Source organism: Sitophilus oryzae, unplaced genomic scaffold (genome assembly GCF_002938485.1).
Source record: "Sitophilus oryzae breed Bouriz unplaced genomic scaffold, Soryzae_2.0 scaffold_934_pilon_pilon, whole genome shotgun sequence".
NCBI classification, from domain to species: domain Eukaryota; kingdom Metazoa; phylum Arthropoda; class Insecta; order Coleoptera; family Curculionidae; genus Sitophilus; species Sitophilus oryzae.
Window position 1 is genome coordinate 72087 of NW_022147566.1, and position 144179 is coordinate 216265.

General features: G+C 32.3%; 2 protein-coding genes across 2 annotated transcripts; both read left to right on the forward strand.

Moving 5' to 3' along the window:
- Positions 1 to 3168: 3168 nt before the first annotated feature.
- On the forward strand, positions 3169 to 49572 carry LOC115890850 (synaptotagmin-11). Its single transcript, XM_030911202.1, has 9 exons — positions 3169 to 3416; positions 31173 to 31423; positions 36580 to 36684; positions 37958 to 38082; positions 42777 to 42906; positions 43052 to 43294; positions 46272 to 46386; positions 46487 to 46689; positions 49046 to 49572. Exons 1-9 carry the CDS (start codon positions 3377 to 3379, stop codon positions 49163 to 49165), a joined length of 1332 nt encoding a protein of 443 aa, XP_030767062.1. The 5' UTR covers positions 3169 to 3376; the 3' UTR covers positions 49166 to 49572.
- Positions 49573 to 62188: 12616 nt separating this feature from the next.
- On the forward strand, positions 62189 to 120415 carry LOC115890854. The gene is made up of 4 exons (XM_030911205.1): positions 62189 to 62739; positions 70411 to 70468; positions 112428 to 112523; positions 120304 to 120415. The coding sequence occupies exons 1-4, from the start codon at positions 62295 to 62297 to the stop codon at positions 120413 to 120415; spliced, it is 711 nt and encodes a 236-aa protein (XP_030767065.1). The 5' UTR covers positions 62189 to 62294.
- The last annotated feature ends 23764 nt before the right edge of the window (positions 120416 to 144179 follow it).

A 144179-nucleotide genomic window follows, 5' to 3' on the forward strand; every position in this document is an offset into this window, starting at 1 on the left:
TTTTATATAAAAACTTTGTTATTTCAAATGCAACACCCTGTATTTTTTAAATTAAATCGAAGCAGATTTAACTGCTCTTTCAAACTATATTAGGGTTTCCTCTACCTATCTAGCTCAGATTGTGTATAAAAAGTTTTTCAATAAAATGGCAATCGATGGCCGGTGTCGTCATGGCAATTTTCTAGTGACAGTAACTATATTTTCAAAACCGACATTAGTTATGCATTAGTTTAAGGGTGGTTTAAGGACATTATTATTTTGATTTATCTAACAGTTTACTTAAATTTACCTACAATAATTTAATAAGTAAGTATTCATTATTTTATCAAAACAAATAAAGCAGTATCTGCTGGCGGAACGAATGGCTTTGACACTAGTGATTTTATTTTGTGCGGAGAATTGCTTCTTGACCTCAAGAGATTATGTTAAAATATATCCAAATAGGAATCTTCCTGATAAGCATTCCTTTAAAAAACAACTTGTCCTATTTCGCAGAGCTGGTAGTGTGGTTTAACCAAACCAAACCTATTAAGCAGAAACCTGTCGTTGGAAGTGAAAAAAATGAATTTGCCGTAATTGGCTCTTTCATAGAAAATCCATATATCTACAATTCATTGTAAAATAATTCAAAGAATTACTACTAGAATAATAAATAGATATCTAATAAATATTATTTATTAAAGTGTTGTAGGTGAATTAAATAAAAGTAAACTGTTATAAATTTAAATAAAGTCTTTTGATAAAGTCCATAAACTAATTGCGATTTTGAAAATAGTTACTTGTCACCAAAAAAAAAGATTAAAACTGTCACTAGAAAATTTCCATGACATCAGCCCTCTTGGTTGCCATTTTATTGAAAATGTACTTTTTACTTAAAATCTGCGCTAGATAGGTATAGGAAACCTTAATATAGTTTGAAAGAGCATTTGAATCTGCTTCGATTTATATTAAAAAATATAGGGTGCTATATCTAAAATTACAGCACCAAGCAAGTTTTTATGTAAAATAAATATTTAAAATAGACCAGAGATTGTTGATACCCCTGTATACATTAAACGAAGCAATCAAATTGCTCAGTAAAGTTTATTTCTCTGCCTCAAAAGTCAGCACAAGAATTAATTCTAAAAAGCAATGTACAGGGTGTTGACATTTTTTTATTACAGAATGCATATTTAAAGAATATCTTTAAATATCTCAAAAACCAAAGCTTGTAAACATATTTAACCCTTATAATAAATGCCTTATTTTAATTTTGTGCCCAAGGATCCAAATAAGAAATAAAATACCGGGTGTTCCATAAGAAAAAATATAACTTTGGTGTGGATCTTAGTTCTGACATACCCTGGACATTTCAAAATAATTTTAAATTATGCACATTGCCTTCCCACATATATACCCATAAACTATTTTGTTTCTACATCTTTCCGTTTTCGTATAATCAACCGAGGCGAATGAGGTGCGCCTCCCTGTATAGTCCAGGTGAAGTTAAGTAGTATCACCCTGTACAGTTTGAAACAATAATTTTGAAGAAACTTGTAATTTTGTGAAAAAAAACAAAAATTGTAAAGTTCTTTTTCATTCATTTTGAGAATTCATTTATTATTATTATTCAATTTATTGAACTGTTGTGTAGAATAGTTTAGTTTTGTTTGGTTTGGGTTGGAACAAACGAATCACTTTATATTTGTTTTTAGATTCTTATTTAAATTATATTTCTAGTTAGTTTTTTAAATAATATTATACCGGGTGCGTCTCAAAAGTGGTTCACCCCCTATAACTTTTTTATTTTTTCAGATAAAACAACGATATTTGGTATTTTATTATATGACATAAATTAGGATTGATTGGCATATTCAATTGTTTTCGGTCACTTCCGGTTTCACCGGAAATGACTACAACTTTTGATTTTTAAATGGCACCCTCAGTATTTTTTTTACTTTATTCCATAGAAAATGACACTCTGAATAGAATGACATATCATATGTCAACTTTTGACATTTTCGCATATGGTTTATTTGAAATTGTAACGTGCGGTTCATAACGATAATTTGACTTGAAATACTAAGTGTGTGGTATCAAATTATTCGTAAAAAATGCTTTTTCCAAATATGCTAATGTTCCACCCTCGTTCCATTTGAAAAAATTGAGATATGATTAAAAATACGATTTGGGCACCTTTTAACCGGCCAGGACAAGACACTAAAAACATTAAACGATCAAATCTATTTTTCCAAGAGTTTTTGATTAAAAATTAGTGTTTTTAACATAGCCATGGCACTCTAGATTGAAATTTAAAGTACAATTTTTTTTAAGCGAATATGTCAAAAGTTTACATATGATATGTCATTCAATCCAGAGTGATATTTTCTATCGAATAAAGTAAAAAAATCGAGGGTGCCATTTAAAAATCAATCGTCATTTCCGGTGAAACAGGAAGTGACCGAAAACAATTGTATATGTCAATCAATCCTAATTTATGTCATTTACTAACATACCAAATCTCATTTTTTTATCTGAAAAAATAAAAAAGTTATAAGGGTGAGCCACTTTTGAGACGCACCCGGTATACCTAAAACCAGTACTATAGTTTTTCTGGTATTAATACTAATTTTAGTGTGCCGAAAACTACCAGTACCGCTTTTGAAGATGTATTCCATCTTTCTTGAAATATGTAGAGGACTTTTATAAACATGAATATGAATTTATGAATTAGTTAAGAAATACAACTTAACTACAAACATATTTTATAGAATTAGTTAAAAGAAATTCAAATTAACAATATTTTAAATGGCACACCCATATATTTTTTATTAATTTTTTTCTGTAGCAACATAGAAATATAAACATACCTTTTATAAGTAAAGGTGAAAAACTAACCTTTTAATATTGGAAGTTCTGAGATCAATACATGGTTTAGTTTTACCCTTTTCAAATCATAAACCTTGATATCAGAGTAATGTGTACGTAAATTCATGTTTTAAGATTTTTTTTTCTAAATAGGACTCATGTAAGTCTCCTGGACCTCAATCAAAAGTTAACCGTTTTAACAACATTTTAAAGGTACTTTTTTATGCTACACAATTTTCCGATACACCCTCGTAAAACAAACTACCCCACGCTCTACGTGACGTCACCCCGTCCTCGCGCACGCGCCGGCTCTTATTGATTCGCCCTTATATCAGAAACGCGACGGCCTTATGACTAACGTGTACGGTCATCGGAAAATTCTGAGGAAAATTGTCGGGATAGAGTTTGCTTAGAAAAAAGTCGCGAAATAACCGGTTTGGTAGTAGATCATCTTCGGTGCGAAGATCAACGGGAAATTCGTGGTCGAATCGACACTTTTTTTTAAATAAACAACACCGCTAATTGTAATATGGCTGAGGAGGGGCCAATTATCAAGCCAGTTCATGGGGGTAAGTTTGGTAAACATATTTTACTAGAGTGTACAAAATTGTTAATTTAAAATGCATGTTATGATATAAAACTGAAATATTAACGCGTAATATATAAATATTTTGAGTTTTTCTGTTTTAACTATAATTTTACAAAAACTGCTTCTAATTAGATTTTGTTGACAAGAGAAAATTTAAAATAAATTGTAAATCACAAACTTGAAATCTAACTGAAATTAATAAACATAAGCAATAATAATATAACAAAGATAGACGAACATCGTTTCTATTGTTTTATCGAATTTTGATCTAACTTTTGCTTTTACATGCGCATCATTACCTTTATCTATGGCCTATTAGAGAAATGTCTTCAATATTCTTAAAAATATATTTTTCGTCTTTTATAGACATTTCTATATTTTTGCATGCAATATTTTTTACTTTACTTATTTTAGAAATAAAATTGAATTGAAAAGAAATTGTTTCAAAATAATTTTTTACCCATTGAATATTTTAAAATGTTTAAAGCAGTTTTATTTAAAAAAAAAACTAATCATCGCCATATTCAGCTTATTCAACCATTTCCAATCATGGTTAGGTTAGGTAGCCTCCGTTACATATTTAGATACTCTCTTTTTAGTTGGACCGAGTGTTGGCTATGCGGGTCCAAATTATCTCTGCTAATTACCTTCCTAATATCATGATCCCATCTCAGCTTTGGTATTCTTCTAGGTCTCTTCTTCTGGTATTCTTCTATTCCTTGTGGATACCATGCTGTAGTTTTTGTGGTCCATCTGTTGTCCGTCCTTCTTGCCAGGTGTCCTGCCCATTGCCATTTGAGGGATTTGATTCTGTGGATGACATCTATTACCTGGGCCTTTTGTCGTATCCACTCTATTCTTTTGTCGTATCCACTCTATTCTTTTGCGGTCCCTCTATATTTCGTTCCATTGAGCGTTGTGCGGCCTGCAGTTTCCATATAATGACCGTTTTAAGTGTCCAGGTTTCGCATGTAGAGGTCATGGTTTTTTTTATAGAGATAGGAAAATACATTTGCGTATCTCAGAGCCAGATGATTGGCCTGGTATGTCGGACTCAGTTTTTAGTCGGTTTCAATACCGACTAAAAACCTCCTCTTGCCTCTGCAGTCCCCGCGGAAATCGCCGTTAGATATTACTTCGCAGGGGGAGGATCTAGCTATTGGCTCTTCCTTCCATTAATTGAAGTCAATGCTTCTGTTCCTTTAACCGTTCTTGTTGTTGGCTCGTTTCCTCTTTATCGAACGCAGGTGTTGAAGCACTTTCGTTGCGAAAGTATTGGTCGCGTTCCAGGATGTCTTCGAAGAAAGCATCGCATCAATTAGTGTCTCTGGTTGAATTGCCTGTTCGAGGACAATCTCCAGATGATTACGCATTAAGTTGAAACGTGGGCACACAAAGAACACGTGCTCCGCGTCTTCAGGAACTCCTGGCCAGTACGGGAACTCATCGAGTTTAAAACGATGAAGATATGCTCGGAAGCAACCATATCCTGAGATCATCTGTGTCAGATACTAGTTGACCTTACCATGTTTTAGATTCAGCCAAACATTCAACTGAAAGGTCATGGCTGGTAGTACACATTGGTCGAATGTTTTCTTCTTTAGATAGAGTGGCATTCTAGATTTAAATACGATTGAGTTTCTTCCATAAGCACTCCATGCTAACTTGGTTCTGTTTATTTCTGGTGGTAGAGATCCCGAGCTGGGTAGTAGCTGTCTAAAATATATACAGGGTGTCCCAAGTATTTTTGGAATCAAAATAAGTTACCTTTAAAAAATTTAAAAGAAAATAATAAAAAAAGATAATAATTTTTTTTTAAATAAATAATAATTAATTATTTTTTTATTTTTTAAGTTTTTTTAAATATATTACCTTAGTTTTTGCTAAAACCATTTTGAGACCTACTTTATTGCTGGCTGTATTTAGTTCAAAACTTAATTATTGAAATTATGTGTATTACCTTTGGTATTACTACTTACTAAGTGATCTGCATTAAAATTAAAACCCTTTCTGTTGAACTATTTAATTCAATTCAATATCGATTTTACTCCATATTTTATTTGAAAAATGTTGACACACAAATATGTTACTATTAAAGTTATTTTTTTATACAGTATGTCCCCGGATTGTTTTTACAAAAGGAAAAACTTTTTTATATAGACATTTTGGGAAAAATGCATTCTTCATAAAATTTTTTGCTTGTTCTAAAATGGTTAACCCCGTTTATACTTTTTCAATTTTCCATACCGTTTTAGAGAAAATTAAGAAAAACATGAAAATATGGTTGAATTTTTACCAAGTTACGTTAAATCAAAACGCTATGATAATATCAATTCGATTTAATTCTTTGATAGATGGCATAGATGGTTATTATATTATTAGAATTAAATAAATTTTGTGCTTCTTTAACATTTTAAAACAACAAAAAATATTATGTTAATTAAAATTTTATGAATAACAATCTATCAAAGAATGAAAACGAAGCTATATTACCATAGAAACGCGTTTTGATGTTTAGGACTTGGTAAAAATTCAACCATATTTTCATGTTTTTCCTAATTTTCTCTAAAACTGTATAGAAATTTTGAAAAGTAGAAACGGTATTAACAATTTTAGAACAAGCAAAAATTTTTATAAAGAATGCATTTTGCTCAAAATATCAATAATAAAAAAGTTTCTCCTCTTGTAAAGACAATTCGGGGACATACTGTATATAAGGCTTCGACATCTTACAAGTTTAAAGCACTTTGAAGAAAATTATAATAAATCGAAAAAAAATAAGACTCTAACCTACACTTAGCTACAAAACAAGGTACCCTAATTAACTTTATTTTTACATGAGGAATCTCCCCGCGAGAGACGACACATGTTTTTTTGAAACACCCTGTATATCTAGGCTTTTTAATAAATCACTTAAAATCGTATGGTTTATTCAAATATAAAATAAAATAATATATTTCGAAAATACATATAGTCTGTCCAACGAGAAGATCCTTGACAGTGATAGATGTGTCTGTCATTTTAATTTCAAAGTAGTTTATTTTATTTTACAAAGAAATAAGTTGGTACAACTGGAACGCATAGCAGGAAATCATTTAAAATTTGATTGACAAGATGACAAGTGATTACTTCAAAATATTGTGAAAAAAAGTGTATAAAACTGAAAAAATGTAATCGAGTTATTTTATTTAATAAAAACAGTATGTGTTAATACAAAACAAACAAGAACAAGACACTACATACCAAAAAAAATATAAAAAAGAACTATTATTTACTTTCAAGCTTTATGAAACTACCCGCATTTATGATTATATTTATCAATATAACTTATGTACAAATACAAATTTGTAATATTCCACAGGAATAAATAAAACAACATAGGTAAATAAAACAAACTATTTTATTAATAATAACACCTACCAAATTTTATACCTTAAAGGTTGATTAATTAACTTTAATCTTAATTTTTTTAACCAGTACCTTTTGACATTATTTTTCTGCAGTACTAAAATCCATTATTTACCTATCGTGTGATGTCGATATTTTACAGCTACTCCAGTTTTTAGTATGTGTTTTGTTTGATCGTTCTACCATATACGAGATGCACTTATCTACGACGAAATGGTATACAAACTTTATCGATGGCAACTTCATTGGTGTATAAGACTTTCTGCCTGGGCAGCGAATATTAACCAGTTAATTTTCACTCGATTTTTCCTCCACTTGACTTCAAAAGACACAAAACACACGTAATAATACGAATCAAAATGCATCATCTTCCAAAACGCAGGGTATTTAACAAAAGTTGACACAAAATTATATCCTATAATTTGGCAAGACTCTGACAAGCGTCAAAAATGACAAAAATCTAAAGGCGAGTTCATATGCATCGGCGTCCGTTTGTCGTTCATCGTTCCGTCAAACCAATAAAATTGAAATACGATCTGTCATTTTTTAAATAAACCAATAAAACTGGTTAAAACCAACAAGACACGACGCATGACGGATTTATATTTAAACCCATCCATAGATAAATTAAAAATTATTAGAAACTTTTTTTAGTAAAATAAATAGATTGGTATGGGACGTCATCTGCTTTTCTTCTGTCATCGTCTGTCGAAATCTTACCTGAGAAAAAAAACAGAGTATACCTAGCTAGTTTCTTTTTCTATTACGCCCCTCAATATATCACTTTCTGTTTACAATACATTTTGTTCTGTGTATCTTCTTGTAAAGCTACTAGCTTTTTGCATTTTTATTGGCAGCTACCCTTTTCATTCCCTATCAACGCTCAATATTCCCCAAGGGCTGAATTCGTTTCTGTTTTTTTTTATTTATTTTTGGAAAAGTGAGATTTATGCAGTCTGGCTGCCTTCATTTAAATATGTATTTTAGTTTATGGTAAAATTTCTGAAGATTTTATTTTTATTTTATAAAGAGAATACGAAATTCGATGAAAAACCGTCAAAACACACAAAAATAAAATAAGATGATTTTTAAAGTAGCGATTTTGCAAATAAGCGTTGTTTATGCATAAATAAATGTATGACTGTGAAATACTTAAAATATCTTCTTCGACTGACGTTGACTTTTTTTTAATTTTTAAATTTTACACATTTTGGTCAGATGTATCACTGACCATTATCACAGGGTGAACTAAATTAAATCCTAAAATTACTGAGCTTATACTGGGTGCGTCCCAAAAATAGCTCACCCGTATAACTTTTTAATTTTTTTTAGATAAAAAAACGACATTTCGTATGTCAGAATACGACATAAATTAGGATTGACGTATTCAATTGTTCTCTGTGACTTGTCCTTTTCACCGGAAATGACCAGGGCCACGTTAAGATGAATTGCTGGTACCCTAGGCAGCTATATTGCCGCCCGTGTCACAACCAACAAAAATTCAAGTAAAATTAAAATAATTAAATATTTTCATTAAAAAAATGCCGCCCCCATCAGCCTGCCGCTGCGCTGTAGGCAACTGCCTATCTTGCCTAATGGATAAAGCGGCCCTGGAAATGACTAGAACTTTTGATTTTTAAATGGCACCCTCGGTATTAAGGTATTTCCTTTACTTTATTCGATAGAAAATAACACTCTGAATAGAATGACATAAAATATGTCAACTTTTGACATTTTTACATATGGTTTATTTGAAATTGTAACGCGGTTTATAACGACAATTTCACTCGAAATACCAAGTGTGTGGTACTAAACTATTCATTAAAATGCTTTTTCCAAATATGCTAATTTACCACCCATTTAAAAAAATTATGATATGATTAAAAATTTTGGGCATCTTTTGACCGGCCAGGATAAAGCCGGAGTCTCATGCACCCGAAATCCGATGGTACGACATCCGAAATTTGAAGTTATCGTGTGAAATAAAAAAAGCCTGTCACATACATCCGAAAGTTCGTTCCGAAATTTGACAGTTTTGACATTTAGACCTGTCATTCCTATGTATTATTATTATGTATTATTCCATGTATTATTGGAGAAACACTTATAAAAATAACTTTCTCGTCAAATATCCCGAAATTGCCCACTTTCCACTAAACTTGATTTTAAAAACCAATGTTTTCAAAAAAAGTGAGGTTAAAAAACACACGATATCGTACAAAAGTTAAACAAAATTTAACTTTATACGACGTCGGACGATTAGTTAAAAATATCGGATAAAAATTGGTGTCAAAATATTTCGACCAATAGGAGCACCGTCGTGTCATCGGATTTCGGATGCATGAGACTCCGGCTTAAGACACCAAAACATTAGACAATCAAATCTATTTTTCTAAGGCTTCTTGATTAAACATTAATGTTTTAGCACAGTCCTGGAACTCTAGATTGAAATTAAATACAATGTTTTTAAGCGAATATGTCAAAAGTTAACATATGGTATATCATTCTATTCAGAGTAGTGTCATTTTCTACCAAATAAGGTAAAAAAATATCGAGGGTGCCATTTAAAAATCAAAAGTTATAATACCCAAGTAGCATTTGGACGTTATCTAACGTCGGGTATACGTCGCGTCCAATAAATCCGACGTCGGGTACCAACGTCGGTTCGACCGCCTGACGACCCTTATTTGCACCTAAATGGGGAATACAGATTCGGGTCGCCTCGACGTCGGTATCTGACCTAATAGGGAATGTAATTCTACCAATTACCAACGTCATATTACGTTGGATTTTAGTCACTTAAAATTCGTCGCTAAGCACTTACGTTACGTTTGGTTTCATATTCGCTACCAAGAATACATAAAACCTAACCAAACTACCTAATTACAAATGGATTCATAATCACTCCTCGAATATAACTATAAGTGCCTATCTAATTTCATATTATAATAATTCTGAATCATTAATCCAGACATCAGTTTTGTCAACGGAAGTCACTTTTTTGATATATCTGATTAAAATACTCCGGAAAACACCGAGCGCCTTCAAAATTAGGTAGATTTATGAAATAAAAATATCTATAAAAAAGTAACTCGCAAAATATTTTTTTAATTTTCTAGCTGGTTTAATCATAAAACTGTACTGTGGTTCCCCCAAACTCAACCTTATCAATATTATTCTACTAGAAATCGAAATGTGAATATAAATTTTAAAAACAATAAACGATTTTAAAATGGCTGACAATCGGATACTTGTTAAGAATGGCGGATTTCTGTGTCCGACTTAATATGAACTACCAATATACCAATTCCAACCGGATCTCCAACATTAGTCGTCTCACACGACCGAAGTCATCAAACCGGACGACCGGCAATCGTGTATTATGACGTATATAATTCCAACGTACGCCACGTAACCTCACTTTGCGTATCAGTGATTTGTGGATTTGTGCAACTATATTTTAGTTTTTGTTTTCTCCTCAAAAAAATGGGCAGTGGGCAGCCACTTTTTTAAGCCTAACCTCACATGTGGGAGGAGGATGGGGTCTGCTGGTTTCCTAAGCTAAAAAATGAAATTAAGAAGCACCAGTGTAATGCAGCACCTCTTCCGGATAAAAAGCATTTATGAGTGGAGGCAAGACATCACTACTACTATTATTATTTTGCAAAAGCCTCGACCTCTTTCTGTAAAATGTAGATTGGAATGTCTAAATGCCTTTTTAGTGTTTTTTTAGGCATAATAAAAAAATTAAGTTTGTTTACAAAAACTTGTTATTAGGTTATGTTCATGATGTTCATTAGGTCGCAAATGCTACTTAATGGGTTGTATTTACGGACGTAAATGAGATACGTAAATTAGGTTATAAATTAAAAAAAAAACTTAAGATACTATAAATTTACTTTAGGACAACAAAATGCATAGATCGTAACTACTCTGATTCACAAGAATTACTTCTGTCAGAATCTTCCAAATTTATAGTATCCAAATCACAGGTAGATGAAGTATCCTCACATATAAGATATTTCTGTACATCATTTTCTAATATGTTACTTTTTCGCGTTGTTACTGTTCATTTTGTCGCTATGAGGGGTTCGGATGTTAATAGTTACCTCTTTAATAGACCATATCCATATATTATTTTTTCCTTTTCTTGGGTATGAGATTATATAATAAATTGAAAGATGGGGGGATACTTTTTTTATGCGACGTTTCGCTCCAACATAGTGGGCTTTTTCAGGCACAAGTGGTGTCTCATTTGACTGGAAGGTTCATCAATATCTAATAAGAACATATTTTTTGAAATACAAATAATTTTGAGTTCTTGTCTTTATGATCAAGCCAAGTATTAGCCAGATCGGCATTGCTTATCAATTTTACTCCATCTGAAAAGTATTATAAAATAAACTTCGTCGCAAGCAGACGCAGGTGAACTATACAAAAATTAAAAGTGTATGAATATGGCAACAAAAATATTCAATAAATACGATATGTTTTGATATGTTTTTTTTTAAATGCCTTTTTGAAGTATGAAAACGTAAAGTTTTTATACCCATTTAAGAATCATCTTAAAAAATAAATAAAAACTAAACAATCAATAAATAAATTTAAAGTACATACCTTGTTTAACAATATCCATAGTGGCTTTCAATTAAGTACGTACCGTTTAACTCCATGATATACAGAACTACTATGAATGTTATTCTTTTCACTGATGAGATAATGATCGCAAAATTTATTTTTAGTGAAAATATTTGCTAACAAAAATGCTGTTTATGAAAAATAATATACAGGATGCTTGAATATTGCTATAAGTATAAAATTATATATTCAGATATTAGTAAATTTTAACTTATTTTTCGATTTTTGTCCATGGGACGAAGCACTGTGCGTCGGGCTAGTTCAAGTATATGTACGTTGTGCAAGCCAACGTGGGAACGAGGTTGGGAAATTAATAAAAATGATACGTTGTTATTTTGTACGTCGACAGATCGTTGGATTTACCGACTCGGATCCAACGACGTCGCTTTTATTAGGAAAGCGACGTCACCGGTCGTATCACCAGCACTCGACCTAAATTTGCACAAAGTCTGACGTCGCTTCAGGTCAGATTTAGTTCGAAGTCAGATAGATGCTACTTGGGTAATTTCCGGTGAGTGTGTGAAGAAGTGACGAAAAACAATTGAATACGTCAATCAGTCCTTATTTATGTCATGTACTAACATAACAAATCTCGTTTTTCTTATCTAAAGAAGAAAACATTCGACCAATTTGTACTACCAGTCATGACCTATGGATACAAAACCTGGACACTTAAAACGGACATTATAAGGAAACTGCAGGTTGTACAATGCTCAATGGAACGAAATATGCTGAGAATAACCAAGAACGACCGTAAAAGAATAGAGTGGATACAGATAATAGATGTCATCAACAGAATCAAATCCCTCAAATGGCAATGGGCAGGACACCTGGCAAGAAGGACGGAAAACTGTTTTGAAGAGTAATAACTTTTCATCCGTACCTATATTATACTACTGAGACAATTAATATACATTTTCGCTGTATTTTATGTAAAAAGGTCTCTTGGTAAAAATTGCTAGTAGACTATTTCCATTCCAAATATCTTGAGAACCCGAAGAGACTTTTTTGCGTAGATAATATCTGCAGAATATGCTGCCGAAGTCAAATTAATTGAGTTAAAAAAATAATTTTAATTATTTAATATTTATAATTAATAATAATAACATATATTATTATTAATTATAAATATTAAATAATTAAAATTATTTTTTATTTATATTTATTTATTTAAGTATCTAATAAAAAATACCGTAAAAAATCAAACTATTAGCTAAACAAACGAACTAAATAAAGTATAAACGTAACCTTTAATAGTCTAAAAATCTATTTATCATGGCGTCGGGACGCCATACAGTCGCCGGCACAAGGCCGTGTGGACAGACCTTCGTGACTCATTTTCAATAGGCCAACACTTATATTTTAACGCTTTTGCTAAAACTTAAACATGCATAATGTGAGTTGGCTGTGAAAAGTTAACGATTTTGATTTAGAATTGTTAATTTTTTATTGTTATAGTACCGTATGATCGAAAAAAAAACGGTATCCAGTTGGCTCGGAAATGACGATCAATGACATTTCTCCATATAAACTTACATCTGACAGCAATCTTTCTGTAGTAGTTTAGGCTTTCGCGGCCATCGTTTGAAGAATTTTGGTTTTTCGGGTTATTAGGCCGTCGTCGGTTAGAATTGCTTCCTAACGTTTCGCTAGCACGAGTGGCTAGCATCTTCAGAGGTGTGTTTGCTCCGATTGCTCACACTAGACTGATGCCTCCGCGTCGGCGTAGCGCGTATTTATGCGTCGGCGGAGGGGGCGTGGCTTGTTCGGGTGGTAGTTCTTCCGGAACTGGTCTACTTCTCTGTGCTGCTACTTTGGTCCTAGATATAGCTGGATGCCAAATTCTGTTAAGGTACATTGTAATGTAAAAAATACTTACAAATTCCTACAATTAAAACCTTCAATTTTCTATTTTGATTTTTGGGTTTGGACATAACATTTTTACATTATTTATTTACATTTACATCCCCACTTAATCTGACGCTTTATACCATTCTGTTGGGGAGAACTTGCTCTTCTCTATTTATTCAGTATATCTTTTTTTACTGAACATTTTGACTGTCTCTCCGTACACGAAAATCGGCACCTTAAACCAGTCTTATTTACCGATCGTGTATACGATGTCAATAGTTGAAACAGAAGAAAATTTCAGTGATTTTGGCTGTATCACAGTAACGTTAGACTTGTCTTCAATAATTAACTAGAATCGAAGTCAGACTTACACCTACGCCTGGCGCACAGTGCGGCGGATGGTAATTCTAGCGAGACAAAACCTCAGAAGCGATGTTTGGGACTTAAATAAAACCTAAGCAGGTAGCAAATGGTCTAATATATGTATAGCAACAATATAGTTAAATTTAGTAGAAGACTTTTTGGATTTTTCCAGAAAACTGTTTGTTTATTTTTATCAAAAGTTAGACGTAATGAAACAATGCAAATTGTTAATATACATATATCATCAAAAACTTCAAACTCAAAATGTTGCTTAAAACATTTTTTACCACCACTACCATCAGCACCCCATTTAACATACAGGTTAGTTTGATAGGTGAATCATCGCTAGAATTACCACATGAATACTTGTCCACCCCGGGTAAGCCTTCCCAAAAATCCGGACAAAATCCGGACGTCATAATAAGAGCACACATAGTATATTGTTTTATATAGGAGTAAAAATGATACTTTGTGTGGCGAGGCTGTACGTGACATACAGGTTTGAAAAAAAATACATTTATAACTTTCAAAACTTAAAACGAAATAAAATAATGAATTTACTGTGCTGAATTCATGGACGATTTTTTATGTAATTAAATTTATTAAAACCAATATATATTATTTTTTACATTATTGCGACATTTCTTAATGGAACATTCAAATCCGGACGCTTATGAAAAATCTACCCGGACTCAACCGGATGTAGTGAAAATCCGGACATATCTGGTAACCCTAATCATCGCCATTTGATGCAAAAGAAGATAATACCTCTTTTTGAGATTCTATCAATCTTCATGAGGTACGGCTTAGTAATGATTGAAGATTAATCGCTGAAACCTTCTCCGAAATTGTCATGCCATTTATATAACAATTGTTTTAGCTGCCAAAATATGTTTGTTACTGGAAAACACATCTTTAAGAGCTTTTAATTTTAACGTGTTAATTTCAAATTCGTAAGTACAGCCAGAACTTCATCAGGAGAAAAATTGTCGAATTGAATATTGGTATTATTCTTTGATTTTTTGAACTCAGTGCTTTTCGATAGAGTTTCAGTTGTTAAGATTTCAACGATTACAACAGCATCCCTACTCCCACTAGCCCTCAAGCTCATAGTAGTTGCAAAACTCAATTCTTCTTTTGAATGCTCTTCTATTAACCCTTTAACGAGTCTGTGTTTCGTTTTTATACTAGTCGATTGAAATAAAACTTTTGGGGGTTAAGCTTGATCTCCCTGTGACTAATAAAATGCCTTCTGTATAGCTACTATTTATTATACTTGCAAAACTTGTTGAAGAAAAAGCAATTTTTTTCCACTTTTGGATATAAAATAATGAAAAATGATCGTAGCTGGGTCTCAACACCTTTCTTTTCATCGTCACTAAGAAAGTTGAGATCCGAGAATTACATGATGACCTATACCTTTGGCAATCTTCAAAATAATTTGGTTTTCGAATAGAATATATAAACACTTGTAAGTATTTGGTTTTCGTATGACTTCTTCCTTTTGGTTTCACAATGATTGTTTTCTTGAGCAGAAAACGACTAAATTTGCTTGATAAAAATTAGTAGTGGGAACTATCGAATGAATACTATCGAAACATTCGATAGTTGCAATTCATTCGAATAATTCGATAGCTAGTAAAAAAACATTCGTTGAAAACTATTCGAATAAAAATTATCGAATAGATGCGTCATCTGCCTTGAAATATGGTATTCTAGTAATTCGGCAGCAAAAACCATTCATTTATAAAATTCATTCATTTATGAAATTCATTTATTCGTTAGGATCGATTATAATAAAATATTAACTGGATTTTAGTTGTCGCCCGGCGACGTAGGTTTCTTTCCGAGAAACCCGACAGCGGTCGGTGGCAATGCTATGAAAGAAGCCGGCATCTTTGATTTTTTGCGGAGTCATATAAAGATAAGGACACATTATTTTTTTTATTGAGGTGCTAGTATTTACACAGAAAATACATTATGAAGGGCGCTGTTGCCATATATTGGTATTAGTTGATATTAGCAAAGAATATTATTGTTTGGCGTTAGTTAGTTAGGGATAGTATGTCTATATATTTTGCATTTTTTTATTAATATTCTGTTGTTACACTGCAATAATACTTGTTATTTTGGATGTAGGAAAATTATTTTTAATGTTTTTAAGCAAAGACTGGTTTAATAAAAAAAAATAATAACAGTAATAATTTGTTATACCTATTAACAACAAAATTTGAAATAATTTAATATAAACCTTTTTTTTACGTAGTACCAAAATATAAACAACAAATTAGATGTCAAAATTATTTATATTAGATCCTATTTAAAAATAATATAGTCTTTAAATTTTTTGGCAATGTTGGTTTATTAAATAATAATAATTGCAGAACTAATTTGTTATATTAATATGAAACTTTAAAATCATGAAATATAAACATTTATTAATTTTCTAAGCACGCAGTGTAATGGAAGGAAAATATAAATAAAAAATTAGAAATCAAAATTATTTATATTAGGTATTTTATATTACTATTTAAAAATAATATTTACTTTTACTGGCATTTACTTTAAAAAATAAATAAAATATTTCTTCGCAAAAAACTACATGTAAGAGAATTAGCATAAACAAAATACAAACATCGTTAACTTTTTTTTAAATTGGCACGTGTAAAACTTTCAATTTAATTTTCACACCCCATAGTTTGAGTTCGATAACCATTTACTTAACCACATTACTTAAATATGATTATTAAGTTCAACTAATTCATATTATTAAAACATCTAAAATACAAATATGTACTTTTAAAATTAATTCTAAGTTCATCTCATCTCTCTTAAAAATTGCTACTTCTCAAAATTTCCCATTAAAAAATAGACCATATATACCATATAAAAGAAAATAATTGAAAGATCGGGCTACGGAAAATCACACAAATTTTTCGAAAAATTTTGACACCTGCACACGCACACAATCGTCAATTAAAAAAAACTACTATTTTAGTATTTTAATAAACGCAAAAGTAGCACAGTATTTATAAGGTGAAGTTATAAAAATTTGGAAGAACTAATAATGCACTGACGTACACAAAAATCAAACGAATACTAAATTTCATTTATCAAAAGCATTCGATAGTCGTGGCTCAACGATAACCATTTAGTTGTACGGCCAGGTTGTCACATATGCTTTAGTATACAAATGAATGAATGATTTTATTCGAATAAAACCATTCGATAGTTGAAATCATTCATTCAGTAACCATTCGATAGTCTATTTCATTCGATAGTTCCCATCGCTAATAAAAATGTATCAAAATACAAAGCCTATACACGACCAGAAAATAATTGTTGCAGTTTTATATTAATTGGAATGTCTACTATTTATTCTTATCAGTAGGTACACATTTTTTGCTTATTTCTAACAAAATGGTTTTGTCCGAATAAACTCAGAGCGCTTACCGTGTATTTTCGTAACCCAGCTTATTAGCGAAAATAACATGTGGGTGGTGTATCAATTGTAAATCAGATACTAACACTATAGATTTTTAGCTTCACGGACTATTCTGAGCACTGCTAATGTTTTAGTATTCTAAAAATAGTATCTATACCCTTAATGAAGGGCTCATTTTTTGAAAACGTCTATTTATTTTGCTAGCGAAATAAAAAACTAAAAGTAAAAAAAAACTAATATTTAATTAGCGAAATACCAAAATTAGATAACCGTATCACTCTTATTATTATTACATTATACAAAATTTACAAAGGGACCTTAAACTTTTACATCCTAAATTCATTACATAAAACAATAGAGCCGACTATTTTAGGCACCTCCATATTTGCTTTAATTAGTGAATCAAATGTTAATTAACTCTGTTCTTTCTTAGTTAACTGCCTTTGTCCTTCTTTCTTTGTTATATTCGTTGAACGGAAAACGTAAGCAGTCCCCTACACAAATCGTAATAAATTTTCATAACCATTTTCCCAAGCGTAGGCGTATATTTCTGTTTGGCAAGAAAATAAACCTCATGTTTACAATGTATTTTGATATCTCTCTAGACAGAAATTGTTACAGAACTTTGTTGGAAAACAACTTTGAAAATAATAATAGATTGAAATGTATAAAAACTGTTAGATTTATACCCAGTAAATATATTTTTTTTTTAATTTTAATTAATATTTGAACAAGCGTTTATAATACGTATAGTAGATATTTAAGAACAAAACTTTTCACTTAATCTGCAGGAATATAATTACAACATTTTTATTATTTTTTTCCATAGCAACTGTTAAAATTGCCTTATATCTATCAAAAATAGTAGATCACAAATAATAGTAGATAAAATAGTACTGTAACCGCAAGGGTAGATTAAATGATACATTAACAGCAAGGAAGGAGCATAATGCTATCCATGTATTCATGCATGGTGGGCGGAAAAGCCACCATAAAAGCTCTCTAGGGTGGGGATCCTTGACAGTTCTGTTTGACGATTCATTTGACACATTTGAATTTGATTTGAAATTTTGTGGATTTGTCAGTCTTTACGGAGCTTATTTTATGTTATTTATTATTTAATCTACTACTGATAGTTGTATAAAGGTAGTAAATCTAGATGGAAATTGTGGCAGAACTTAAATTAACAGTGACACTATCGCGATTTATCGAAAAAGACTCTAAAATAGTTGGTTGTGTAGCGTGCGGTAGATCTCGGCAAAAATTGAGTGAAATAATGGAACAACTTTTCGCTAGTAAGTGACTATATAATATACATACGTGTAGTAAACTGATAATTTATGAAATTCACTTAAATTAACTAAATTATATGTTTTTCTTGCATTTTAGCTTTTATTTATTACTTGTCAAAGATTAGATGTCAAAGAATTTAGATACGTTAATTTGACCAATGCCGTCTCTAATAGAACAGCCTTGGGGCGAGATTTATGACGTCACGCTAGTTAGATACTACGGATTAATAAATATGTTGTAGAATACATGGAAAACATAATTATTCCTCAGATTTTTGGTTTGTATTTTAAAAATGATATAGTTTACATGAAATATACATAATATACAGTTAATAACTACAACATATATACTTATTTATAGTAATAAATACTTTGGCAAATAAACTATGAACCATACAAATGCAGCAAATGTTTTACAATATACAAATAATGTATTACATAATATATTTGGTAAAATGTAAATATATTTTAAATTTTGGGGTTTGAAAATCGATCTAATTTAAGAAAAAACATTCAATATCTACTAATAGTGATGTATTATTATTTTGCATTCACAAAATTTATATGTATATTTTTGCAAGTATCAGTGTTCGAAAAATTATATTTACAAATAATACAATATCATCTAAAAAAGGCGTCAGCTATGGCTATGAAATGAAGATCGCTTGTATTTTATATGTAAAATTATTCTAAAATTTTTCGATTTTCTTGGGATTTTTAGGTTCGGGGAAAACGTTGATTTAAGTTTTCATTTTTTTATTATTTTTATTTGTTTAAAAAACAACGCTTTGACTAACCTTTAGCTTCATCAGTGTTGTGTCATATGAAAAAATAATTGTCAAAGAATATAATCCAAAAATTACATATAAAATATTCACACCACATAATGTTTACTGCAATTAATAAACTAATATAAACTTATCAAAAGATGACCACATATTTTTTAGAATTATTATTCTTAACAGTAAAACTATCTACATTGACTATGGAGTACGCAGTAAACATTATGTGGTGCGTGGTGTGAATATTTTATATGTAATTTTTGGATTATATTCCATTATTTTTTCATATGACACAACACTGATGAAGGCTATAATGTTAGCCGAAAGGTTTTTTTTTAAACCAAATAAAAATAATGAAAAACCAAATGAAAACTTAATCAGCGTTTTTCCCGAACCTAAATCCCAAGAAAATCAAAAAATTTAGAATATTTAGAAACAAGGTTCAAGAATATCAAATTTTCCAAGATTGTAAAATTCTAGTTAATTATTTTATGTGTACATGTGTACAATTATTTAGGGAATGTCATCGATGTTCATTTCCAAGCCAAGTAGACGCCGATTTTTTTCGATGATACGGTATAATTCTTACATAAAATGTAAATAACATTCGACCAATTAAAACAAAGAAATATGAATTTCTTAGTATATTTTTAGTAACACCTTTATTCTTAAAACTTAATTTTGTATTGCAAATATACCAATTTTATTGTTATTTTATTCATATTTATTCTGCCATCACTTAAATATTTGATATTAATTTGGTATTATAAATAATCAACAATATTCAGTAAAAATTACTGAACAAATATGTTATGCTTTACATACATTATATTATCAAACAAAAACACATTCTTCTTTTAAACTTTATCATTCTTGTCTTTACAAAAATCTTTTTTAATTTTGAACTCAAAATAATAATCTTTTTCATGATCTTTAATACACATATTCTTTATTTTTCCCTAGATCATAATACCTACTTACGTGTTTATCTTACGTGTTTGAATCTATCGATGCTGAACCAACAACACTTGGAGTGGAGATTCCACAATATGAATAAAATAAACATAATTGTCCAGTTTTCTTTAATACCATCCTGGAAGAATATTATTTTTAAATTTATTAAAGATATTTTCAATAGAATTGTCTTGATTTATAACTCGTACCCACTTTTCTTGCTCTTCCGGATACTTTAAGCTGCCTAGTATAACTATTCTTTCCATCAGGAACACAACAAAGATGAGGCATAGCACCATAAACACACTTAAGCTTTATTGATGAATTGTTAGAGTCTTAAAAAACACACACAAAAGTCACGATAAATAAAAAATTTATGGGCACTTTTAGGTTAAAGCACTTAACAAAACGTGTAATATTTCGTGTTTTTTCATGAGAAACAGAGTGACCATCATAGTGACCATATATCTGGTAGTACTTTATGTCACTTAAACACCAAAATAATTAGTTTTTTGCACTACAATAACAAATAATACCAAAAATCAACCGACAAAATATGAATACAGAATCTAACCCAATATCTAAGTATGTACAGCTGATGAAGTAAACAAAAGTCCGCCCGGAGGCTGATCTTTTATAGAGGGCATTGATTTGACTTACCTGCTTCAGTAGCGTATCGGATGTTTGTGTTAACAAATACTTATTATAACTTATCTACTTTTATTAGAATTATATATTCTTATAACAATTTTAATAACTACCAACATTTATTCACAACGTAAAATAAAACAACAAGTTATTGAGTCTACCCCACGTCTACCCTACATCATAGTTTTACATTTTTTAAATAAAATTAGAACGACACTGATAAACCGGAATTTAAGTCGGCCATATTTGAGGCCCATCGCGGTATTCAAAGTTAACAGCGAGGATAGGTTAAAAACTTTATTTCTTCTCGCACGTTATTTAATTGCTTCCATTTTTGAAAATTTTTGTATTCGTTTTTATAAGGTATTCGGGATTTAAATGAACTAGTTTGGATATGGCGTTTGTCGCCTCAGCCTGAATATCTGTTGGTAATTTACTTATTTCGTTTTGAGCCATTTCTGGCTCCAATTCAATCAGCAATCGACACGAAGGAGAATTAAAAAATATTGACCATAGAGAAACAAATAAAAAGAAACTGGCAAATCTCATGGTAAAGAGTGGGACCGCGTTCCCGTAGTGCAACTCAGAATAACAATTTTGAAACCAATTAGCAGGACCATGGCAGAACGTACGTCTTTATTGCTATCTTTCTTTATTAGGTGTGCTTTATATGAAAAAGAAAGAGATAGGTATAAAACGTATCGTAAGACATTATCGCACATTCTGGCTGGCGGAAAATTTAAATTAGTTTTATTAGTAGTATTCTTTTTCATTCTGAAACTGAAAATTTTTTCAACTGATTTATTCCCTATACCACGTAAAAGGGAACGTGGTGTAGGGAATAAATCAGTTTAAGTGAAAATTTGCAGTTTCTTCAGAACGAAAGAATACTACCTCTTATAAGGAAAATTATAAAAAAAGCAAAAATTGTACTGTTTTATAAACATATTTATTTATACATAAAAATAAATAAACTTTTTATAATATAATAACAAAAAATAACAGCGTTTATTCCACCCACCTACCAATTTTAAATGCAGAAGAACTGACTGTTGCAGGAAACGATCGGCCAATTTTTTTAAAGGGCATTAAAAATCTCATTTTCGAAAAAAACTGCCTAATTGCAATAACAAAGTGAATATCCAAGCAAAGAAGACTTTACGAGAATCATGATCCTGAACCATTCTTAAGTCCAGTTTTAATCCTAAAACAAAAGTATATAAATAATAATATAATATATTATATATATATAAATAGGTATATTAATAAAGTTTCTGGTTACTATAAACCAGCTATAAACTACCTACCCAAAAAATGAAAAAAAATAATTGTATTAATTTGTTATGTTAAGAGAGAGGACTTCTACATTTTTCTTAATAAGATGATAAATATAACTACTTACTTTTATTTTACCGGGTGTCTTTAACATATCTATCAGAGAAAAGGGGCACCAATACATACAAAAAATAGATGATACTGGCTCCTGCAGCAAATAAAATAACAAATAGTATAACCGAAAATTATAAGTAACAAAATATAAATACCTATATGGAATAAAGGTATTTGTTACCTATCCATATTCATAAGTCAATAAAATGGAGAGTCATAGATAAATGAAACAAGTTTAGATTGGAAAGTGCCCATAAGGACAATGTAAACACTATTTGGCGCTATTCTTGCAACGGTCGCGACCCAAAACTTTTGAAAATTTCGGAGCGGTTCGGCTTTTTCCGGAATTATATCGCCAAATATTGTTTATTCAAATTTAATATTATTTTTGTTTAATTTTATAAATAAAATACAGTGTGTTGCATACAAGAAACTTTATTTTCTATAAGGACGCATGTATGAAATACCTATGAAACATTGGAAACCGATGTTATGCCACGATCCACGATGGTTTTTGCAGTTCACAGCACAGCTTTTTAAGTTTTGAATGCCACTTTTTCACAATTATCACCGGTTGGAGTAAATAAAACTTGAATTAAACTCACAACATAGCAGTAATTACTTTGAAAATGGATGCTATAAACACTTTTCGGAATTTCTTTAATGAGAGCGGTTTAGATTTTGAAAGATTATTATATTTTTGAAGATTCTGACTTTGACAAGAGAAAATTATTTCTGTTTTTGTTTGCCGTTGTTCTTAGCGACCGCTATAGCAGCGCCAGATCGCGTATAACGGTCGCGACCCAAAATAATTTCGCGACCTAAAATTTTTACGTGCTTTCCAATCTAAACTTGTTGCATTTATCTATGTGGAGAGTTTAGGAAAAAAGGTAAATCACCAAAAGAAAAATTAACAAACATGACGAATTGTCATGATGTTGTCATCTTGGTTGTCATGATGACGAAAACGAAAGGCGATTGTGCTAATTTCTATTTAGAAATTACGTTTTATATGGTTGCTTCTTTCTCTCTTGTTATATTAGAATGAGATAGTGGGCCCAATAGACGCAATGCGCAGATCGACATAAATAGAACGAAATTTTGCGTTCTGAGTTGCCCTACGGGAACGTTGTCCCTCTTTTTGCCATTTAATATGCCAGTCTCTTTTTATTTGTTTGTCTATGATATTGACTCAAAACTGCCAACTAAAGAGACACCTTTATTTATTTGTCAAATTACGTAGAAACCAACGCCAACCCAGCACAATATTTTTTCTACTCGTATTAAATGCCTTGAAATAATAATTTCTGAATATTTTTTAAAACGTAAATATGGAAAAAATATAGTTTTTTACACGACGATAAAATTGCATTATCGTCTCCCGATATTACGCGTATTACTACCTGATCACAATTATTACTTAATGCGGTAAAAGCAAAAAACCTCAAACTTTCTGTGAATGATTATTTTTTATTTGTTTTCAATATTTTTCTTATGTTCATTAAAATCAAAAAGAAGCGATTGCCATACATTACTAACCTCTACGGAGGTCTGAGCAATACGTTCATTTATGTTAGACTGTATTAAAATGCCTCTTTACCTATTGTAATATTAGAACATACTTTCAGAATACTGATTGGCAATGGCTTATAGATAAAAAATCCTATCCAATTCGTCCAAAAATTAATAATTTTTCATATTCTCTGTAGCTTTATGAAAATCAGTTCATAGATGCAAAATCAAGTTCCCACAACTATTTTCTTTGTTACATTTGGGTATATTGCCTACTTACCTCTCTTTTTATTTAAAAAACAATTTTTTTAGAGGACATATTACATATTTTAAAATGATATTTCTTGTTATTGGGCAAACTAAATAAATTTCGCAAGAACTTTTTTTTTTCATTAACTGCTTTTTCTATTTTTTTATACGCACTGTATATTTTATTGTATTTATGTAAAATACAATAATTCTATCGCATCATTATTAATTGAAAAAAAAATAAAAGGTTTAATTTTACAATAAAATGGTTCTCATACTGAGATGAATTATGATAAAAATACAAATTGTCATTACCATTTGAAATTTGCTTTACCAAATTACCCTTAAATATTTAAAAATAACATTTCAATAATAAAATATATTATAGAATGTAAATCGTCTATTTTATCTTTAGAATTATTCAGCATGAATAAATTTAATAATGAAAGTTTTAAGCGTGGGAGTAGCGTATCCTCTTTTAGTTGAACGTGACATTAAATACCCAGTTTCCAATTTCTATTTCACTGGCTTCATTGGGAAATGTAATAATTTATACTAATGCTTCTGGGATTTGAAATGGTATTAATAACGAATGATATTCCGTATCCTATTTTTATGTGTAATATTTTACTCCTAAAGCCGAATTTCTTACGAGATAATTATATATTTTGTTATTAAAATAATTATTATTATTAACTAGCTTTATATTATATTTCTATACACCTTTTAATGACTACTTATTTACTGTCGATATTATTTTTAATTAATTGAGATTAATATTACTTATCAACTAACGTAAACCAGACAACTCCCATAAGTTGAGATTTACTAATAAAAATCAAATATAGTATGGATGCTGTTGTTGTATTTTATCTACGTCGGTGAGTTAAGAAGGTCTTAACTCACGCATTTTGAGTGAGCTAAGAGCTTCTTAACTCACGGATTTTTATTACTGCACTCTTTGTTTAGATGACTACCAAAGGGAAAAAAATATTTTGTAAAACATTTATTTTGCATTAAATACCTACTAAATACAAATAAACTGTTCTATTTATAATAATTATAAAACCATGTAAACTTATTTATTATAAATGTTAATGATACAGTTTGAACAATTTTTCAAGTAAATGCCTGACGAAGCAGCTACATTTCCCGAACTTGTATTTGATATATTCAAATTCTGATTCTGATGACTAGCCGTGGCAAATTGAAAGGGCTCTGGGTTACTTGGTTTTATTTCTTTAAAGTTTGCTTTACAACTACCTCCCGTCTCGCCTAAAATTTTTGACGCTATTTTTATTTTATTTTCGGCGGAATTTTCGATATAACCTTCCGCCACAGTGTTAGACCGCCAGCCACCATGACGCTTTACTGTCAAAAGATCAGCTCCCGAGTCTGCCAGCAGGGACGTAGAAGATCTTTGGAAGCAATGGCCTGTATATTCCTCCGGATGTTCAAATTCTAAGTAAGAGGCTATATCTTTTGGTAGAGATCCAAATGAATTAATGCGCACCGGCTGTTTTAGACAGGTGCCATTTCAAAATTGAACGAAAAATCTTCCATTTTCCAATCGCAGTTGAAACTGCGATTGTGATTTATAAATCGCTGCGACTGTAACCTGCGATTGCGATTTTGATATTTTTAAATTGGTACGCTGTAAACTGGGAAGCTCAATTCCAAAATTTTTAATAAAAAACAGAATAAATAGCGGAATATTTTTTTTAATAAAAACTTACAAAGAAACTGTTGGGTGTTTCGATGCCATGTGCCTTTTAAAATTTGTAGTGCGTGTTTTTTATGATATTTTTGCTGCACACATATTGCACTTAAAATTTTAAAAATTCAATACCAAAAAAAAATCTACAAATAACTTAGTTTCCTTTATTTAAACATTTTTGATTAGAACAGACCGAATAAATTTAAAAGGGAAATTAAAAATACATAAAATGTTCAAAATATTCGAATGTTTTTTAGACAATCTGTAGGTATACTAACGAAAAATTTATTATAAAAAAGGTTGCCGCCAACCTTAATTCAGATAACTAGAAAAAAAACTGTTTATTTTATCTTTTTTTCTTTTAAAAACATTTTCTTTATATGTAACTCAAAAGAAGCCGACGCCGACGGCTTTGATACGGCCCGTCCAGTGGAAGTGCAAACTTTCGAACTTTTAGATAAATAAAAGGACAATATCACATTTTATTATATTTGAAATTTCTCTAAAATGAAAAAACTGATTGTAAAGGATGTATTTAAATTAACATAGCAGCCGATCCACAACTGTTAGTATATTCAGAAAATTATATTATATTATGGATTGTTATAAAAATGTTTATAATAATATAGTATATAAACAAAATATAATAAATAAAAAGGGCTGTTTCTTTTCTGTGCTCTATATCTTCTAGTAAATAAAGGATAAAAATAGATAACTTTTTATAATTTGAATCCAAAACTGTCCTTATGAATCATTTTACCTGAATCATTACCTGGGAGCAACTGTAACTATAATTAGTCATAACCGAAAACAAGAATTTTTTAACCTTCTCAATCCATAATTATATTATAAATCTAAAACTATTAACAAAATTTAAAACTAATAAATTATATATATTATGCGGTATACAAACATATATAAGCCTATTTTCCAACGCTTCATAAAAATTACGGGGCCCTGATTGCAAATGTGATTTTGCGATCTAGTCTAGGCCGATGTGTTGGGAGCTGCGAACGAAAATCGCAATCGCCGCTCTTCGTTGGCGTGCCCACTGGGATGAGCTGCAATTTTCGTTCAGCTCCTCGTTCGCCTGCCCACTGCCGTGCTGATGACGCGCCGCCGCCGCGCCGGCCGGTGCGTACGAGAATCGCAATATTGCGATTTTCGTTCCCAGCTCATCGTTCGGCTTCTCAGTGCCGTGCCGATGCACCGCCGGTGCGAACGAAAATCGCAATGCTGTGATTTTCGTTCGCAACTCTTCGTTCGCGTGCCCACTGCGATTGCAAATCGCAACTAGTGTAATATTGGTTGCCTAAAAATCCAAAATCGGCAGATATATGTTTAAATCGCAAGTCGCAGTTTGCTATGGAAAGGAATCACAGGTTGCAATTGCGAATTTACAATCGCTGCGATTAAATCGCAGTTTGCGATTTTCTGCTCATCTCTACCGTACAGTGTGTATTTCTTTTATAAGTAAACTTTAAATTTTTCTCCATTATTTAGTAAAATATAAATATACATGCAACACAAAAACCATTTTTAAAACAAGGATTTTACTAGACTATCCTTCTAGATTTAATTCAGCACATGACACTAAACCATAAAAACATGAAAACATTTTACAGCATACCCTAGTGCAATATAACTTAATTTCAAGGGAAAACAGATAGAAAATGTTAGTGTTTTCTTAGCTAGACTGCCTTGTTTCGGCTACACGACCCCTATACATGACTTACTTGCGCAATAAAGATTTTATTACCTATAAAAAGCCGGTAAAAAAGATGAATCCAGACAGGAAATCTTTTTCGGTATAGGTATGGGTATTTTATTTAATCTAAACAATACCAAACTTTTAATTAAAATAATTAAAAAACCTTAAAGCTTTATTCAAAACCAGAACCTCGCAATTAATGGAATAAATTAGTGGTTTCAATTACACTTAATACTTTTTAGTTTACGATCATTCACAATGTTTAAAACACACAATTAAAATTAATAGAATATCCTACCAACAGCTTGCGTTAGTCAGTTGTATGCATAGAGAAAGCCCATGATACAAAGAATACAAGGTATGATATTGCGCAGGTTGGTCACTACGTCACAGGTGATAAACGGCACCATTGGTCGGCAAGCTCTGCGCGCCAATTTCAAATTGTCAAACAGATTGTGTCATCTGTGAAATTTGATTGTGTCAAAATGTGAAAATAATTTTTTAAATGTCAAGCTCGATGTCAAAACATAACTTTTGGGGTTATGTCCTAATTCTTCCCTATTTTAGGTCTTTTTTTATTAGTGGCAATGGAACAATATGGATATTTTTTTTGTATGGCGTATGACGTCACAGGTGGTATGCGCAAACTTAACGAAATTAGAGCCGCTATCGATCATACCTTGTTTTCTTTGTACCATGGAGAAAGCCTAATATTTAACTTATAAAACAATCAACTTTTGATTTCTAACCACAATTTATCTTGACGGAAGACAATCAAAGGCCAAAATGACATTTGTCGCAAATTTCGAAGTATAATTAGTGGAAAAGTCAAAAGTTTGATAACTTTTCGACTTTCTGACTAATTGGAAATGTCTACCACTAATTTTGACGTTCTGAATGCTTACATTGAAATTAAAGGAACAAACTTCTACGCTAATTGCAAGAAGTTTCTTGAAGTTTGAAAGTAAGAAATACTTTTTAATATTTTTTTTAGTATGTGATGATTTGTTTAAAATACATTCCTCTTTGTTTTGTATTAACACAGACTGCAATTTAAAAGAAAATGACTCGATTAGATTTTTTCAGTTTTATATAGTTTGTTTATAATATTTTGAAGCAATCACTTGTCACTCAAATTTGAAATATACCTAGTTGAAATATATTAATTTCATGCTATGCGTTCCAATTGTATCAACTTATTTCTTTTTAAAATAAAATAAACTACTTTGAATTAAAATGACAGACAGCTTAATAAATAACAAAACTGTTCTTTTTTACCTGATTTTAAGATTTTGAATAAAAATCAAATAAAAGAAAACTAAAGTTCAAGTTCGGTTCAACAACATCAGATATATATTGGAACGTTACCAGTTTTGTCCTTTAATGTTGTTTTTCTAGACTCTTTTATGTCCTTAGCTAAGTAATGTCAAATTGAAAGAAACAAGAAAACAACAAGAGTATTCCATAAATTCTTTTACTAAAAGGTTTTGTGTTTCTTTTAATAAAAAATGGTGAACTTATTACTACACAATACTTGTAAAGCAAACTAAAAGCAATATTATTTTCTTAGATACAACTTTTTAGTATTTGTACTACTATTATTGTAGTATGTGCTTGTATACATGCCACAATTCATACGTTTAAGTAACTTCATTTAATATAATCGAATATTTTTTAGGTGAAAATTTTTCCTGTGTGTCCTATTGAAATTTTTATAAATATATTTATTAATAATTTTATGATTTTTTTAAGTAAAAACTGATTATTTTAGAAACTACAACCATGCTATAACGTGGTATACCGATGCTTCCAAAACCAAAGCAGGGACAGGGATAGGAGTATTTAGGCCGAAAACTGAATACTCTGAATCAATGCATTCGAACCCAGCATTCTTCAAGCAGAAATGTACGCTATCGAAAGATGCGTACAATTTATCTTAGATGGGAACTATCGAAAACAGAAAATAACCATTTTATTTGATAGTCAAGCAGCACTAAACGCGATCAACTCAGTAACCATCAATTCGAAGTTGGTCAAAGAATGCCTATAGAAGCTCAACAAATTAGGCAAAGAAAATAAAGTCCTCCTACTCTCGGTGCCTGCTCACCAAGGAATAGAAGGCAATGAAAAGCAAATGATCTATCTATAAAAGGAGCGAATACTCTACTAACTGGACCAGAACCGTTCTGTTTTGGAAACCAACTGAAAGCGGAACTGAAGAATCTGGAAGACTCCATCCGTAACTTGGAATGGGTGTCCTCGATCTGTCTAAGACACTCGAAAAAGGTTTACGACCGAGAAAAATCAAATATTTTCCTTGATTTAAGTAAAAACAATCTTAGGATTGTCACGGGGTTTCTAACAGGACACTGTTTCCTCAATGAACACCTTAGTAGGCTGAAGCTGAGACACAACGGCGAATGCAGATTCTGTGGGGAAAATGGGGAAACACCAGAACACCTTATCACTGAGTGCCACGAACTTTAGTACGGCTGATGTCGAGGATGGAGAGCTGGCCTCTGTGGAGCTGTCTCAGATACTTGCTTTTGTTAAAGCCCTGAGACTGTATGATAAGTTATAAAGCGTTATAACTCAAGAAAAGGGAACACACAATAAATCTGTAAGGTCGCGGTGATTAACTAACCAAATATTATAGGTAGTAATTATTATTATTAAAATACATTTTTTATATATTAAAATATATTTTTCTAATTTAAATATATTTATTGCAACGCGACATTTTACTTTTTATAGTTTTAATATATGGAAAATCTTTTTTTTTAATTCAAAGTACGCACTATGAAGAGCCAGACTGTAAAAATTTGGTTTTTTACAATAAAAATATCGGTTAGTTTTTGAAAAAAGGAAAATTGAAAACAGACTAATCTAATTTCTATTATATTTAAGCATAATCGAATAAAAAATCTATAATTTTTTTGTGTACTAAACTTGTAAAGCTTTTAGTTATTCCATTTATGTCAATTAATTGAACTTGCAACTATTAATAATACTCTGCAATTTTACTAATATAAAAATTAAAATTATCGATTTAGTTGTACAAGAAATAAAAGGTTAAGACAAGTGCATATCATAGCCAAAAAAGTTATGATAATTTAAGAAATAACCAAACTAAACCAAACGCATGACATCATGACATGTAACTTAATTATTAATTCTATATAACATCAACTAGTCTAAAAATTACATTTATAAATTATATTAGTTGTAAATTGTTTGTAGTCGTTTTTATAAAAATCTGATTTTATAGTATTGTTTGAGCACTAGATGTAGATCATAACCAAAAAAGTTATGATAATAAATAAAAAAGGGGCAACGGTCCAGCTACGTCAAAGCAGCGGTTCCCGTTAGATCACCGAAGTTAAGCGACGCAAGGCGATACTAGTGGATAGACGGGTGACTGTTTGAAAACTCTGCAGTGCTGTTATAGCATTCACGCCGGTTTGTGGCCGGATGAGATCGGATATCTTGTGAGTAAGAGTCGATTTAGACATTTGCCAAGTCGATAGGTTATTGACCATGATATGGCCGACGACCGCGGTTTGGATTCCGCGTAAACAAAGTAGGTGCCGTCCAGATTAGCCTTAGCAGCAAAAATAAGACGTAAACTAGAAATACTCTACTATATTAAATACTAAAAAACTTTTCATATCAAATTTCGTTCATTACTATTTACAGTACACGACTAATTCGTATTTAATTTATTAACAACAATTTATTATTAAAAAAAAATACTAAGCATTTTTTTTTTCATTATAGTGAACTACCCCACGATAATTGGTCTTTGTGTCGGCGGAACACTCTTCGGTATTTTGGTGTTGGCTGCCACGTACTACTGTTACCAGCGCAGGCGCAGACTTCGTACCAAACGAAATGGACCGGACCAGCCCTTGGCATTCCACTCGCACAGGAGACCTACCGCTGTTAAATCTCCTGCAGGCGCTGGAACAGGTACCCATTACTTGAAAAAGAGTCCTAGCCCGACTGGATTATCCAAGACTCCACCAGGTGTAAGTTCACTCTTTATTTTGTTGTATACCAACAGGATGATCTATTATTTCCAAAAAGCTTCATATTACACTTTTGTTCAAATTTTTGTTATAATCTCTTGCTATAATCCACAGCGGATGATTAATACTGTTGTTTTAATCATCCGCTGATGATGTTAACATTGTTATAGAAACGTACTTCCAGGGCAAAAATAAAATGTTTTGAAGTATTGTGGTGAATTAGTGTTGTTATTTATTTTTGCTGTTGTGGTAAACACCAAAAGTTCCAACCCCCAACTGTAATCTATAATTTCTTTCATACCGCAGTATGTTCTCGGATTGTCTATACAAGAGAAAAAAAGTTTTATGATTAACTTTTTGAGAAAAATGAGTTTTTCATAAAAGTTTTTCCTTATTCTAGAATGGTTAATTCCGTTGGTACTTTTCCAGATTTCCATACCATCTTCAAGAAAAATAAAAAAAATATAGTTGACGAAGTTCCAAAAATCAAAGCAAAAATTAAAACGCGTTTCTACAAAAATTATTTTTAGGTTTTCATCGTTTGATAGATGGTCATTAACTTTGATTAACGTCATATGATATGCTGTTTTGAATATGTTAAAGAAGCACATTTTTTGGTTTAACTCCGATTATTACTCAATGTTTCTACTCTTTGTCAATGTTTCTAGATTATACATTTTGTGCTTCTTTAACTAAAATAGCAATGATGTGAGAATTCATACTAAGCATCAATCAAAGAGCGAAGTCGAAATTATAGTACAATAGAAAAACGTTTTGACATTTGGGACTACTTTGGAACAAAAAATTAAATTATATTTTTATATTTGTGTATTTCTCTCTAAAGGGGTATGGAAATTTGGAAAAGTGTTAACGGTATTAGCCATTTTAGAACAAGCAGAAACTTTTATAAAGAGTGTATTTTTCTCAAAAAGTTAATAATAAAAAAGTTTTTCCTCTTGCCAAGACAATTCGGGGACATACTGTATATGCGGACAGCGGTTATGTATAGTTTGAAAAAAAGTTGTTAATATGTAGGTTGATTAACATTCCTCTCCGGGAGAAAAAAAACAATTTTATTATTTTGGTTGGGGGTAGAATTTTTTAGTAAGATAGGAAAAAAATATTAAACTATTAAAGCTGAGTAAAAACTAGGTAAATCATTCCAATTCAAAAGTTTGCGCATCAGACTAAAAAAATAGGTGTAAATTATTATTTTTTAGCTTGTCAATTCACGATATATTTTTCTACGCTACTATTGTTTAGTAAATTACTTATTGTGAGTACAGATGTGACAAGCCTGAGTCTTGTCCTAAAACTTTAATTTAACTTATTTTAAATCTGAGATTCTTTCATTTTTCTTTTCAATCAAAATACCTTGATTAATTGATGAAAAACAGTCGCAGCGGTGCTTCTACTGAGGTACCACGCTACCACTGTCGGTATATTGCGTAAAATAACAAATTAAAAATGAAATAAAAATCAAAGAAGAAAAATTATATAAATCTTTTGGGGAACAGTATGGTCACTGAGTTATATATACATGTAGTTTTATCATAGAACAAGTAATATACAGGGTGTTTCAAAACATATGCAAAAAACTTCAGGGGGTGATTCCTTGTTCAAAATAAAGGGTAGTTTGCTTCATAAACGTTGGGTCAAAAGTCAACCATTAGGGAGATATCGCGGTACAAAGATGGCGGAAAAATAATGTTCTTATTTTTTATCTTGAAAACGAAAAGAGATAGACTAATGAAATTTTATAGAAGTATAGTCTGTTCAACGAGAAGATCCTTGACAGTGATAGATGTGTCTGTCATTTTAATTTCAAAGTAGTTTTTTTATTTTACAAAGAAATAAGTTGGTACAACTGGAACGCATAGCAGGATATATTTAAAATTTGATTGACAAGATGACAAGTGATTACTTCAAAATATTGTGAAAAAAACTGTATAAAACTGATAAAATGTAATTGAGTTATTTTATTTAATAAAAACGGTATGTGTTAATACATAACAAACAAGAACAAGACACTACATACCAAAAAAATATAAAAAAGAACTATTATTTCCTTTCAAGCTTTATGAAACTACCCGCATTTATGATTATATTTATCAATATAGCTTATGTACAAATACAAATTTGTAATATTCCACAGGAATAAATAAAACAATATAGGTAAATAAAACAAACTATTTTATTAATAATAACACCTACCAAATTTTATACCTTAAAGGTTGATTAATTAACTTTAATCTTAATTTTTTTAAACCAGTACCTTTTGACATTATTTTTCTGCAGTACTAAAATCCATTATTTACCTATCGTGTGATGTCGATATTTTACAGCTACTCCAGTTTTTAGTATGTGTTTAGTTTGATCCTTCTACCATATACGAGATGCACTTATCTACGACGAAATGGTATACAAACTTTATCGATGGCAACTTCATTGGTGTATAAGACTGTATATCTGCCTGGGCAGCGAGTATTAACCATAAACTGTGCTCTGGGTCTACAGTTAATTTTCACTCGATTTTTCCTCCACTTGTCTTCAAAAGACACAAAACACACGTAATAATAGGAATCAAAATGCATCATCTTCCAAAACGCAGGGTATTTAACAAAAGTTGACACAAAATTATAACCTATAATTTGGCAAGACTTTGACAAGCGTAAAAAATGACAAAAATCTAAAGGCGAGTTCATACGCATCGGCGTTCGTTTGTCGTTCATCGTTCCGTCAAACCAATAATATTGAAATACGATCTGTCATTTTTTAAATAATCCAATAAAACTGGTTAAAAACAACAAGACACGACCTATGACGGATTTATATTTAAACCCATCCATAGATAACTTAAAAATTATTAGAAACTTTTTTTAGTAAAATAAATAGATTGGTATGGGACGTCATCTGCTTTTCTTCTGTCATCGTCTGTCGAAATCTTACCTGAGAAAAAAAAACAGAGTATATTACTGTTATGAAAACACACTTTCTGGTAATTTTTTCACTTTTTTAAAATGAGTGGAAGGGGTTGAAATAAACTACCTGCCTGGGCAGCGAGTATTAACCATAAACTGTGCTCTGGGTCTACAGTTAATTTTCACTCGATTTTTCCTCCACTTGACTTCAAAAGACACAAAACACACGTAATAATAGGAATCAAAATGCATCATCTTCCAAAACGCAGGGTATTTAACAAAAGTTGACACAAAATTATAACCTATAATTTGGCAAGACTTTGACAAGCGAAAAATGACAAAAATCTAAAGGCGAGTTCATACGCATCGGCGTCCGTTTGTCGTTCATCGTTCCGTCAAACCAATAAAATTGAAATACGATCTGTCATTTTTTAAATAAACCAATAAAACTGGTTAAAAACAACAAGTCACGACGTATGACGGATTTATATTTAAACCCATCCATAGATAACTTAAAAATTATTAGAAACTTTTTTTAGTAAAATAAATAGATTGGTATGGGACGTCATCTGCTTTTCTTCTGTCATCGTCTGTCGAAATCTTACCTGAGAAAAAAAAACAGAGTATATTACTGTTATGAAAACACACTTTTTGGTAATTTTTTCACTTTTTTAAAATGAGTGGAAGGGGTTGAAATAAACTACCCCTATCATTCTTGTTAACGAAATTTAAAGAAAAATCTTATCAAACGTTTAGTTTGTTTAGAAACTTTTTTATCTCTTGTATTTTTTTTATAAAACTCACCGATTTGAAATTAAAAAATAAAATGTAAAGCATTACATGTCAGAACTAAAAATATTTTTAGATTAAGAATCTAGTGATAATAATGATAATAATAATAATCTAGATAATAACGTATTGCAGTAGGGTAATGTCAAATAAAACAATATTAGAAACATCCTAAAAAGTGACAGCGGCCGACTAGATCTTTTCCTAAAAAAATTACAGCTGCCCACTAGATTTTTTATCTAAAAATGTTTTTTGTCCTGACATGTAATGCTTTATATTTTATTTTTTAATTTCAAATCGCTGAGCTTTATCAAAAAAACACAAGAGATAAAAAAGTTTCTAAATAAACTAAACTATCAAAATTAATTTTTTTTGCATGTGTTTGATAAGATTTTTCTTTAAATTTCATTAACAAGAATGATAGGGGTAGTTTATTTCAACCCCTTCCACTCGTTTTAAAAAAGTGAAAAAATTACCAGAAAGTGTGTTTTCATAACAGTAATGCTTCCGTAAAATTTCATTAGTCTATCTCTTTTCGTTTTCAAGATAAAAATAAAAACATTATTTTTCCGCCATCTTTGTACCGCGATATCTCCCTAATGGTTGACTTTTGACCCAACGTTTATAAAGCAAACTACTCTTTATTTTGGACAAGGAATCACCCCCTGAAGTTTTTCGCATTTGTTTTGAAACACCCTGTATCAGCATTCCTACCGACTGCGCCACTTAACTTCAAACAACAACCTTTTTAAACAACCCATTTTTAAAATATATTTAATGATTTATTTTGACAAAAAGCACTAATTGAATACAGATACAATAAGAATAAACCAAGTAAAAAAAATGCTTAGGTTAACAAAATATGTAGAAATAAAATATTTTTTAATATGATTGTAACGGAAAATATGTTTGATATTTAAATAATATGTTGGTGTAGTTGATATCGATGTTACATAATAGTTCTTGAATAATAGAATATTTTTATCTTGTAACGTTAGTTTAAATATGTCGGTTTTCTTGGTGTAAAATATTTTTAGAATATGCGTTCTTTAATGCTAAGTTAAATTTGCTTGCTCTATATCTTTGGTTACAGAAAGGTTAACCTGGATTCATTACGAAAGAGAATTACCTTTTTAAATAAAGAAAATGAGTTTTTAATACCACAAAGTCAACAAAAACTCATTTAATTTAATAATAAATCTAAACTTGAACTTAATTTCCAGCTTTTTATTACTTTCATAAATGATCTTCAACGTTGATTATTATTGTAATCATTAATAAATTAATGAAAATAACTTTTTAGATAGATTTGAATTACTTAGTTTAATAGTATATCGTCATATTCGAACTTTTACCACAGTATTATACGATTTATGATTATAGCATTAAGTTTAATTTTTTATAGTTAATATAAATAAAAAAATAAATTATTATAAATATTTTTAGATGTCCGTACCTCATACTCCTAGTCCAACTGGAAGTATTGTAGGTCCTTTAGAAAGTGGAGTATCCAGCGGAAGCCCAGTTGAACACCACAAAACAGAGACTCAAGTAAGTACATTCTAATATTTTGTGTACATGTGCTTGGTATTCGTATCTTAATTTTGAGAGAAGTAGTGACAAATATTTAAGTACAAGATTTAAATTAAACTGAAAGATATTGTAACTTAGAAAAAAAACTTGGATATCCTATGCGGCGAGGTAATCCGTGGATGCCCTGCAATTTTGCTAGGGTGTTTTATGTTCCTTAACTTGTATTGATCAATTTATAAGAAGATATTTTAAGACACTTTATTATTAAGTTAAATAAATTACAAATGAAGTTTTTTAATTGTGACTTGACACGTAGAGCTGTACAAAAATATTCTCTTACTACTTTTTTCTTCCAATGAACTCTAATTTAATACAGTGCGCCCTATAGCAAATTTTTAAGCTTCTAAAGGCCTTCGCCCGGCATTTGTAACTTAATTATCATCGTCTCTATTGAGCCTGTTTCGCCTTTTTCTTGTTCATTCTGTCTAAAGCTATTTCTCAAATATAATAGATAGATACAAATGGACTCGAAAAACGAAATTGGTCGATAGATGTTTTTTTTTTCTATTTATTAGATCCTCTGTCACTGAAAATTGATACTTATTTATTTGTTTACTTTGTTCGATAATAATTGATGATTCTTACGATAAACATTATTAAATTGTATTTAAACTAAGTCGATGATTTAAATATGATTATTATTCATATTTAGTGATAAGCAAGACTGGTCTTGGTTTTGCTTTTTGTGCAAGACCAAGATCAAGCATGCAAGAGTCTTGCAGTCTTTTTACGGCATAAGAAATTACTTATTTGTTTAAAATTATTGTTTTAATTTATTACCAATAGAGTTTTCCGGACTATTGCATTGAATTTAAAAAAAAATGCTGATATAATATAGTATTGAAAAATAAAATTTTTTGCTAGATATAATATATTCTAATAATTTCTTTTTAAAGTTCTATTTGCATTAAATTACTACTAAATATTATTTATTTAAAGATTTTCTATGTAGAAAGTGCCTCTAGAAAAAAATCTATTCAAAAAATGCAAGACTTACAAGAGCCTTGCAGCAAGACCAAGACTGGACCTTGCGAAACCAATACTACTTATTAGCTGTAAGACCAAAAGAGTTTTAAAGGGTCCCTAAAGGGACTTTATTTACTCCAAAGGGGTTTATTTACTCCAAATAAACCTATTTATAAAAATTATCAGTTATTTTATTTATTATTAATATACTGTATTCGTATTAAGTTATTTTTTTATTGGTTATTAAATTTTGATATATTTCTAGGTCGTCAAAGATAGCTGTATGACAGAGAATGAACGTCAAACTCCGACCAAAGAAGAACAGGAAGTGAATGAAAAGAACTTACAACAAAGCGCCGCTTATCTGGGACAACTTGTATTCAAGCTAAGGTATAACGAATGGAAAAAATATGAACGTGTTTTTACTCTCATGATTTATATATCTGCATTTACACAATATCATAATAAAGTATAATATAAAATATGTATAAAGAAAAGTGTTAAAATAATTCCTCATCAATGCCTAGAAAGAGGAGCAACCTCAGTAGAGGAGGATAGGAAACGAGTACAAATTGCTATTTTGCATTAAAATATATCAATATGTCCAACCTATTCAACTAAGGTTTCCAATAATTATGGTGTAGTATGGCTTCATCACATTGTTGTCTTTTTGTGGCTATGCGGGCCCAAGTTATCCCTGCTAATTTCCTAATATCATGGTCTTATCTTAGGTTTGGTCTTCTTCTAGGTCTCTTATTTCTCTGTTGTCCATGCTGTAATTTCCGTTGTCCATCTGTTGTTAATCATTCTTGCCAGATGTTCTGCCTATTGCCACTTGAGGGATTTGATTCTGTGGATGATATCTATTACCTGGGTACTTTTATCGTATCCACTCTATTCGTTTACGGTCTTTCTTGGTTATTCCCAGCACATTTCGTTCCATCGCGCGTTGTGTGACCGGCAGTTTCCTTATAATATCCGTTTTAAGTGTCCGTGTTTCACGCATAGATCATGACTGGTAGTACACATTGATCGAATGTTTTCTTCATTAGATGAAGTGGCATTCTAGATTTGAATAGGATAAGTACTCCATGCTAACTTAATTCTTCTGTTGATTTCTGGTAGTAGAGATCCAGAGCTGTGTTGGTTGCAGCTCTAATATAATAATTGTCCCAATATTTTCATTCTTCTACTCAGTGTTCTGTCATTTATTGGTCTAAATGTCTATTCTCTCTAACATTGCATCGTACATAACTTAGTTTTCACTAAATTAATTTTGTGACCTATTTTATTGCTGGCTGAATTTAGTTCGTTAATTTGTACTTGTAATGTAGTTCTTCAGGATTATTGGCAATTAGGGCTATGTCATCATCAAATCTTAGATGGATAAGATACTCTACATCTATTTTGAATTCTTTGTTGGTCTGTTTATTAAAAAGATTGGTCTGAAACAAAAAAGAGTAGCGAAAACGTTAGAGAGAGTCACAATAATTATTATATTTGAAAGACCTAAGAATCATCAAAACTATCTGAAATTCAATCTAACGAATATGAATATGAAACCCTAGAAACTACGTTAGTTTTGTAAACTATATCCAAACTTTATGCTATGGCTTATTAAGATGATTTTCTATTTTCATCGGAAAGATTTAAATCACCACTGTATTTTAAGGACCTTATAGATATAAAATAACAATTTTAAAACTAACTAAAAGAAAGTAGAGCATATTAAATTTTTACAGTTTATCAAGGCATGTTTTACCAACTTTTTTTTTGTTTATAAAAATATATATAGAACAATTGACCACAAATTACATGTTGTCACGCATTACTCTCCTTCACCTTCTCAATTATTAAAACTAAGCGATAACGGCCAGTTCCATCCGAGTGTCGATCGTTTCCCATTTCCCGCTAGGCCCACATGCGGAAAATTCACGATCGGCCAGGCTGAAACGAGAAAACCATTTCCCCTTGGAGAGGAAGAGGTGAAAATTTTGTTTAGGACCGATCCTAATACGGCTGTAAACAACGTTTTAAGTACACGCTCAAATTGATTCATACAGATCAATAAATCGAGTAATACTTTTATTTTACGTTTTTTTTTAAATGATCAAAATTAGTGATAGTAAAGCTTCATTCAGAACCTCGCAATTAGTAGAATAAATTAGTCGTTTCAATTACACTTTATACTTTTTAGCTTACGATCATTCACAATGTTTAAAAAACACAATTAAAATTAATAGAATATCCAAGCAACAGCTTGCGTTAAGTCAGTTGTATCCTTGTATCCATAGAGAAAGCCTAATATTTAGGTTATATAAAAAATCGGTAAAAAAACTTTTAACTTAAACGGTTTTATCTTATGTGCACTGAAAACTAGAAAATAATAATAACAATTAGGTATTTTGAACTTCTAGTTCAGAAATATTTTAGTACTAGGCAGAATAGCTTTTAGGCATATTAGACTAAAATAAAAACGTGGGGCCCATTAACTATTGCTGTAATAATTTCTTCTATACTAAGTGTGGATTGCATCGACTTACTATAATCGTAACTGGATAACCAGCCGTGGCGGCTTCACCAGCGAACGCCGAGCTCATGATCTACCAAAGTATAAAGATATGCTGTGCCATAGGTAGGATTTCAGAGGGGCCCCACGTTTTTATTTAATCTAATATGCCTAAAATCTATTCTGCCTAGTACTAAAATATTTCTGAACTAGAAGTTCAAAATACCTAATTGTTATTATTATTTTCTAGTTTTCAGTCCACATAAGATAAAACCGTTTAACTTAAAAGTTTTTTTACCGATTTTTTATTTTCTAATTTTTAGTATTTAACGGAAATGCCTACCGAATATTCCTCATTCTATTTAATTCATTTAGTGCATGATTATTACATGGTTTTTTACCTGATAATTTATTACAATTTAATTCCTCAATACATAGCCCTTCCAGAGACTTGACTCGACTTAGAGCCACGTATGCTTGCCCTTCCTCAAACAATTTTTTTTGTTTGTTTTTTTTTATTGTTTCCATGTTGTTCCCACGAGTAATGGACATTTTAACGGTCGACCCCACTAGAGGTCAATTAGAGGGGCAAGGCTATAATATACAACAAGAGGCGCCCAATCTTGAGGGGAAAACGCTTGCGACATTACATTTTTAGCCACCCTAATGCCATACAGTCCTCAGCACGTTTTAACCTATTACCTTAACTTGGGTGGTAAAGCTACCGCTAACTACGTAGGTACATCTAATCACCTATTTTTTTTTTATCTGTCCTTCTAACGTCACACAATCTTGGACACAACTGTTCTGGACACGACTACTCATGCCTCACCTAATACGCCGTTTTGTAACGACGTCCATCTTGGATTTTAAATTTTGTCATAATCACAGTATTCTACTAGTGTAGCCCTTTCATTTGATACCCATATTGAGGGGTTGCGGAAAAATATGAAATCCGCCATTTTGTACCGGCGGCCATCTTAGATTTACAATGTTATTGATATTACTATATTGTATTGTCATCGGAACTAAAGGTGTGTACCAAATTTCAGATCAATCTGACAACAGGAAGGTACTTAAATTTCAATTTCTAATTTTGACCCAAATAAATAAATACCGTACGGGTCGAGCTAAATAAAACCGTTTAATAAAAACAATCAACTTTTGATTTCTAACCACAATTTTTCTTGACGGAAGATAATCAAGTGGAAAAGTTAACTAAAGGTTAAAGATTCATTGAGAACCTTCAAATTAGTGGACTAAATTAGTGGTTTCAATTAGCTTAGGTTAAAATTAGTGGTAGACATTTTCAATTAGTAGAACAAGTTATCAAACTTTTAACTCAGCTTATAAGCCTCATTCATAATCTCGCAATTAGTGGAATAAATTAGTGATTTCAATTAGCGTAGAAGTTGTTCCTTTAATTTCAATGTAAACATTCAGAACGTCAAAATTAGTGGTAGGCATTTTCAATTAGTAAAAAAAGTTATCAAACTTTTGACTTTTCCACTAATTATACTTATTACTAATTTGCGACAAATGTCATTTTGGCCTTTGATTATCTTCCGTCAAGAGAAATTGTGGTTAGAAATCAAGAGTTGATTGTTGTATAAGCTAAATATTTGTCTTTCTCTATGGATAAAACTGACTACAATAAGCTGTTGCTAGGATATTCTATTAATTTTAATTGTTTTTTAGACACTTTGAACGATCGTAAACTAAAAAGTATAAAGTGTAATTGAAACGACTAATTTATTCCACTAATTGCGAGGTTCTGAATGAAGCTATAGTTTGATATAAGTGAAGAATATTAGATATAAATTAAATTAAAATAAAGTTCTTTAATTCAATCCTTCGCAAAATGTATCTAATATGTTAATTACAAAAGTTGCATGTGTTACAATGTTTCATTCAACGTTATAATAATTCGTTATTAATTCCCGGTCTTACGAATACATTTACATATCAAAAACCTTTAAATCCATCGCAGTCTTTCACAGTAATGAGAATTATTTGAATATTAAAATCATTAATTTGGTAATTTAATTTATATTTGATTTGAAAAATGTTTTTAAATATTCTCTTAATAATATATTTTCTTATTTATTATACATTTTTTTTGGTATTATTTTTTATGTGATTTTAGCATCATCTGCTGATGATGCTAACATAGTTAACCAAACGTGCGTTCACTGTTTAAAAGTAAAGTCTTTTAGTGTCTTATGGTGAATTAGTGTTTTATTTTGCTATTGTAACATCATAGATGCCAACTATTCTAACCCCCAACTGTAAACTTACGTTAATGTTAATACAGATTATTAAAACAATTTACAATTCACAAGTAATAATAAAAATAAAAAACATATAAAAATAATAGAGATTAAAATTTAAAAAAGTTATATAGGTATATAAAAATGAATGATTGAATATACAAAAAATAAATGAGCTACGGGAGAGAGCAAGCTTAATTAAAAAACACAAAACACAACTTTTTGGAAGAAATAATGAATAATTATGTAGAAAGGATCTTTGTCATTCTTCTTTATATAGAAATAAATAAATAATTTACTTTCAGATACAAACACGACAAAAACGCTTTAATAGTATCCGTTGTAAGATGCAAGGATTTACCAGCTAAAGATCCAAACACTGGCTCCAGTGATCCTTATGTCAAACTGCAATTACTGCCTGACAAACAACACAAGGTAAAGATTAACCATTACTAAATAAAATTATTATAATTGGCAAAGATTTAAAGAAACTTCATTCAATATATTTTAATTAATAAGCATAGAATCATAAAATATATTATTTCGAATTATCTGATTACACAATCTTGGTTTTATATAGGTTAAAACCCGTGTTCTTCGCAAAACCAGGAATCCCGTGTACGATGAAGACTTCACTTTCTACGGTATCGGTTTCAACCAGCTTCCCAACATCACGCTACATTTCGTTATTCTGAGTTTCGATCGCTACAGTCGTGACGACATTATCGGTGAAGTGTTCTGCGCTCTGAATAATGTAGATGTGGCTCAGATCGAAACTCAGCAGATGGCTTTGTGTCGGGAAATTCAGCCTAGAAGTTTAAAGGTCAGTATTAGAATATGTGCAATTCTTCAGTATGATGTATGATCATAAAAATTATAGGATGTTCAAACCGGTAAAAAATCATGCCTAATACCTTTTACAAATTTTATGTTATGATTTTAAATTTCTCACATTTTATTATAGAGAGAAGACCAGGCTACTAGTAACATAGCAACTTGCCGGACGAATTTACGCTTACCCGATTGCGTTCGTACTTGAGTTTCACTGCCGGCTAGTTGGCTGGTCAGGCAGTAGGCAGTTGCAGTTGTGCTTGGACGGGTCGGTCGTAGCAGACTAGAAATACGACGCGAGGAGTGCCGAGTATTAATTATTTTCATTTTAAGTGTTTACCTTCACTTAAGGTAACATTTAAAATAAAAATACTTAAATATTTATTATTTGAGTGTGTTTATAAGCCAAAACTAAAAATAAATAAATTCTCTAAACTCAAAAGTCATTTCCAAAATTAAAAAATACATCAATAAAATAAAAAAAATAAAATATTACTCTAAATAAAAAAAGTTATAACAAGTGTTCAAAAAGACCACCTTCTTGTGCTAGACAGAAGCCTAGGCGGCCGTAAAATCCCCGTCTTACATTGGCTAACATATTAGGGCTAATAGTTTGGAAAGCCTCTCGTATTTTTACTTGAAGCTCATCCAGATTATTAGCCCTATTATGACCATACACTTTGAATTTTACATAACCCCACAAAAAGAAATCATTGGGAGAAAGATCTGGTGATCTAGCGGGCCACAAAATAGTTCTATATCCACTAATTAAACGGTTGGGAAAAGTATTGTTCAAATATTCTTGAACAATACGGGCATTGTGGGCAGGGCAACCATCTTGTTGAAACCAGGCATTGTGGAATCTTTCTCCCAATAACTCACGAATTCTAGGCACAATCTGCTGCTGTAACAAGTCCAAATACTTTGCAACAGTTAAATTACCCTCTATAAAAAATGGACCAATCATATGCTCCTCTACAAAACCACCCCAAACATTTAGCTTTTTAGGATATTGCGTGCGTACCTCAAAATATCTGTCCAAATTTTCCCGAGACCAATATCGCACTTGTGTAGGGCTATGATGTATCAATAAATGAAAACTTGATTCGTCGGTGAAAACTATAAGCCGAATAAAGTTTTCATCTAAATTGGCTTTTTCCATTACATATTCACAGAATGCCCTACGCCGAAATTGGTCTTTATGGAAAATTTCCTGAGTTTTGCGCGCTTTATACGATCGGTATCCATTCTTTTTAAGGACTCTTTTAACCGTGCTAGGTGAAGAATCTGTTACCTCAGCAATTTGATTACTTGAAAACGTGGGATTTTGATCCGCGGTAGCACAAATGAACACTTGCTTTAACTTCTGTTCTTCATTAATCAACACATCAGGCTTTTTGTGTCTTTGTGGGGACACGCACCCATGTATATTTATTTATTTATTTATTAATACCAGTTAATTTACAATGTAGAAATACATGATAAACCGCAGAGAGACAGAGCTCTGTACGCGGACCGGTTTAACTTAAAAAATTAACAACTAAAAACTAAAAAACTAAGAAGTATGAAACAAAAATAAATATAAATACATACAAAAATAAAGATCAATTACTTATAACTTAAGCTACAGGCGATCAGTATTCCGCCTTAGCCAAAACCTGATAGTTCTCTTCAAATTTTTCTTTTCCACTGTTAAATTTTTCAATTCAGTTGGTAAGAGATTGAAAATTTTTATCGCTTTAATGTAACTGTCTTTATCACTTCCATGTGTTTCAAAATTATTAATAACTCTTGATATAGTAAGTAAGTGTTTACAAAAGTTTGTGGAAAAATTGTTTGTATATCCCGATAAGACCTATTTTGGAAATACCATTTTACAATTTGAATTTTCTCACGAACTTCGTAAACATCCATTATTTTACTTAAAAAATAAATTTTACTCGAGAACTGTCGCGAGAATCTATGAATTCGTTTTGGCTATTAAAACACGAATAAATACAAATTCTGAAACATTCTTATCACATATCTACCTATTTTTATTTTATCGCATTTTTTCGCTTGCTTTTTATCCGGCGGACGGGTATACGCTAATTCGTCCGGTTTTGCCTATGTTACTACTACGGTGGTCCGGTCTGTATATAATTATAAATACATTTAATATACAGGTTGTTAATTTGTTTATTACTCGTGACAAGAGCTTTATGGTTGAAATACGGCAACCTCGGCCCGCTCGTCGATAGACGACGCGACGGGACGAGTCGGCAGAAAACCCTATAAGAGCATGCGTTCTCATAGGCAGTGTTGCCATTCTGTTTTTCTATAAGTAACTGTCCAGTTAAAAACCTGTATACTATACGAATATACACCGGTATACTATTCATGTTTAATAACATAAAGATTTATATAAAATAGGGTTTACAGAATATTGATACTTAACTTTTATATATTTTATCAAATATCAAATTATGTTTTATAGCTAAAAAGAAAAAACATTTTCAAAAAATTAAAAAAAAATTCCCGAACAAAAACTCATAATCGTCTTTCTGGGGTCAAAATATACTCCTCCTAAAAATATTTGCACATATTTAAGACTCATCCTGTATATTAAAATTACAGAAGTTAATAAAAATAAATATTCATTCATAATTTATTTGTATCTGATTCTCAACTTTTTGCAACCCATTTTTCCAATAGTGTTTTTTGAATAAAAATTATTTAACTGTCAGTGTAACTAACTATTAAAATTTAATTGTAAATATTGGTATACCATTTTAGTAGAGCAGCGTTATGAATTCTGTCTTTGTTTTTACAATCTAAAAATTGTAATATTTGAGTTAATATGATAAAATGCGCATTTTTTCTATATAAAAAATAGATGATCTCAGATATAACTCTTTTTAGCATCGTAATATTAAAAGCAAAAAATTAATAATATAAGTATTTAAAATATATTTTGTTCTAATTTTTAGATTCGATCCCAGGGCCGAGGCGAACTATTGGTTTCTCTTTGCTGGCAACCAGCCGCCAATAGATTGACAGTAGTGGTACTTAAAGCCAGAAATCTCCCTAAAATGGACGTGACTGGTAAATACATTTATTAAAATTAATGTTTTGTTAATAATTACTATATTTTATAAACGAAACAGGAGCTGAATTTTTTTATTTTTTTTAATAAATTCACTAGGTTTGGCTGATCCCTACGTTAAGATCTATCTTCTCTACAAAGGCCAGAGAATTTCTAAAAAGAAAACTCACGTGAAGAAGAGGACATTGATGCCGGTGTTCAATGAAAGCTTTGTGTTTGACATTCCAGCAAACAGCCAAACTCTGGAGGGTATCAGTTTGGAGTTCTTGCTGCTTGATTGGGACAGGGTAACTAAGAATGAGGTAAATTACTGTAAAATTTAATACTATACCTTAGTGAATATACATGATATCGTTGTTGCAATATATTCAGCCTTTTTTCTATTGTACTTGTCCACGTAATCTCTAACGTAATCTCTAAATATACATACAAGTTCCTAAAAATTTGGTATAAATTATGACATAGTATTTTTAGAGTGAGATTTTTTTGCTAACTTAACAATATTCTATTTAATTTAGAATAAAAATATATTTTAATCGCATTCTACATCTATGAAATTATTTTGAAATAAATAATAGGGAGAATTTATATATACAGGGTCCAAAAATAGTTCGTCGGGCATTTAATTCCTAGAATATAAAACTTGGGAATTTTATGTAGATGCAAACCTAAAGTAGGTGTAATTTAGGAAAATATTTTAACTTCTATACTGACTCAAAAAAGTGTGAGTGTATCGGGATTAGAAATACAAGAACCTGTCCTGAAATCAAAACTATATTAGGTATTTATTTTAGATGATCTATACTTACTTTGCTATAAGTATCGTAATCTTAAACCATCCAGTGTTCATGTAGAATGTTTGGGGTAGAATTTTGAACATTTTGTATGATTTACGATTACCATTTTTATAGCACAGTAAATATAGACTATCTAAAGTATATATCACAGAATATACTACGACAAAGAAGCCCAAGTTCCTTGTAATAAATCGGTTCCATTTTCTTGTCGCCATCTCTCGTCGTAGTGGACATTTATAGGATAGCCAAAGGGGTGCGGGGCCAAGGAACAGGCGAGAATTATTTTTATTTTAATTATTTTTATTTGCTACTTTTACTTTGCAATTTTATTTTTAAAGCATACCTATTATGTGAAACAATCACATAACTTATTTTAAAACTAAAATTACAAACGGAAACAAAATGAATTAAATAATCTGAAAATCTACTAAGTTTATTTATAAAAAAGTTATGCTATGCAAATTGATATATTAAGTTTAACCTATTTGGTATAATATTGTTAAACAAACATTAACAAGTCATAACATATCAGATTACCTGGTATTGTCGGTAAGCAAAATCTCTGTATAAACATTTTTACATGATTTTGACGACCAGCGCCAACAGTCGTCGTGAATCGAAAACTTTTGCTGGAACCATTTTGAATATTTAATTTACATGGACCTGGCATATATCTAGTATAGTTTTGATTTCAGGACAGTTCTTGTATTTTTAATACTTTTTTAAGAAAGGCTGAAAAATATTTTTTTTATTTATTTTTTAATATCTCTGAAGCTATCGAAATATATTTTCTCATATCTTAGGATTATGTAAAGTGATCTGAAAGGAAGCCAAAAATGCAATAAAATACAGGGTGTTTCTTAAAAAAAATCATTCCGATCCGGAAATACTCTCTGAAAAACATCCTAGTACATATTTTAGGCACGTATTTAGGTCTGCACTTAAAATTCCCAACAAGCCAACAAGTTTTTTTATTCTAGGCGCTACAGATGTTCGACGCACTATTGCCGGACCCTGTATGTGAATGAATATAACCGTTGATTGAAAGAATTGAAACGATACGCAACCTAATGAGTGAATACGAGCCCTTACGTCTCAAATGCTGTACGGTGGAGACACCAATTGTTCTGCGGTCAACGCATAAAACACGCATTTTTCTAATTCGGCCAGCGAAGGCATATCGAAGATGGTGTAGATCTGAAAGCGGCAGTGTTGCCGTATTAAAATGTATAATATACGTAATACGTTTGACAAAAATATCTCTGGATGCAAAATTCGCGTTTTTGCATTGAAAATTTATTCGTGTTAAACATAGAATAAACAACAAAAATAAAAATTATTTTATATGTACTGAATATGTCGTATGGTCAATAAAAGTCGTTTAGTTGGCTTGGGAATTACCAAATTATTGACATTTACCATACTATTTTACATATGAAATAACAGCGATCTTCATTTCCAAACCAACTCTGACGCCGTTCTTTGTTTAATCATACAATAATAAATTAAATTGTTTAATGATAGAAAATTCATATTATTAACGTACTGTACCCAAAATCCCTAAATCTACGGATTAATCAGTAGTTCTGACAATACTGTCTCTGGCAAAATCTCACTCTGTCGACTGAAAGCAGAACTACGGTATAGTATTATTTAACCGCTGCGCTATAAACGATTGTCAGCGCGCAGCGGCGCAAAGCTAAACTAAACCTCGGAATTCTCGGACAGGCTGACGGTAACGCCAGCTACATCTCGGACAGGTTTCGTGCCACGAAATCGACCATAAATTTGCGCATATTTTTATTTCTTCAATCAACGATATAGCATAATATTTTACACATTCTTTTTATCCACTTTTCAGGTTATCGGAAGACTAGAGTTGGGTGGTCCAAAATGTACAGGGTCGGCCTTGACCCACTGGAACGAAGTGTGTAATTCACCAAGAAGGCAGATTGCCGATTGGCACAAACTAAAGGAGTAAAGAACTAGGCCAACTTGCTGTCATTTTTATTTTAAATTAGACACTATTTTTTAAATAATTTTATTATCCTGTTTCATTTGGGTAAATTATTCTACTCGTTTTCAAAATTATATGTTGATAAGGTAGTACGTAAGGGAATAGATATAAAAAAGTTGTTTTGTACGAATGAAAAAAAAATAGAGCATATGTTTTGTATCAGAAAGTACGTAATAATGCTATTCGTGCATGTTGAAGTGACCGAAAACAAGTAAAATGGTAAGTTATTAGTTTATTACTTTTTATTTTTGTGAAGAGTTTATACCGCGTTGGCAACTGTTACTTTTGAGTCGGTATATACATATGTGGAAGTATATCGCACAGGGATCTTATTAAGTCGGAGTGAGAGAGATGCGACGCGCGACGGTGTGCTGTTGCGGCGTTGCCTGTACGCCTTTCCCTATCAAGTAAAGTAAAATCACGATCGCAAACCGCTTATTTTTAAAATACTTTTTTTTCGAAAAGGTAACTAGATAAAATCATTAGATATGTTTCTGAGCATCTGAAATGGAATTATAAGGATATCGTTAGGGTGTCCATTTTTTTATAAAAAGAAAATGTCAGCAATCGCGATAATTTAAAAACTCTACTTTTTAACACATAACGCAACATAACTTAAAAACCACTTTAGATATTGAAACTTTTATTTTTAAAATCGGATATTTTGCAATATGTTTAAATAAAAAAAACGATAAGGTTGTTTTTTTCCATTCAAAAATTTGGAACAACCCATCCATTTACTTTCAGTGCATAGCAATTTTCAGCAATCGTGTAACTTTTTATTTATACAGATTTTCGCATACTGTCTGAAAATATAGCAGAAATGTAAAAAAATATTTTGAACAAACTACAATCAATAATTATTTCTAATAGATTTCGAGATCTCGATTTTTGAATTCAGAGTTCTAATAGCGCTATCACTGTCGAACACCAACTCAATTCCAATTATTTTTACCAAAAATGCAAGTATTTCTAACTTGCACTTAAAATTTTTCAAGCTATAGAAAACATTACAACGACTCGTTAATAAATAAACAAATAATAAATTATCACGAGACGTAATTAAATCGCAAAGGTGAACGCATGATGTACACCTTTCCCTGGAACTTTAAGTACTGACAGAGGTACTGATTGGGTCGACCGGTCGACTGCGACAAATCTGCTATATCTCCTTCCACGTATTTTAGCGATGTGCACAGTCTCTCGGTTTATTTCATACGTTTGGCAACGTGTTTACTGTCCTCTCTTTGTTCAGTACATTATAAACGCATTGTACTCTTCTTACATACGGAAATCTCGACACAAGACTAACTTTTGCCAGCTCTTAGTAGATCTCTATGGATATATTAGACCTAAAAATATAATATAATATGAAGTGTTAACTAAAAACACAAATAAGACATTATTTGTTAAAGTAAATAAACAGTTTATATTTTCTACAATACTAAATATAATTCTCCATCACCAATACACTAAATATAACACTAAATTTATAACATTTATTACAATAACGCACTATAATAAACATTTTACTTGTTTTAATAGTACCTCCTTAATTAAAAAAAAGCTTTTCTATTTTAAGTAACTTGGTACACCTTATGAATTTGGTAAAATAAATGATGTGCTAAAATATCTTAAAATTAAAGATATAAACATATAAAACTTATAATGCTTCTGTGTCTACTACAATAGGAAAAGCAACTTGCATTCGAGCAGCACTTGAAGTAGTAGCACCTCTGGCGGAGCCTCTGTTATATTATTGTACATAATCTTATCTGTATAATTACTTAAGAGTATTACATAATTTAGGTAAATAATTTCACTCTAGCTAAATTTTAACAAACGATATTATGAAGTAAAACATAGGAAGAAATAAAATATAAAAGAATTAAGTAGTTTGCACAGTATAATTTTCATTTTATTCGTAATGGGATTAATACGATGATTGTTGAAAAATAGTATATTATACAGTATGTCCCCGGATTATCTTTACAAGAGGAAACACTTTTATTATTGATATTTTGAGAAAAATGCATCCTTTATAAAAATGTTTCCCCGTTTTAAAAATGGTCAATCCTGTTTATGCCTTTCCAAATTTCCATACCGTTTCAGAGAAAATTAAGAAAACAAGATTATGTAGTTAAATTCTTTCTAAAGCTTCATTCAGAACCTCGCAATTAGTGGAATAAATTAGCGGTTGCAATTAGCGTAGAAGTTTGTTTCTGTAATTTCAATGTAAGCATTCAGAACGTCTAAATTAGTGGTAATCATTTTCAAGTAGTAGAAAAAAGTTAACAAACTTTAGACATTTCCATTAATTATACTTCAAAATTTGCGGGGAATTTCATTTTGACCTTTGATTATCATCCGTCAAGAGAAGTTTTTTAGACATTGTGAATTGTGAATGATCGTAAACTAAAATGTATAAAGTGTAATTGAAACCACTAATTTAATCCACTAATTGCGATGTTCTGAATGAAGCTAAAGTCCTAAAAATTAAGTTTTTCAAGTTTTTGTTTCCCAAGTTTTAGTAAAAATTTGCATGCAATACATACATATTTTTCTTCTTTCAAGCATTGTGCGGTGTTGCCATGCTCTTTCTTATTTACTGACTGAACTTAAAAACTACAGTCTTAAGAATTTAACTTTTATATTAATAAAAGTAAAATTCACTCTAATTTTGACTACTTTTAGGATATACTGTTTTTAACCAATAGTTCAGTAAATAAGAAATAACATGGCAACACCGCATAAAGAAAGCGAAAAACAGTGTATTGTATGCAAAATTTTATGCTGTATCCAATTCTGTACAGAAAAAGAGGGGTTGCAATTTAAAAAAAAACCTATACATCCTATATCCTAAACAATGGGCTCTTTCACTATATTTTGGAATTTGCATAATTGATTAAAGCAATTAATTCTAGAATTTTCTGCTATCTCACTTTCGAAAAATTTGAAATCGTTCTTAAGAAAATAAATAAAAACAAAAAAGCCCAGAATAAAAATCCCCACTTTATTTTTAATACGTCACACCTGGCATGTTGAAAAGCGGCAACACGGCCGGGCTACCATGCTGACCCTCCACCACCTCCACACAAGGCTATTCAACCTTTTCCAATATGGCGGTGATAGAAGTGGTTTATTTGGCGCGTATTTTAAAACCTGTTTTATTTCCAAATAAACATTTTTCACACAAATGTCGGGTTAGATTACATAATATTTCACTAATTTTTTAATATACAGGGAGTCTAAAGCTCTCCACATAAGTATGGCATTTTTTGTATTATTACTTTTATGAAAACATCAGTTAGTTACTTTTTATAAAAAGGTCTGCTTATATAGGGTGTTCAAAATCATCGGAAAAAGAAATAACCAGAAATATATGACAGAAAATAGCAATATAAACTAAATATTCAATTGCAAACACTTACCTACCATAGTTTAGAATTTACTGCACGTTTGATAAATATATACTATTATGGACAGTATAGGAAGTTACTTGTCTTAGTAAAAGCCTTGGTAAATGCTCTTGGTGTAAACTACACTGACTTGGGTCAAAAAATATAGAATATTTTTCCTATGTTTTGCAGCATTACACAAATGGGAATAAATTTAAACTATAATAGATTTTATATAGAAAAAAAAACTAAATACCTTTTTATAACGTCATTCCTTTTTTTTTGTATAGTTCTTCAATAAAATATTGGATATTCTGAACAAGATGGATTTATTAATAAATTCTGACATATGTGAGGGGCAATTTTGACCTAAAAAAAGACTTACATCCAGGCCATTTATATTTTCAAATGTGAATGTTGTCAATATCTTGTGAGGTAAGTGTAAGCAGTAGCCATAACTACATCCTTACTAGGGTAACAACAGAGGCTTTGGCCTTTGGCCTTTTTGAGGCATATTTAATGCACTTCTTACCCGAAAACTACTAGTAGGAGTGAAATTATCTCTTTTAATAGCTGTCAACCATTTTTTACGAAGCTCGTCATTTTTGTTTTGTTTTGGTTTGGTTTGGTTTATTTTTTTTTGGTTTTCACAAACCTTGGGACCCCCTCTATAATTCTCGTGACAATTTGGAACAGAGCATGTAAAAGCTATGCTACAATAAAATGTTAATAACTGCCCTTTAATACCTATCTTTTGATTATTGTAAGTAACCATTATAAAGTACTATGCAGACTGGCGGTGAAGGCTTTTTACTCATTTAGGTGTAATATCTTGATAAATACTTCTAGTTTTTACCTTAAAATAATTAATAATAGAGGAGTACGACAAGCACAAAAGTTTGAAGTTTACACTGTTATTTTATCACAATTTTCTGATCACACAATGCACTGAAGACTAAGAATTAAGCAAACGTGTTGCTTACAACAAACTAGAGATAATTAATTATTTCTGGTATGCAATCGGAACGAGAAACCACTACCGGCTTTTCAGTTTAAAGGTAAACAATTTAATAATGCGCTACCTTCGCCGCCATATTTGCCTTGCCCATATCATTTTGATTAGCCTTGAGTTGAGGTGGTGCTGGTCAAACCAAATCGCAATGTTGCCAGTTTTTGACTGGCGCACGAGCACGGTTCTGCAATATGATTGGGCGTATTTTTCATACGTCATCAATTGGCGCTTTAAAATTATTTCAAATTAAAGCAATTTTGAGAGCCTATAAAAAATTATTCAATGTCATGGAACTATTTTTTTGGATAAATATACTGAAAATAGTCTTCTATTTCAGATTTTGTCCTTGAATTGGTTTTTTTATTTTTTGTGAAAGAGCCCATTAAAAAATAAGTCACATTATCATACAGGATATTTTTTAAAGCTACTACAGTTGTATTTAAAATGTTATATCTCAATTTTTATAAATGCAACAATGATTTTTAACAATCATCCCAGAAATTCATTACTGCATTATTTAAGTTTTTAGGTATTTATCATTTTTTATTAATGATTATAATATTATATTTGATTGATTATATTTTATGTGATATGACAAATCGATTATGGGCAGGGTTTTGCGCTTAGCGCTTAGAAATATTAATACCGATGTTGCAGAATATAAAAAAATGTATAATAAACTAAGCATTATAACCCTAAATCTAAAAATAAGAGATCTGTTTAAAAACAAAACAAAGTAGAGTATGTTCTTTTTGAAAAATGCGATACAATGTCCGCAAAAATGTCACGATTTTTTTATTATTAAAGACTTTTTTTATTATTTAATGACAGATTATTTTTGGTGAGCTACTTTTGAGACGCACCCAGTATATACCGGGTGCGTAAAATAAAAACTATGTTGTTTTATTGTTAAACCACTGCAAATGCATAAAAAGTACGTACATGGGATTAAAAATATAGGGCTTTGAAGATAAATAAATAGATGTAGACAAAATATTGCATTGCCCAATCTCACCTGTCTTTAATAATATAAAAATCCCAATTTAGAGAGACTTTTTCGCGAACACTGTATATGTGTTTAATACTATCTTTATTTAAGTTAACAACCAACATATAATTTTAGTTACTCTAATTTGTGATAAAAAGAAGAAAGTTAAGTTAAGGATACGTATTGTATAAAAAGTACCAAAACTACTAATAATTATATTAACCAGTTAATTTATTCTTCGCGGTTAAATTAATTATACCATTATGATATTAATATACATATTTTATTTATATACAACATAACAGAAACTATATACCCGCTTTAGTCGTAGAAAACTTTATTGTCGAACAACGAGCAACACGCCATATTGAATTCGTTTTATCTTATTAACATACTAATAACACGCACATATCGGTCACAGTTTCAGTAAAAAGATCTATTTTTGTGCTCCCTCTGTATAATATTATAATGTCAATATTCGATAAAAATACGAATGCGTTAATTAGGCTCAATATGGCTGTCATTTATTTAGCTGTCAAGGTTGAATTATTACAGCTGACAGATTATTTTTATTTAATAAATGACAAGAAAACATATTAAAAAAAATGTTAAACTGTAACTTTTTAACATAAATAATATCAATAATCTAATTTTTGAAACGGTACCACAAAACATTCGCCTTTAGAACATTTTCTGTAATGGCAATAACAAAAAGCAAAAGCTATACTGTGCGAACAAACACTAGAGGCGCTACTAGCCATTAAAAAGTCTTTGAATAAGAAGACTAAGGAAGGAGCATAATGCTATCCATGTATTCATGCATGATGGGCGGAAAAAGGACTCTAGGGTGGGGATCCTTGACAGATCTGTTTGACGATTCATTTGACACATTTGAATTTGATTTGAAATTTTGTGGATTTGTCAGTCTTTACGGAGCTTATTTTATGTTATTTATTATTTATTCTACTACTGATAGTTGTATGAGGGTAGTAAATCTAGATGGAAATTGTGGCAGAACTTAAATTAACAGTGACACTATCGCGATTTATCGAAAAAGACTCTAAAATAGTTGGTTGTGTAGCGTGCGGTAGATCTCGGTAAAAATCGAGTGAAATAATGGACCAAATCAAACGTTTCGCTAGTAAGTGACTATACAATACATACGTGTAGTAAACCGATCATTTCATGTATGTAGTGCGCGAACAAACTCAAGGGGGCGCTTTCTTTACTTTATTTTAATGACATATAAGTCAAAATTCTGAAGGGGGATGGTTTGTGATCGGTACGGGGATGTTTTGCGAAAGAATAACATTTTTTCTTGTCATTTTTATTCACATTATTGAAAAATATCTAACAAATTATTTGAAGCAAGCAAAAAACGGACTCGTTTGGAAGGGATTTAACTGTACCTTCTTATAATTTGATTAAATATTTTCACACTCAAATTCATTTGAAATAATTATTATATTAATATGTGTATTTAATAAGATTTAGGAGATTACTTAAAACCTTTTAAAACTATTGTACATTCTTAAATTAGTTAGAAAAGTTCTCTTTCTAACTTCACGGGTTCAAACACCAAAGATTACACTTTAGTCTGTAGGCAAACGTGTACAGGGTGGTCTCAAATTCAACCAAAATTCCCAGATTCTATGACACTCTCTATAACGTCTGAATATTATGCTTATCGTAAATAAACACAAGACTTGCAATGTGTACGTATATTAGAATAACCTCTATGTGTACAGGGTCATTAAAAAAATACAGGTGCAGAATGTCAGATTTAAGTAAAAAAAGAACACTATAGAAACTATATAAATATGGTTCTCATAAAAATGACTGTAAAATTAAAAATACCTGTATTTTTTGGCAGTCTCTTTCAAAGCATACCTATTTTACTAGTTCGCATTCCCATTTCTTTGTAGACTTTAGCATTAAACTTAATGGAACAAAAGAATATAAATAATTTATTTTTCACGTAAATTTTAGTAGCTGTTCGATCAAGTATTGTATAGTATGTAGGCTTATGAACATAATTTTTGTATTAGACAAGATCTCATCTTGTTTTCGAATGTCCATCTGCTGACGTCATTTTGGATTTCCAACCCATATGAATGTGTATATATAAATAAAAATAAATGTTCAAAAAACCTTTGTAAATGTTGTTTTGTTGTTAACCCCAAAATATAGTCCAGTCGAGATATTAAATCCCGTGAGTTTTTTTTGGGAGCCTTTTTTATGATTCTAAATATTTTTTTTGTGGTGAAATTAAGCGTAGAAGTCACTTCGAAAATTTTGGCGTTTGGTCGGTACATTAAAAATTATACCAGCAGAAAAAAAAAATAAAGGTGTAAATAAAAATAAGATGTTTCCTCTCGGAAACGGTAAGTAGCTAAACGACTGGTGAAGCCTCTATAGATAGAGCTAGTGGTGCTCTATATTCGCACTATTTAAACTGTGTTTCGACAATGCATAGTTTCCAAGATATTTAGTTTGAAAGATTTCGATTGTCGATTTTGTGGATTCCCTTTAATAAAATGTTTTTTTTTGCCACTGCAAGAAAATCTACAAAATAAAATAGTTATTTTATATGAACACTTCTGCGTTAATCCCAAACGGAAACTACTTGTCAGAAGTTAGGTTTAAAGATTGCCTTAATTTGCCTAACGAAAGAAAAAACATTTTTTGTCATTTTAACAGAACCTCAACGGTTTTGTAGACGTATCTGTTTAAAAAAAACTAAAGTGTTCTCGAATAGTTGAATTTAAATATTTTTAAATTTTTTTTTTCTTTATTCTTTGTATTTTTTTGCTTCCGACGACGGAAAGAACTTAGAAACTTTCCGAAACGTTAAGCATTTTTTTGTTCGTTAGGCAAATTTGTATATGGCCACATAGGTATAGACATTTTTTAGGTTATACTGTATTTTAAAAAAATTGCCGAAAATGAAAACTTGAAAGATGTACTTTTTTGACAATCTGTGTATACTAAAATATTTAACTAATCAATCTGCGTCGATCCGCGCCCGAAAATCTTTCAAAATCGGAATAAGCGACAAAAACTCGATTTTGGCCAGGAAATTTTTTTTGAAAATTTTGCTTTTTTCACATTTTTTAGGGTATCTACCAAACCCTTTAATTCTAAGAAACCATATATATGCACCGTCTGATAGACGACTGATGGCGCCCTCCTATGGGCTATTTTTCGTTTCTTAGATTTTCATTTTCAGAAAACGATTTAAAGTTCAATTTTGCCAAATATCTCGGAAACGGTAAGTAGCTAAAGAACCAGGGAAGCTTACAGGGTACGAAAAAAAAATAAAAACCTATTTTTTCAATTTCGGCATTCGCCTAAAATAAATAAATAATTTTATAAAACATGTCAAAGTCATCACCATTTTTTTGTTATCTTTCTTATCACTATTGGTCATAAAATGAGAAAAAAAATGCTTATACGTTACGCAATTTGGGATTAAAAAGATAAACTGCCGATAAATAAACCACAGTAGGAAAAATTATTATTTAATTTAGTTTTATATTTTGCCAAAAATACCTATTCGCTCATATCTCCTATCTTTCCTATTTTTTTTTGTAGAAATAGACAATATAATTAAAATTTTCAATATTATTTCTGATGACGAGAGCTCAATTTTTATCAAAAACATGATGGTGAAAACCGCACATCGATATCTGTTACCGTTTCGGAGTTACGAAGTGCTTTTTTCAAAAATGTGCATTTTTAACAAATCGCAGTAACTTTTTTGCTATGGAAAATTTGGTATCTTTATGAAAACATTTTCAAACTTTTTATGTAGAATTTAATGGTTTAACTATACTTTTTTTTAAATTAATGATTTAAGAGTTGTCAACATAAAAATTGACTTTTTATTTGGGACACCCTGTATATTTTTAATTAACTAAAAAGAACTTAAAACTACCTTTCCAAAAATATAGCACACTTGATATTTCGTTATTTTTTGTTTTGTTTCCTTTAAAAAACAGGATTATTAAAATTTCGCCATTTTTAACTAGTAAGCTTTGGATCCCTTATTGATGATCTGCGCCTAACGGAACTCGAAAACATATTTTTCCAGTAAGACGAGACACCGCCTCAGAACGCTGAAATTATCAGCAAATTTTTGCAGCAAATTTCGAGAATATTTGAATAGCTAACCAACATCCCAGCCGTTGGCCGTCCAGGCCGCCGGACTTCTGAGTGCCTATGGATTTTTATCTTTGCGAAAGAATAAAGGTTCTTATTTTTAAATTGCCCGTATAATCTAGACAAGAATTAGAAGTACTTAGCGGTTATGCGATGATCTTTCACCCCCACTGAGTTAATGAATTCCGCGAGAAATGTTCACAAACGGTCTCTCCTTAACAGAAGACGGTTAATATGTCGAACACCTGTAGCAAAATCTCATAAAAGCTTTGTTTGCTATTTATTTTTATTGTTATTAGACATAGTTTAAATGTGCCGATGTTGCTAAATATAGTCTAAATTGTTATAAAATTCTGCATCTCTCATTGCACATATTATTTTCGTTTTAATTGCTGCTCACAGTTAGAATGTTTTGCATTACAGTCAGCGTCGTTCAAAGCCTACTTACTTAAGATGGGAAAATTTTCATAAACTCTATATCTCGAAGAGGAATCGAGCAAAATATCAAGTGTGCTATATCTTTGAAAAGGTAATTTTAAACTCTTTTCAATGAATTAGAAATATACAGGTTAACTATTAAATTCTACGTAAAAAGGTGCTTTAGAAATGTTTTCATAAAAATACAAAATTTTCCATAGCAAAAAAAGTTATAGCGATTTGCATAAATTGTACATTTTTGAAATTAACCCCGTAACTCCGAAACGGTAACAGATATGCGGTGTTGACCATTATGTTTTTGATAAAAATTGAGTTCCAGACACCGATATTAGTTTGGTCTATCTTCTATAGAAAAATGTGTTTCCCTTTAAAAGCGTCCGATTTGGCCAGGGACGCGCCGTCCATCAGTAGCGTAACTTCAAATGTGAGGCCCCGCCGCAAGATTTTTTAGGGGCCCTTATATTAAAATAAAAAAAACACTAAAAAACATAATATAGCTTTATGTAGGTATATCAAGTCATTTAATATATAAAAACAAAAATTTAACTTATTCCACATAAGAAAAAATAATAATAAAGGAACATAAAAAATAAAACATTACAAAATAAATCAACATAAAACAAAACTTAGGTACTAAAAGAAAACTAAATAATAAAAATAAATAAACATAAATAGAATTTTTCTAATAAAACTATGATTCAAATTAAAATAAATTAATAGGAACAAATAAAATGTAAAAAAGGAACAGATAATGCGGGGCCCTCAAAATCACGAGGCCCCCCGCCGCTGCTGGTGCAGCGGGGCCTACGATACGCTACTGCCGTCCATATGGGCAAGATCGTGCGGCGCACGACGGCGCCAAAGCCCTAAAGGCGCCTGCGGTCACTGACTTTAAAAAATAATAAACCCATTTTTTGGAACTTATCAACAAATTAACATAAAATTTAAGTAATACTTTTATCTATGAACGCTAGTGGTGAAAATATATTATCCACCAATGTCGAGCGCCGCGCTTCTGGTCATTGGAAATTTTGGCATAATATTATAATATTGGAGAAAAGCGCCTACCCTTATTTCGCACGACGCCGACGGCACCGAAAATACTTGGCGCGTCCCTGGATTTGGCCCACCCTGTACAGGGTCTCCCATTTTAGTTGAAATCATACGGTATCTCCCATAGACTTAATTTTATTTTAAGTCTATTGTACCTCCGTTATTCGTGAAGATAGAAGAGTGCGGTTTGCACAAACCTGGGCCACTTTTTTGTCAAACGAAAGATGCCGTAAACCAAATTTTCATAGCCCACTTCGTTTCTGAGCTACAGGGTCTTTTTGAAAATTTTGCAATTTGGGACACCCCCTGTATCTCTGTTATTGTTAAAGGTATCGACAAGTTGAAAACTGTTTATTGTAGAACTTTATACGTAGGATAGAGTGGCGTAGTCTGTTATTCTACGAAAGAATATTTTTAAAGATACGAACTAAAGTTATGTTTTTTTAAGTGGAACACCCTGTATATTTATAAATTATATGATCTGGCTTACCATAAGCTTCTCAAAAATATATATCATTCTATATTTATTTTTATTATTTAATGCAATATTTTAAAAAAAACATTAAAAGATAAAATTTATTAGTAGGCCATGATTAATAATAAAAGAAACTCAAGAGAAATTAAAAGTATACTGCTATCTGTCTTTTGTTTTATTTTGAGAGCCACTAATAAATTCTTTATATATTAGGGAAACTTACCTCTCTACCGCTGTTTGTAAATCTTGGAAGCTATCGTATCGGGACTTTTAAATATTCCTTTAGCTAATTTACGTGAAATATACTTTCAGCAAGTTGGGGCTTCCTCTCACAACTTAACTTACAACAAAAATATTAGAATTTTGTTAAATTATTATTTCTCAAATCAATGAATTGGACCAATGGATCCATATGATGGCCTCCCTTATTCCCGGATTTGTCCGTTCTCAATTTTCGGGATTTTTGAAGTATGAAATATATCGTGGCAACTAACACAATGTCGAACGCCTGGAAAATGCTTTAATAATGCAAGCTTTTAGATATTTGCAAACCCATCTCGTTATAATAAATTCCGTTATAAAAAAAGAAAAATATATTCAGAGCTTCAGGGGTAACAGTTCAAAAGTAAAATATATCAATTCCAAATAAAACTTTAATATTTGTATGACTATTTTAGTAAATACCATTTTTTATTTTTTGTTATTTATCACCACCTACTAATAAGAAAACGATATATTTTAAAAATTGCAGTAAATAGTGGAAATAAATATAGAGTGATATATATTTTTGAGAAGCTCATAGCAAGGCGGATCATACGATTTATAAATATACAGGGTGTTCCATTTGAAAAAACATAACTTTAGTTCGTATCTTTAAAAATATCTTTTTCGTAGAAAAACAGACTACGTAACCGTATTCTACGTAAAAAGTTCTACAAGAATCAGTTTTCACCTTCTCGATATCATCCATAATAACGGAGATACGGAAGCTGTTCCAAATTGCAAAATTTTCGAGAAGACCCTGTAGCTGAGAAACGAAGAGGGCTATGAAAACATTGTTGACAGCATTTTCCGTTTGACAAAAAAGTGAGACAGGTTTGTGCAAACGGCATCCTCCTATTTTTACTATTAACGGATATACCGTATGATTTCAACCAAAATGGGACACCCTGTACAATAGAATTACTTTTATTAAAAATGATAGATTTCATTAATTACAACATTTCATTAACATTCAATGGTCCAATACGAAAATGTAAGCATTTCAATGGATTCATTCCTGGATTTCCGACTCTTAGTCTGTATAATGATTTCTAACTATATATGATTCATTAAACGAATTGCGATATATCATCCTGTATAAACTTATCGACGAATTAAAGGCTTATCTCGTTAACTTATCAGTCGAACTAATTGTAAACGTATTTTTAAGATACAGATTAAATAGTGTTTAGAACACAGGTGTAAAAGTAATGTGATTAAAATGCTTTACGTCGTTCCCTATTGCAATCATATGAAATAATATCGCGCTTTTCTTGTTTTTGTTATGTACTTGAAACTAAAAAACAATGGAACAAACAAGTGATTCAACTAAAGAAGAATACACATACCTAGAGAAACTTTTCGAAAATGAATTTAAGGAAGCTGCTTTCCTAACAGGGTGTATAGAACAGTCACAGAAACATATTATATTTCCTGAAAGTCCAATTGATAAAACAAGTGATGATGAACAGGAAAAAAGAGATCAGGATCAGGAAACGAAGAAGAAGGATGAAGCAACTCTAAACGTGCCTGATGATGAACAAGTAGAGTTGAGAAGAGTCAAAAGTTTGAGATCGAGAATTCGAAGTAGTGTGCGCGAATCGCTTAAATTGGTTATAAACATAAGACCGAAAAGTGAAAGTTTTATTCAGAGTCGGAGTTTCGGTAGAAATATATCTCCGGTGAATTTTAACAAAATTGAAGAACGAGAAGAGCTGCCCAAGAAATTGGAGAGGTCCGTTTCAAGCAAAGGTACAAAACAAAACTAGATATATAATGTGAAAGCTATTCTCTCAAAATGATAGTTCTGCGTTTCTAAAAATAACTAAAACTTATAAACCGTATTTTGTCTATTTTAGTATTCTAGAGGGTGTTTCAAAAAACATGTGCCATCTCTTGTCGGGAGATTCCTCACGTAAAAATAAGATTTATTTTCCATATCAACATAGGTCCGATTCTGGTTTGTTTCGTAGCTACAGGGTGTTAAAGTCATATTTTAATGCTAAAAAAGTGTCAATAAATTCATCAGGGACGTGCATATGGGTTATCACTAGAATATTTAAAAAAACATGTGCGCCACTGACTTTTTTTTTTTTAATATCCAAATCGTGTAGGCCGTTAATGCTAATTAGAAATTATCTCTTGATATTTTATCAAATTCGGCCTCCTTGACGAGATACCCGCAATTTTATCAATCACAATTAATAAAATTAAAATAAAAATTAAATTAACGAATCATATATTTTTACCTAATTTATTATTAAATATTATTACTATTAGTTATTATTTCTATTAATTATTATTACTATTGATCCAACCTACAGCAATTTCAAATATAAAAATAATGGCATTTAAGATAATTACAATAAACCTAATTTTAAAAAGTTTTAGCATCCTGTAACTCTAAAACTATGCATTTCCATACCCATGTTTAGAAGAACTCTTTTCATATTTTTTGATGAGGAATCTATGAGTACTTATTTAAAACTTTTGTTGCTATTAGACTTAGATCAAGGCAAATTAATAAAATTGCGTCAAGGAGGCCGAAATCGACAAAATATCAAGAGACCACTTTTAATCGGCATTAAACTGCTTACACAATTTCCCTAACAAGAGAAAAAAAAAGTTAGTGGCGTACATGTTTTTTTTTAGAAGAATATTCCAGTGATAACCCATATGCACGTCCCTGGTGAATATGTCGACACTTTTTTAGCTTTAAAATATGTCGCATTTATAGTAACTTTTACCATCAAAATTTTATTCGAAACGCTAAAAGTACTTGTAAGAAAATTATAATAAATCGAAAATTAATAATATTAAGATTTTAACACCCTGTAGCTACGAAACAAAGCAGATTTGGACCTATGTTGATATGAAAAATAAATCTTATTTTTACGTAAGGAATCTCCCCACGAGAGATGGCACATGTTTTTTGAAACATCCTGTATAAAGCGACATCGAGTAATAATAACATACAGGGTGAGTTTCCTACGATGTTCTCTATGGGTATCTCGGAAACTACTGGAGATAGAGAGTCGGTTAAATAGGGAAAGAAATGCAGTTTTGTGGGGTCATAAACATGCGCCTTTCAGATTTTTGAAAAAGTTCATGGCTTACTAATTTAATTAAAATTTCGAAAAAAACAAATTTTGGCTATTTCAAAAATTGTCCCTAATTCCATTATACGCTATTTTAGACAAAAAGTTTTCAGATAAAAGTTGTAGATAATCACATCCTTAATGTGATTGTGTCCTCCGTTTTTTTTCTAAAGCCTGTCATTTTTGGGATATGACACAAACATATAGGTATTTTTTTAAATGGAAACCATAGCTGGCCCTGACTTCATAAAAAGCGCCATTTTTTACACTTTTCAGCGATATAAGCTATAATATGTTTTTTTCGAAAAATTACTTTAGCCAATCCGAGTTATAGCCAATCCTTATAATTTTTAAACAATTTCACTTAGTTAGCCATGGAAACAAGTTTAATCATCTTTGCTCTCAGAAATGTAAAGCTGTCACATCCAAATTTTGTAAATTAAAATAAACAAAAATTGTAAATATGAATTTTTCAAATGAAGAAAAGCGTGTAGGATTATTGGTTCAACTTTTCTTGGCCATACATTTTCGAGCATACGTTGATCGTTTTTTAGAGAACGTGTTTTAAGACATTTTTGAAAAGCTAAATTTATTTATAGCCAATTCTAATCTTTGTAGACTATTGCATGATATTCTTCTTCTTTTATGATTTATAACTTATAAAAAGTCTGAATATATTATTAAAGGGTTCTTTACAATTTACATTACACAAACTAACACTTAAAAAAATATTATCACTACATATATTTTAAGCTATTTTAGAGAATGTTCAAAAAAAACCGTCATTGTTTTGAGTTGCCTCTTTAAAAGTGAATTACTACCTATTCTCACAGAACGACCGGTCGACTTAATTAAACTTCTCTCGTACCGCCACAACGAGTGCTTCTCTTAATTCATAAGTTTTTTTGTAAACCTTATTGCTAACCATACCGCATAAAAAAAGCTAAAATGGATAGGTCAGGTGATCGAGGAGGCCCATGCAATTGGTCCACCTCTTCCTATCCCTGAGTTTGCATTATTATGACATAAATAATTTTTAATATTTTTTTCATTATGGGGGGGGGTCATAATGAAAGTCATGTTGGAACCACTCTATTGATGCGCGAGTATCTACATGCTCCTCTTCACTTGAAAAATTCATATTTACAATTTTTGTTTATTTTAATTTACAAAGTTTGGATGTGACAGCTTCACATTTCTGAGAGCAACGGCGCGGCGATTGAACTTGTTTCCATGGCTAACTAAGTGAAATTGTTTAAAATTATAAGAATTGGCTATAACTCAGTAATTTTTCGAAGAAAACATATTATAGCTTATATCTTTAAAAAGCTTAAAAAATGGCGCTTTTTATGAAGTCATGGCCAGTCAGTCATGGTTTCCATTTAAAGAAGTCAGTCATGGTTTCCATTTAAAAAAACATATGTTTGTGTCATATCTCAAAAATGACAGGCGTTAGAAAAAAACGGAGGACACAATCTCATTAAGAATGTGATTAGCTACAATTTTTATCTGAAAACTTTTTGTCTAAAATATATTATAAAGGAATTAGGGACAATTTTTAAAATAGCCAAAATTTGTTTTTTTTAAATAGCTAGTAAGCCATGAACTTTTTCAAAAATCTGAAAGGCGCATATTTATGACACCACAAAACTGCAATTCTTTCCCCATTTAACCGACTCTTAGAATTTTTTTTTAGAATTTAGAATGAGTGGGAGGGGGGTTAATCACTTCGACCTTACAGATCCATTGTGTCCCCCTTTCTTGAATCATAACTCATCATACAGTCCCAGGATTTTGACAAAAGCCAGTATCTGGGACGGTTTTATAGAGGGTAGTTCTCCATCTCCAATATCAGTCGTACCAAAATTCATGGCACGAATGGTTGTCGTCTCGGCGCACTCAGTGATGAGGTGTACTGATGTTTCCCCATCTTCCCCACAGAATCTGCATTCGCCGTTTCTTCTTAGTTTCAATCTACTGAGGTGTTCATTGAGGAGACAGTGTCCTGTTAAAACCCCGTGACAATCCGAAGATTGTTCTTACTCAGACCCAGGAAGATCTGTGATTTTTCTTCATCATAAGCCCTCAGAAACTTCTTCGAGTGTCTTAGACCATTGGAAAATTTCCATTCCAGGTTGCGGATGGAATCTTCCAAGTTCTTGAGTTCCGCCTTGAGTTGGTTACCACTTGGAAAGCAGAACGGTTCTGGTTCAGTTAGTGGAGTGTTCGCTGCTTTCCTAGCTAGATTATTTGCTTTTTCATTGCCTTCTATCCCTTGGTGAGCAGGCACCCAGTGTAGGAGGACTTTGTTTTCTTTGCCTAATTTATTCAGCTTCTCTATGCATTCTTTGACCAATTTCGAATTGATTGATACTGAGTTGATCGCCTTTAACGCTGCTTGACTCTCTATCTCCGAGATACCCATAGAGAACATCGTAGGAACCCTGTATAGTAGAAAATATATTATATGATTATACACGGTGAATCTCAAATAAGTGCGAATATTTTCAGGCGTCATATATTTCGACCCCAGGAACACGTATATATATATATATATATATATATATATATATATATATATATATATATATATATATATATATATATATATATATATATATATATATATATATATATATATATATATATATATATATATATATATATATATATATATATATATATATATATATATATATATATATATATATATATATATATATATATATATATATAATAAGGTTTTTTTCTTTGTTTTTTTTGCTCAAAAAAATATGCTGAAAATCGTGCATTCATTTCTTTTCACATTTTCCTATATATTTTAGAAAACTTTTTAGGATTGCTTGTTCACCGCACATTTTCCCATGACATAATTTATTATTGTTTTAAAGGTTATTTTTGAATCATTCATTTCTACATTTCATTTTCATTTTATTAGACTGGAATTGAACACCGTTTTTTAATATTTTAGCACTCTAATTATATTCTGTACACTGCAAAATCCCTAAAACAGTAGGGTACATGTTGAAAGTTGGCATTGTTGCAAATTGCGTTTAGAATGCTCCACATTTATCACGTGATGACTGGGTCACGTTTAAATGTAAATAATGACCCTGAGGTAGTAACCATAGAATAAAGCCGTAACTATGGTAATATCAGAGATTAAGAAATTGATAAAAATACAGAAAAAAATCCGGTGGCTCTCATTTTTTTTTAAATGTCATTTTTTAAAATCCTCAAACTTGAATATCTCGGTAATTTTCGACTTATTTGAAAACCGGCAAGGAGAATATAGTTATGTTTCTTTTATCGAGATCTACCAGCCCTGAAAATATTTGCACTTGTCTAACTTTATTTTACCTCCAGCGGTTTTACCGGTACTACCGAAACTACTGTTATTTCGAGGGTACCGGTTTTACTGATAGGTGGAAAACGGCCCTTGTGTTCATATACGCTTAATTTTGCTAGTTCATACATTCCTTAGTTCATAGTTCATATATTCCCGTTGGTATAGACATCTTTGTTTGGGGGGACCATTCACAATGTTTAAAACACAATTAAAATTAATAGAATATCCTAGCAACAGCTTGGGTTAGTTAGTTGTATTCATAGGGAAAGCTTAATATTTAGCTTATAAAACAATACACTTTTAATATCTAATTCTCTAAATGAAACCACTAATTTATTCCAATAATTGCGAGGTTCTGAGTGAAGCTTAATACATAAATTAAACATCTCTTGTTACAAAATAAAGTATCACTTTTAGTACATATAACACGAATTCCTACTAAAAAGCTTTAACTTTAACTGTGTTTGCGATTATTCACCCGAAATCAAAATCTAATGGTGCGTTTAGACTTGAGCACGCACGAGCAGAGCGTGCGCGCACGGCATTCGTTCGCGCTCTCGGCTCCGTTCTAATTAAATACTTATTTTTCGACGAATGAAGTGATCCATTTGTGCGCGCACAGCAGAGTTGTGTTGACGAAAATAATGGACGACCAAGAAATAGTTGAGGCTGCAGTCATTGTTATGCACAGCTTAATTATTAAAAAGGAGAAAAATCGAAAACATCGTCACTGGTGGCAAACCCAAATTTTTAGAAATCGATATAATTTACTGCAACAACTTAGTGTCTGAGGAGGGCTATGATCAGTTCAAAAACTTTACAAGAATGACCAGGCCCAACTTTGAATATTTACAAAATTTAATAACACCAAAAATTACGAACAAAAGATACAAATTTTAGAATGGAAATTTCATTAATATCGACATATTCAATATTAATTTTATTTACAAGGTCTTGCCATGCGTTTTTTTTTATTTTTTAATAATACAAAGAATGTTTAACATCCCATAGTATAGGGAACAACAACTTTTCATATTCTTCAATTAATAATAACGAAGATTCATTGATCTACTCCATAATTTTAATAAAGAAAACGAAAAAAAAATCACACACGCACGCTCGAACGCAGACAAAACAAATTACCGGTGCAAACTGAGCGTTCGCGCACACATAAAATCCTTTTGAGCACGGGCCAAAAACCGACACAAGACGGCTCACGTTCGCGGCTGCTCGCGCACAGACAGATTCAGAGTGAGCGTGCGCACAGCCTTTTACACTTGAGCAGTCGCGGAGGATCAGTGCGTGCGTGCTCAAGTCTAAATGCACCATAAGATATCACACAATAAGGTACATGTGTTACATTGCAGAGACAGTTTATGATACCTATAACAAGCAGGGGCGGATCCAGGATTCGGAAAAGAGGTGGGTTGGAGGACTAGACACAAAATTTTACTCAAAGTACATACAACTACTCTGGAGTCGTTTCTGACATAATAAATTAATAATATCGTATTACATGACTGTAGTTGCTGTATTACAAATTACAAGCCCCCCCTGGACCCGCCACTGATAGCAAGGGAAATTATTTATTTACCGCATAACTTTAATTCTCCGCATCAGTGTTGTAAATATATTGTAGGTATGTTATTATTCTACACCTTTCCCTTATGTTGTTTATTCCGTTGTAACTAAATTCTGTCATCGGAAAATTAGAAGGCCAAACTAATGAATAATATAGAAGCAATTCGTAGCTCTGTAATTACCAGTTTTATAGGTATATTGTTATCTTTAATAAGTTATCTCCTGTAAAATAAACGAATTGAACGATTTTGAGCTTTAAGCTTCATTCAGAACCTCGAAATTAGTGGAATAGATTAGTGGTTTTAATTATACTTTATGCTTCAAAATTTACGATCATTCATAATGTCTAATGAAATACAATTAAAATTAATAGAAATTTGCAACGTAGCAACGGCTTGCGATAGTCATAGAGAAAGCTTAATAATTAGGTTAGGTTAGGTGGCTGGGGTTTTGGATCATGTTTGATCCCTCACTCGGAGGCCTTGGGCCCATTGCGATACCCCTGTTATTGTTGTACCAAACCTTCCTCTCATTCTTTCTTTGCGTTAAATCACTTCCAGCTCTTTGCAAAGTTCCCGATGTCGCTGGTGTTGGCTTCTGCTGCTTCCTCTAGTCCCTCCAAAAAACCTTGCCCTAAAGTTTTAAAGCGTCGGTATTCCAGTGCCGGACAGTGGTACAGCAGGTGCTCTATGGTTTCTTCTTCCTCTCCGCATTATCTGCAGTAGTGGTTTACCCCCGTGGGACAGTTTCCAGTGACGTCACCTACAATTATGCGTACTAGGTCCTTTTTGTGGCTCTAGTAGTTGTTTTGTCTTTTTGCTATCTACCACTGGTCATAGTCTTCGAGCTGTAGCGCAGTCCTCACGGTGTTGCCACGTCTCTTGCTGCTTGGCCTTGATGGCAGTTCCTATCGCTTCCTTCAGTGTGTTGATCGTCACAAGTGGTGGGTCATCTGCCATTTCACTAACCACAATTTCTCTTAACGAATGACCATCAAAGGCCGAAAGTTTATAAAGCTTCATTCAGAATTTCAAAATTAGTGGAATAAATTAGTAGTTTCAGTTAGTGTTATTAGTGTAGAAGTTTGTTTCTCTAATTTCAATGTAAGCATTCAGAACGTCAAAATTAGTAGTAGTCATTTTCAATTACTTAGTAGAAAAGTTAAGAGACTTTTAACTTTTCTATTATAGATAATTATTACTTAATTATTTACTTTTCCAATATAAATTAGATGTGAATTGATCAAGTTATAGAAATTCAACTGACTTAAAAGAATATTTCGTGTTTACACATTTAAAATGAAAAGGCTTCTGCTGGCTGATAATCTAAAAAAAATAAGTTAGATAAAGTAAATGACATTGTTTCATACAAATATTAAGAAATCAAATATTTCAGGAAAATCTGACAATGACAGTCTTGAAGTTACTCCGGAACCTGAAGCAGTACTTCAAACGTAAGTATTAATAAAATAAATGTTTTTACCCAGTTTTTACCATTATAATAAGTGCTTATATATATAGTAGTTTCAGTTATCAGTATAATATTCTTCATAGTTAAAAATTATGTTTGTTTATAATATTTTATTATTTATTAAATAATAAATTATCATCATAATAATTTTCAGCTTATTCAACCATTGTCTATTGTTGACTATGCGGGCCCAACTTATCCCTGCTAATTTACTGATACCATGGTCCCATCTCAGGTTCTGTCTTCCTTTAGGTCTCTTAATTCCTCGTGGGTACCATGCTATAATATAATTTATATGCTATAATATAATTTTGTTGTCCATCTGTTGTGTGTTCTTCTTGCCAGGTACCCTGCCCATTGCCATTTGAGGGATTTGACTCTGTGGATGACATCTATTATCTGGGTCTTTTGTTGTATCCACTCTATTCTTTTATGATCTCCTTCAGTATATTTCTGGTGTTATCACCATCAGCAGATGATTAAAACTGAAAACTTGTGTTTTTGGTGTATATTGTGGTGAATTAGTTTTTTATTTTGCGCCACTTCTTACACATGGATTCTTACAGTACAAAACATCAAACTTTATTTTTTTTAAATGAAACCCATATTTCAATTCTTCCTTCGATTTTAAACAATAATCATAAAATACTATGTACATAAATTGAAGAATTAAAATGTTAAACGAAAATTTTGTAATTTATAGACTTGCTATACTCTCATTTTATACATCTATAAATGCTAAATTGAGAACTAATGACAAATATTATTAAGTATCACAGTTTCGGCAAAATGGCATCGAACTGAACATATCGATATTAATTAAATCAAATTGTTTAAGTGATATTTTCAAAAGTCAATAACTCGGAAACGGTTGGTATGAGCTACATATTTCGATTTTTGCTTAGAATTGAAGGAAGAACCGAAATTTGCAATAATATACAGGGGGTTCCATTTAAAAAAATGAAACTTTGATGTGCCACGACTTTATGACCGACCCTGTATTCTTAAATTTATTACCAGTTAATAGATATTTATAAACCCTACTAGCGTGTACCAGCGATTTCGTTCGCGTCGAATTAATCATTTGTAATGGTGATGATAAAGCAAAGCCAAGAATTTCCATTAACATACAAACTGTATGTTAATTTATGTCAGCATGAGAAAAAACAATATGGCGATATTATTATATAACTTGTTAATATTTGAGGGTTAGTTTCATCTCTTTGGAATTTGACTTTCGAAAAATCCGTTTGCCAAAAATAAGCTTTTTACGTCAAGCAGTTTAAGCAGAATCGTGGTTAAGAAATTACCGAACTTTTTGGAACACCCTGTATGATTTTTTAAAAAATTTCAAAATATGTAAAAAAACCAAGTAAATTATGCTTGTCCAAGCGTTTTCCCGAAAGACTAACCGTTTTTTAAATAACAAATATTATACTATTTGAGGGGCGTTTCCACCCTTTTGGAATTTGAGATTCGAGAAACCCCTCCTTATCGAACGTCTACACCCCACAGTCAATCTCTTTGCCAAAAATCAGCTTTAAACGTCAAGCAATTTAAGCAGAATCGTGATTACTCAATGGTCATATTTTATGAAACACCCTGTATAAATTTATAAAAAATTTTAAAATATGTAAAACAACAAAATAAAATATACGTGTTTAAGAGTTTTTCCGAAAAACTCACCGGTTTTTAAATAAAAAATATTTTAATATTTGAGGGATTTTTTCACCCCCTTAGAATTCGAGTTTCGAAAAATCCCTTCTTATCGAACCTCTACACCCTAAAGTCAATCTGTTTTCCAAAAAGCAGCTTTTTACGTCAAGCGCTTTAAGCAGGATCGTGATTAATCAATGACCAGATTTTTCGAAACACCCTGTATACATTTTTAAAAAATCTTAAAATATGTAAAAAACAAAATAAAATATACGTGTTTAAGCGTTTTTTCGGGAACTTGACCGTTTTATAAATAAAAAATATTGTAATATTTGAGGGGTGGTTTCACCCCCGTGGAACTGGAATTTCGAAAAATCCCTTCTTATCGAACCTCTACACCCTAGAATCAACCTGTATACCAAAATTGAGCTTCTTACGTTGAGTGGTTTGAGCAGGATCGTGATTAATCAGTCACTGAAGGATTTTATATATTAGTATAGATAACTTTTATATTTAACTTTTTGCGGTACCTCCTATATTTTAGCTAAAAATCGACGTTTCCATACATAAAAGCAACCATGTACAGTCCTTTCTGTAGGAGAGTTTTTATAAAAGGATTGCAGGTTTCTGTGAATTATAATCGGAATACGTGATGCTATCAGATTGCGAAATCCTCTCTTACATTATTAAGAAAAACGCGTTTTTCGTCGCAATCATGTCTGCGTTGTCCTGCAATCTCGCTTGCGAAATCCAACAGGACTCTCAGCACGCAACTCCCAGTCCTGCCACGCCGGGTCCGCACATTTTCCCGTCCTGCGTCCTCGCTATGCAGTAGAAACCCGATCCTGACCTCGACAGGACGAGCCAGTCGATAAAACAGTAGTCCATAGCCTGTTTTTTATCTGTGTCAAAACCGCGATCAGCTTCGTTAACTACAACCGTGTATGATATAAAGCTTCTTCTAGCTTTGAATTCGGTTCTTGTTCCTCGGTAGCAGATATCCAGCATCTGACGTGGAAAGACGCAGGTAAGGTGGAGATGGGAGATAATGTTGTGCCGGTGGGATTGTGGAATCTCAGCATCCATGACCTATCGCATTTTCTTAAATCGTTTATCTGTTAGATACTTGTAGATAAAGATAATTAGAATTTGAAGTGAATGTTTTCATTTATGTTTTAATACATTAAAGAACCTATTTTATTAGTGTCATGATACTATTTCTTAAAAATGGACCAAACAAAACTTTTTGACATTCCAATCCTGTTAAATTTGCATCACCAGAAGTAGTAACGAACCTGAAGAACCTACAAATTGAAAAATGCAAAAAAGTATTTCCATAAGATTAAGAATACCAATTAACTACCACAGCTTGATACTCATTTTTTTTTATAAACAACACAACTTAAAATAAATACATGTTTTGTAAATAGTAATAATCAGAATTGTGGTGACTTTTATCATTCCTTTTTTAATTCTCTAATGATATTATTCTTTATATTGGTGCCAATTTGCTGTTTTCCAAATTTTTGAAATAAAAATTAATTAACCTTTCAAAAAACATTTGGTCTCTCTAGTTAAAATAACGAACTAATGAAAATTACAGAAAAGGTATTTCAAAAAAAATAATAAGATCTACAGGGTGGCGCCTTTCATACAACGCGGAGGCTCCAAGAAGTACGGTGGTTTATATCGAAATGAAATTTTGGTAGCATATGTAGGTTAATTGAAGGCATTTTATAAATAAAAATAGAGTTATACAGGGTGTCCCCCAAAAAAGGTACACATCAAAGTTGAGTTTTTTGTAATGGAACACCCTATATATTAATTGCTTCTCGGATCTAAGAAAAAAATAAAGGTGAGTTTTATTAAAGAAGCATATACTTAAAATGTAAGGGTTTTGACATATTTCATATTTTGTGAAAATGAAGAGTAAATTTTAAATTTCAATAACAGCTACTTAAATTTTAGTTGACCTGTTATAGCCTAATATTTAATTACAGTAACCATTGTATGTTAAACGAATTTAAAATTTGATTCGAAAAGTTATACAGGATGAGCCAAAATTAATATGAAACACTCATAGGAAACACTAGTCACTTTTAAAAGCAAGTTACTGCTTTATTTTAAAAGGAACACCCAGTATATTAATCCTGTGTTCAATGTGGAATTCATATATCTTCAAAATATTATTAAGGTTGTTTACCTCTCACACAAAGATTTTCCTATATAGATATTTTAATTTTTATGATTTTGCGTCAGAAGATCTTATTTTAAAAAAATTGGCGCCGGGAGGCACGTATAGCCGCCCATACTAAAATATGATAATATCTCGAAAACTGCAACTTTGGCTGATTTTGATGTTATTACAAATTTTGTTGCAATTATTATTCCTAATCTTAATTTGAAAACCGCGTTTCGCTAGCTACTGTAATTTTGGAATTACGATTTTTTTAAATTTTTAACCCCCTCCCATACCCCTTTACCAACCCCCCACCCCCACCAAAAACTAATGACCAGATTCTCGGGTGCCACAATATTTTTGTGCCAAATTTGGTTAAAATCGGTTCAGCGGTTTTTGAGTTATCGTGTTACAGACAGAAATACAGACCATGAAAATATTTTGTATTTAGGTCATTTATGGCCCAAATAACTCATTTTGAGTGAAATTAAAAAAACTTTTTTTTCCCGATCTGAATAGCCTACCATACCTATTGGTATGGTCGGCTAAAAATCTAGGGTGACTGTGATATACCTTTTGTTAATTTAACAAAAATTAGGGATGTAGAGTAAAATACTCAACGGTAATAAAGAGATACCCGTTTAAAACATATTTTATTTATTACAGAATTAAAACTAGATATAAACCTATAATTATGTGACAAAAATTAGCTAGATGAAATCAAATGCTCAAAATGGTTCCTTTCCTGTGACTGCATAAAATGATCTGATATCTGAAGTTCTACTTCGAAAAGCAGCTACAATCATTTGTCTCATATTGTCGACAATAGTTGGTCGAGTTTTGTAAACACTGTCTTTAACGTATCCCCATAAAAAGCGCAGACTAAATAAAATCTGGAGCATTTAGGTATTCTATTAATTGGTGAATGCAGTGTGCATTCACCAATTTGACCAAGGATCATATCAATTCTCACTGATAATACACTGATATACACTAGGATAAGTTTGCATTTTCGGCAAATTTCTGAGAATTTTTTTTGTTTTAACCGACAAGAAATGATAACTAATTGTTAATGTTGGACTAATTAGACACAACTATGTTGAAATAACATCAGACATATCAAGCCACCTTGATTTTATCAAATAATAATAATCTACTGACTCTAAATCATATAAATGAAAATATCTAGGAAAATCTTTGTTTGAGGGGTAGGCATCCTTAATAGTATTTTGAAGAGATATGAATTCCCCATTGAATATCGAAATAATATTATGGGTGTTCCATTTAAAATAAAAGAGTAACTTGCTTTTAAAGATGACCAATGTTCAATATTAATTTTGTCTCACCCTGTATAACTTTTTCGATTAAGTTTTAATTTGATTTAAGGTACAATAGTTAATTTGACTACATATTAGGCTATACCGGGTAAATTCCAATTTCGCTGGCTTTTATTGTAATTTAAAAATTGTTCTTAATTTTTAGGAAATGTTAGATATGTCAAAAACCTTACATTTTAGTCGTATACTTTTCTAATAAAACTGACCTTTATTTTTCTCTCAGAATCCGAAAATCAATTAATATATAGAGTGTGCAATTACAAAAAACATAACTTTGATATATAACTGTATATAATTTACAAAACATACTCACTTATACTTAAAAATTGACAATCAAAAAAAAAAATAGCTAAAAGACTTTGTTTTAATTAATATACTTGTAGAAAAAAATAATTAAAATTTGAAGTGAATCTTTCCATTTTTGACTGAACACATTAAAGAACCTTTTCTTTATAGGTATATTAGTGTCAATTACTATTTCTTAAAAATGTAATCAAACAAAACCTTTTTGACATGTCGATATGGTATCAAATTTGCATCACCAAATAACAAAGCTGAAGAAACTGCAAATTAAAAATTGCAAAAAAATATGTTTCCATAAGACTAAGAATGTCATTTAATTACCACAGCTTTAAATTGACAAACAGAACCCGCTTAAAAAATATATGTTTAGTCGTTTTGTGAATGGTAATAATAAGAATTTGTGTGTGGTAACTTTTATTCCATTTTTAATTCATTCTCTAATGATGTTGTTCTTTATGTTAGTGTCTTCTAAATTTATGAAAGAAAAAATAATTATCCTTACAAAAAGCATTTGGTCTCTGTAGTTGCAATTGATCGAACCGTATTGTAAGCAGTGAATTCCAGACCAATTCTCACGACTCTTTGAACGACTGATCGCATTGTGATCCGATTCAATTCTCACGATTCTTTTTTACGGCTCATCGTTCAAATCTTTTGGATCCGTGCTGGCTACGATTCAATTGAACGACCCGTATCCTAAGCACTGAATCGAAAGTCCAGAGACTAGCATGTGTTTGCATCACAGGAGCCATGAGAACCTGTCCAACAGCAGCAATGGAGGTCATTCTAGATCTAACACCACTGCACATTGTCATTGGTAGATATGCCAATGCGACAATGATTAGAATGGTCACTAACGGAATTAGTACTGGGAGAATTGTCAGATCAGGGGCTTGGAACACCCTCAAAAAGGAAATACAACTCATGCAACTCCCAGTGGACGTATGCCAAGAACGTACAACTTTGACAAACATGTCAATGTAGTATTGAGCAATAAGAAGGATTGGAAGAGCGAAACGCTTGCCCAGCAGTTAAAAGACCATACCATAACTTGGTATTCTGATGCTTCCAAAACCAATACGGGAACAGGGATCGGAGTGTTTGGGCCGAGAGCTAATTACTCCGAACCAATGGGCACTTACCCTAGTATCCAACAGGCAGAAATCTACGCTATCGAGAGATGCGTACAACTTATCTTAGATAGGAACTATCGGAAACAAGAAATAGCCATCTTGTCTGATAGTCAAGCAGCGTTAAAGGCGATCAACTCAGTATAAATCAATTCGAAATTGGTCAAAGAATGCATAGAGAAGCTGAATAAATTAGGCAAAGAAAACAAAGTCCTCCTACACTGGGTGCCTGCTCACCAAGGGATAGTAGGCAATGAAAAAGCAAATAATCTAGCTAGGAAAGGAGCGAACACTCCACTAACTGGACCAGAACCGTTCTGCTTTCCAAGTGGTAACCAACTCAAGGCGGAACTCAAGAACTTGGAAGATTCCATCCGCAACCTGGAATGGAAATCTTGCAATGGTCTAGGATACTCGAAGAAGTTTCTGAGGGCTTATGATCAAGAAAATTCACAGATCTTCCTGGGTCTGAGTAAGAACAATCTTCGGATTGTCACGGGGTTTTTAACAGGACACTGTCTCCTCAATGAACACCTCAGTAGATTGAAACTAAGAAGAAACGGCGAATGCAGATTCTGTGGGGAAGATGGTGAAACACCAGTACACCTCATCACTGAGTGCGCCGAGACGACAACCATTCGTGCCATGAATTTTGTTTTTTTTGTCAAAGCCCTGGGACTGTATGATGAGTTATGATTCAAGAAAGGGGGACACAATGGATCTGTAAGGTCGAAGTGATTAACCCCCCTCCCACTCATTCTAAATTCTAAAAAAAAAATTCTAAATCCTAAGCACTGAATCGAATCTCACGATTCATTTTTAATACTCGTTCAAATGAACGACTCGTTCAATCTTTGCCCACCCTAGTCCTAAGTTAAAGCTTTTATTTGAAAAGATATTTCTTTTAATTTTATCTTTGTTAGTTTGTGGACTGAGTAACAATGTCAAACGACTGCCTATAGAATTGTTGTATACGAACTTATTCGATATAATGTATGTAATATAAAATAAAATGTATGAATATGAAAGTAAAGTGTTTTGGTGTAATGTGGTGTAAAAATTTTGAAAAAAAGAAAACGCATAATTGAGATTTTACAAGAGATGAAAATGATTTCTGGTTGTTGTTGCAGTTTTCCGTATTTTTCTTGGACACGTGTATCTGCCGGGACGTCTCTGCGAGGACGCGAGGACTTATTATTTACTTCTATTTATACGAGTTCCACCCGAAGAAATTCAGGGGTAATTGCTAGTAGAAAGTCAAGATAGAAAGTTGTTTATCATGGCATTCATTATGTCGAACATATCGATAATTTAAGGGATGGAAAATCCCTTCACTTATTTGAAGGTAATGAATATAAATTTAATATATTTTGATTAATGAGACTTTAACGACTCTAAGAATATTCTAATAAATCTGAGAAAAATAAAATTTTAATATAATTTTTTTCTATATTTGCTGTTATACCGGGTACGTCTCAAAAGTGGCTCAACCCTATTTTTTTCAGATAATCAAACGAAATTTGGTATGTCAGTATTTGACATAAATTAGGACTGACTGACGCATTCATTTATTTTTGGTCACTTCTTGTTTCACCGGAAATGACTACGACTTTTGATTTTTAAATGGCACCCTCTGTATATTTTTAATTTGTTCGATAAAAAATGAATGGAACACTCTAAATAGAATGGCAGATCATATGTCAACTTTTTCGCTTTAAAAGAAATAGTATTTTAAATTCAAATCTAGAGGGCCATGGCTGTGTTAAAAACACTACTTTTTAATCAAGGAGCTTTGAAAAAATATATTTGAACGTCTAATGTTTTTCGTGTCTTGTCCTGGCCGGTTAAAAGATGCCCAAATCGTATTTTTAATCATATCTCAATTTTTTCAAATGGAACGAGGGTGGCTCATTAGTATATATTTGAAAAAAGCATTTTTTTTACGAATAATTTGGTATCGCACACTTGGTATTTCGAGTCAAATTGTCGTTATGAACCGCATGTTACAATTTCAAATAAACCATATGAGAAAATATCAAAAGTTGACATATGATATGTCATTCTATTCAGAGTGTCAATTTCTATCGAATTAAGAAAAGATTACCGAGAATTCCATTTAAAAATCAAAAGTTGTCATTTCCGGTGGAACAATAAGTGACCAAAAACAGTTGAATACGTAAATCAATCCTAATATAATGTCATATATTAACACACCAAATCTCGTTTTTTTATCTAAAAAAATAAAAAAAAGTTATAGTGGTAAGCCACTTTTGAGACACACCCGGTATCAGATCAGTTCTTTTTGTAAATATTTTTAAACAAGAATATTTAATCTCGCAAAGCTCTAATCGGCAGTCCAAGTCCGCCGACCAAAATACGAGAGTTTTTACATGACAGGCCATGTCCGTAGGCCGGATCCGAAGTCCGGATTCGCAGGGCGGATCTTTCGATGTATGGAGGGCTATTGAATTGAGGTTATTGAGGAAGCAATCCAATTCTATTCCACATTATTAATGGATCATCAACCGAAACGTTCGATATTCTTTTAGTACAATGACTATTTACTGTTAATTTTCTTACTAACCACATTTAATTAATATCAACGTTTATTTAAAAAGTACATTTTATATTGATCCATTCGTTCTATATCTTATTTAAATAGGATTTTACAGAATTCTCATGAATTTAAACTTCCTTGAGGTATCCTCTCAATTTCCTGTTTCCTGCCAAAACGTCACTTAAATCAAGACTATTGGAATCGAATATTGGCACGTTAACTATTTCTAGATGAATTTTATCTTTTACTTTGCCAAAAGAATGTAACAACTTCATACAGCAAAAAAAAATTTAGAATATGATATAGGAAATATCTGTAAAATTCTGTATTTGAGTTAATTAGTTTATACAGGGTTGTTCACCACATACGACACGGAGTATTGTAACTAAACGATTAGATTTTTGCAAATTGTAAGTTTTGGGTTCCTCGGAGGACTATTAGAGCTAAAATTTAAAAATATTTTTTTCAAGATACAGTGTCCCAAATAAATAAAAAATACCAAAGTTGTATTTTTTTAAATTGAACACCCTGGATATTATTACATTTTTAGTTTCTACGATTAAAATAAAGGTAAATTTGAATAAGGTTTATCACACTTAAACCTTACCGCTTTTGAAATATTTGGGTTTTTGTCAAAATACAGTAATAATTTTAATTTTTCTAGGCGTATTTAAGTTATTACAACCTAATATTGTAGTGAAGTATTTCTGTTTACTATATTTTGTGTTGCAATAATAAAAAATATACTACCTTATACAGAGTGGCTAAAAATTTATTTTAAAAAATTACTAGCTTTACACGGCAATAAACTGTTTAATTTAAATGGAACACACTGTATATTTTATGAGAATCAGATGCACAATTTAATTGACTATCAAATTGTATTATACCATTTTTTAATTATCTCTTCAAGTTTTCGTAGAAATTGCATTTTCTTATAATTTAGACCTCATTTATCAATATACTCATGAAATATTAACATTTTAAATTATTTTTATAGATGTAACAAATTTTTAAAGAGTCCAAATACTAATATTGTCAATATAGTTCGTTTATTTCATTAAAAAATAAAAAAACTGTTTAAATATTTGTTAAAGAGGACCAATTAATATGATTCCAGTATTCAAACTACATTAATTGACTGTTTGCGTTGATTAATAATAATTGCTCCAAATACTAAAAAACTGAATTTTGTATGTGTATTAGACCGTGTGGTAAAAAGTAACACCTCAAAAAATTTATTTCGTTTTTGAAGAATGCTTATTTATAACAGAGACGTTTATTTTCATAACTTATTATTATATTGATTTCTGATTCATATCCACATTTATTTAGAATAATTTATTAACTAACACAATTAAGTATGTAATTAATTAATATTTGGGCGGATAATGGTGCGGTATATTTAATTAATGGTATACTCATTTTACAGATTTAAATAGTTTTTTTTTTGTAAACAAATTGGCTAGTAATTGGCTAGTAATACATTTTGTACATTTGTTGCTTTAAAAACAATCTAAAATGTCAATATTTCATGAGTATATTTATAAATGGCGGTCTAAATTATAATTAAATGCATTTTCTACGAAAACTTGAAGAGATAGGTAAAAATGGTATTATAGAATTTAATAGACAATTGAATTGTGCATCTGATTCTCCTAAAATATACAGGGTGTTTCATTTAAATTAAACAAGTTATTGCCGTTTCAAGCTAGTAATTATTTCGACACCCTCTATAAGGTAGTATAATTTTTATTATTGCAACACAAATTTTAGTAAACAGAAATACTTCAGTACAATATTTGGTTTAAAAACTTAAGTACCTGTAGAGAAATGAGGCATTGAAATTAATACTGTATTTTGACAAAAACCCAAATATTTCAAAAACGGTAAGGTTCAAGTGTGATAAACCTTAATTAAATTTACCTTTATTTTAATCGTAGAAACTAAAAATGTAATAATATACAGGGTGTTCCCATTAAAAAATACAACTTTGATATTTTTTATTTATTTGGGATACCCTGTATCTTGTAAAAATATTTTTAAATTGTAGCTCTAATAGTCCTTCAACGAACCCAAAACAATTTGTAAAAATCTAATCCTTTAGCTACAATACTCCGTGCCGTATGTGGTGAACAACCCTGTATAACATTGTTTATAATACTTTTATAATATAATAATTATAAATCTATAAAATTTCAAAATTAGTTATAACTTACAAGTAATATTTTGTTTACTTTTAACCTAGCATACACCTACATACGGTTAAATTTTATTACGATTAAAATGTCATTATTTCTCCATAGAACGTAAAGATAGGATCCTATCTACATAAAGTAACGTTGGTAGGTAATTTATTGATACTATCGCAATTCGTATTTGATAATGATGATACATCAACGTCACATTTCCTAGTTCCATACAGAAAATTGGAGTTTTTCACATGATGAACTAATTTGTTCAACAACAAACATTAGATAATATCAAAAAATAACATGATGTTATAATTGGATGGGTCTATTTAGTACACATTAAAAAATTGTAGAAAATATATTTGTATAGTCATTGTAATTATTTACAATACGTATTATATGTCGGTTTCTTTTAAAAATAAACTAAAATAAATAAATAACCTGTTTTATTCAAACAGTCAAATTTTTGTTATATTTTAGAAACTAAAACAAACTATATTAAAAACTTATTTTACCTACATTTAACACAAAAAAATAATATTTAGAAACCTAAAGCTTCATTCAGAACATCGCAATTAGTGGAATAAATTAGTGGTTTCAATTAGCGTAGAAGTTTGTTCCTTTAGTTTCAATGTAAGCATTCAGAACGTCAAAATTATTGGTAGACACTTTCAATTAGCAGAAAAAGTTCTCAAACTTTTGATTTTTCCACTAATTATACCTCAAAATTTGCGCGAAATGTCATTTTGGCCTTTGAATATCAAGAGAAATTGAGGTTAGAAATCAAAAGTTGATTGTTTTATAAGCTAAATATTAGGCTTCCTCTATGGATACAACCTGTGGATACAACTGACTAAGGCAAGCTGTTGCTAGGATATTCTATTAATTTTAATTGAGTTTTTTAATCATTGTGAATGATAGTAAACTAAAAAGTATAAAGTGTAATTGAAACCACTAATTTATTCCACTAATTGCGAGGTTATGAATTAAGCTTAAATTAAAAACCCATTTGTACCTAGCAATAATTGCTTTGCGTAAAACGACAATTTGAAATTTATTTAATTTAATTTAAATTTTAGTGAAATTTTAGTTAAATTTCAGTAACTAAAATTGAAAATTAATGTTTATAACATTAAGTTAAAATATATTAAAATCAAATAATAATACAGGGTGGCCCATCGAAAACGTTCCGCAAGGAATAACGGCCAGGGTAATTTTTTTTTCAGAAAATTCAAAAACACGTCAATTTTGTTTGTGAGGGGGACAACTTTTGCCCCAAAAATGATTGCAAAATCTTCAACCCTCTAAGCGGGGGTGTCATTCCCCAATTTTTTTCAAATGGGAAGGGGGGTCAAGTGGTACCGCAATGAAAAGAGCTTTCTATTCTCTATACTTTCCCGCTTCGTTTTTGAAAATCAGTCGAGTCATTGAGAAAATATGATGAAATGATTGAAATTTGAAAATTTTATTTAAAGATTTATCAGAGTAACGATAAGGATAAATTCCTTCGACCAATTTGCAGTTTTTTCTTATTATTTCTAGATGTTTACGCATTTTTTCCTTGCCAGAAGGTTGAACGATCTGGTGCGGTAGTTGCTAGACAGCTGTTCTGTGACTTGTGCCACACTTGTGCGTTGAAGCGGTTGAAGTTCTTTTCAATATCGTTAAACTTAAGAGTGGAAATAATCGAACTTTATTTTAAAAATAATGAATGTGGCAATCGGGCTGCGCAGATATTCAATGAACGCCATCCTGACGAACACCTTTATGGCAAAATTGTTCGCGAGTTAGTAGCAAAATTTCGCGAAACTGGTTCCGTTATGAATAAAAAGAGGCAGAAGGAAAATCCTGTAATAAATGAAGCTACGGAGGTATTCGTATTGGGCGAAGTTGCCGCTGAGTACAAGAAAATTAGCCAATGAGACCGGCGTGAATCGTACAACTGTCCAAAGGATATTAAAAAAACACAAGTTCCACCCGTACAAAATTCAGTTGGTACAAGAACTCAACGAAGACGATTTTGATCGTCGTTTGCAATTTTGTGAAACTATGAGTGAACGAATGGCGAATGATAATAATTTCCTATTTAATGTGTGTTTTTCGGATGAGTGTACTTTCTTTTTGAACGGTGTAGTTAATCGGCACAACTGTTGATACTGGGCTCAGGACAACCCCAGGGTTTTTCACGAGGTGCACACAGGAAATTCTATTGTGGGCCCTTTTTTTCTTCTTGGAAATCTAACAGATGATATGTACCTGGATTTACTGGAAAATACCATCGACCCAGCCCTAACTGACATCAGAGAGAACAATCCTGGATACGTTGAAGCGGAACTAATATATCGACAAGACGGTGCGCCTCCACATTACTCTCAAAATGTGCATAATTATTTAAACAATAACTTTCCCGGTCGGTGGATAGGACGAAGGGGTGCAGTTGAGTGGCCTCCCCGGTCACCCGACTTGACTCCTTTTCTATGGGGACACATAGAAAGTAAAGTGTATAGCACTCCACCCCCCTCATTAGAAGACCTGCGAAGACGAATTATTGATGTTTGTCGCGAAGTGACCCCGCAAGTTCTTCAGAATGATCGAGAACGGTTTGAAAATAATTTGTATTACTGTATGGAGGTCGGCGGGCAACATTTTCAGCATTTGCTTCATTAATTAGGTAAGTTTTTTTTTAATTAATTCAATTTATGCGTTTTTTTGCAAAAAATACTTTTCAAATTTCAATCCTTCATATTTTCAAAATAACTCTACCGATTTTTAAAAACGAAGCGGGGAAATATAGAGAATAGAAAGCCCTCTTCATTGCGGCGCCACTTGACCCCCCTTCCCATTTGAAAAAAGTTGGGGGATGACACCCTCGCTTAGAGGGTTGAAGATTTTGCAATCATTTTTAGGGCAAAAGTTGTCCCCCTCACAAACAAAATTGAAGTGTTTTTGGATTTTTTGAAAAAACAAATACCCTGGCCGTTATGCCTGGCGGAACGTTTTCGATGGGCCACCCTGTATATTATGTGATTGAAAATTTGTATTTTATTCATAATATGTAATATATTAATAGTACTTTTAATAGATATTTAAAAATTTTAGGTCTATTAAAAAGATTAATGTCTTTTAATATCGAGTAATCTTGTTTGTGTCTAAAATAAACTGCTACAAGATGTAAAATTATGCCATACATTTTAAAGTTTCTTTTAATACAATAATTGCATAACTTATTTTGTAATATAATCCAATTAAAATATTATATAGCAATAGGGTAGTAGTTAAAGTAAGTTTTCGATTTGATTTTGAACTTATTTTAAAAATCAAACCATCACACACTATCGCTTAAGGTACTATACAGGGTGTCCTAAAGGCTTCGAGCCTCATAATTGGGCCCTCAAAAACTCGAAGAAGTAAAGTTGCTCAATTAGATATTAACTAAAATCTCACCTTAAAAGTTTAAAAATTCAAATATATAAAGAGAATAATATTAAAAAAACAATATTCGCGATTTCATTTTTAATTTTTTTAAGACTTATTGAATATTTTCTCTACTTTTTTGTTTAACAAGGTGGTGTTATCAGATATCCGAAGTTTTGTCTTTGAACTGCATGCAATCATCAACATTTTTTTTTTCAAATACGGTCATGAATTTCTATGAAGGATTTTAAGAGCTTTTATTCCAAAACTGTTCTAAATACGTTAAGACCTTAAGGTCTCCCTATTTAAGGTCCATCCATTTTCCATAAGAATTCAGGTGTTAGAGAGATGTCTACTACCAGAAATAAACAGAAGAATTAAGTTAACATGGAGTATTTATGGATGAAACTCAATCATATACAAATCTAGAATGCCACTCTATCTAAAGAAGAAAACATTCGACCAATGTGTACTACCAGATTTGACATATGCATGCGAAACCTGGACACTTAAAACGGACATCTTAAGGACACTGCAGGTCGCACAACGCTCAATGGAACGAAATATGCTGGGAATAACCAAGAGAGACCGTAAAAGAATTGAGTGCACGGATACGACAAAAGACCCAGATAATAGATGTCATCCACAGAGCCAAATCGCTCAAATGGCAATGGACGGCAAGAAGGACGGACGGACACCTGGCAAGAAGGACGGACAACAGATGGACATAATTGGAAATGGTTAAATAAGCTGAGAATGAACAGAAACAGACAACTGTGATAGTTGACAGTGAACAGAAACAGACACTCTTGATATTTTGACTTTTACACTATACTTATACACACATATTCTATATACGTCTTTTAGAACTCTTTATTTTGTTTATTTCTTTATTCCATCTTATGAATCCTTTGAAACTTAAATTTTATTTTTTTTAAGTTCAATTGAAAACGCTCTTTTTGGTGTAAACCACTCTATCCCTTAAAACAACATAAATATTATTAGAGTATAAAAATAAATATTTAATAGCTGGCACTGGGTCGGCGAATGGAATACTAGAATCGCTTTCAAAACCGAAATAACTCGAAAATTTCATCCAGCAACAAAAGCGTATATTTTTTCCTGAAACACACGCTTTAATTTAAGACGTATGTTTATGAAATCTTTCCAATCAGCGAGAAAAAGACGAGAATACTATTATTTCACATTAGTAAACAAGCACGACGAGAGTTTTTGGGTTAAAGTGTTATCAAATTGATTTATTTCAATTTTACGTTAATTATTCGTGAATTTTATGTGTAAACGTGCGTACGTTCGGTATGTTTCACGTGGGAAGAGACAGTACAAGCGATTCGGAAAGTTTAGTGACCGGTAGTAGTTCTGATTCCGATGATAATTACAGGTGGTGAGTAACTATGCAACTAACTCTGTGTCATACTGGGTGGTTTGAATCGTCGTTTGAAATCGAATCGAAATCTGGAACTATCCAAATATATCACTCAAAATTAGTTATTTGGGTCATAAATGACCTAAATACAAAATATTTTCATGGTGTCTGTCTGTTTGTCTGTCTGTCTGTGTCTGTCCGTCTGTAACACGATAACTCAAAAACCAAATTTGGCTCAAAAATACTGTGGCACCCGAGAATCTGGCCATTAGTTTTTGGTGGTGGTGAGGGGTTGGTAAGTGGGTATGGGAGAGGGTTAAAAAATTTTAAAAATGGTAACTCCAAAATTACAGTAGCTAGCGAAACGCGGTTTTCAATTTAAGATTAGGAATAATATTTACAACAAAATTTGTAATATCATCAAAATCAGTCAAAGTCGCAGTTTTTGAGAAAAAAATTGGAAAAATTCCTTTACTTTGAAACTGAAAGAACTACCCACCAACTTTTTATTAACATATTTTAGTATGGGCGGCTATACGTGCCTCCCGGCCCCAATTTTTTAATTTTAATTTAAAATAGTATCTATCGTATGATCGGAAAAAAACGTCGTCCAGTTGATTTGGAAATAAACATCAATGACATTCCCCATCTAAATTTACATATCAAATGACAGCGATCTTCATTTCATAGCCATCGCTGACGCCGTTTTTTTTTCGATTGTATAGTATTTTATATATGAAAATGGTATTAGTATAAAGATTTGCGATTATAATTTTTCCTACATTACATAAAAAACTGAGAAAAAAATATTCATAGAAAGATCATATATCTCCACTGCATATGCCTTCCTGTAGAAAAAAATCTAAATTAGCCATAGAAAATATTCTCTAAAGGTCAGTACTAGATTAAACGCTCGCATAAGGCCAAAACCGTTTTTAATAACCGCAACATCGTTTTGAAGACGTATTTGTCGTATCATGCCAACACCGCCCGCTTTCAGCCTAGCCCATTTTCCAGCCCCAAAAATTTGCATTACATTCGATATCTACACACGAGTTTCCTCTTTCCACGTTTATGAAAAATTCATCGTTTTGTTTCTGGCTTCGTTCCAAAGGCCGTTTTCCATTAGGAATAACCGCGACGCTCTAGGCCAAGGATGATTCAAAGGACGAAGTTTTCTTCCGTTTAATAACTACAATTTGTTAAATAAAGAAATTAACCCAAAGTGTATATTTAGTGGAGAAAAATAAAACATTTAGTTCTGACTTGCTTGTTTGTTTGAATTTTGGTAGACCGAATTTTGAAGAAGACACTATTGTACAGTACATCCTGTTTTATTTTTTTTTAAATTTTAAAATTCTTCGAATTTAGAATTTTAAAAGAGCTTTAAATAAGCAGTAAATTTCGTTTAAAAACGATTTTATTTTCGCTAAACGCTATTCCATTTAAAAATATACAATTTTGGTTTGGAAATGTGTTTGAATCACCCTGTATGTTGACAAAAATATTTTCAAAATGTGCGTTACAATTGCCCTCATATTAAGTAAAAAAATTGAAAAGAAATTAGCAAACCATAAACTTAATAGAGGGATTTTTCGAAAGACTTTGTCACCCTGTACAACAGAGAACATATTATAATCTGTTCTCTGTGCCTGTATACTCTGGTTGTGTATTAGTTCACTAAACTCCAGGTTGTACATAGCTTAAACTCGAGTTGAAGTGATTTTGGGTGAAGCCGGGTTATAATTTTATAGAGTTATATTGTTCTTGTTTTATAAGATTATAAGATTAAGATAATTAAAAGCCAAATTTAAAGGTTGATTCTCACTATATCTTCCGTTTTCATTCCATGTCCGTTCTGTATTTTTTATTGTATTGACGCTATACGTAAGTTTCCATTCCGTATCAGTTCCATACTTTTTATTGTACAATTTTTATCATTACGAAAGTTTAATTTTAAAAATTTGTATCTTTTGAAAAAGGCAATAGATTTAATTAAAAGGTGAAAGAATAAATAAATATCAGCAAAATGATAACAGACCTGGTACAAATGTAAGAACTTGACAACGCTGTTTCCGATCCATTTCAGTTCGTCCGCCAAAAAAATGTATGGAAGGAAAGGATATGGAACGGAAGGGAAACGGAACGGATAGTGTGCATTGTCCTATTCATTAACATGATATAATATTTTATATAAACGGAAGGGAGCCGATATGGAAGGTATAGTGAGAATCGACCTTAAGCTTCAAAAATTACTGTTCAATCGTCAAATACCTAATTTTTGAACTATTTTCAACGATAAGAAGTTATTGAACAACCTATTAAAATTTTGAACTTGCTTTAAGTCTGAACTCACCCTAAAGGGAGTATGTACAGGGTGGGTCAAATTCGACGCTTTTAAATGGAAACACCCTTTTCTATAGGAGATAGACGAAAACTAATTTCGGTGTCTGGAGCTCAATTTTCTTCAAAAACATGATGGTGAAAACCGCACATCAATATCTGTTACCTTTTCGGAGTTACGGGTTTTTTTTTAAAAGATGTGCATTTTTAACAAATCGCTGTAACTTTTTTGCTATGGAAAATTTTGTATTTCTATGAAAACATTTCCAAGGCACCTTTTTACCTAGAATTTAATGGTTTAAGTATAATTTTTTTAAAATTAATAATTTAAGAGTTATCAACAGGAAAATTGATTTTTTATTTGGGACACCCTCTATATCTTTAATTAACTGAAAAGAATTTAAAATCACCTTTCCAAAAATATAGCACACTTGATATTTTGTTATAATCCCCTTCGAAATACAGAATTTTTAAAAGTTTACTACTTTTAACTAGTAGGCTTTGGGCCCCTTATTGATAATATGCCCTTAATGGAGTTCCATTAAGAAAACATATTTTTCCAGCAAGACGAGGCACCGCTTCTGAACGCTGAAGTTATCAGCAAATTTTTGCAGCCAATTTCAAGAATAATTGAATAGGTAACCAAGATCCCAGCCGTTGGCCGTCGAGGCCGCCTGACTTAGTGCCCACGGATCTAATCCTATGGATATATTTGCGGAAGAATAAATATTCGTATAATCTAGACAAGAATTAGAAATACTTAGCAGTTATGAGAGGGTATCTTTCACCCCCATTGAGTTAATGAATTCCGCGGGAAATGTTCAAAAACCACCCCGTCTGTCCATAACAGAAGACGGTCGATATGTCTAACGCCTGTAGCAAAATCTCATGTCTTGGTTTGCTATTTATTTTTATTGATATTAAATATAGTTTAAATGTGTTGATGTTGGTTAAATATATTTTAAATTGTTAAAAAATTCTGCATCTCTCATAGCAAATATTATTTTCGTTTTAATTGATGCTCACAGCTAGAATTTTTTTGCATTACAGCCGGTGCCTTTCAAAGCCTACTTATTTAAAGCGGGCGAATTTCTATATACTCTATATCTCGAAGAGGGAATCGAAAGAAAATATCAGTGTGTTATATTTTTGGAAAGGTAATTTTAAATTCTTTTCAATAAATTAAAATATAGTACAGGGTGTCCCATATAAAAAATCAAATTTTCTGTTGATAATTCTTAAATTATTAATTTTAAAAAATGATACTTAAACCATTAAATTCTACGTATGTGCTTTTGAATGTTTTCATAAAAATACAAAATTTTCCATAGCAAAAAAGTTACAGCAATTTGTTAAAAATGCATATTTTTGAAAAACACCCCGTAACTCCGAAACGGTAACAGATATCGATATGCGGTTTTCACCATCATGTTTTTGATAAAAATTGAGCTCCAGACACCGATATTAGTTTTTATCTATTTCTTATGGAAAAGGGTGTTTCCATTTAAAAGCGTCGAATTTGACCCACCCTGTACAGGGTGGGTCAAATGGACGCTTTTAAAGGGAAACACCATTTTCTATAGGAGATAGACAAAAGCTAATATCTGTGTCTGGAGCTCAATTTTTATGAAAAAACATGATGGTGAAAACCGCACATTGATATCTGTTACCGTTTCGGAATTACGGGGCTTTTTTCAAAAATGTGCATTTTTAATAAATCGCTGTAACTTTTTTGCTATGGAAAATTTTGTATTTTTATGAAAACATTCCCAAAGCACCTTTTTACGTAGAATTTAATTAAGTATACTTTTTTAAAATTAATAATTTAAGAGTCATCAACAAAAAAATTGATTTTTTTATTTGGGACACCCTGTATATATTTAATTAACTGGAAAGACCATAAAATTACCTTTCCAAAAATGTAGCACACTTGATATTTTGTTATAGCCCCCTCCGAAATACAGAATTTTTGAAAGTTCGCCACTTTTAACTATTAGGCTTTCGACCCTTTATTGATGATCTGCACCTAATGGAATTTGAAAACATATTTTATTTACAACCATATAAGTAATGTTGACATTTCCGACTTTTTGAAGGTTGGAAAAAGCCAGTTTTCTAACTTTTACTTCCCACCCACGGTTTGGCGGGAAGTAAATACAGATTTTTAAATTAGGACGAAAACATTTTTTTAAAGATTTTATTTTGATAAAATGCTGCTTTAATTGCAATTTTTTTTATAGAAAACTCTTTTAAGCAAACTACAATCGGTGCTACCAATCTCTTATTAGGTATATTTTGTATTAAAATAAAAAGTTTAAAACAACAAATAACTATTTATTCAAATTAATTGTTACATTCGAATTATTAGCAATTGCTTGTCACTTATGGATATACCACCTTGATGGTTGCAGCTTCTGTAAGTTCTGGTGGAGTACCAGTATTAAAGTAGTCTTTATTATTAGAACTTTCCGACAACCTTCTGGTTTTCTATGGTATACATATAAAGTCGAAAAAGCGAACGAGAAATTCAAAACTGTCACTTGGTTGTTTGTATTGCTCATAGATAAATGCAACAAGTTTAGATTGGAAAGCCCGTAAAAATTTTAGGTCGCGAAATTATTTTGGGTCGCGACCGTTATACGCGATCTGGCGCTGCTATAGCGGTCGCTAATAACAACGGCAAACAAAAACAGAAATAATTTTCTCTTGTCAAAGTCAGAATCTTCAAAAATCATAATAATTTTCAAAATCTAAACCGCTCTCATTAAAGAAATTCCGAAAAGTGTTTATAGCGTTCATTTTCAAAGTAATTATTGCTATCTTGTGAGTTTAATTCAAGTTTTATTTACTCCAACCGGTGATAATTCTGAAAAAGTGGCATTAAAATGTGCTGTGAACTGTGAACTGCAAAAACCATCGTGGATCGTGGCATAACGCCGGCGTCGGTTTCCAATGTTTCATAGGTATTTCATACATGCGTCCTGATATAAAATAAAGTTTCTTGTATGCAACACACTGTATTTTATTTATAAAATTGAACGAAAATAATAATAAATTTGAATAAACAATATTTGGCGATATAATTCCGGAAAAAGCCGAACCGCTCCGAAATTTTCAAAAGTTTTGGGTCGCGACCGTTGCAAGAATAGCGCCAAATAGTGTTTACATTGTCCTTATGGGCACTTTCCAATCTAAACTTATTTCATTTATCTATGGTATTGCTGTTGAAGGTTTGCGCATAGATAAATGCAACAAGTTTAGATTGGAAAGCCCGTAAAAATTTTGGGTCGCGAAATTATTTTGGGTCGCGACCGTTATGCGTGATTTGGCGCTGCTATAGCGGTCGCTAAGAACAACGGCAAACAAAAACAGAAATAATTTTTTCTTGTCAAAGTCAGAATCTTCAAAAATCATAAAATCTTTCAAAATCTAAACCGCTCTCAATAAAGAAATTCCGAAAAGTGTTTATAACGTCCATTTTCAAAGTAATTATTGCTATCTTGTGAGTTTAATTCAAGTTTTATTTACTCCAACTGGTGATAATTGTGAAAAAGTGGCATTAAAAACTTAAAAAGCTGTGCTGTGAACTGTGAACTGCAAAAACCATCGTGGGTCGTGGCATAACGTCGGTTTCCAATGTTTCATAGGTATTTCATACATATCCTTAATAAAATAAAGTTTCTTATATGCAACAAACTGTATTTTATTTATAAAATTAAAAGCAAATAATAAATTTGAATAAACAATATTTGACGATATAATTCCGGAAAAAGCCGAACCGCTCCGAAATTTTCAAAAGTTTTCGGTCGCGACCGTTGCAAGAATAGCGCCAAATAGTGTTTACATTGTCCTTATGGGCACTTTCCAATCTAAACTTATTTCATTTATCTATGGATAAATGCAACAAGTTTAGATTGGAAAGCCCGTAAAAATTTTGGGTCGCGAAATTATTTTGGGTCGCGACCGTTATACGCGATCTGGCGCTGCTATAGCGGTCGCTAATAACAACGGCAAACAAAAACAGAAATAATTTTCTCTTGTCAAAGTCAGAATCTTCAAAAATCATAAAATCTTTCAAAATCTAAACCGCTCTCAATAAAGAAATTCCGAAAAGTGTTTATAACGTCCATTTTCAAAGTAATTATTGCTATCTTGTGAGTTTAATTCAAGTTTTATTTACTCCAACCGGTGATAATTCTGAAAAAGTGGCATTAAAATGTGCTGTGAACTGTGAACTGCAAAAACCATCGTGGATCGTGGCATAACATCGGTTTCCAATGTTTCATAGGTATTTCATACATGCGTCCTTATATAAAATAAAGTTTCTTGTATGCAACACACTGTATTTTATTTATAAAATTTAACGAAAATAATAATAAATTTGAATAAACAATATTTGGCGATATAATTCCGGAAAAAGCCGAACCGCTCCGAAATTTTCAAAAGTTTTGGGTCGCGACCGTTGCAAGAATAGCGCCAAATAGTGTTTACATTGTCCTTATGGGCACTTTCCAATCTAAACTTGTTTCATTTATCTATGGGTTTGCGCTATAACAACCACGGTAAAATGTTAGAGAACGTTTAGTTTACAGTAAAATGTGTTGATATTTTTTAATATAGTTTAAATTGTTATAAAATTCTGCATCTCTCATTGCAAATATTATTTTCGTTTTAATTGCTGCTCACAGCTATATAGAATCTTTTTGCATTACAGATGGCGCCGTTCAAAGCCTACTTCAAAGTGGGCGAATTTTTAAAAACTCTATATCTCAAAGAGGAATCGAGCAAAATATCAAGTGTGCTATATTTTTGGAAAGGCAATTTTAAATTATTTTCAATGAATTAGAGATATACAGGGTGTCACATATAAAAAAAATTGTTGATAATTCTTAAATTAATTTAAAAAAAAAATATACTTAAACCATTAAATTCTACGTAAAAAGGAGCTTTGGAAATGCTCTCATAAAAATACAAAATTTTGCACAGCAAAAAAGTCACAGCGATTTGTTGAAAATGCACATTTTTAAAAACACCCCGTAACTCCGAAACGGTAACAGATATCGATGTGCGGTTTTCACCATCATGTTTTTGATAAAAATTGAGCCCCTCCAGACACCGGTATTAGTTTTCGTCTATCTGCTATAGAAAAGAGTTTTTCTCTTTTTGGCCCATCCTGTACAACCGGGTCTGACTAGTTCATACCTAACTGAGTTTGTATAATTTTCATTGAATATAGTCCGTTGAAACTACATTACAAGGAATAGTTTAAATGCAGCTTTGACAGTCATTTCTATAGCCCCACCTACGCAAAAAAGGGAGCCGATTCTAGTCTTTCCAGAAATAACTATTTGATAAATTGCCATTTCCGCACAAAAACTACGTCATGACTTACGTGAAAAATTAACCTAATTCTCCAAAATGGATTAAATGCGGACTTGATTCGAGGAAAGCTTCTGGAAATTTCCGCACCGATTTATAGCGAAGGAATGAAAAAATACCTTACATCGTTAGGGTTTTTTTTCGAAAAAATATGAAATGATGTCATTAAATACGTTTTCGTATGGAGTCATTATTACTAGAATATAGTAAAATTAATTCAGTTGCAGAGAGTTCTTGGAATCAGTTTAGATTCCCAAAGAGATTTACATAAAGGTCCGTTTAAAACCTCGCCCAAATGTCTAGAATTTACCAAAAAATATGTAAACGGTGTGCTATTGATGGCCTTTCTTACTTTCTTAAAAATATTTATACTCAAAACTTGTGTACAACAGTAATAAACATAAAATAGTTAAATAAGTTTATCGCTTTCACAAATATTTCTTGTACATAAATATTTCTTCATTTTCTTTTCTGTACAAACGCGCGGGAGTTGTGAAAGAGACAGATTAACAATTTTTTTAAAGCATTATGGCGAAAGACGAATATTCTTTAGATTTTGAGTTTAGGATGTAAAAAGAGGACTTTTTCACTACGTGAGAGAAAAGAGGATAGTGTGATCAATAAGAGGACAGTCCTCTATTCTAGAGAATAGAGAATCCTCTAGAATTCTAGAGAATCCTCTATTCTAGAATAGAGGACAGTTGGCAACCCTAGTTTAGACTCTCAGTTAATTTGCGCAAACTGGTATGCACAAACCAAACAGCACCAATAAATCGTAAAGTCAACAAGTAAACCGAAATCGTTATAGTCGTACACAGCTAGAATATCTATGTCGGTCGAGATATTAAATCTCGAGAGTTTTTGGGGTTGCCTTTTATATGACTTTAAGTCGCTTTTGAAATTTTGGCGTTTGGTCGCCATTTTGTAATTTAGTGACGACATGTTTGAAAATGCTATAATCTCCACAACTGTATATAAATTAATAGTTATTAAAGCGTAAATCTTTGGCGTAAATAGACAGAAGTAAAAATTAAAAAAAAATTATAAATTTATATACAACATACAACAGGGAGATTCCAATTAAAAGTATTTTGTGATAAATATTAAAATAATGTTGTTAAAAAATAAAAATTTAGAATTTTGATTTACAGTATTTTTAATAAATTATACGAATATTCTCGTTTATTATTCGTTTGAAATAAATATGACAGTGTCCTCCAATGAAAATTTAAAAATTTACTTCTTAGCACACAACCAGAGGATATTGGTGCACAGATACAGTATCAAGTTTATTATAGTAATTTTCTTAGCCGCGTATAGCACAGATTTTTACCCAGACCGAGTTAAATTGTCTTACAAAGGGGTAGATCTACCCCGAGTAGTAGTTTTTTATTCAACTGGCAAACAAGGCCAATATGTGTTATAAAGTGGTTATAAAGCAGTAGTAAAGCAGTTTGTAGGTGGAGTATGCAAACCATACGTATACGCCAACTATAAACAGTATAAATCGAAGCAGATATTTACTTAATTATCAATTATCAGGCCCCAGTAATTGTCAATGGCATTTATAATTTAGGAAATTAAATCAAGGGGTAATTTTCTTTGTTTAAAATATCGAATAATTATTATATTTTATATATTTTGGGACTGATATTATTTATTTTAGCTTTTAAGTTATTTTTCAATGGTTTCATTATTTATTTTTACTGAATAAATATTTTAAATTACAACCAAAGCACATCATAAGTTGTATTCTAGCTTCATTACGATGATGAGGAGTGAAGTCTTTAGTAGAACGAGGGCCACAGGCCTGAGACAGCGAAGGGGCCCCTCGGATCTTGGAGGACTTACAAAATCGCGATATTTTGTCGCGGTATTTCCCTGGAAGCATTTTTAAGAAAAAAATATTTAAAATTTTTGGACGAAAAAAACTACGTGTCAAGAAAATTTGTACGGCCTAAAAGTCAAATTTAGTGATTATCACAGACCCTCTGTGGCATAAAGAAAAACATGTGGCTATTTCAAAAATTAAATTGTTCAAATGTCATATAATAATGGCGGTATCTGTCATGGAATTGAGCGATTAAAAAATTATCATAAATATTTTTTTTTCAAATGGAAACCCACTTTTTTTATTTCACTAGTGAAAATGTTTTCCAATTTGTAGTGGATTGTAATCTGTGTATGCTCCTATATTGGTAATTCGTTAGGTTTTAACTAGACATATTCCTAAAATAAATCGTTTTTAAGTTATTTAAGATTTAGTTTGAAAACGTATATTTTTCTTGATTTTATCTAGCTTCCTTTTAGTGTCAAACAGTCAGACAATTTATTTCCTCTGTCAGAAAATGAATTATTTGAATTTCCTATATTATAACTACTGCTGCCTTAAAAGTTTAAAAAGTGTATTTATATAAATATATCTCGTATTTCGTTCTTTAGTGATATCTAATAGTGGATATTTTAATAATACCGTACGATAAAAAAAAACAGGGCAAAGTTAGCTTGGAAGTGATGATCGATAATATACTGTCATTACTACTACTGGTTTAATTACGGCTACTATTGGTATAGTCTGTGAAGCGAATAACTTTGAATTTGACAGTTCACGCGGGCTTTTCTAGTGTTAATTTTATTAGGTTAGCAACTTGTGGCTCTGCTGACGCAATGCCGTCTCTAATAAAACAGCCTCACTTGACTATGGCTGAAATCGCACTCCATAGTCAATGTAGATAGTTTTAGTGAAAAGAATAATAATTTTAAAAAATATGTGGTCATTTTTTGACAAGTTTATATTAGTTTATTAATTGTAGTAAACATTATTATGTGATGTGTGGTGTGAATATTTTATATGTAGTTTTTTGGATTATATTCGACACTATTTTTTTCATATGACACAACACTGATGAAGGCTATCATGTTACCCGAAACGTTTTTTTTAAACCAAATAAAAATAATGAAAAACCAAATGAAAACTTAATCAGTGTTTTTCCCGAACCAAAATCCCAAGAAAATCAAAAATTTTAGAATAATTTTACATATAAAATGACAGCGATCTTTATTTCATAGCCATCGCTGACGCCTTTTTTTCTATGATATTGTATTATTTGCAAATATAATTTTTCGAACATTGATACTTGCAAATATACATATACATTTTGTGAATGCAAATAATAATACATCACTATTAGTAGATATTGAATGTTTTTTGTTAAATTAGATCAATTTTCAAACCACAAAATTTAAAATATATTTTACATTATATCCATTATCTGATGTACCTATTCATTAGTTGTATATTGTAAAACATTTGCTGCATTTGTGTGGTTCATAGTTTATTTGCCAAAGTATTTATTACTATAAATAGGAATATGTATTGTATTTATTAACTGTATATTATGTATATTTCATGTAAACTATTATGAATGAACATGTATCAATAACAATGTATCATGAATACATGTTTTCCATGTCCAAACCAAACCAAACATATTTATTAATCCGTAGTATCTAACTAGCGTGACGTCATCAATCTCGCTCCGAGGCTGTTCTATTAGAGACGGCATTGGTCTGATATTTAGAAATGTCAAAAGCTGATGACATTTTACTTTTGGCAATTATGACAATTTGTGTTGATTTTTGCAAGAAGAGGAAGAACTGTTACTTGTTTTATTATTTTCCTTTTCTATTTCACGAAAGTAAAAAGAGTTACCTATCTGATTCGTTCAGGCACTCAGTTTAAAGAATATCAGTAACTTTTTTGACAGAGGGATTTTACATTTGCCATGTTGGTAAAAAATAACGGTCAAAATTCAAAGTTATTCATTTTATAGACTATAATAATTACGGCTACTGGTTAAAATCAAGAAAAATGTACGCTTTAAAGCTAAATCTTAAATAACTTAAAAACGATTTATTTTAGGTACAGGAACATGTATAGTCAAAAAGTAACAAATTTTAAAAACGAAAGTAACGAAAGCCTTTTCACGAGTGAAATAAAAAAGTAGACTTCCATTTGAAAAAAAATGTTTTAAATTTATGATAATTTTTTAATCGCTCAATTCCATGACAGTTGCGGCCATTATTATATGACATTCGGACAATTTAATTTTTGACATAGATAGCCACATGTCTTCTCTTTATGGTACAGGGGCTGTGGCAATCATTAAATTTGACATTTAGGCTATATACATATTTTTACCAGGCAGTTTTTTTCCTCTAAAAATTATAAATATTTTTTTTCTCAAAAACGGTTAACGTTAGGTATAGAGTGTTTAATATCAAAATTCATAAAATTTTACAGAGAATTTAAGTATGTAATAAAAAATGGGGTCACCCATTTAAAATAAGAAAGTTGCAGTCAACTTCCGGTACTTTCGAAAGTGCCGCCATATTGAAAATATTTTTAATCGATAGATCTCATTGTGAAACAATGATATGCACAAAATCTCGTATCTAGATATTGTAGGTCTCTAGAAACTTCTAACGCAGGCTCAGCCTGGGACACCCTGTATAAATACTTGAATTTTGTCAACCATTATACATACGTCATTCAATTTTTACAAAATGTGCCTTAGAAGTATATCATTACCTAAACAGACCGGGGGCCACATTTAGCTTTGCCGCCCCGGGCCCCCGTCAGGTTTAGTCCGCCACTGACCCTGCCGTTACCACTTTTCCTGACACTAGCTCGTGTGTCACGGCCTTGAATTTTTACTCCTAACGCGTTCACTTCAAAAAGTTGTAAAGACAATCCGGAAACTGTATACGACCCAGAAAACGACGTGAAAATTTGCTTGGAAATTACGATTATTTCCAATTTCCTATGCAAAATTATACGGAGAATGTTTGTTATTGAAAGTAATTTTTAAGCAACCCTGACGCCGTTTTTTTTTTCAATCCGATATTATTTGGTAGCGTGGAGATTACATCTCTCGTCTGCTATTCTAAAGATGACGTTAAATTAAATCAATAACAAATAATATTCTTAAAAATAAACAGTAAATTTGTTATACATTAAATTATTATTTGAACTGCTTTAACTTTAGTTACTAAAATACATTAAGCCACAAACTAATTTAAGTTAAGTCTGTGACTGTGGTTAAACCAATAAATATACAGTTTTCTTGATAATATGGTGAATGCGCCACGTTGCCAAAATAAATGCTAGTTTAGATAAATTAATTTTTATTTCCAGATCCTTATATTTGTTTAGCTTAGAACACGCGCATCATGTTACAATCCAGTAGTAACAAACTAATGTTCAGGTACCACTTACTGTAGTATTTGTAAATGCATTTTAATCTTATTCACTATTTACCATCAGCATAAATACTTTTGAATATATTTTTCTCTTTATTTATGCGTTTTTGATAATAAAATTTCTAGGAACTCTACTTACGAATTTCTATTTTATTTTTTCTATATTAGATCTATTATAGTAGCATGCCCTTCATGCACAAATCCCTTCTAATAATTTTGTATCGACACTTATTTTCATACTCTACTTTTCTTCTTTTTTACACTAACCGGTACGAAAAACGGGTATCTTAAAATTTTCATGTATTTTAAAGTTTTTTATATTGTATTCTAGTGAACCGATGTTGATGATTGTTTAAGCAAATTTGTAGTTAAATTATTTGACTTTTTAGTACCTTTTTCGAAATTGATAATGAAACTTGCCATCTGTCAATTATACGAAAGAAAACAAAATGTTGATATTTTGGTGAAAATTTGAAACACTCTGTGGAGGACGTTAACAAAGCAAGAAATTTAAAAATAGCTTTATCATCTATGTGTATCTTTTCTCGATAGTTTGGTTTTTGATTCATCTCAATAGCCTTATTTTTTGGAGATATTCGCTTTTGAAAAAGACACTAACAATTTTTCGTATTTTTTACATTTATTACATTTTTCACCCTAATGAATATCTTATGAATATTATTTATTGCTAGCCCAGAAGATGTATATACAGGGTGTTTCAAAACAAATGCGAAAAACTTCAGGCGCTGATTCCTTGTTCAAAATAAAGGGTAGTTTGCTTCATAAACGTTGGATCAAAAGTCAACCATTAGGGAGATATCGCGGTACAAAGATGGCGGAAAAATAATGTTATTATTTTTTATCTTGAAAACGAAAAGAGATAGACTAATGAAATTTTTTGGAAGCATTACTGTTATGAAAACACACTTTCTGGTAATTTTTTCACTTTTTAAAATAAGTGGAAATGGTTGAAATAAACAACCCTTATCATTCTTGTTAACGAAATTTAAAGAAAAATCTTATCAAATACATGCAAAAAAAAATTTGGATAGTTTAGTTTGTTTAGACACTTTTTTATCTCTTGTGTTTTTTTGGTAAAATTCACCGATTTGAAATTAAAAAATAAAATGTAAAGCATTACATGTCAGGACAAAAAACATTTTTGGATAAAGAATCTAATAGGCTGCTGTCAAACAGTTTTTTTCGTAATAATATCGTTACATTTTCTTCTCAACGATAACCTCTTAAAAATTATTTAGCAAGACAATTTTTAATTCTGTATTTTAATTCGAATGAACGAGTTCTAAACCAAATGAACAAGGACCGAGAACTCCTCGACATAATAAAAAAGAGGAAAGCAGCCGATTTGGGCCATATCATGAGACATAGCAAGTATGAATTTCTTCAGCTCATCATCGAGGGTAAAATTGAGGGAAAGCGCGGACCCGGACGACGGCAATGCTCCTGGCTGAAGAACATCAGAGATTGGACAGGCACATACTTTCACAGTACATACAGTACATACAGGCACATACACTCACATACTTTGCTGAGAAGAGCGAAAAATAGAGAGGAATTTGCCGTGGTTGTTGCCGATCTTCACTGAATGGAGAAGGCACTTTAAGAAGAAGAAGTATTTTAATTCATGAAAGTACAAAATAATAAAAAAAAGTACATATTAAAAAAATAAAAATGTTTTTTTTCCTGATGGGGTAATGCTTTACATTTTATTTTTTAATTTCAAATCGGTGAGTTTTATCAAAAAAACACAAGAGATAAAAAAGTTTCTAAACAAACTAAACTATCCAAATTAATTTGATAAGATTTTTCTTTAAATTTCGTTAACAAGTATAATAGGGGTAGTTTATTTCAACCCCTTCCACTCGTTTTAAAAAAGTGAGAAAATTACCAGAAAGTGTGTTTTCATAACAGTAATGCTTCCATAAAATTTCATTAGTCTATCTCTTTTCGTTTTCAAGATAAAAAATTAAAACATTATTTTCCCGCCATCTTTGTACCGCGATATCTCCCTAATGGTTGACTTTTGACCCAACGTTTATGAAGCAAATTACCCTTTATTTTGAACAAGGAATCACCCCCTGAAGTTTTTTGCATTTGTTTTGAAACACCCTGTATATACAGAGTGAGTCTTAAGTAAGTTTGATATTTCGAGCCCCAGGTACACGTCTATGAGAATATTTTCTCGAAAAAAATTGAAAAGGTACTGGAAACCTTACATCAACTATTAAAAAAAAGACTAATTATATATCTAGTACAATATTTAAATATTAAAATCGCAATCGCAGGTTACAGTCGCTGCGATTTAAAAATCGCAATCCCAGTTTCAATTGCGATTGGAGAAAATTGCAGTTTTACCTCATCTCTACTAAAAACGGTCCTTAAAGTTTAAACTAAAAATACTAAAATATTTTAAGTGGCACAATCTCGTCTTTGCATTTGAGATTCATTGAAAAAATAAGGAAAGTTTGCAATTAGAAAATGAAGAAAATAGGGATGGAAGAGAAGCCGCTTGAAGAGATTCCACGTCGCTAACAAAGGATCTATTAATTAGATTTTTGCTTGCGTAAGCTCAGACTCTCTCTAGTGCACGTGCCAGCTTAAAAGGGACAACTTGCAGACCTAGCAAGGTCGGTTTTCTATTGTTAAAAGATAATTAAAAGTCCAACGTGAAAATATAAAACGTTATGTTTTAAAATCAATGGAATTTTTGTTTATAATGGGTAGACAATGTTTCGTTTGAAAGAAAACTGATATATCGAACTCCCATTGTCTTATTTTAGAGATGGCTAAAGTGGTATTAAGATATTCTTTGCTAAAGTCTATTATTCTAGCTATCTCTAAAATAAGACAATGAGAGTTCGATATATCAGTATTCTTTCAAACGTCTATTTCTGCAGTTTGCAGTCCACTATAATGGAGTGGACTGTAAATTGCAAAAAGAGCGCTGCCATGAATATGTTGGTATAAGTGTGAATATGATGGTTATGAGTGAGTCATGTGGTATACGGATGCTTCCAAAACCAAAGCAGGGACAGGGATAGGAGTATTTGGGCCGAAAACTGAATACTCCGAACCAATGGGCACCTACCCCAGTATCCTTCAGGCAGAAATTTGCGCTATCGAAAGATGCGTACAATTTATCTTAGATAGGAACTATCGAAAACAGGAAATTGCCATCCTATCCGATAGTCAAGCAGCACTTAACGCGATCAACTCAATAACCATCAATTCGAAGTTGGTCAAAGAATGCCTGGAGAAGCTCAACAAATTAGGCAAAGAAAATTAAGTCCTCCTACTCTGGGTGCCTGCTCACCAAGGGATAGAAGGCAATGAAAAAGCAAATGATCTAGCTAGAAAAGGAGCGAACACTCCACTAACTGGACCAGAACCGTTCTGTTTTCCAAACGGGAACCAACTGAAAGCGGAACTGAAGAATCTGGAAGACTCCATCAGTAACTTGGAATGGATGTCCTCCAACGGTCTAAGACACTCGAAAAAGTTCCTTAGAACTTATGACCGAGAAAAATCAAAGGTTTTCCTTGATTTAAGTAAAAACAGTCTTCGGATTGTCACGGGGTTTCTAACAGGACACTGTCTCCTCAACGAACACCTCAGTAGGCTGAAACTGAGAAACAACGGCGAATGCAGATTTTGTGGAGAAAATGGGGGAAACACCAGAACACCTTATCACTGAGTGCGCCGAGACGACGACCATTCGTGCCATGAACCTTGGTACGTCTGATGTCGAGGATGGAGAGCTGGCCTCTGTGGAGCCGTCTCAGATACTGGCTTTTCTTAAAGCCCTGAGACTGTATGATGAGTTATAACTCGTTATAACTCAAGAAAGGGGAACACACAATAGATCTATAAGGTCGCGGTGATTAACTCCCCTCCTAAACATTCTACATTCTACATATGATGGTGAAGTAGATGTAGAGGGAGTCTAATGTAGACGTGTGGTAGGCTTTATAAGACGTACATTTCAATGAATTAGTATTAGAAAAAAAACTATTTTTACATCTTTATCCAACAATTATTATTAAACATTTTTACTTTATTTTGCACTTGTATCAATCCAAACATGAAAATTTCTTACTGTGTATATTGGTAAAAACCGGTAAAAATTAACGCTAGAAAACAAACACATCGGAATAATACAGTGGCTGGCGTCGTATTATTATTATATTATATGTCGGAACAAGATATATTGTTGCGGGCCGGTGTGGACTCGACCTAACCTCACAATATGGCCCGCCCTCGGATGACCTTAACATCGCATAGACACCGCAATGATTCATTCGTTCGAGAAGAATCGAGTCCCACTGGAATGGACGAGTACATACGAGAACATTCGAAAACCTTCTCTACGCACCTAACGATCTATGGACAATTCTAGAGTTCTTTACCTGCCGGTATAAAAGCCGGCGGCCGTGGCCTACAGGGGCAGTTATAAATATACAGTCGACGCGCTAAAATTCAAAATAAATTTTAGTTATAAATCGTTTGTAAATAGTTCTATAAGTCGTTTATCGTTATTAGTTTTGTTAATTAGTGTTAAATAAATAGTGTTTAAATAAATTGTGACTTTCTATCCACACGGAACCGACGAAAACGTAACAATTGGTGTCAAGTGTGGCGTGTGTGATAGACTAGAAAAATAAAAAAGACTAACAATGGCTCCGAAGAAATTGTTGAAAGACTTGAAAGTGTCCGAACTGAAATCCATATTGGAAGAGAGAGAGAGTGCGAGACAGATGGAAAGAAAAGCATTTTGCAAACCAGACTGAGAGACGTTTTGAGGGAGGAAGGCGAGGATCCGACACATTTTGCTTTGAGTTCGAAGGTGACCTTGACTCGTCCTTACAAAAATTAGAAGATAAAATTACGAAAATTCCCGGGAATTGCAAGACAATTTAAACGACAATTTCAATAGTAAAATAATTGACTTGGAAGTTAATTTAGAAGAGAAAATCAGTGATAAAATTAATATTTTAGAAGATAAGATCGCAGAAAATTCTAAAGACATACAGGCCAGCTTTAATAATAAAATAATTAATTTAGAAGAAAAGATAACAGAAATTATAGAGAAATCTCTACGGAACTACAAGACAAAATAACACAAATTGAGGACGATGTAAATAAAAAAATCGAAATTTAAACAAAACAAGAAATAGCCAAAAAGGCCAATTCACCAAAATGTCAAGAAACATCGAGGCACCGAAACTAGTCGAAAATAAGTATATCTCAAAGTCAGTTATTAAGCTCCACAGTTTGACGGAAAAACCGCTTTGGGCCAATTATTTTTGCCAGTTTGAGGCCGCTGCGAGAGCGAACGGATGGACAATCGCTGAAAAGGCTACCGCTTTGACTGTCGCACTGCGAGGAGATGCGACTGATATTCTGCAGACATTGTCACCATCGGAACAGGGAGATTATCAGCAATTGGTACGACATTTAGAAATGAGGTACGGCCAAGCTCATTTGGAACATGTCTATCATTCCCAGCTAAAAAATCGCATTCAAAAGTCAAATGAGTCTCTGCAGGAGTTTGAAGCCGACGTAGCCCGCCTCGTTCGCCTTGCGTACCCTGCTATGCCCGAAAATGTTATGGAGCGCTTAACAGTACAGGCTTTTATTGATGGTTTACGTGACAACGAGACAAGGCAAACACTTCTTTTAGCTCATCCAACGCATTTGGGAGATGCCCTAGCACGTGCCCTGGAATTTGAGGCCGCGAAAGAATGCTCTAGGTCTCTAGGATTTGTACGGGCTGTTGAGGAGAGTTCCGACGATTCCAAAGTGGAAAGGATTGTGCGGAAAGTACTGGATCAGTATATGAGCAAGAAGGGGGGACCGATTCGCTGTTGGAATTGCGGACAGATGGGAAATCGTTACAAAGAAGAGAAAGAAGTGAAAGTCTTAAGGACGACTGTGGTTGGTGATAGTTGGCAAACCGAAGATCTTGCAAATGACCAAATCAGTGATCCAGAGTTGGGCTTGGTGATTAACTGGAAAAACGCGGACCAGAGACCAACGTGGGAGGAAGTTTGCAGATATTCGCCGAACGTAAGTCGTACTGGGCCCAGTGGAATTCCTTGGTAATAGATAACGGACTACTTCGCCGTGTGATCGAGAGACCGGAGGGACAAGAAGAGAGAAGGCAGATCGTCATTCCAAAGAAGAGGGTCCCAGAAGTCTTGGAGGAAGTTCACAATGGAACCAGCGGAGGACATCTTGGTGTTACCAAGACACTTGGCAAGCTGCGTGAACGGTTCTACTGGGTGAACTGCAAAGAAGATGTGAGGGCCTGGTGTAAGAAATGTGACATTTGCGCAGCCATTAATGGGCCACAAAAGCGTGGTAAAGCCCCTATGCGCCAGTACAATGTTGGTAGTCCCTTCGAACGAATAGCGATCGACGTGGCTGGTCCTTTCCCGGAGACGAACGATGGCAACAAATACATTGTGGTAGTAATGGATTACTTCAGCAAATGGGTCGAGGCCTACGCGTTGCCAAATCAAGAAGCGTCCACGATTGCTGATGCCCTTGTTAAAGAATGGATCTGCAGGTTTGGTGTTCCCATGGAGCTTCATTCAGATCAGGGAAGAAACTTTGAGTCCAATCTGTTCCAAGGCGTCTGTGAAGTCCTGAACATCCGCAAGACCAGGACGACTGCTCTACATCCACAATCCGATGGGATGGTTGAACGCATGAACAGAACTATCAACCGTTATCTGGCCAAAGTAGTCTCTGACCACCAAAGAGACTGGGACAAATTTCTTCACCTGTTCCTGTTGGCCTACCGTTCATCCGTCCAAGAATCTACAGGGCAAACTCCAGCCAGCATCGTTATGGGACGGGAAGTGCGCCTACCCTGTGATCTGAAATTTGGTTGCCGACCGGGAGAAGAAGTCGCCGGAGAAGATTATGTCCACACACTACGTCAAAGGATGGACGACATTCATCAGAGAGTCCGCCTAAATATTCAAAGTGCTAGTGACCGAATGAAGGAACACTACGACATTCAAGCTGAGCATGGAGGATACCAACCAGGGAAGTTGGTGTGGCTATATAACCCGCAGAGACGTCGTGGGTTATCTCCGAAGCTACAATCCTCGTGGGAAGGGCCATACGAAGTCATGGATAGAATTAATGACGTCGTATACCGTATCAGAAAATTGCCAAAAGGAAAACCGAGGGTAGTCCATTTCAACCGTTTGAGCCCCTACCAAGGCGAAATAGAAGATCGTGCTGGGACCGTGAGAACCTGCAGCTTTGATCCCCCTGATTCGGAGATGTCCTTTGACGATTTCATGGCCCGATACAACAGCAGTGAGAAGGCTCGCTATGGTGTAACCAAAGAAGATCAACGAGACCTCTTTTCCGTGCCTCCTGATTATTCGCTCGCTCATTGTGTGGCTCGAGATTTGCGGATGTCCAGAGGAATCGCTGCGACGTTCAATGAGAAGTTTGGGCGTGTCGGAGAACTACGCCGACAGGATCCAGAGGTTGGAAGCGTCTTGAGGCTAACCGACAATGCACATGGTCAAGCAAGGCACATCTTCTACCTGGTCACCAAGGAATGGTCCCCGAGTAAGCCGACTTATCTCAATCTATGGAAGACCCTGATTGAACTGAGAGAAGCCCTGCTAAACAACAACATTGCACGATTAGCCATTCCGAAGCTGGCGTGTGGACTCGATGGTTTGAGTTGGCGTACAATCCGGAACATGATTGAAGTCTTGTTCAGATTTACGGGAATCGAGATCCTCGTTTGCTGCTACAACCCAAAGCTGAGATCGGGAGAGAAAACTGTAGACTGCTATTTCTACCAGACTTCGCAATGTACCAGGGGCCAGCTTTGCAAATACCTTCATTCACCGTATAATCTCGGGACGAGCATGTACCTAAGAAGGGGGCAGTGTTGCGGGCCGGTGTGGACTCGACCTAACCTCACAATATGGCCCGCCCTCGGATGACCTTAACATCGCATAGACACCGCAATGATTCATTCGTTCGAGAAGAATCGAGTCCCACTGGAATGGACGAGTACATACGAGAACATTCGAAAACCTCTCTACGCACCTAACGATCTATGGACAATTCTAGAGTTCTTTACCTGCCGGTATAAAAGCCGGCGGCCGTGGCCTACCAGGGGCAGTTATAAATATACAGTCGACGCGCTAAAATTCAAAATAAATTCTTAGTTATAAATCGTTTGTAAATAGTTCTATAAGTCGTTTATCGTTATTAGTTTTGTTAATTAGTGTTAAATAAATAGTGTTTAAATAAATTGTGACTTTCTATCCACACGGAACCGACGAAAAACGTAACAATATTAACCTGTATAAATTTAACGTAACCTTGCAACATCCTCATCTCAAACTCACGTGAAAATTCGAAAAGATGAAACCACAGTTGTGCGTGTCATATGGCAGAATTATTGTGGTGTAAGTTGTTTATATTTATTTGTTGTGATGAGTAGCCAGCAACCAGTGAGAAATTAAAAAAAAAACAGAACAATAATTGGAATAATTTTTTGAAAAATGAAGTGCTGCGGTCTTAACCCTCATAGATGGTGATTATATGATATATATATTTATATATTGTGAATGTGATGTGAGATGTGATTAAACTATTAAATGATTTAAAACAATATTTTTAAATTAATCATGGTAATGACATTATTACAGGGTGATCAGAATTATATTCGAGAAACTTTGGCAGCATATTGTACAGATAAAAATAAGTATAAAGAAGCTCCTTTAAATGTAGGTGTGTCAAAAATAGAGATACAAAATGAGAAGGTTCACTTTTATTTCGATTTTTAGCCGACCATAACAACAGGTATGATAGGCTATTAAGATCGGCAAAAAAAAAGTTTTTTTAATTTCACTCAAAATGAGTTATTTGGGTCATAAATGACCTAAATACCAAATATTCTCATGGTGTTTGTCTGTCTGTCTGTCAGTCCGTCTGTCCGTCTGGAACACGATAACTCAAAAACCGCTAAACCGATTTTAACCAAATTTGGCACAAAAATACTGTGGCACCCGAGAATCTGGCCATTATTTTTTGGTGGGGGTGGGGGGTTGATAAGGGGGTATAGGAGGGGTTTAAAAATTTAAAAAAATCGTAACTCCAAAATTACAGTAGCTAGCGAAACGCGGTTTTCAATAGATTAGGAATAATATTTGCAAAACAAAATTTGTAATAACATCAAAATCAGTCAAAATCGCAGTTTTTGAGATATTCCGTGTTTCCGTAGTCCGTTTTTGAGAAAATCCATGTGGGGAACTCCAAACTCTCATCGGACGCGACCCCAGGTGGCGGATAAGGGAAAAAGAATTCAATTTATAGACTATATCATTAGTTTTGATGTATGTTTTTAGTTCTGAAGTCGAATGGCATCATAATTCGCCGTGTACAATTTTAAGAGACATTTATATGTGTAGAAAATTTAATCAAAAAATACCGTATGATCGAAAAAAACAAATCCAGTTGGCTTGCAAATGATGGTCGATGTTTACTTACAAAATGACAGCGATTTTAATTTCCAGAGCATCTCTGACTCCGTTATAACGGGTGCGTCTCAAAAGTGGCTTGTATTGTACTTGTGGGTTCCAAGTGGGACCCACCACTGTTTATCTGAAAAAATAAAAAATTATAGGGATGAGTCACTTTCGAGACGCACCTAGGACATATTTCTATCGTATGGTAGTTATATATTAAAATAAATCTACCGAGCGAATGAAAATATTCAGTATTATACAGGGAGTCCCAGAAATAAGTGCAAGTATTTTAACTGGTAGTATAGTTCAACCCCAAAAACACGCCTATGTGGTTTTTTCCGCGAAAAAAAAAATTGAAAATTCGAAATTTTTTGAAATTTTTTTTTGGATTTTTTTTAGTTTTTAGTTAAAAAAAATAATTTCTTGATAATATGACAACATGGGTAGTAGATTAAATTTACAATAAAGAAAATCCAAAAAAGATGCAGTGGTTCTCAAAATTTTAGCAAAAAATCATTTTTTTTTGGAAATTTTCAAAGTAAAGTAACTCCGTTATTTTGGACTTATTTGAAAAACGATAAAGAGAAAATATGTTTTTTTATCGAGATCTACCATCCCTTAAAATACTTGAAAATTTTTTTTGGGATTTTTTTTTTAGTTTTTAGTTAAAAAAATAATTTCTTGATAATATGTAGATTAAATTTACAAGAAAGAAAATTGAGAAAAGATGCAGTGGTTCTCAAAATTTTAGCAACAAATCTTTTGTTTGGAAATTTTCAAAGTAAAGTAACTCCGTTATTTTGGACTTATTTGAAAAACGATAAAGAGAAAATATGTTTTTTTTATCGAGATCTACCATCCCTTAAAATACTTGAAAATTTTTTTTGGGATTTTTTTTTTAGTTTTTAGTTAAAAAAATAATTTCTTGATAATATGTAGATTAAATTTACAAGAAAGAAAATTGAGAAAAGATGCAGTGGTTCTCAAAATTTTAGCAACAAATCTTTTGTTTGGAAATTTTCAAAGTAAAGTAACTCCGTTATTTTGGACTTATTTGAAAAACTTAATAAAGAGAAAATATGTTTCTTTTATCGAGATCTACCACCCCTTAAAATACTTGCACTTATTTCTGGGACACCCTGTATTTATACGTAATTGTACTGTAAAAGTATATTTTATTCACCCCTCTATTATCTATTAAAACATTTTTAAAATGTACGCTTCTATCGTTTGTATGTTTTATATTATTATTAATGAAGTATAGAATAGTTAATTGATATACCATTTTTTAGAACACCGAGTCACCCTGTGTTCTTTACTGTTTGGTAAACAGGTTTATATCTCTTTTATATTATACCTTTAAAGTAAAAATCAAGCAAATATTATTCGTGGCACGTATCACGTACCTTTTGTCACAGTTTCATAAATTTTAACAATCGCAACGCGGGATATATAAAAATAAGCTAGCATGTTATCGCTATACTCACAGGCTATGCTCTATTTTCAATGTGTTATTTTTAAATATAAATATATCTGTAGCCAAGGGCACCGGAAGTGGGAGGGAATAGTACAAGAAGATGCATTTGCAACTCCCTGTCGGAATAGGAATGCAAAAATCATTAAGAAGCATTACATTATTAAGATACTGTTTGAATACAAATTCAAAGCATCTGTGTTAGGTATAGTGTGTCCAACGAGAAGATCCTTGGCAGTGATAGATGTGTCTGTCATTTTAATTTCAAAGTAGTTTATTTTATTTTACAACTGGAACGCATAGCAGGAAATTAATATATTTAAAATTTGACTGACAAATGATTACTTCAAAATATTGTGAAAGAAACTGTATAAAACTGAAAAAATGTAATCGAGTTATTTTATTTAATAAAAAACGGTATGTGTTAATACAAAACAAACAAGAACAAGACACCACATACCAAAAAAATATAAAAAAAAACTATTTCCTACTTTTAAGCTTTATGAAACTTGTGAAAAAATTTATGATTATATTTATCAATATAACTTATGTATGTACAAATACAAATTTGTAATATTCCACAGGAATAAATAAAACAACATAAATAGAACAAACTATTTTATTAATAATAACACTTACCAAATTTTATACCTTAAAGGTTGATTAATTAACTTTAATCTTAATTTTTTTAAACCAGTACCTTTTGACATTATTTTTCTGCAGTGCTAAAATCCCTTATTTACCTATCGTGTGATGTCGATATTTTACAGCTACTCCAGTTTTTAAGTATGTGTTTAGTATGATCCTTCTACCATATTCGAGATGCACTTATCTACGACGAGATGTTATACGTTGACACAAAATTATAACCTATAATTTGGCAAGACTTTGACAAGCGTCAAAAATGACTAAAATCCTAAAATCTAAAGGCGAGTTCATACGCATCGGCGTCTGTTTATCGTTCATCGTTCCGTCAAACCAATAAAATTGAAATATGATCTGTCATTCTTTAAATAAACCAATAAAACTGGTTAAAAACAACAAGACACGACGCATGACGGATTTATATTTAAACCCATCCATAGATAACTTAAAAATAATTAGAAACTTTTTTTAGTAAAATAAATAGATTGGTATGGGACGTCATCTGTTTTTCTTCTGTCATCGTCTGTCGAAATCTTACCTGAGAAAAAAAACAGAGTATAGTAGCTAGTAGTAAGTTTAGTTACTACTAGCTACTTTAGCTTTTTTAGACTGGGTACAGTTGACACTATCTGGTATTTATTGTTCGTGGTATTGTTACCTTTGTTGTTACAACAACAAAATAAAACACTAATTTACTTTGTACTCTTAATAAATTTGCGCGTTTTGTGGAACAATCGTTTTTTTTATTTTCAACCATATTATATTATGATTTTGGCACCTCTTGATTCTGCCGCCAGAAAAACCTGAACAAAGTTTACCTTCCTCCCCCCCCTCCCGATACGTGGCTGTAAAATTAATATTTAACGATATATCATGCCTAAATCAAACCTAAACCAAGAGCAAATCACAATTATTATTCATTTTTCTTTGTTTTAATTTGTATGTGTATATTTTTTTTTTGAGATCAATAAATGTTTATTATTATTATCATATTATAGTATTATTTACAAACTTTAATATCTACTTCAACAACAAAAGAGATATCTAGGGGACAATAAAAATGGTGCACAATGTATTAGAAAAAAGAACTTAAAAAATAAGCATTTTCCCGGAAGTTATTTAACTTATTTAAATACTTATTAATATTTCAGGCATCCCCCTGCTCCTCTGTTGGTGGAGGACCCGCCCAGTACTGATGACGAAGGCCTGAATGAAGTAAGGAACTGTAACCCTACGTTCCTTCATGGGTAAGTACTTAATTTCAATTCGATTCAACATTGACAGAAAATTTTTAAAATATCTTTAAATATGTATCAAATAAAAAATTATGAATATTAAGTTGCAAGTAAATATACAGGGTGGTCCGAACTGTATTCCGGAAACTTCGGCAGCATATATTCTGCCGATAAAAATAAGTAAAAAGGTTCGTATAAATGTATGTCCTAAAATGCTTATTTCGGAGATGCAGGGTGTTGAAGTTTCATTTCTATTTCGATTTTTTCCAAATAATTTCTGAAGTAACGTCAATATTTGGATGAAAATTGGTGTCTGTTTTTATGCCAAAAGTTCAACAGACACTGTTTTATTATCATTCTTTCGAAGAAAAATTTATGATTAATTTAAAAAAATAAAAAGTTTCGAAATATTTCATTTTAGTCAAATAACTATCTGACTGTTCCTATTCTAAATATCTTGAGAACGGTTGCTCGTAGCGATTTTTAGCAAGAGACATTTTTTACGTAAAAAATCACGAAAATGTATATTTTTTCACTGTGGTTTTATACAGGTACGAACGAAAAGTTATTACCCTTCAAACCAGTTAAAATATATGTAGGTGGTGCCCCCTACAAATTGGAGTCATATTACATCAAAATCAAATTTCTCATGTCAAAAAATTACCAGACACCAATTTTCATCCAAATATTGACGTTACTTCAGAAATTATTTGGAAATAATCAAAATAAATATGAAACTTCTACACCCTGTATCTACGAAACTAAGCATTTTGGGACATACATTTACACGAACGTTTTTACATATTTTTATCTGCATAATATGCTGTCGAAGTTTCCGGCCCATCCTGTATAATAAATAAACCAGAGAGCTTTATATGGAGGTTCCTAGGAATATATAATATTAATAGAAAAAATGGTTGATTAAAAAAAAGGAATAACAAATATTTAAACTATTTAAATCTTAATTTGTCATTAGAGTAAATAAAAAATTGGTACACCAAACAGTTAGTAATCTTACAATATACATTATGTATGTAAATGTTTTAATATTTATAAGATAACGCGATAACCATATTTTTGGCGATAGAATTATAGGTCGGGAGAAATATCGTGCCAACTAAAATCCAAATGGATTTATGACTTAACTACAAAATCGAAAATTTTGGTGAATGTGGTTTCATTACAACTGCATCCAATCCTTCACTAAAAATTTTTTCATTCAGAACTTCAAAATTAGTAGAATACATTAGTGGTGTCAATTAAATATTTTATTAAGAATTTACGATCATTCAAAATGCCTAAAAAATTACAATTATTTAATTGTAATTTTTTCTATTTATTTATATTTTTATTATTTTCTATTTATTTAAATTATTTTTTTTTTATTTTATTATTTTCTATTTATTTAAATAGACTATCCTAGCAACAGTTTGCGACAGTCATTTGTCAGTTGTATCCTCAGATTTAATCTACTATACCGGGTGCGTCTCAAAAATGGCTCACCCCTATAACTTTTTTTATTTTTTCTGATAAAAAGGCGAGATTTGGTATGTTAGTATATGACATAAAATAGGATTAATTGACGTATTCAGTTGTTTTTGGTCACTTACTGTTTTACCAGAAATGACTACAACTTTTGATTTTCAAATGGCACCCTCGGTATATTTCTACTTTATTTGAGAGAAAATGACACTGAATAGAAAGACATTTCATATGTCAACTTTTGATATTTTTGCATAATATGGATTATTTGAAATTCTAACATGCGGTTCATAACGACAACTTGACTCGAAATACCAAGTGTGTGATATCAAATTATTCGTAAAAAAAATATTTTTCCAAATATGCTAATGAGTCACTCTCGTTACATTTGAAAAAATTGAAATATGATTAAAAATACGATTTGGGTATCTTTTAACCGCCCAGGTCAAGGCACGAAAATCATTAGACCATCAAAACCATTTTTCCAAGGCTTCCTGATTAAAAATGTGTGTTTTTAGCACAGCCATGGCTCTTTAGATTTATAATACGATTTTTTTAAAGCGAAAATGTCAAAAGTTGACACATGATACGTCATTCTATTCAGAGTGTCATTTTCTATCGAATAATGTAAAAATAATACCGGGGGTACCGTTTAAAAATCAAAAGTTGTAATCCGGTAATTTCGGGTGAAACAAGAAGTGGCTAAAAACAAATGAATTCGTCAACCAGCCCTATTTTATGTCATATACTAACATATCTCGTCTTTTTAGCTAAAAAAAATAAAAAACTTATAGGGGTGAGCCACTTTTGAGACGCACCAGGTAGAGAAGCCATAATTAATATAATAATAATAATAGCTCCCGTATATAGCGTTTAACGCCTTGGGAGTAGCAAGGTACAGCCAAAGGTACAGCTTGCTATACTAGAGCCGTTCGGTATACAAGGAAAGTAATGTGGCTAGCACTACGCTTCAACCGCCTATTATAATATTACCTCAGGATTGTGAATTCCAAGTACTCATTTAAGGTTGAGTTCATTAGAAGCCATAATTCATTAGCTTATAAAACAATAAACTTTTCAACATTTTTTCTTGGCGTATAAGCAATGACCACAATGACATTACTCGCAAATTTTGAAGTGTAATTAATTGCAAAAAATGTTCTGAATGCTTACATTGAAACTAGAGGAACAAACTTCTACGCTAATTCAAACCACTAATTTATTCCACTAATTTGGAGGTTCCGAATGAAGCTTAAAGTTAGAAATTAGTGGTTTCAATTAGCGTAGAAATGTGTTCCTTTCCAATTTCAATGTAAGCATTCAGAACGTCAAAATTAGTGGTAGACATTTTCAATTAATAGAAAAAGTTATCAAACTTTTAATTTTTCCACTAATTATACTTCAAAATTTGCGAGAAATGTCAATTTGGCCTTTGATTATATCATCTGTCAAGAAAAATTTTAGTTAGAAATCAAAAGTTTGTTTTATAAGTTAAATATTATGATTTCTCTGTGGATACAACAGACTACCGCAACCTGTTGCTAGGATATTTTATTAATTTTGTGAATGTGTGTGAATGATCGTAAACTAAAAAGTATAAAGTGTAATTGAAACCACTAATTTATTCCACTAATTGGAGGGTTCTGAATGAAGCTTTATACTTATTAATTAGTCTTTCAAAATGTATAATGGAATAGTTCTCTAATTCGTTTTCATTCGTTATCACCTAGACTATAAAACAGAATCTACTCACATTATTAAGGTAAATTAGCATAATGCAAAGATCAACACCTGGGCTAATAAAATTTTCGTGAATTCTGTGGTAGTAGTAGACTTTCTGATTCGGTAATTGGAGCAGTGTTGTTATATTGCTTGTGCTAGATTTAAACGTTTAATAGAAAATATCTGAGGAATGGTATGCAAAACATTACAGTCTTTATTTTCATTTATATAACAGTGTTTAAAACAGGCGATAGTGGGTTTATTTGAAATCTATTATATATTTCTGTACAGTCTTACGAAAAATATCAACATTAGTTGTTTTTTTAATTTTCATTTCACTACATTCATTTTACAGATTTTTATAGAAACGGGCTTTGTAAATGAAAGGCTGTATATTTTACTTTCAGTGAATTTGCAATAAAATTGCCAATTAGAATATACAATAATTTATACCGGGTGGTTTTTACAATATGCACATTTTTAACTAAATTTTCTGCACATTTAAAGCTCACACTTGTCTTGTTGTATTTTATATTAGTGTGGTTTTCAGAACTAATTATTACTAAAATATTCTGTACTGCAGGGTATAAACAGGGTGAAACAACACTAGAAGCCAAGTATTTTTAACCAAATAATTTTAAGAAAATAACTTTGCAGAAAATTTTATTTAAAATTATTGATCATATTTTAAAAACCACTCGGTGTAGATTATGAGAGTATGATATTTCTGTACTGTAAATTTTATGGAAAATTCGTTCAGAAAAACACATACAGTATGTCCACGGATTGTTTTGAAAAGAGAAATTTTTTTTATTTGCCAACTTTTGCAACAATGCAAAAAATTCATTCTTCATGAAAGTTTTTTTTTACATTTCTCTAAAATGGTTAATACTTCTTATACTTTTCCAAATTTCCATACTGTTACAAACAAAAAAATTAAAAAAAATATGAAAATTTAGTTTTCATTCTTTGATATTATGTGGCTATTATTAATTTTGATTAATGTCATATTTTTTTGATGTTTTCAAATGTAAAACAAAATTTAGAATCACTTTTTCTGTAACATTGAACTAAATAAATAGTGTGCTACTTTAACATTTTAAAACAGCAAAAAATATGACGTTAATCAAAATTAATAATACCCATCTATCAAAGAATGAAAAAAGAATCATGTTCTCTATAACAGTATGGAAATTTGAAAAAGTTAAACGGGATTAAGTATTACAAAACAAGCAAAATCTTTTATAAAGAATACCTTTTTCTCAAAATGTTTATAATAAAAAAGTTTTTCCTCTTGTAAAGACAATGCGAGGACATAGTGTATACAACATTTTTTTGGCAACACTACAAGTTTGAACGTAAAATATATTTGAATCGCTTTATACTATATCTATGAAAATATGTTTGAAATGTAGGCTGTAAATTTTGCAAAATAGATTTAAGGGAAAATCTGAAATAGGTATTGTGATACGGAGTTTTTTGGAAGCTGTGGGTCACCCTGTAGAATATTTATATATAATAGCTCTAAAAGCCTAAGAGGCTCATGGCTTGGTTGGTTATCTTTCTCCATTTGTTTCTGTCTTTCGCATTTATTCTCCACCCATCCGCTCTTATCCTTCTCAAGTCCTCTTCTACATCCTTTTTCCATCTGATTCTCGGTCTACCCCTCCTTCTCTTTCCACCTATTTCATGTTTCATTATCATACATAATTCTTGCTTCAGCCATTCTTTCAATGTGTCCCAGCCAGCTCAGTCTTTGTGCTCTTGCTACTCCCGTTATACTCGGTGCCCGATATAGTTGCTTTAATTCTTCATTTGTTCTTCTGGTCCATATGTTGTCTATCTTCTTTCCTCCAAAAATCTTCCTCAGTATTTTTCTTTCCCAAATCTCTAGCCTTGAACATTCCGTTGCATTGAACGTCCACGTTTCACATGCATACAGCACTATTGGTCTTATCACTGTTTGGTACATTCTGATTTTTAAACTTCTAGAAATGTTCTTACTCTTAATAATTTTCTGTTATGTGACACATCTATTTGCTGCCATTATTCTTGCCATAATTTCTTAAAGTGAACAATATTTATCATACTTATTTATCGTTTTTATTTAAAATTTATAAATAAGAACTTTTATTCTTGTTAACAGAAATATTAAATACAAAATTTGATACTCTCACTTTCATTGACATTACCCCAAATTCTTATAAAAGAATATGTACGTTTATTAAGTGGATACACATGTTTTGAAGTTTTTTAAAATGCCATAACATATTTTGTATCAAATGCTTTGCGATATTGTAGCACATTTGTTTACATTCTAATAACTAAATAAATAATTATTCTCTGGAGGACAGCATATGGTTTTCAATCTTAAACAGTGTTATTCTAATTACTATACCAGGGCCATTTGAAACATAGCACGACATGCTTTTTTCTTAAATTAAAGGAAAAAATGAAAATAATTATAATGCTAAAAGGGATTGCTAAAGAAGAAAACTAAAAACATAATATCTAAAATATAATTAGGCAAAAGTTTAGGCAAAAAATCAATTCAATACAATACATATGTATAAAGACTTAAAAATAATCAGGATAGCTCCAACCTATGGCTCCAACTCATTCTGAGAAATTTGAAATACAAATAATTCTAATTCTACATTGTTATATTTGACTAAACATACATAATATTATAATAGGTACTTAATAATTAAATAGATACAGGTGCTCTACAGGTGTTTAAAAACAAAGATGAAATAAATAGTATATTTTAACAGCTGATAAACAACAGTGGTTATAACTAATAACCTTGTAAAATTTAACATGACTTGTTGAAAACATAAAAAATAATTGCAATAATGCATATGTGACCGAATATGAACTAAAGACTAATATTTTATGAGTGCAAGACTGTATTAATTAAGCTGTGCCTATGTTAGTCTCTAAAATATGCTTGAAAATAAAGTTCTTCCTCTATAGAGTTGTAGTTGTAGAGCATATTCCGGACATATTAATGCAACTCCTTTGAGAAATTTGCTGTACCTGGAAATTGATACATATTGAGAAACATTGTACCGTATAATTTAAAAAAAAACGGCGTCAAAGACGGCTGGGGATTGTCAATCGATGATAATTTTGACGAGGTCAATCTTAAAAAATAAAACTTGTCAAATTCCCGGGAGCAATAGGTTAAATTTTATTATGTCATTTATCCAATTCAAAGTAAACACACACTAACGCCGCAGTCAAATTTTACCCAAGACAATAAATAAATAAAAACGCCATAAATTTACTTACTTACTGCCATTACTTGCTGAGGAGTATTTGACATGTATCAGAAGATTGTTACGCAAGGCGTTTTCTTTCATGAATGGAAATGGACTCTTAAGCGGTATAATCCCTTCATAAAGTAGACTATCTGTGACACTGCCATTTTTATACATCCTATATACAGGGTGTTTATTTTAAAACTCACCACCCACGTTATCTGCAAAAATAGACAGATTTGTGATATTCGCGCAAAAACACGTCAACAAATTTATCGAGGGGTAAGCTGTTTTATGAAAAATTGGATTCAACCCCCTAACCCCCAGGGCTGCCACCCCAATTTTTTTAAATGAGAAAAGGGGTCGTGTGACACATCATTTTAAAGCGCTTTTTATTCTGAACATTTTGACGTCCTATTTTTTAAATTTTACTTTACCGTTGCGGAATAACACCCATATTAAGGTTTAAATAGGTAGACATAATAAAAATATCCAAATTACTGCTCTGTCCCATAAATGCTGTAAATATTAAGAAATATTACATGTTTGTTATTAAAAAAAATCAGTAAACAACATGCATTCCACCTTTTTAAACAGACTCTTTTGATATCATTAAAATTTGCAAACATTTCTTCTTTTTTATTTGTTTATTTTATGATATTTCAGAAGAATTCCACCGAAATATCAGTGTCACTTTGTGATGTGAATTGTGAATGCATAAGTTTCCTTTCAATATCGCGCTACAGTTTTACAAAAATTAAAACTTAAATTTGCAAAAATGGTTTACTCTCTGGAAGAAAGAGTTCAATTAGTGCTTATTTATGGATCCTGTAATGAATCACCTCGGACTACTTCCGCTGTTCTCAGTGCGAGGCACCCCGATAAAAATGTTTCTTCTCTCACGTTTATTGCATGCAGCTTATTCAAAAGTTTAGAACCACGGGGTCGGTAGCCAATTCAAAACGTAGAGGCCCTAGGGTTATTGATGAAATTACTCAAATTGAGGTTTCAGGACTTTTTGCGGCAGATCCATGTACTTCCATAAGGTAGGTTTCTAATGCCACCCACGTGTTAGTCAGATTAATCCACAAGATAACTAAGCTTCACAAATTCCATCCGTCTAAAATTCAAATTCTACACGCATTGAATGAAGATGAACCAGATCGGAGAATTCAATTTTGTGAAGAAATGACCGAGTACATTACACGAACTCCAAATTTGCTTTTAAACACATGTTTTACTGAAGAATGCACATTTTTTCTTAATGGAGATGTCAATAAACATAATTGTCGCTATTGGAGTGATGAAAACCCTCATATTTTTAGAGAAGGTCATACGCAGTACCCACAAAAAATCAATGTTTGGGCGGGAATTCTGGGTAATACTGTACTATGTCCAATATTCCTAAATGAAAATCTAACGGGGAGATTTACCTAAACATGTTGGAAGAAGCAATTGATCCACTAATTACTGATGCAGTGGAAAATCAAAGGGACGACGTCGGTAACGCCATACTTAATGAAGATTTTATTCATTTTCAACTTCCCCACTACGCCAGATATGTTCGGGATTGGCTGGGCGATAGATTTCCAGAGAGGTGGATAGGAAGAAGAGAGCCAATAGAATGGCCTGTAAGGTCACCTGATCTTAGCCCGAACGACTTTTTTCTTTGGGGTCGTTTAAAGTCAGGAGTTTATAAAACCGTTCCCCAAAACATTAAAGTTTTGAAAAATCGCATAACAGCAGCGTGTAGGGCCATACCCCGGGAAACTTTTCAAAATGTCCGTCAAGAATTTGAACAGCGATTATTTAATTTGCTTGCTTCGTCTACGTTACCGTAGATGGAGCTGAAGGCTTGGTAGGGTTTATATAAATAATTTTATTGTTTACAAGTCAATGGAGAACACTTTGAGCAATTAATTAAATAAGCTTAGTGATTAGGAAACGATTTAACAACCTTAAAACGGGTGTTATTCCTCAAAGGTAAATTGAAATTTAAAAAATAGGACGTCAAAATGTTCAGAATATAAAGCGCTTTAAAATGATGTGTCACACGACCCCTTGTCTCATTTAAAAAAATTGGGGCGGTAGCCCTGGGGGTTAGGGGGTTGAAGCAGGGCCTTCCAATTTTTCATAAAACACCGTCCCCCTCGATAAATTTGTTGACGTGTTTCCGCGAATATCACAAATCTGTCTATTTTTGCAGAAAACGTGGGTGGTAACTTTTAAAATGAACACCCTGTATTATAAAGTGTGTTGATTTTGTTGTTCATATAGAAATGAAACTTTATCAGAAATAGTATATTTAAAACTATATTCTATTATTACTATTACTTGCTAAGCTCTAATTCTTAGAACCTAAATATATATCTTTGCTTGTTATTTAAGAAACAACGTCACATCACATGCCTTTTTAACATTCAGCTCGCATAGACTACACTTTCCTATACCCCCGTAATTTATTAACCAATATCAACGGCCAATTTTATTAATTTATTTATTTATTCGACAAGTATGTATATGTGTGCCGGCGAACAGGCCTGGGTCACGAATCACTTAAGCCGACTTAAAAAAACAAAACCAGTCAAAATACTACGAAAAATTAGAACATTTAATATAGATTCAACACTAATTCCCGATGTGTTTCATTAGTATTCCTCAGATTTTTTCTGTGCGCCGGTAACGATGCAAGAATCGGACGTTACACAGATTAACATTAAAGAAAAGGACAGAAAATGCGTGAAAATATCGGAAACGGTGGAAGTGAGACGTGATGGTAGCGAAGAGAGTGTCAAGGACGCGAGTGGTGACAGTGATGACGATGGCAGTGACCTAGTGGAAGATCGACATCATATTTTCGGTTATATTAGAAGAAGGTTTAGTTTGCCTGTGCAGAGGCTTAGGAGGTACAGCTTCAAGTTGGATAGGTCGCATAGCTTGATAGATGGTCGAAGGTAAAGATTACTCGGTTTATATTGATTTGTTTAGTGACTGTAGAAATAACTTTTTTGTTTTTGTCTTTTTCACAATAATTGACATGTAATATCTACTGTCTTTTTTGTTTGAAATGCTGGGTGGTCCGAACTGCATTCCGGAAACTTCGGCAGTATATTCTGCAGATAAAAATAAGTGAAAAAGTTCTTATAAATGTATGTCCTAATATGCTTAGTTTCGGAAATACTGGGTGTAGAATTTTCATTTTTATTTAGATTTTTTCCAAATAATTTCTGAAGTAACGTCAATATTTGGATAAAAATTGGCCTCAGGGAGTTTTTTGACATGAGAATTTTGATTTTGATATGTCAATATGGCTCCTATTTGTAGGGGACGCCACCTACATGTATTTTAACTATTTTGAAGAGTAAAGGTTGTCGCCCACTATAAAACTACTGCGGCGCCATGTGGAAAATATTCATTTTCTGATATTCTGCGTATTTAAATGTCTCAACGCAAAAGAGCGCTACGAGCAACCGAAGCGCGCTCAAGATTTTTCAAGAAGTCGGACTCACTTCTCTACATAAAAATGTCCGTCTCCCGCGTTTCGGCGCGTTGCATGTCTCCACAAGGGAAAAATTTTGCATTCGAGTTTTTCAGTTGGCTTTTTGACTAGAACTAATCTATGTATCAATGGCAGAAATTGTTATTTTTTGTAAGGTAAATTAGGCAAATCGATTTTCATAAACGGACGCTGATTGTTTTTTTAGTCTTCCCTTTAGAGACAGTTATACGAAATGCCTAACTATCAAAGATTTAATGCTAACGTTTAGAGGCAAAGTTTTCAATTTCCACTTTTTAACAAAGTGACAATCTCCAATTTTTAAATTCTAATTACCTAAATATATAAAAAGATCAGGGTTTTTTTAAACCACATAATTGAACTACACATCAGAATAAATAAGAATTATCAAAAGATACTCATAGAATTTGTCACTTACTGAAAAAGATTGGACACTGATATAAAACAAATGTTTTTTCATTTAAAACCCTCAATTGAGGAGTCCGGAAGAAACTAATCCTTTATTTTGTAATACTGAATTTTGATTTTGTCTTTTTATTAAATCTTAAAAAAGATTATTCAAATTCTCCAAAACTTCTTCCTTTTAAAATATTAATCGTATGAGTCCAAACTTTTTACTGCCCTCTTCCTGTTTTCTGTTAGATCATTAGAGCACAAAAATACGCTACAACAAAATTAAACTCATTGCTAAAAACTAAACTACAGTAAGTAAAAAACACTTCGACTATAACTAAATAGCGTTGTCGCGTTTCAAAAGCGCGCTATAGTGGGCGCAGTCCCTTCGCAGCCGGAAAAAATTCTCTTCCCAACGCCGCGCCGCGCAGCGGTCTAGTGGGCGACAACCTTAATAACTTTTCGTCCGTATCTGTATAAAACTACTGAGTGAAAAAATATTCATTTTCATGATATTCTGCGTAAAAAATGTCTCTTGGTAAAAATCGCTACTAGCAACCGTTCTCAAGATATTTAGAATGGAATCAGTCAATACATAAAAAATGTCTATATCTATGTGGCGGATTCACCTCTCCAAAAAAAATCCTTTTTGGGTTTTTCGCCACTGCACTGCAAGAAAAATCTACAAAATAAAATAGTTATTTTTTGTAAACACTTCTGCATTAAACCTAAACGGACGCTGCTTGTCAGAAGTTTTGTTTACAGTTATAAAAATTTGCCTAACAGAGAAAAAAATGCTTAACGTTTCGGAAAGTTTTCTCTTTCCGTCGTCGGAAGCAAAAAAATATAAAGAATAAAGAAAAAAACTATTTAAAATATTTAAATTGAACTATTCGAGAACACTTTACTTTTTAAAAACAGATACTTCTACAAGAAAACGTTGACGTTCTGTTAAAATGACTTTATAATAAGTTAAACTTCAAAATTAACAATTACTACCTGATAACAATTACTTAATAAGGTAAAACCAAAAAACCCAAACTTTCTGTATTATTATTTTTAAATTTTACGTATGTTATGTTTATTTATGTTATGTTCTTTAAAATCAATTTTATTATCAATTTGATTTTAAAGAACATAAAAAACATTAAACTACCAGTAAATTGCATTAAAACATGAATGGGATGTTTGATGCTTCCTTACATATTTGCAGAGATAGCTTGTTTCAATGATGTTTGAATGTTTACCTCTGTTTATTTAAAGAAAAAAATCGTTGTGAATACGTATCTGTTTTACCATTTATCAAAATATTTTTTAAATATAATAACATTTACAGACCTATTTATATATAACATAATTGTTAAGGGATTATTCGCGATACTACCTTCACTAACAATACTATCTTATTTAAAGAATTTATACAATATGGTTATTTATACGGATGTTACGATTATCAGGGAGAATACATATTCGCCTATTATTACCAACACACGTTCGTTCTTTGTATGATTTATGTATACCAAATGTGATGACAATAATAATTATATTACTAGCAAAAAACACGTAATCTAAATTAGCCTACCCGATACAAAATCAAAAAAAAAAAGAAAAAAAAAAGATATATTCAAACTGTCTAAATACCGCATGAACTAAAATACGGCGTCCATTTGGCTCGATAACATTTCCCATATAATTTTCCATATAAAATGACAGCGCCTCTCATTTCCAAACCATCTCTAAAGCCGTTTATAAAATATTGTACAACTATTTACTATTCAACTATCGCTTTAGTTCTTAGCTTTTTATTGAAAGGTTTTTATCAAATACGTTTACTTAGATACAGATTGTTGATATTCTGTTAATATGACATTACGTGAAGTTAAACTTCAAATTTACAATAACTACCTCAGAGTAGCGCATCAAGAGATTAGCTCCCCATATACGAGAAGGCCCGGTCTGCGGATCCGGCCTTCGAATGCAATCTTTGCGTTTGTGGGCCAGACCAAGTCTGTGGCGGACTAAGCCGGTAAGAGACTTAGTCCCGATCAAATTGACTTCAAAAATATATAAACTACGGCTACGAAAATCAACTCTTAAGACGGGCGGCCACTGCGAGCGAAACTAAACTAAGCGAAGACAAGATTTGTAAAAATCAGCTTCCATACTTTTAAATGCATCAACGGCCACTTAAGCGAAACTAAACGAAAATATATGAACGAAGATTCGAATCGTAGTTTAGTTTCGCTCGTTTTAGTTCGTGACAGGTTCCACCGAATTTTTCGCAGCGATTAGTTCTGTGATAGCAGAGATACAATACGAAAACTTAGCTGACTATTGAGCGAAAATCGTTCTCAGTGGAGTTCCCATTTAATTACCGTTTGTTTTCATATTCTTAGCTTAGTTTAGTTACGCTCGCAGTGAAACGAGCGAAACTAAACTAAGCGAAGATAAGATTTGTAAAAATCAGCTTCCATACTTTTTAATGCGTCAGCGGCTACTTGACCGAAACAAACGAAAATATATGAACGAAGATTCGAATCGTAATTTAGTTTCGCTCGTTTTAGTTCGTGACAGGTTCCAGCGAATTTTTCGCAGCGATTAGTTCTATGATAGCAGAGATACAATACGAAAACTTAGCTGACTGCTGAGCGAAAATCGTTCCCAGTGGAGTTCCCATTTAATTACCGTTTGTTTCAATATTCTTAGCTTAGTTTAGTTACGCTCGCAGTGGCCGCCTGCCTTTAAGGGGGACAGCCAGTGCGAGCGAAACTGAACTAAGCCAAGCGAAGATAAGATTTGTAAAAATCAGCTTCCATACTTTTAAATGCATCAACGGCCACTTGAGCGAAACTAAACGAAAATATATGAACGAAGATTCAAGTCGTAGTTTAGTTTCGCTCGTTTTAGTTCGTGACAGTTTCCAGCGAATTTTTCGCAGCGATTAGTTCTATGATAGCAGAGACACAATACGAAAACGCAGCTAACTTAGCTGACTAAGGCAGGCGGTCATTGCGAACGAAACTAAACTAAGCTAAGAATATAAAAAGAAACGGTAACTAAACGAAAATAAGTTTCATCGGCCACTGGGAACGATTTTGGCTTAGTAGTCAGCTAAGTTAGCTGCGTTTTCGTATTGTGTCTCTGCCTTTGTCTCTGCTATCAGTCGCTGCGAAAAATTCGCTGGAACCTGTCACGAACTAAAACGAGCGAAACTAAGCTACGATTTGAATCTTCGTTCACATATTTTCGTTTAGTTTCGCTCAAGTGGCCACTGATGCATTTAAAAGAATGGGAGCTGATTTTTAAAAATCTTATCATCGCTTGGCTTAGTTTAGTTTCGCTCGCAGTGGCCGCCTACCTTTAAAATTTGTCCCACAAAGCAAACAAATGCTATAAAATAATTACTGATAAAAAATAGCAATAGAAAAGTAATTTTAGAAAATCAAAACATACAGTTCATACCAAATAAACTTTTAGTCACGTGATTAAGCTTGATCGGCACAGCGTTGCCCACTTTTATATATTTTCTTCTAATCAAAATATTTTAGGAAACAAAAATAAATTAATAATTATAAATATATAAACAGTTATTATTTACATCAAAAAAGCTCACCTTCTTTAACAGCACTTAAAGGGTATAAAGGGCCATTACTACCGCTTTCCATTTCAAAATATTCTAATAAAGTTGTGATGAGTTTTTTACGGCTATTAAGCTATCTTGTACCACTTCGCTCTAAAAGAGGTTTTAAAAAGAACAACGTTCGACTGCAAGGTCTGCTAGCAAATATTTTGAAGCTTAGAGCATCACAACACTATTTATTTAAACCAAAAACTCGTAATATAAAACTGAAGTGTCAAAACGAATGATAATGGCAGTAAATAAATAAATAAATAAATGCCGCAACTTGACATTTTTTACAGCAGAGCTACCACCTAAATCCAAAGCGCGAAATTTAAATTCCATCAGTTAGTGAGCACGGCGCGGGGCGGCGCGGCGCCGAAAATTATTTATTTTATTTTAAGTCTATGGTTGGCAACAATTAATTTAAAAATCGCGCACTCGATTACGTAACTAAAAGTTTAATTAATATGAATTATAGGTATCATCCTTTCAAAAAACAAACGGCGTCAGCGTTGGCTTGGAAATTAAGATGACTGTCATTTTATGTTGAATTATATAGAAAATGTGATTCGCCACAAAAAGTTTTGCTTGAAATCGAGGTATAAAATTACTTCGAAAATTACGATAACATTGTTAACAGATAACTCAACCTATAAGTGTGACGTCAGGATATCATAGAAGAAAATATAAAAGGATATCATAGAAATAAACATTTAATCCAGTTGACGGAATGGGGAAGTTGTAAGGGTAATTAAGAAAGATCTAACAGCATTGGACACACGTCAAAAAAAGTAACACAAGAAGCAGAACGCGACTTTGGCCGGTAGCCACGAAAGCAAGGTGTATGACCTGGCAGCGAGGTTGCCGGGCCGTTTAACGGAGATTCCTGTAAAAATTGCTCGATTTCAGGTCTTTGTTTTAAAGCGCTCGTCATTCGTCACAGTCACTTTCGGAAAAAAGTCGACATTCCCGATCGAACCGTATATTTGGTGATTTTTTCATGGTAACTTGCGCGAAAAGGATTTTCGGAATTTTTAACAAGAGAAGGGCGACCACGATGGTCATATACAGGGTGTAAATAAATAAAATATGCATTTATGCATATGTTTATTCAGGAGGGGATTGCTTATTGATAATATATTTTTTCATACAAAATCTTATCTTGTAAAAATAATGAAAATTAAATGAAAACATCAACCTTTTGTATAGAAAAAAAAACATCACCATGACCATTTTGAACTGAATTTGTGTTGAAGAAGTTTTAAAAAAACTTGTAGTTCTCTGCTACGAGGCTCTTAAGTCTTAAGTAAAAAATATGATGCTTTAGAATTATACAGGGTGTTTCAAAAAACATGTGCCATCTCTCGTGGGGAGATTCCTCACGTAAAAATAATATTTATTTTTCATATCAACATAGTTCCAAATTTGCTTTGTTTCGTAACTACAAAAAATTTTTCAAAGTTGTATTTTGATATTTTGTCGATTTTGATCTCCTTGATGAGATCGCAATTTTATTAATCACAATTAAAATTAAAATAAAGTTAATATATTATTAATTTTATCTAATTTGTTATTAAATATTTTTATTATTAGTTATTATTACTATTCGTCCATCCTACAGCAAATTCAAATAATAATATAATTGTATTTAAGATAATTACAATTTTAAAAAGTGTTGACATTCTGTAACTTAAAATTAAGCATTTCCATACCCATATTTATGAATGTAGAATGTAGAATGTTTAGGAGGGGAGTTAATCGCCACGACCTTATAGATCTATTGTGTGTTCCCCTTTCTTGAGTTATAACGAGTTATAACTCATCATACAGTCTCAGGGCTTTTACAAAAGTCAGTATCTGAGACGGCTCCACAGAGGCTAGCTCTCCATTCTCGACATCAGACGTACCAAAGTTCATGGCACGAATGGTCGTCGTCTCGGCGCACTCAGTGATAAGGTGTTCTGGTGTTTCCCCATTTTCCCCACAAAATCTGCATTCGCTGTTGTTTCTCAGCTTCAGCCTACTGAGTTGTTCGTTGAGGAGATAGTGTCCTGTTAGGAACCCCGTGACAATCCGAAGATTGTTTTTACTTAAATCAAGGAAAACCTTTGATTTTTCTCGGTCGTAAGTTCTGAGAAAATTTTCGAGTGTCTTAGACCGTTGGAGGACACCCATTCCAAGTTAGGGATGGAGTCTTCCAGACTCTTCAGTTCCGCTTTCAGTTGGTTCCCGTTTGGAAAACAGAACGGTTCTGGTTCAGTTAGTGGCGTGTTCGCTCCTTTTCTAGCTAGATCATTTGCTTTTTCATTGCCTTCTACACCTTGGTGAGCAGGCATGCACCCAGAGTAGGATGACTTTATTTTCTTTGCCTAATTTGTTGAGCTTGTCTAGACATTCTTTGACCAACTTCGATTTGATGGTTACTGAGTTGATCACGTTAAGTGCTGCTTGTTAGGATGGCAATTTCCTGTTTTCGATAGTTCCTATCTAAGATAAATTGTACGCATCTTTCGATAGCGTAAATTTCTGCCTGAAGGATACTGGGGTAGGAGCCCATTGGTTCGGAGTATTTAGTTTTCGGCCCAAATACTCCTATCCCTGTCCCTGCTTTGGTTTTGGAAGAATCAGTATGCCACGTGATGGTATGGTCTTTTATATGCTGAGTAAGCGTTTCTTTCTTCCAATCCTTTTTATTACTCAATACTACAGTGAGGTGTTTCTCAAAGTTGTAAATTCTTGGAATGTCATTCACTGGGAGTTGAAGAAGTGGAATTTTCTTTTTGAGGGTGTTCCAAGCCCCTGACCTGAAAATTCTCCCAGTACTATTTCCGTCAATGACTATTCTAATCATTGTCGCATTGGCATAACTACCGACGACAATGTGCAGTGGTGTAAGGTCTAGAATAGCCTCCATTGCTGCTGTTGGACATGTTGTCATGGTACCTGTGATGCAGATACATGCCAGTCTCTGTACTTTGCACAGGTTTTGCCTTGCTGTACGTTGCTCTAGTTTTGTATACCAAGCAACTGCTCCATAAGTAATCATTACCCATATTTATAGAAACGTTTTTCATAATTGATAATTTAAATTCTTTTGACAATTTCATATTGACAACTGATATATACATGCAAGTTCAAACGTGCAACTCATTGAAATTATTAGGAGTTGTGTTTGCTCTTGTTTCATTAAAAAGATCGTGAGAATTGGTTTCAAGTATTATAGAACCAAACCTACACAATAAGTCTCTTTAAATGTGAATCACTATAAACAAATTTCAAGAACACCGTGCCAATTAATTGTTTACTCTGTATATATTTTAATACAATAAAGATTTCTTTTTAAGAGAGTAAAATTTTACATATTAATTATGCCCATTTGTATTCAACTATTATTAAATAGCTCTCTTTGATTATAATGTTTTTATACTAGAAAGTGCTTGTGAATAACATTGTATATTTATTTACTCGTACTTCATTAATTCATTGTTTTAAATCCAATGTTTTTTGTATTGCTTATTAAACAATATGCGTGGTGGGTGTTTTTGACATACAGTTCAAGAACTCTCTATTTTAAATGAAGAGGATATTATTAGAAGCTAATTAAAAATACTTATCAGACGAGGACACCGATATCAATATCTATTTCTAATAACTATTTTTTAAACAAAGTCTAGTTATTCAAGTAAATGATTGTCAACTTCCTTTTTACATACTAATACGCCCCCATATACTAAAATTCAATTATCGGAATGTCTCTCAAGGTTAAAATATATAAAAAAAATCTATTAATAAACAGCTAACTTTCTTTTTGAATGAATTTCGCTAGAAATTTGGCATTAGAACAAAACAAAAGAAAAACGAATCACGTTTTTTCCGTCAATTGCCAAATAGTAAAGTAAATATCAATTATTTACCCTTCACCGATGTAGAAAAAAAACTATTGTTTTAACCAAATGTCTTTAGAGCAAAGGATTTTTTGTTGGTGATGTAAATCATTTACAAACTATGAATTATTGACAATAAAATAATCAATTGCAAACTTCCAGCTAAACATATAGAAATACTAGCGTGTACCAGCGACTTCGTTCGCGTCGAATTAATCATTTGTGCCTAATGGTGATGATAAAGCAAAGCAAGAATTTCCATTAACCTACAAACTGGATTAAAGTTTTTCACATTTGTGTCAGCATGAGAAAAAACAATATGGCGATATTATTATACAATAACTTATTAATTAAGGTAATATTTGAGGGGTAGTTTCATCTCGTTGGAATTTGACTTTCGAAAAATCCGTTTGGCAAAAAGATGCTTTTTACGTTAAGCAGAATCGTGGTTAAGAAATTACCCAACTTTTTGGAACACCCTGTATGATTTTTGAAAAAATTTCAAAATATGTAAAAAATCAAATAAATTATGCTTGTCCAAACGTTTTCCCGAAAGACTAACCGTTTTTTAAATAACAAATATTGTAATATTTGAGGGGCGTTTTCACCCTCTTGGAATTTGAGATTCGAGAAATCCCTCCTTATCGAACCTCTAAACCCCACAGTCAATCCGTTTGCCAAAAATCAGCTTTAAACGTCAAGCAGTTTAAGCAGAATCGCAAATAGCAGTTAGGAAACACGTTAATAAGTTTATTTTCATACATGAGCATAAAAATGTCACTGCAAGAGGTGTAAGACTCAGACATAGATTGGAGTAAGTACGATTTTAATTGTATGCACTCATTATCTCAATGCTCGTCTACGTCATCGGGATAGTAATCAATAATATGACGTGCAATTTTCAAATCTATGTTTTCGATATTTTTGTCTTGCAAATCCATTAAAAATTTGAATTTTTTGCTATACGTCTCATAGACTTGTCTCCTTTTATTTAAATCCATAATCAGCTTATCCAACGCAACTTTTAACGTGTCTCTTTAAATATTTCTGCGCCGTATACTGAGAATTCACCTGTAGACTTATCTGAAAATTTTGGGATAATGCGTCTCTTGTTTATGTAATTGTAGTCTATTATTACACTAGTACTTAATTTTTTAGCTTTTTCGTCGTATTCCTGTAACATTTGATCTGATTGATGTCGTATGTTGCTCACAAAGTCTTTTAAAGAAACAATTAACTTGTTGCCTTCACAAATGTCTAAACCAGGGCTCTGTATTTTTTTATTAACTAAATGAAATCTCTCCAAAACTTCATCCCAAAAGATAATCAAAATTGCAGTCTCGAGTTTCGCCATTTTATTGAATAAATTTCGTGCCACTTTCCGGAAATCAACTTTCTCAACCTCATTTTCGCTGAAACTTTTGAAAATTTTCATAATGTCATCATAATTATTTTTTAAGGCTTTGACAGCATCATAGTGGCAAGGCCATCTTGTCTGGCTTAAACTTTTAACCTGAATTTTAATTTTATTTCACGATTCAACAGTTCCCACCTATGGGTCTATTGTTTTTCGCGGGGCCTGGGGGCCCCTTGTAACCTCGGGGCCCTGGGCTGCAGCCCAAACAGCCCGTAGGTAGATCCGGCCAGGGGTTTCACCCTCTTGGAACTGGAATTTCGAAAAATCCCTTCTTATCGAACCTCTAGACCCTAGAATCAACCTGTATGCCAAAATTGAGCTTCTAAAGTTGAGTGGTTTGAGCAAGATCGTGATTAATCAGTATGTCAGTCACTTAAGGATTTTATATATTGGTATAGATAATTAAAATATGAATGATGTATTATTATTAAGCCCTATGCCTTGGTTATATTTCTCTGAAATGTTACTAATATAGTTTAAAGAAATGTTTTAAGAAGAGGAGAAATTGGGAATAGAAAAGTGGAAAAAACTGAAAGTTTTTTAAGGAATTTTTATATTAATAATTTTTGCATCAAAATAAAATTACATTTGTTATATTTGTTTCCACTTTTGTGTTGTTTGAATTGAATATTATCTAGACTTACGACCGAGAAAAATCAAAGACTTTCCTTGACCAATATAAGAAGAATCTTGAGATTATCCACGGGGTCTTTAACTGGACACTGTCTCCCCAATAAACACCTCAGTAGATTAAAAGCTAAGAAATACCAACAAATTGACTGTGAGGAGAATGGGGAAACACCACTCTCATCACTGAGGGCGCCGAGTCGACAACCATTAGTGCCATATTACAATGTCCTCGACAATGTCATTATGCAGGGTGTTCAAAAAACTAGATACTCTTTTTCCAATATTTTGCTATATTTTTTATCCTCCTAGTAATTTTAGGTAAAAAAATCTAGTGCCAAAGAGTAATTTTAAATTTTTTTCTACATTAAACACTTATAGCACAGAATATCTAGCTACGCAACAGAAAAATACTCGAAATGAAAGAGCTAAAATTGCACAAATAAAATACTAGATGGCGCGACAATATCATAATCAGAATATAATTGGAAATTTTCAATTTTCGGTTTTAGATCCACGGCACGTCGACGGCCTTGAAGCTCGGCTAAAGATTCACAGTTGCTAGATTCAAAAAGACTTTAATTGGCATCCCATTCTTTTTCTGGTGTATAATAATTTTTTTCTATTCTTCGTTTCTTGTCAGATACCCTTACATTAATTATTCGTTTGGCTTTTAAAATAGTTTTAAGTTTAAGTATATTATTAGAAAACATATGCTCACAAAATACATTTTTAATATATGTAATACACTACTTTATTATGTTAACTAAGAAAATAACTTTAATTACCTTTAAAATTAATAATATACAGGGCGATTGATAGTGATATTTATTAATGCTGAAACGTTAGTAATGAAATATACGTTTAATAATAATGGAAATAATTTATTAAAATGCAGTATAAAAAATGTTAATTGACTAAAAAAATACTATAAGAACAAATTTCTTCTGTTGCCACGTTATTTATATAGACCTAGGTAGATTTTAAAAAGTGACATAGGTACAATTAATAATATATTAGTTCGGCATAAAAGTTCCTGTCACGACATCGTACAATAAATTAAAATTCGTAAAATAAATTAAAATTATTAATTAAACAAATCTCTATAGCGAAACGCAAGTATACCAAATTTTGGCCCAATCGAACTCCAGGGAATGATATCATAATATTGTACTATATTATGGTACCACTCGATATGCTTCATAATATTGCAATGTCACCGAAGATCCATAGTATACCAAATTTAAGCAAAATCGAACGCCAGGAAATGGTATCGTCATATGATACTATAGATAGGTACCACTTTATATGCATCATAGTACCATCATATTACAATGTCATCGAAGATACGTAGTATACCAAGTTTAAGCTCAATCGAACCCCAGGAAATGGTATCGTAATATGGTACTACATTATGGTACCCCTTGATATGCTTCATGGTACCATAATATTGCAATGTCATAAAAAATACGCAGGTATAATCAAATATGAGCCCAATCGAACGTCAGGAAGTGGTATCATAATATGGTACTATAGAAGCTACCACTTTATATGCATCATAGTACCATCATATTACAATGTCACCGAAGATACTTACTATACCAAGTATAAGTCTAATCGAGGAAATTTAATTACAATCAAACGTCACAAAGTGATTATAATTCAGCTCTAAGATTTAACTCCTACTAACATGGCAATTTAAATACCTAAACGTTTGAAAAAAGAGCTCTGATCTATTTTAATATGTTTAAATGGTGTAGCAAATTTGAGGGTAGGCTTTATAAGGAAGTATTACAATATGAATTGCACAATGGCAACACTGCATAAAATTCGTTTAAATTTCGTTTGTAGAAAACTGTTTTTCTTTAAATTTATCGCCCTCTATTATGTAGTAGCGAAACTACCGCATATCTGATTTGGAGACAGGCTTTTAAAACATGTCTCCTTTTGATACCTACGATTTTATACGTGTAACGAGGCTTCTGTTGCGTAGCTAGATATTCTGTGCTTATAGCCAAGAGAGAAACAATTCCTTAGTAACCTCATTAGAAATTAGAATTGTGCATTAAATTAGTCAAATGTGACAGGAGTCACTCTTTTCTATTTCCTGGTAAATGAGTTTGTGCGAATTGAATTAATATAATGTATATTGTGAGATTTTTTCACGCTTTACAAGCAAATAACTTTCTAGAAAAATATCAAGTCGAGAAACATTGTATGAAAACCCTTTTTTAAAATAAACTCTTCCGGAAATTTTACTCTCTTATATACTATTACTTTTACCCTGTATATCTTCATCTTACTGCAAAAAATTACTAAGTCAGCATTTTTATGTCAAATGATAATGTTTAAATTAAAGTACTGAATATATTTAAAATAAGTATTTCTATCCAAATAATTACAATATTGTAACTTTTGCAACTATAAAGTCGTAAATTCATTTGGTTGTCGATTTTTTTTTGTTTCAGGCCACTAGGCATAATTTATTAAGCTTTCAACTAGTTCCAAGTAGACACTATTAATATTAATTAATGCAGTTTAGCTAATTTAGCACTATGCCAATTAAGTTTTCTGTTAATCAGTTTAAACAATTTTTTTTATCTAAAATTATATAATTTTTTATAATGTAAAAATGTCAATTAAACTTTGGCATGCTACCAGATATCGATTTAAATCCCTCGGATTTCCATGGAGTACCCGTACACAATTAATAAATCCTGGTTTAAACTGAACTATTAGTTAAAACTATTTAATTTTCCAAGTCCTCCAGTTTAGTCCATGCTTATCGTAAAAACTTAGACGACGCGTCCTGTCAATAAAAATTCGACAAATTTGCAAGTAGCCAATGTAATGAGTGGACGAAGTGTGTTTTGCGGTGACAAGCTCATCAAGTCTCTGCTGCTTGTATATAAAGTGCGTCTGCTGGATCTGTATCTATGAAAGGAATGCGGACAAAAAACATTTAAATAAACAGCAATATATTTTATACGTCGACTTGACGAGTACGTCACCGCAAATCGCTCCGCCCACTCATTTTATTAGCTAATTGCAAATTTGTCGAATTTTTATTGATGGGACGCGTCGTCTATTTTTTTACGAAAAACATCGAGAGAATATCGTTTCCCCTCTCACGGATACCCCGTAGCCACAGAACGGACAGACGTACTGTAGGTAGCCATCTATAAAATATATTGCTGTTTACTTAAATGTATTTTGTAATAAATTGATCATACTCCAATACTGTGTCCGCATTCTGAAATTCCTTTCATAGGCACAGATCCAGTAGACGTACTTTATATAAAAAACATTTTCAGGTAGAAAAAAAGGATCCCCTAAAAAGGACTTTTGTTGTTTTCATCAATCAAAAATGCCAATTATACAGAGTTTTAGAACACGGTCATTTATCAGCACTAAACTCTTCTTATAAAAGGAAAAAATTAAAAGATTCTGGACAAAACCTCGTGACCTAAAAACCTTCTCGGTCGGTCAAAAACGCGTTTCGACTCCTTATTACTCATCATCTTCGTATTTAATTCGATCCAACAGAACAAAAAACCTGTTACAAACGTTTCAGATCGTTAAACGTTTTTGCAAACAATAAATAATTCATTTCGTACATCAAGTCGAAGGATAAAAATGTTTTTCTACATCGTTATGGCGAGCAAGGAACATGATCGAAATTCAAGAGGGGCTAATTAAACATTTTGACCTCTTCTTATGCCTAGAGCATGATGAATTAATAATTCCTATAAGAAAAGTCTTTATGGACCTATAAGTATTCTCATCGGTTATTTATGACCCTGATATAGTTTTTTTCAATAAAAATTATTTGAGTTTGTTTCTCAAGTGCAAATTAATATTGTTACGGATTCCGTGGGTCCACTATTTAAACTCACGATAAAATACTTAACGAATTTATTTGTTTCACTCTGTACACACAACTTATACTATTTACAACACAACTTATGCAACTACTATTACTCTAACGGTATTTCGCGGTATTTTCAAACTTCAGACTTCAGACTATCAAAATAAAAACACTAAATCACCACAATACACCAAAACACTTTTACTTTTACACTGGACGCGCGTTTCGCTAACCATGTTAGCATCATCAGCAGATGATTATAAACTAGTTTATAAACTAGTTTATAATAAGTAAAAGTAAAAGTGTTTTGGTGTATTGTGGTGATTTAGTGTTTTTATTTTGCTGTTTAACACCAAAGGTTCCAACCCTCAACTGTAATCTTCAGACTATCTTCAGACTTTAGACTTCAAACTTGTCCAACTGTCAAAGCGCGGGCCTTATATACCCCCTGGCGGTTGTTTCTAGATTTTTCTAAAGAATTCTATAATTTTCTTTACTTTCTGGCGAATGAGCCAGGTTCCTCAATGCACGTTGCGATTTTTTTAGCAGAATGCAGTTATGCAACCAGTAATACACCTTGACATTGTCCCCTTCTCAAATTTGATCGTCCCGATCAAGGTTTCCTGTCTGGTATCTCTTCAATCGATCCAGATGAACTACTTTCATCTTAGTTCTAGGGCTGCGTTGAATCCGGTACACAACATCATTTATCCTCTTGATAACTGTATAAGGACCTTCCCATGCTGGAGTTAACTTTGGAAATCTTCCTTTCTTGCGCTGTGGGTATACCCTATCATTCTGTTGAAATCCCGTAGAATTAGTTCTGAGGTCGTAACGAGCTTTCATCCGATGGCTAGCGCAATCTTACTTCTAACGTGCTTATGAACGTCCAGTAATCTTTCTTTCCTAACGATTCTTTCGAACGACAGTCCAACGTTATCTTGTTCCATTTTTCCTCCAGATCGAGTACTTGGTCCTTGTCTAGCTGCGCAAATCTTACAACGTTGACACCATTTCTTAACATCTTCACAATAATCCACCCAGTAAAACGGTCTCTCAGCTTGCTCAGGGTCTTGTTTACCCCAAGATGGGCTCCAGTTTTACCACCATGAATTTCTTCCAATACCTGGGTAACTTTCTTTCTTGGTACCAGTAACTGAGTTGTTACTGTCCTGCCATCCGCACTTTCCCACGTGCGCTTTAACAATCCATTCTCAATAACCAGTGAATTCCACTGAGCACAGAGAGCTTTGAAAACGAGCCCTCTGTCCGCAATATCCTGCCACGGTGGTCTCTCGCCGTTACCTTCCTTGAGCCGTAGTATTGCTCCGATGTCTGGATCCTCCATTTGATCTTTCCTCAACTGTGCCGTCGTCCACTGTTCATCAGCTCCAAGCTTAAAACTCCTTATTCTGATAGTGCTTTCGCGATGTTTCATTTTCTTGTCCAAGGTAGCTCGTCGTCGATCTAGGTCGTTGTCGATAATTTGTACCCGTCCTACACGGCACCCAGCGGTTTTCTCTAGTTTCCCGAACACAGTCTTCTTGGTATCACCAGTTATCATCACAATTTTCGATGATCTTTCTTCCATATTTCCTGGTCTCTTCTCTTTAGATACAGAAAATTCCTCATTTCCGATTTTCAGGATGTTTCTATGGTGATCAAACGAAAAACCATGTTGACTGATCACATCCATACCCATAATAAAATCATCTTCAATGTCTGCCACTAAAACGCTATGCCGAAACTTCAAATTCCCTAACTCCAATTCCATGAACGCCTCTCCCCGTACAACGGCCATTTCCCCCGTAACTGTACGTAAATACACTCTTCTTCTAAGAGGCATCATCTTCAATCCTTGCACTGAGTTAGCCCGTACCAACGATACCATAGCGCCAGTGTCCACAGTCATTCGAATTCCCTTTCCATTGACTTACCCGTCGATCACCAAACTGTCAGCGGTTCTTCCTAGACTCCTAATGGAAAAAATCCTGGGGGCTCTGTTCTCCCCAGTCAATACTTGCCCCTTAGTATTGACTGATTTTAGTTTTCCTGGTGCCTACGTTCTCTGGATGGTGAACGGGATCGCATTTGAACGCGGCAATCCCGTTTGATGTGGCCATTCCTGCCACATCTATAGCACCTTATGTCCTGGGATCTTCTCTGGTTCTCTGTCTGGTTATTGTTGACTCCCTTGTTTATTAGTAGTTCACATAGTTTGTCGAAATTTTCTACACATCTCCTCCAAACTTCTGTGGGTACTCTCAGGCTGTTCCTCTACCGTTACCGATCTTATCTTCGGTCTAGGGATGGCGCTAAAAGCAGCTTCGATTTCCAGCGCCCTGACCAGTGCTTCGCTGCTGGTAGAAAATCGGGATATTTGCAGCGCCCTCTGTAATTCGTTGTCCCTCAGTCCGCTGATAAAGCACTGAGCAGCGAGTTCCTCCCTAAATCCTTTCGGTGCTTCAGGATACGCTAGGTGTACCAGCCGACGTAAGTCTGCTTCAAATTCCTGCAGACTCTCTCCGGACCTCTGCAGGCGTGTCTTGATCTGGGCCTGGTAAAGTTGGCGTCGATGTTGGTCGCCATATCTTCTGTCCAGTGCAGCGACCAAAGTTTGGTATTCCTGCTGTTGGGCTGCAGGAATAGTTTGCAACAGTTCAGGGCAGGGCCACGCAGCGCGATGACAAGTGCCGTTGCTTTCTCCTGGTCAGTCCATCCGTTGGCAGCGGCGGCTGCTTCAAACTGACGGTGGTACATTGTCCATGTCGTTTGTCCATCGTAGGTCGGGGCCTTAAGGTTCGCTGTTCCTTGAACGCCAGGTGTCTTTACTTGTACCTTGGTCTTCTGTAGGTCCATCTCCAATCTTTCTATCTTTTGCTGAAGGCGTTCTTTAAGATCTTCTACGGTTTCTTGAAGTTGATTTTCCTGCCGTTTTTCCAGGTCTTCAAAATTCTTCTGTAGTCGAAATTCCTGATTTTCCAAAGTTTTCCTAAGACGGTCCTGATGTTCAAATTTTTCTTTCTGGCGACGCACTTCTAAATCTTCAACAATTTTCTCCAACCGTTCTTGTCTAATTCCTTGATTTTTTAAAATTTTCTGAATACGGTCCTGTTCTTTCTTGTCTTTCTTTGACGTCGCTCCTCCAAACGAATTTCCAAATTACCCAGTATTTTCTCAAGCCGGTCCTGTTCTTCTTGTTTCTCTTGTTGTCGTTGAACTTTCAAATCTTCGAAAATGTTCTCAAGCAGGTCCTGTTCTTGTTGACGTCGTAGTTTTTCCTCTTCCTTTTCTCTTTCTAATCGGGCTCGCTCTTCTTCTCGTTCTTTACGGAGTCTTTCTTGTTCTTCTGCTTTCTCCCATCTCATATTCTCCATAAAATCGCCTAATAGTTTGCTTACTTCCTCCATTTTCTTCGCTTGTTCCCTTGTACCAACCATAAAAATACTCTAATCCGGTCTAAAAATCTTCCAATCCACTTAATTTCTTCTTAAAATCCTCTTAAATCGCACTTCCGACACCAATTGTTACGGATTCCGTGGGTCCACTATTTAAACTCACGATAAAATACTTAACGAATTTATTTGTTTCACTCTGTACACACAACTTATACTATTTACAACACAACTTATGCAACTACTATTACTCTAACGGTATTTCGCGGTATTTTCAAACTTCAGACTTCAGACTATCTTCAGACTTTAGACTTCAAACTTGTCCAACTGTCAAAGCGCGGGCCTTATATACCCCCTGGCGGTTGTTTCTAGATTTTTCTAAAGAATTCTATAATTTTCTTTACTTTCTGGCGAATGCGTCAGGTTCCTCAATGCACGTTGCGATTTTTTTAGCAGTATGCAGTTATGCAACCAGTAATACACCTTGACAATATTGTGATACGTGGAAAAATTCTGTGAAAAAAGTGTTTAAAAAAGTGCAATTTTAATTGTAAAAAGTTATTTATCATGTATTAGAATCTGATCACAAAATATATTGGTTCAAAGTTATAATACAAGTACTGCCAGTCGTGACCTATGCATGCGAAACCTGGACACTTAAAACGGACATTATAAGGAAATTGCAGGTCGCACAACGCTCAATGGAACGAAATATGCTGAGAATAACCAAAAAAGACTGTAAAACAATAGATTGGATACGACAAAAGACCCAGGTAATAGATGTGATCCACATAATCAAATCCCTCAAGTGGCAATGGACACAGGGCCGGATTAACCACTAGGCCCACTAGGCAATTGCCTAGGGGCGCCAGCGATAGCCGGCGTTTTACTTATTACGTAACTAAAACATGGAACTAAGAAACCCAATAAAAAAAAAATTTGTTGGTTTTTAATTTGGATATTTCGTAATAAAAAATATTAGCAATTTTTTATCGTTTTTGTATGTTCTACAAATTGATGAGGGGCGCTTGGAAAAAAGTGCCTAGGGGCGCTTTTATTGTAAATCCGGCCCTGAATGGGCAGGACACCTCGCAAGAAAGACGGACAACAGATGGACCACAAAGCTTGCAGAATGATACCCACGAGAAATTAAAACATCTAGAAGAAGACCAAACCTACAATTGGACCATGATATTAGGAAATTAGCAGGGATAACTTGGGCCCGCATAACCAACAATAGACAATAATGAGTCAAACTACAAAGAGAGTATCTAAATATGTGAGGGAGGCTACACTTTCATTGGAAATGGTTGAATAAGCCGAAAATGATGATAGATGAAAACAATATGCTGATTTTTGAATTTATATAATAAATGAACGAACATCACAATTCAATTTGATTAACGCTCGATCTATAACGGCTTTGAACACTTTAGCTGGCTAAGTATATGGAATGTGATATGTGCTATGTGATTAAAAAGCTCGCAAAATTGCTGAAGAAAATGCAAGACCTGCAGGACTCTTACGCAATACTAAGGCCAACACTAAGACCAAGACCAAGGGTGTTTTGGTCTTGGTCATCCATTTGCTCATTACTACAAATAAGAAATCCCAGAAGGGTATAGGGATTGAACTAGTCCAAATTTCCAGAATTTTATATTATTTGAACGCAAACTCAAACTTTAACGACACAATAATATGATCGTTGAGATGGTTTTACTTTTCCACAAGAGTTCCATCAACTGAAGACTAAAATGAAACAATCTCTTTTTCAGTGATCTATAGTTCATATCAAATAAACTTTTAGTCACGTGATTAAGCTTGATCGGCACAGCATTGCCCACTTTTACATTTTTTCTTTTAATCAAAATATTTTAGGAAACAAAAATAAATATAATAATAAAATAATTTACAAATTTACAAACAGACACAGAAAACACCAAGAAACAATCCTAAGAAACGATAACAACGAGATAATTCTAGGAGTAAAGGCTAAGCTTATGAGATGGAAAGAATATATCGAAACACTTTTTAATAACTCCAGCAATAACCAAAAACGAAGTTGTTCATGCAATAAAAGCGCAGAAAAGCGGAAAAGCTACCAGTCCCGATAAAATAAACGTTGAAATACTTAAACTCATTGCAGATAACGAAAGCAGAAGTCTAGATTTGGTAACAGCATTATTTAACAAATTATATAGCTCAAGCAAAATACCGTCAGATTGGCTTAAATCAACATTCGTAACCCTGCGAAAAAAAACCAACGCCTCACAATGTGATGACTATCGGATGATAAGTCTTATGTCCCATGTCCTCAAAACCATTCTTAGAATCATCCACACTCGAATCTACAAGAAGTGCGAAAATCAGAATGGTAACACCCAGTTTGGCTTCAGAAACGGACTCAGAACGCGTGAAGCACTCTTCTCCCTAAATGTAATGACACAGAGGTGTAGAGACATGAATGTAAATGTATTTGCATGCTTCATAGACTATCGTAAGGCGTTCGACTGTGTTAATCATCAGAAGATGATCAAAATTCTAAGAACAACCGGAGTTGACGAACAAGACCTGCGTTTCATATCAGAACTTTATTGGCATCAAACGGCGGTAGTTGAGATGAAGCAGTCAACATCGGAAGATATACAAATCAGACGGGGTGTTCGGCAGGGTTATGTCTTGTCTCCGCTCCTGTTTAACCTGTACTCGGAGACTATATTTAGAGAAGCACTGGATCGAATCCAGGGCGGAATCAAGTTCAATGGAATCCCAATAAACAATATCAGATATGCCGATGATACGGTTATAATAGCCAACGATATACAAGAACTGCAAAGCATTATAGATTCCGTAGTCCACTATAGTGAGATGTTTGGACTGCATCTCAATGTCTCCAAGATCAAACTATTGGTCTTTTCTAAGACTCCAATAAATGCACACCTGCGTGTCAAGGGACAAACAATCGAACAAGTGACCTCAATAAAGTATTTAGGAGCTAACATCAATAGTCAGTGCGACTCGAAAAGAGAAATATTTTCAAGAATTGAGCAAGCGAGAAAAATCTTCGTGAGAATGAAATCATTTTTACAAGAAGAGACCTCAGTGCGGATCTCAACACAATTTCTCTCTCCCCAGTATATTTGCAATCTCTAAGAACAATAGAATGTGAGTATATAATAATTTTCTTATATAATCCAATGACAATGTCAGGAAATAAATAAATAAATATGAAACTTGACATTTTTTACAGCAGAGCTACCACCTGAATCCCCAGTGGGAAATTTAAATTCTAATTAGTCAGCCCAGCGCCGAATATGTCCATGAATGGCAACAATGAATTATACTTTTTTGTACCACTTTCAACCACTTTAAACAAACGCAAAAATTATTGCCAGAAGTATACTTAATTTGAATTGTCAAATTAAAAACTTAATAATATAAAAAAAATGAGGAAAACGAATGTACAATATAATACACGTCGTGGCTGTATACAGTTACTTCTATACATTCGAAAATTTGGTTTGCCCAAAACCGCAAATAAATAATAGTTGATCGCAATTGTTTAATGATGTTTAATAAGCATAGCTAAAATTTTAACACTCCTAGATCAAATTTCGGTTAAAGGTCGATATTATTACAAGCCAGCACCAATAGAAAAATAAAATAACTAAACATGCTACCATTTAAAAGCAAAATATTTATTGTCTTTATAGGTACTGAAATCTGTGTCATGTTTATTTAAAAAATATATTGTTATGATCAAATGCCTCCTATTTTATAAACAAAATAGCTCAGCATCAATTCCTAGGTGAAAGCCTTTAATACATTAGAGGATTGAATTAAGTAAATCAGCTGTTCAGCTCGTCTCCATGGAACAACAGTAGGATGTGGAAAAGAGGGAATAGAAACCGGAGGGGAATTATGCCGGCAGTGTTGCCATAGCGTACAGAAAATTCTTAAATAAAATCTGAAAATAAAAATGAATTGAAATTGATCATAAAAATATGGGAAAAGTAAAAAAATTTAGGTATAACATATAAAATATAATTAATACTGTTATGAATTAATACAGTAATATACATAATGAAAAAAAAATAATATTCAAAAAAAGTTGACAAACATTAAATTTTAAAGCAAATAAAAGCCAAATGAGTGTCGATATCCGCTTTTTTAAAACATACATCAGGAATATCTGTATAAAAAAGATATACCACGAGAGTACAGGGTGGCTCGAATTCGACACTCATCATTTGGATTTCGGTAACCGTAAGAGATACAGGATCGGTTAAATGGAGGCAAAGTTCCGCAATTTGATGCTCAATAAAATGCCGTATTGCATTTTTATTTTTTTTTGCATAAAATATTCTGGTGATGGAATTTTCTGTACGAAACGTCGGCAAATATCAAAGTGACTATATATAGTGTTTTAAGAGTTATGAAAGGATTTAATTATATTGAAAAAAAATCAGGTCCGTATT

Coding starts and splice junctions, on each gene's coding strand:
- LOC115890850 (XM_030911202.1), top strand. CDS start 3,377: ATGGCTGAGGAGGGGCCAATTATCAAGCCAGTTCATGGGG. Junction 46,387..46,486: donor CCCTAAAATGGACGTGACTG/GTAAATACATTT, acceptor TAAATTCACTAG/GTTTGGCTGATCCCTACGTT. Junction 46,690..49,045: donor ACAGGGTAACTAAGAATGAG/GTAAATTACTGT, acceptor TCCACTTTTCAG/GTTATCGGAAGACTAGAGTT.
- LOC115890854 (XM_030911205.1), top strand. CDS start 62,295: ATGGAACAAACAAGTGATTCAACTAAAGAAGAATACACATACCTAGAG. Junction 62,740..70,410: donor GAGGTCCGTTTCAAGCAAAG/GTACAAAACAAA, acceptor CAAATATTTCAG/GAAAATCTGACAATGACAGT. Junction 112,524..120,303: donor AACCCTACGTTCCTTCATGG/GTAAGTACTTAA, acceptor TCATATTTTTAG/AGAAGGTCATACGCAGTACC.